At 40.2% G+C, this 142,861-nt stretch overlaps 3 protein-coding genes across 5 annotated transcripts; 1 reads left to right on the top strand and 2 right to left on the bottom strand.

Annotated features, from left to right (window-relative positions):
* Positions 1–22,387: 22,387 nt before the first annotated feature.
* GPR83 (G protein-coupled receptor 83) lies at positions 22,388–34,523 on the bottom strand. 2 transcript variants are annotated; one of them, XM_032852787.1, is made up of 4 exons: positions 34,096–34,518; positions 29,921–30,046; positions 27,378–27,511; positions 22,390–24,096 (listed from the first exon to the last, which is right to left on the bottom strand). In XM_032852787.1, the coding sequence occupies exons 1-4, from the start codon at positions 34,477–34,479 to the stop codon at positions 23,472–23,474; spliced, it is 1,269 nt and encodes a 422-aa protein (XP_032708678.1). In that variant the 5' UTR covers positions 34,480–34,518; the 3' UTR covers positions 22,390–23,471. The 2 variants fall into 2 exon arrangements, with proteins under 2 accessions (XP_032708680.1, XP_032708678.1); XM_032852789.1 differs by lacking the exon at positions 29,921–30,046 and having other exon boundaries at positions 22,388–24,096; positions 34,096–34,523.
* An 8,819-nt stretch (positions 34,524–43,342) lies between these two features.
* On the bottom strand, positions 43,343–122,698 carry MRE11 (MRE11 homolog, double strand break repair nuclease). 2 transcript variants are annotated; one of them, XM_032852781.1, is made up of 20 exons: positions 122,598–122,698; positions 121,726–121,857; positions 119,602–119,734; positions 114,505–114,665; positions 107,642–107,729; positions 106,169–106,310; positions 102,467–102,581; positions 98,031–98,216; positions 96,757–96,928; positions 95,678–95,758; positions 91,847–91,973; positions 88,921–89,021; positions 87,530–87,703; positions 80,884–80,943; positions 71,614–71,833; positions 70,354–70,434; positions 63,446–63,504; positions 59,602–59,669; positions 50,342–50,420; positions 43,343–46,510 (listed from the first exon to the last, which is right to left on the bottom strand). In XM_032852781.1, the coding sequence occupies exons 2-20, from the start codon at positions 121,743–121,745 to the stop codon at positions 46,454–46,456; spliced, it is 2,124 nt and encodes a 707-aa protein (XP_032708672.1). In that variant the 5' UTR covers positions 121,746–121,857; positions 122,598–122,698; the 3' UTR covers positions 43,343–46,453. The 2 variants fall into 2 exon arrangements, with proteins under 2 accessions (XP_032708672.1, XP_032708673.1); XM_032852782.1 differs by lacking the exons at positions 121,726–121,857; positions 122,598–122,698 and having other exon boundaries at positions 114,505–114,646; positions 119,602–119,712.
* A 117-nt stretch (positions 122,699–122,815) lies between these two features.
* On the top strand, positions 122,816–128,207 carry ANKRD49 (ankyrin repeat domain 49). The gene is made up of 3 exons (XM_032852783.1): positions 122,816–122,937; positions 125,735–126,089; positions 127,543–128,207. Exons 2-3 carry the CDS (start codon positions 125,832–125,834, stop codon positions 128,002–128,004), a joined length of 720 nt encoding a protein of 239 aa, XP_032708674.1. The 5' UTR covers positions 122,816–122,937; positions 125,735–125,831; the 3' UTR covers positions 128,005–128,207.
* Positions 128,208–142,861: the final 14,654 nt, after the last annotated feature.

Genomic DNA, 142,861 nt, shown 5'->3' with positions numbered 1-142,861 from the left:
AACCACAGCAGGAGACCAAAACCAAATGGGTATAAGTAATGTGCCTGATAAAAAATCTAAAGTAATGATCATAAAGATACTCACTGGACTTGAGAAAAGAGGAGAGGATATCAGTAAGACCCTTAACACAGAGATTAAAAAAAGAAGAAGAACCATTCACAGATCAAGAACACAATAAATGAAATTAAAAATACACTAGATGGAATAAATAGGCTAGATGAAGCAGAGGGACAGATTAATGACCCAGAAGGCAGAGTAATGGAAAGTAACCAAGCTGAGCAAAGGAGGGAGAAGAAAATTATGCAAACTGAGAATAGTCTTAGGGAACCCAGTGATTCTATCAAGCATAACACATTCATATTACAGGGGTCTCAGAAGAAGAAGAGAGAGAAGGGGGGGAGCAGAAAATTTACTTGAAGAAATAACAGCTGAGAACTTCCCTAATCTGGGGAAGGAAACAGATATCCAGATCCAGGGGGCACAGATATCCCCCCAAAAATTCAACACAAAGAGGTCCACACCAAAACACATAGTAATCAAAATGGCAAGAAGTAGTTATAAAGAAAAAAATGTAAAGGAATCAAGAGAAAAGATAGTTACATACAAGGGAATTCCATAAGGCTATCAGCAGATTTTTCAGCAGAAACTCTGTGGGCCTGAAGAGAGTGGCAGGATATATTTAAAGTGCTGAAAGGGAAAAATCTGCAGCCAAGAATACTCTATCCAGTAAGGCCATCATTCAGAATAGAAGGAGAGATAGAGTTTCTCAGACAAGGAAAAACTAAAGGAGTTCATGACCACTAAACCAATTCTACAAGAAATATTAAAGGGGACTTACGAATGGAAAGGAAAGACCATATAAGTGAGAGTATGAAAGGTTAAAAAAAAAAAACCCACAAAAGCAGTAAAAGTAAGTATTACTATAAAAATCAGCCAAGGGATTCATAAAATAAAAGGATGTAAAATATGACCCACATCCCTAAAATGTTGGGTGGGGGGAGTAAAGAATGGATTCATACTTAAGCGATCATGAACTTAATATAGAATGCTATATGCAGAAAATGTTATATACAAACTGAATGGTAAACACACATCAAAAACCAGTAACAGATATGCAAAGAATAAAGAGAAAGGGGTTTGAGCATATCACTAAAGAAAGCCAAAAAACCATGAAAGAGAAAAAAAGAAGAAAGGATCAGAGACAATCTATAGATACAACCACAAAACGAGTAACAAACTGACAATAAATACTTATCTATCAATAATTACTTGGGACATAAATGGAATTAACACTCCAATCAAAAGACATAGGGTGAAGAAGTGGATAAAAAAACAAGATCCATCTATATGCTGCCTACAAGAGACTCATTTTAGACCAAAAGACACCTGCAGATTGAAAGTGAGGGGATGGAGAAACATTTATCATACAAATGGATGTCAAAAGAAACCTGGAATAGCAATACTTGTATTGGACAAAATAGTCTTTAAAACAAAGACTATAACAAGAGACAAAGACTATATAATTATAAAGGGCACAACACAACAAGAGGATGCAACAATAATAAATATTCATGAACCCAATATGGGAGCACCCAAATACATAAAACAGTTCATAACAAACATAAAGGAACTAATTGATAAAAATACAATAATATTAGGGGCCTTTAACACCCCACTTCAATGGACAGATCATCCAAACAGAAAAGCAACAAGGAAACAGTGGCTTTGAATGACACACTGGACTAGAAGGATTTAATGAATATATTCAAGACATTCTATCCTAAAGCAGCAGAATATACATTGTATTCAAGTGCACATGGAACATTATCCAGAAGAGTTCACATATTAGGCCATAAAACAAGTCTTAACAAATTAAAAAGAGAAACAAAGTCATATCATGCATCTTTTCTGACCATGACACTATGAAAGTAGAAATCAACCACAAGAAAAAATCTGGAAAGAGAAAAATACTTAGAGGTTAAATAACATGCTGCTAAACAATGAATAGATCAACAAAAAATCAAAGAAGAAATGAAGAATTACATGAAAACAAATGAAAATGAAAACACAATGGTCCAAAATCTTTGGTATGCAGCAAAAATGGTTCTAAGAAGTTTGTAACAATACAGACCCACCTCAGGAAGCAAGAGAAAACTCAAAGGAACAACCTAAGCTTACACCAAAAGAAGCTAGAAAGAGAGGTAGAAATAAAAGCCAAACTCACAAATGGAAGGAAATAATAAAAATTAGAGCAGAAATAAATGATATGGGAACTAAAAACACACTAGAACAGATTAATGAAACCAGGAACTGGTTCTTTGAAAAGACCAACAAAACTGATAAACCTCTAGCAAGACTTATCCAAAAAATAAAAAATAGAGAAAGAACCCAAGTAAGCAAAATCACTAATGAAAGAGAAGAAATAACAACCAACACCACAAAAATACAAACTGTAACAAAATATTATGAAAACCTATATGTCAACAAATTGGATAAGTTAGAAGAAACATAAATTCCTAGAAACAAATGACATACCAAAACTAAAGTAGGAAGATATAAAAAATTTGAACAAACCAATTACCAGCAAATGAGATGAATCGGTAATCAAAAAACTCCCAACAAAGAAAAGTCCAGGACCAGATGGCTTCAGAGGCAAATTCTACCACACATTTAAAGAAGAGTTAATATCTCTTCTCAAACTTTTCCAAAACACACAAGAGGGAGGAAAATTTCCAAATTTATTCTATGAGGCTAGTATTGCCCTGATATCAAAACCGGATAAAGATACCACAAAAAAAGAAAACATCAATAAGAGAAAGGATAAAGACCATATAATCATTTCAATAGTTGCAAAAAAAAAGTACTTGAAAAAGTACAGCATCCATTCATGTTAAAACAAACAAACAAACAGAAAAAACCCTTCAACAAAGTAGATCTAAAGGGAACCTACTTCAACATTACAAAGGCCAAATCTGAAAAACCAATAGCTAATATCATACTCAATGGTGAAAAACTGAGAACTGTTCCCCTAAGGTCAGGAACAAGACAGGGATGTCCACTCTCACCACTTTTCTTCAACATAGTACTGGAAGTCCTAGCCACAGCAATCAGATAACACAAAGAAATAAAAGAAATTCAAATTGGTGAAGAAGTAAAACTCTTACTATTTGTAGAAAACATAATACTATATATAGAAAACCCTTAAGACTCCATCAAAAAACTACTAGAACTAATAAATAAGTTCAGCAAAGTTGCAGGATACAAAATCAATGTACAGAAATCTGTTGAATTCCTATACACTAATAATGAAGCAGCAGAAAGAGAAATTTAAAAACAACACCATTTACAATTGCACCAAAAATAATAACCTAGGAATAAACTTAACCAAAGAGGTGAAAGACCTTTATTCTAAAAACTATAAAACACCGATGAAAGAAATTCAAGATGATGCAAAGAAATGGAAAGACATTCCATGTTCATGGATTGGAAGAATAAATATTGTTAAAATGTCAATACCACCCAAAGCGATCTACAGATTTAATGCAATCTCTACCAAAATACCTAGAGCAATTTTTCACAGAACTAGAACAAAAAATTCCTAAATCTGTATGAAACCACAAAAGACCTCATATAGCCAAAGCTATCTTTGGGAAAAGGAGTTTTCTTTTATAAAGTAGAGTATACAAGGCTAGAAAGAACCCATGTTGTGAAATGGGATGAAAGGAGCCAGTACATGCATGATTATGTAGCAGTTCAGAGAATGTCTTTCCCAGAGGCCAGCCTCTTTTACAAAAGGACCATTAAGGAACAGCTATATGCTGGCTGAAGTTGAAGGTGGGCCAAAGTTCAGGGGCCTGAGAGAACCAAATATTTAGTCCCTATGTCCCCATTCTGTAGTCATCTTAAGGATCAACTGGGGAAGGATCCACTGGCAAGTCCCCTCACAACTATCCCGCTTACCTGGTTGTTGGCAGGATTCACTTTTTTGAGGCTCATTGGACTGAGGGCCTCAGCTTCTCACTGGCTGTTGGTTAGAGGCCCCTTTTGGTTCCTTGCTTTGCCCTTCGTTTCTCTCCATGGGTCTCCTTAGTCCACAACATACCAGTTTGTTTCATCAGAGCCAGGAAACCAAGAAAAGCCTGAGAACGAGAATGCAAGCAAGACAGAAGTCAGAGCCCTTTGCAACCTAATTTTAGAAGTGACATCCAATTGCTTCTGCCATGTTTTCTATTCATTGGAAGTGTCAACTTTAAATTGTCAGGAGGCAGAAGCATTTATTGAGGATCAAAGAATTGTAATTCAGGGTACACAGATTTGGGCAGCAACCCAAACAGAAGGGAAGGTATGTATAAGTTGTTTAAAAGGAATTTTGATTGGTGTTGGCAGCAGAAAATTAATCTTGGCTAAACATAATTGGTTGCTAAGGCTGTCGCTAAGCAAATGTCTGTTACTATAGCAAGTGGCAAGCCTTCTTGCTTCCAGAGTTCTTGAAGCATTTGCAGTTTGGCCCTGTTCAAAAGTTCATGTTTCCTCTGGTGAGGACCTGCATAAGGCCCACCTCTTTAATGGCCTCCCACCTCCATTTAAAAATCCCTTAACATAAATGACTCCATTTTATTTTACCTTTCTCAGAAGCAAAGTACCATGCCCAGCTCACACTCAAGGGTAGGGATGATAAAAGACAGTGGGGCTCACTGGGGGCCATCTTGGAAGCTATCATAAATCTCTGTCAAATAAAAATCAGATCCAGATGAGCAAGAGTCTCCATTAGGAAGGATTATTGCAAAGAGGGAAGAAAGATTATTGCAAAAAGGAGAACACTGACCGAAAAATCAGCATTTTGTTCCTATTGATCAGTGGGGACCAAAACAGTTCATCTAATCATTTGTGAGCCCAAGAATGGGAATTTGGATAATAAAGAGGGTACCCAGGAGCCTTATCCAACTCACATGGGAAGGGTGGTTCTTTGCAATATGTCATTTCCTGGAACACAAAGGGTGAGGAGATTTCTTAAACTTCCTTTTTTCCCTGCTCAGGTCAAACTCAGTATCAACATTTTCTTTCCCATCCCTCTTGCTCCCAGCATGGGGGTGCTTCCACAGGGGCTGGGCTCTGCACCCCAGGTCTTTGCTCAGTGGGTTGCCTCAGGCAGGATGGGGAGGAAGAAGGGCAAGAAGAGCAAAGATAAGAATAGAAAGCATTTCCTGAGCAGTTGCAGGTATCAGGAGAATCTTAAATGGTTTTCCCACATTATTTCATAAAGTTCCTCTTCAGCCACTTCCGGTTCTATCTCACTCCATCCTCCAGGCCCCACCCCTGACACACCCCACCTGCCAGTCATGAACTCAACTGTCCCTCACTACTCAGGATGCACCTGTCATTCATGCCCTTCTCTGCATTACTATTATTTATAAATAATTCCTAGACTGCAGGCTGAGTGACCCACTCATTTTTGCCAGTTCCTAGGCCTTCCATTTTTTTATCTGTAAAAACTGAGATTGGAGAAGTGAACACTGTGTTGGGCTTACAGAATCTTAGATTTTCTGATTTTCAGGTGACCACAAACTGCTGGAAAACCACCAAACAAAGTCTCAAATCCATCTCAGAGAAGGAAATGTTCTCAATAACGGTACTTATGAGGCCCTTCTCACTGTAACAGAACCCTCTACAGCATTCTGCCAAGGCCACCCCTCCTCTGATCCCACCACAAATAGAGCTCCCTCCCGCCCCACACCAAACCCTTCTGATGCTTGGCTGCCTGAGGAGTTTATTTCCTTTCCACGGTATTCGAGAACTCCTTGACATTCAAATAACTTCTTTGCTTCTCCAACCACTCCCAACTACCAGGCACCTACCATAATGTTTTAAATGAATTCAACCTATCTGACAAGAAAGCCATTTCCTATAAAGAAGGCCGGAAAACACTACAGATTAGAGGAAATGCAGACTGTATCAAAGGAAGGTAATAGCATAACAAGGCCAAGAGCTGACTGGCCTTCGGGGGGAGAATGACTACACAGTCCGCAAAAAGTGGAAAGTAAGCATATACTAGTCCCTTTCGTTTTTGAGAGTTTATGAATCTGCTGTGTTAGGAAACAGGCTTCTATAAAGATTAACCCTCAGATGCGGAGAAAGGGGAACCCTCCTACACTGTTGGTGGGAATGCAAGCTGGTGCAACCACTCTGGAAAACAGCATGGAGGTTCCTCAAAATGTTGAAAATAGAACTACCCTATGACTCAGCAATTGCACTGCTGGGTATTTACCCTAAAGATACAAACGTAGTGATCCAAAGGGGCACATGCACCCGAATGTTTATAGCAGCAATGTCTACAATAGCCAAACTATGGAAAGAACCTAGATGTCCATCAACAGACGAATGGATAAAGAAGATGTGGTATATATATACAATGGAATACTATGCAGCCATCAAAAGAAATGAAATCTTGCCATTTGCGACAACGTGGATGGAACTAGAGGGTATCATGCTTAGCGAAATAAGTCAAGTGGAGAAAGACAACTATCATATGATCTCCCTGATATGAGGGAGAGGAGATGCAACATGGGGGGTTAATGGGGTAGGAGAAGAGTAAATGAAACAAGTTGGGATTGGGAGGGAGACAAACCATAAGTGACTCTTAATCTCAACAAAACAAACTGAGGGTTGCTGGGGGGAGGGGGGTTGGGAGAGGGAGGGTGGGGTTATGGACATTGGGTAGGGTATGTGCTATGGTGAGTGCTGTGAAGTGTGTAAACCTGGAGATTCACAGACTTGTACCCCTGGGGGGAAAAATATATATATGTTTATAAAAAATAAAATTAAAAAAAAAAAGATTAACCCTCAGCTTCTACAACATCAGTGCAGGCAAACCTTGTTTCATTGTGCTTTGCAGAAAAATTGCCTTTTTTTCCAGATTGAAGGTGTGTGGTGACCCTGCGTCAAGCAAGTCTGTTGGGACCATTTTTTTCCAACAGCATTTTCCTCCTCTGTGTCTCTGTGTCACATTTCGGTGACTCTCATGAATATTCCAAACTTTTTCATTATTGCATTTGGTACGGTGATCTGATGAGTGATCTAATCTAGCATGAGGCTATCTAACAATTATCTGTGTGAATTACACAGTATTGTCATTATTTGGGGGGGCACCACAAACCTTGCCCACCGAAGACAGTGAATTTAATTGATAAATGTGTGTGTTTTGACTGCTCCCCTGACCAGTCGTTCCCCGCTTACACCGCATCTCTCTTCACTCTCCTATGACTTCTCTACTCCCTTAAACACAACAGTATTGATTTAGACCAGTTAATAACCCTACAGTGGTCTCTAACTGTCCGAGTGAAAAGAAGAGTCGATCGATACGGCAAATTTCACTGTTGTCTTACTTTAAGAAATTGCCTCAGCCACCCCAGCCTTCAGCAACCACCACCAGATCGTTCAGCAGCCATCGGCATCAAGGCAAGATTCTCTCCCAGCCAAAAGATTACAATTCACTGAAAGCTCAGATGATGGTTAGCATTTTACAGTAACAAAAGTATTTTTAAATGAAGGAATATACTTTTTTTTTAGACATAATGCTACTGCACACTAACTAAAGTATGGTGTCAACATAACGTTTCTGTGCACCAGGAAACCCAAAAAATGTATTCAACTGACCTTATTGTCATTTTCAATTTTATGTGGTGTTCTGGAACCAAACCTGCACGGTCTCCAAGGGATGCCTATACACAGTAACAAATGCATTATTGTCTCCATTGTGTGAGTGAGACTACCAAGTGCCGGAGCACACTCAAGGTTACAGAGCCTGTAAGTGGAAGAGTGCTTTACAGACCAGCCTGACTCCAAAAATCAGGCAATGAGCCCGTGCACCCCACCTACACCCCACCCACCCAGGGCTGTGTATTCCTGGGAGGCCTGAGGATATCTAACAATTAGCCATGTGACTTATACAGTCCTTTGCACGTTATCAACCTTCCATAAGTATTTAGAATTCTAGACCTATGGAAACCTATCAGTTGGAAATGGTTCCAAGTGCATTTAACAGAATGTCCAAGTGACAGGGGCTCAGTTAAACAGGGCCTTTTTTGGTCACATAACAATATTTTGCTCACCTAATGGTAGATGGCTGTCTTAGGTTCCGCAGTTTAGGACAGCATCTCTGGAACTCTCTTGAACTTTCAGAATGGGTGTTGGGTTAGCCGACAGGCAGTGCTGGACGTAGGTCTTCAGAAGGCATCTGGTCCCAGACCTTCATGTTACTAGTGAGGGACTGCAGCACACAGAGGCTAACTGACTTGCCCAAGAGCTCACAGCAAAGTGGCCAAGTTCAGGTTTAAACCCAGACTCCCTAAACCATGGCCTCTTCCACTTCTAAGAATCAGGAGGAGGCTCTTGAGACAGGGAGAGAAAGAGGTTTTTCCTTTCATGGGGGAGCAACTTTCTCAAAAAAGCGATGAGGGCTCTTCAGTGTGGTTTGAAGAGCCAAGGTCATGTTGCGGCAGGCGGTGTCCATCCATGCCCAAGGCAGCCTCACACCAGAATCTAAATCCCTTGATATCCCCAGTGTGTTCCAAGGAATGACCTTCAAACACATTCAGGGCACATGTCCCCTAAACAAATCAATCAGAAATCAAAACAAAAGCCTCAAGAGTGGGAACAAATAGGGATGCAGAACGGGAAGAATAAAGCCTCACAAGTCATTGTTCAGATTAAGTGAGTGAATAGAAAGTCCTGGCGGCACAGTATCCGCCAGAGTCATTTCGCCTTCCTTTCTGAGGGATGTAGGGAATCTTATAGATGATACCAAGAGTAGGGGCACCTGGGTGGCTCAGTGGGTTAAAACCTCTGCCTTTGGCTCAGGTCATGGTCCCAGGGTCCTGGGATCGAGACCTGCATCGGGCTCTCTGTTCGCCAGGGAGCCTGCTTCCCTTCCTCTCTCTCTCTGCCTGCCTCTCTGCCTACTTATGATCTCTTGTCTGTCAAATAAATAAATAAAATCATTAAAAAGAAAAAAAAAGATGATACCAAGAGTTGCCATTTATGGAACATTGATCGAACATTTATCGAATTTACAAAAGAATAAACACTTTACATGCTTTATTTCATCCTTACAACCCATCTTACATATAATGACCTCAAGGCTCAGAGAAGTTAATTGAGTTGCCCAAAAGCAGGGGTGAGATGGATTTAAACCCATTTGCCTAATTCTAGCAGAGCCTAGCATTAACCACTATATCCTCCTGTCCCTCCTGGCTTCAGAGTCACAGGACAAGACAAATCCCCAGCAGAGGACTCTTCACTGACCCCTACTTCCCAAACAAGCACCTCTGCAGAAAGAGAATTCTCAGCCTTGCTGAGAAAATGATCCCATGTCCTAAAGCCTGACATTCACTGCTCAGAGAACTCTCCTCTGTCAGAACCTAATGGCTTCTTGCTGTAATTTCAACTCATTGCTTCTTTAGTTTAGTTGGTAAGGCTTAGGATAAAATGAAATCGAAGTGTTATTTCTAAATACTTGTGTTTCCATCCTTTGTAAAAAAACAAAACAAACAAACAAAAAACAGCTCCATCTTTTTTTGGACTTCTTGGCAACAGTGATTTACTTCTTACTTTCATGATCATGCTCTAGCTAGTAAAAATAAAATGTTTTTTGCGGGGGCGAAGGCTGGTAGAAGATGGGGGTAGCAAAAATAAAAATTATTCATTGTCAAGGGAATGAAGCTCGAAAGTCATTTTTCTTTGAAGAGAATTTGGGGAAAAAAAAGAAAAGAAAAGAAAGGAAAAAAGATCTAGAATGCTGCCCAAGCTATTCTTTTCTTTTTCTTTGTACTTTTTTTTTTAATAAGTGCTATGCTTTTTTTTCTCACGCTGAGTTTTGAGGACAACCTCACATCCTACATACTCTCAGATTAGTCTATTTCTAACCTCATAGAGTGCCAATGACACATATTCACCAAACGACATATACTGAGCTTTCATTATCTTACTTTGAAATGAAGAGAAAAACAAACAGCTCAGGTGTCCCTCTCACAGGACAGCAGATTCTTCACATCTTCAAAGGAGTGTTCCCAAGACTTTGGCAAACTCCTAGGAATGACTTTTGTGAGAATCTTTAGACTAGCACCTAACTGCCTTTTAAATTAGTTCAATCAAGGGCACCTGGGTGGCTCAGTGGGTTAAGCCTCTGCCTTCGGCTCAGGTCATGGTCTCAGGGTCCTGGGATCAAGTCCCGCATTGGGCTCTCTGCTCAGTAGGGAGCCTGCTTCCTCCTCTCTCTCTCTCTGTCTGCCTCTCTGCCTATTTGTGATTTCTCTCTGTCAAATAAATAAAAATAAAAAATCTTTTTAAAATAAATAAATAAATAAATAAATAAGTTCAGTCAAAAGTCCCATGTCTCCTACAAACAACTATACAACCTAAGTTAAGGTTTTTTTCATTCAAGTTTTATTTTCCTCCTAATAAACAATAAGGGCTGACTGGACACTCACTGAAAATGCCATAGATTCCCCTTTACCTTTGCCCCCCTCCTCTTTTTTAGAGACAGAGAGTGCACAAGTGGGGAGGGGAGGAGTAGAGAGAGAAGGGAAAGAGAGATCCTTTTTTTTTTTTTTTTTTTTTACAGAGAGAGAGGTCACAAGTAGGCAGAGAGGCAGGCAGAGAGAGAGAGGGGAAGCAGACTCCCTGCTGAGCAGGGAGCCCCTGATGCGGGGCTTGATCCCAGGATCCTGAGATCATGACCTGAGCCAAAGGCAGAGGCTTAACCCACTGAGCCACCCAGGCACCCCGAAAGAGAAAATCCTAAACTGACCCCACACTCAGTGTGGAGGCCAGTGCATGGCTTAACCTCACAAACATGAGATCATGACCTGAGCTGAAATCAAGAGTCGGATGCCTAACCGACTGAGCCACCCAGGCATCCCCAATTTACCCTTTTTGGCTGGATAGGTCCTGTTCACATTAAAGACTTGAGTCCTTCCTAAGGCATCCCTCCTCTAAGTAGCCTAAACTTTCAAGCTCTTCTCTTGGAAGTAAGTGAAAGAAGCTAGTTTGGTCATTTTTCCAGGTAAGTAATCAAAATAAGTGGTATAAATGTTACAGAACAAGAAAGGGATGTTTAAGCAAATCATTCATAATAATACTTGTTATGGACTGAATTGTGTCCTCCCAAATTCATATGTTGAAGCCCTAATCCCCATTGTGACTAGAAGGAGATAACATCTTTGGGGCGGCAATTCAGCTTAAATGCGTCATTAGGGTGGGACCCCAATCCCATAGGACTGGTATGTTTATAAGAGGATGAGACACCAGAAAGCGTCCTCACTCTCTTCCCCTTACCCCCAGCTTGAGCATATGAAAGTCACAGTGGGAGGGAGGCTACCCGAAAGGCAGGAAGGGAGGCCTCTCTAGAATCTTGGTGGCACCTTGGCCCTGGACTTGCAGCCTCCAGAACTGTCAGAAAATAAACTTCTGCTGTTTAATGTACCCAGTCTGTGGTGTTTTATTATGGCATCCCCAGCAGACTCACAAAATGCCACTCAAGGGAATTAAAATGATTACTTAAGCAACATAAGGAGGAAACAGCGAGGGTCAGGGAAAGAGTCCAGGAGAAGTGAGGAAGTGCGGAATTGTAAGTGAGCTGATTACTTGTGTCTTATGACAGGAAATCAATAGATATTGGGGCAAATTGATAATAAAAAATGGGGACTTCTGAATACATTATTTAAAGTGACAGAGGTGAAACATTGAAGAATGCGTCCACTTCAGTTAATAGAAAATCTGCATATTGTGAATTGAAGAAATAGTTGGTTTTTTTCTCCCCATACCTCATACCAACCAGTGCAGGGGTAAGTAGCTGCTGGCATTAGCTAAGAAATACCCAGTAGGGGTGCCTGGGTGGCTCAATGGGTTAAAGTCTCTGCCTTCGGCTCAGGTCATGATCCCAGGGTCCTAGGATCAAGCCCTGCATTGGGCTCTCTGCTCAGCAGGAAGCCTGCTTCCCCTCTCTCTCTCTGCCTGCCTCTCTGCCTACTTGTGATGTCTCTCTGTCAAATAAATAAATAAAATCTTAAAAAAAAAAAAAAAGATATACCCAATGCCCAATGTCAGGGCCAGTATCACCACAATTCTCCTGGCCTTCTCTTCATGATCACAAGCTGGATGTTGCAGCTCCAGCCTTTAAGACCTCATTCCATACAGGATCAGGAAGTGAGGAAGAAGGGATAGCCAGCAGACTGGCTTATATTTTTGCCCAGAACTGTAACATGGTCACTGTTAGCTGAAAGAAAGAAGGGGCTTAGGAATGGGTCTTGCATTAACCTTACCTACCTATGTTACAGGAATGGTTAAAAGTCTTCTAAAGTGTGAGGCCATGGGCAGGTGGTCAGAGAGTTTTGTTTCTATTTTGATCTTTTTTATGTTGAAAAATTTGGGAAACTTTAAAATTTTGAAAGCTTTGAAGGATGAAAAGAAATCATGCCTCAGGTTTCTAAATTACTACATGTCATGGACACCTTGGGGGGTGATCGTTGAAGCCACAAATTTAAAACAGGGACTGCCAAGAATCTACTTGGTGTGATGCTTCCTGGGGTAGCCCAGGAAGTTTCCAAATTCATTTAGCACCTCTGAGAGTCTCATAGCTAGGTACTGAAGCCACCTTCCTTGAGCTATCTACTCCAGGCCTTCATCATGGCTACTAGATAATTTTTGGCAAGACCCACAATCACATAGAATAGTGGTCAAAGCATGACTAGTGGCAGTAGAAAGACTTGGGTCTGACACCCACTACACACTTTTTACCAGCTGTGAAATTGGACAAATCACTTCAGTCTCACTTTTCTGTTTCCTTGCTTATAAAAGAGAGATAGTAACACTTGCAGTGAGAATTCATCACTGGTTTGCTAGCACTTAGAATGCCTGAATCAAAAAATATTTGTTGAATACCTCCTGAACCTTTTCATTTACAATTTCCCTAAGAATTACCATAATGTCTGAAATGGGCACATCATATTCCGTTTATGGTGACTCTTGAGTAAGCTTTTAACTTTCAGTGGACTAAACTGCATATACTAAATTGCATCTCTTAGGTAGCTAATGCATAATAACTAGAAGCTGGATTTAAAACATACTTTAAGAAATTCTCATGCAAAGTGAATTATTGAACTCTTTGTTCAAAATGTGCACCTGGGTTGCTTGCTGTAGGATGCTCTCTGCCCACTACAAACACCTAGCAGTGTTGTTCAAAATGAAGAAATGGAAAAATCCAAATTCCATAAATGAGGACTAAACTGAAAGCTAAACTGGTGAGTAAGAGTTGGTATCAGAACTGCCAGTGAGAATATCAGGATTGACTACACATCTTAGATGCTGAGGTTATACTGGGGTCGGAGCTGGAATTTCCTGCCTGAAGCTGGAAGCCTGTGAGTGCTGTGCTCTCAGACTAAACAGTGGAAACAGAACTAGGATATGGAGTGACCAGGGGAAGTGATAAGGCAACTTCCCAGTCATTCTGGGCTAAGGGTGGAAAATAAAGTTACTCACAAGAAATTGGAAATCTAAGCCAGGTCTATGCTTGGATGTGGGGCCAAATTCACACCACACATGGCGTTTGGAAAGCCAAAGCTGAAAACAACCTTGCAAACCCATGCAGAGTGGTAATAACAGAAAATCTAAGTCAGATTAATCTTTTTGTGTTAACAGTTAAAAATCTGGAAAAATATTTCTAAAGCAATTGTACAAAGGCATCAGAGAGGGACAAAAAGCAAGTAGAAATGGGGAAGAGCCTACTCTTGAAATACAATGACAACTGGTGTGATTTGGGAGTCAGAGGCTTTTTGTCTGTAGAAATTCCTCAATAAGCATGAAGCTCAGGGTAGCAGAAAGCCAGAACCTTCCTCCTTGAGATAGCATAAGACAAAGTTCAGAACTTGCAGAATGACTGGAAGGTTATGGGTAGAAATTGAAGAGAAGAAGGAGCTACAGAAGGAGTAAAACATAAAACCTTAATGTAAACTGAGCCAAAATCCTTGGTAGATCACTAAACCATGCATGTGTTGGGGAAGGCCTGCAAAGCCCAGCTGATAAGCTGCAGGTGGACACTGAGAGGGTTGAGAAGAGATTTTTTCTGCAGGTCACCACAGGGGATATCAAGGCTACTGCCTGCTAGACCAAAATAAGAGAAACAAAACCCTTTGGGGAAACATAAAATCCAGACTCTGTTCAACACACCATAATAATCATCATCAATCAATGAAAATCATCATCAATCAATCAATCATCAATCAATCAATCAATCAAAAAAATCACTAAACATGCAAACAAACAGAAATATGGGACCCATTCTCTAAAGAAAAATTAGGCAATAGAAACCAATTCTGAGATGACCTAGAAGTTGCACTCAACAGACAAGAAACTTATTTAAAACAGCCACTGTTGGAACTACTCAAATATTTTACAGGAAAATACATTCATTATGAATGAACAGAGTGATAATCTCAGCAAAGAAATGAAAATTATAAAAATAATCGAATAGGGGAAGGATAGGACTTCTGTAATGGTGGCATAAAAAGTTTAGGCAATTGCTTTTGAAGATAAAAGTTATAAAATGGGACAAAATTATTTAAAATAATTTCTGTTCTGTGAAAGATAATGTCAAGAGAATGAGAAGACAAGCCACAGACTGGGAGAAAATATTTGAAAAAGACACATCTGGTTACAAAAAGACTCTGAAAATGTAATGCTAAGAAACAACCCAATGGAAAAATGGGACAAAGACCTCAACAGATACCTCCCCAAAGAAGATATACAGGTATACTGCATGGTTTAATGATCTACCAAGGATTTTGGCTCAGGTAGCAAATAAGCATATGAAAAGATGCTTCTCCACATTTGTCAACAGGGGAATACAAGTTCAAACAAAATGCGTTACTGCTACACACTTATTAGAAGAGCCGAATCTGGAACCAATTAAAATTTTAAAACTGAAAAATATAATATCTACAGTCCATGCCCATCACTATGATGGAAGAAAATCCAGTTAGTATACGAAGACGAGAAAATGATATGAGTCATATAAATAATGTCTTTATTTGTCAATGACATGATCATATACATAGACGATCCTAAAGAATCTATGAAAAAAGTCTACTAGAATGAATTACTGATTTAGTATGGCTGCAGGGTAAGAGTTCGATATAAAAAGAAACATTTTCTACATCTTGGATCAATAGATCAACAGATCAACAGACCTGGATCAACAGAAAGGAATGAGAATGAGAACTGCAGAATTCCAGAAGTGATGGTCTAACAAATGCCTTAGGACCCAGCAGAGGTAGGGACATTTAATAAAACATAAAATTAGGTGGGAAAAGCACTTCAGCAAAACTTTGTATAATAAGAGAAAGAAGAGGTTCCAGCTTCCCCCAGAAGGAAAATCAGGCCTCTTGCTGTAAAATTGCTTTGAGTGGATAAGGTCTAAAAATGTAAACAGCATTTCTGAGGCACAGAGCTAGGTAACCCTTCCTTTGAAGTGACTATGTCTGGGTTGACTACCTGTACTACCTGTACTCTTTCAACTCTTTCAACTCTTTCAACGGCTCTGCAGAGACTTCCCAAGGGCCCTGTCATGCCTTAAATTCCATGCCTGGAATGCTTTAAAATTTTGCACGTTCAATGACTTGCAACTAGCAATCTTTATGTGGCCAAGCTTCTGGCAGACACTGTCACAGAAGTGAGCTATGTGAAGATGACTTCAGTAGACTTGGGTAGACCAGTAAGCTGGGTGAATGTCAAAGGGTTCCTCTCAGGAACACTGAGCTTGAGGCATTTCATTGATTTGTGGCAGCTGTAGCAGAGATTCTACAACTCTGGGTGGTGAATTATGGTCAGTTGCATCAGTGGGTTTCTTCTAGCATTGTCCCATGGAGTAATTGAGCATGTCTCTTGGCTGCTGTGCTTCCACTTTTAAAACATCCCAACCAGGTTCCCTAGTGTTCCCGAAGATCTTATCTCTGTGATATGCTGTGAAAATTGCACTTAAGCTAGTGGGTTCTGTTTTCTCTACAAAGGACATTGATTAGTAAAGACTTTGCTCCAGAACTGGTGTCAGGCTATAGACTTTCAAAGAAATGGGGATCTGGAATAAGTTATCTTTTTTCATAGGGTTTGAAGGCAGTGGGGATTGGGTTAGCATTACAGGAGGAGGCACAGGTGTTCTATGGCCTGTTTTGGTTGAGCAGTCTCTTAAATGATCCACCAAGGTCACTAGGAATAAAATGCATATTGAAAGCAAATCTTCAGTGGCCACAGCATTTTTTCTAAGAGTTTTATGCTTTTTGCTCTTATATTTAGGTGTTTTATTCATTTTGCATTGATTTTTATATACAGTGTGAGGTAAGGGTCCAACTTCATTCTTTGCAAATGGATATCCAATTTACCTAACATCATTTATTAAAAAGACTTCTTTCCCCATTGGTCTCTGCGCCCTGGTTGAAAATCATCTGGCCATATACGGGAGGGTTTATTTCTAGGCTTTCTGTTCTATTCCATTGGTCTTTATGGTTGTCTTTTTGCCAGTATCACACTGTTTTGATCACCATAGGTTTATAATAAGTTTTGAAATCAGGAAATGTAAAACCTACAACTTTGTTCTTCTTTTTTTCAAGATTATTTTAGCTATTTGGGGTCTTAAGAATGGTTTTAACTAGTTTAATAAGGAATAATAATTTTATAATTTAATTATCTGCTAGGTTTCTATTGTTTCTGGGCTCAGTACTGGTCTATGCCATTATATATAAAATATAAAATATTATAAAATAAAATATATATAAAATAAAATAAAATATAAAATAAAATAAGTAATGTAAATAAAAAGAAATAGGAATAGTGCTGTGGATTTATTAGGTATGACCCATGCATTCACCCTTAAATATATCCCCTCAGAGAGCCCAGACCTTTCCAGGGCATAGAGATACACACTAGTGAGAGAAATGCAGACATATGGGAAAGTGTTTGAGTGGATCTTTTCCATGCATCAAAAATGAATGTGAGGATACTGTCTTTGAAATGGACTTCCTAATGTGAGTAAGGTTGATGGGCCTGGATTCTGAGGGGGGCAGAAGCCAAGTAGTAGTACTCACCTCTAATGGCACAGAGGGTAGGGTTACTATGGCAACCAGCAGAGTCAGCTCATTCATCAGTGAAGTGGCCCACAGGAACTTCACAGCGACTAAATTATCACAGGGACCTGGAATAAATAGAAGGCCACTCTACTAAGGTACTACTCGATTTGTAAAACAAAACAAAAAACAGCTGTAGGTCTGGCAAATGGAGACCTAACTTTAGCCACCACGTCTGAAATCCAGAGCCCCTCATTTAATTTCCATACCCAAGTTACTGTACAGATCATGGATCTCTTGAATAAAGAAAAGACTGTAACAATATCACTGTAAGTGCTATAGTTCTCTCAATCAGCTTCTCCAAAGGGGCTTATGGAATGACCAATTTGGGAATGACTGGACTGGCTTTTAGTTCACACCAATTCCTAGAGATGGAAAAAGCCACTGTGGCCCATAGGTGACAGTGAGGACTTTTAGAGGTCAAATGATAAAAGGAATTTTGACTTGTGTCCCACTCATCGGGGGTCCATGGGTCTATTCTGTGGCTAATTCCTGAGTTCCTAAATACAGAGTTGGAATACTTAGCAACCGACAGAATCTACACAGGAGCTCCATTACGGTGGTATTAATGGAAGCCCCTTGAAGCTCTTCCTCCCAGTGAAAATACAAGCCAAAAGCAACATCATCTCCCTGAAGGAGTCACTGAGGTAGGTGCCAATATTACATAATTCATAGGTGCAGAGGTAATGATTTTTATTCTAGCCATTCAACTCACCTGCTTAACCTCTTCCTAAAATAGATCATCAGATCACATACACTGGACTAGCAATCAGAAAAGCATTCAATTTCTCAGAAGAAGTGCTGGAAAGTAGATGCACGGTGCTTGTAGGAGGAATAATGGCCTCCCACGTCCTGATCCCCAGAACCTATGAACATGCTCAGGCAAAGGAGAATTAAGGTTGCAGATGGAATTATGGTTGCTAGTCACCGTTTTTAAAATAGGAAGATTATCCTGGATTATTCAGGTGGATACAATGTAATCACAAATGTTTACAAATTACATCCTTGTAATCACCTTTGAAAAGTGGAGGGGATTGGGGCTCCTGGGTCATTCAGTTGGTTGGGCAGCTGCCTTCTACTCAGGTCGTGATCCTGGAGTCCCGGGATTGAGTCCCACATCGGGGTCTCTGCTCGGCAGGGAGTCTGCTTCTCTCTCTGACCTCTCCCCTCTCAGGGTCTCTCTCTCTCCCTCATAAATAAATAAATAAAATCTTAAAAAAAAAAAAAAAGGAGGGGATGGGCAGAAGGACAGAGAAGGAAATGTGACTTCAGAAGTTCAGAGTGATGTCATGTTGCTGGCTTTTAACATGGACAAAGCAGTCCATGATCTAAAAAATGTGGGTGGTCTCTATAAGCTGGAAAAGACATGGAAATGGAGCCAACCCAGAGCCTACAGAAAGGAATGCAACCCTGAAGACACCTTAACTTTAGCCCCAGGAGAAATGTGTCAGATTCTGACCCATCTACAGAAGTGTAAGATAATAAATTTTTGTTGCTTAAGCCACTAAGACTGTGGTAATTTGTTAATGGCAGCAACAGAAAACTAATAGAAATGTCTTAAAATTCAGTTAGTTTATATGAACCTTTTCTTGAGCAACTGCTAGAGAATGTGGTCTTCCAAAATAAAGGAGTACATTTTTTTAAAAAGAGGAAGACAGGGACCTAGGAAACTCCAAGACCTAGCAACTGGGTAGAGGAGAAGGGGGATCCTGGGAAAGCAGGTGCTCTGCAAGCAGAAAACTCTGTTAGCCCAGGGAGAAGCAGCTGAAGGCTAGGAGCTGTGGGGGAGGAGCGATGGCAGACACTCCATGTATGTGGTCAGGTCACAAAGGGGTTTTTTTTTTTTTTTAAGATTTTATTTATTTATTTATTTGACAGAGAGAGATCACAAGTAGGCAGAGAGGCAGGCAGAGAGAGAGGAAGGGAAGCAGGCTCCCCGCTGAGCAGAGTGCCCGATGCGGGACTCGATCCCAGGACCCTGAGATCATGACCTGAGCCGAAGGCAGCGGCTTAACCCACTGAGCCACCCAGGCACCCCACAAAGGGGTTTTAACTCTTCTGAAAAATTGGGAAGGAATTAGTGATCATGACATAGAAAACTAAGCCAGAAACAAAGAGGGAGTTTTAACTCCAGAAGAGCAAGGTTGTTTGTAAAAAGGAAATATAATTGTCATACCCTATTTGTCTTGGAAGTGAACTCTATTTGCGTGTTTTAATAACACAGACATAGGAGTAACTTGATTAGAAGGATACAGGGAAGAAAAATAAAGGCTTGGACCTCTAGATCTCCATTTTTATTGGTTTACTGTTTGTTTATAGACTACAGAGGCACAGAATTGAATTAATCATAATCCTTGGTTTATGGCTCACTCTTAATGTTGCCCCAAAGAAAAGCTAGAACCTTGACAACTATTTATAACCCCATCACCCTACATGCGAACCCATATACCTTCTCCTCCATCTCAAGTAACCAATATCCTAAATGTTGTGTCCATGATTCCTTTGTTTTCCTCACATTTAATCTGGGCACTTTAAATTCATGACCACTCTGAGGATAAGGTTCCTCCTAGACTAGAAACAGGAGGATAGAAGGAGCTATTAACATCAACCACTTTGTAGCCATAAAGCAGCAAATAGTTTATTCTCAGCAAGAGAGATTACAAAGTCTCAGAAAGGAGAGTGAACTGCAGGGCTTTCTCACACTAAATACTATTAGAATATTATTTAAGTGCCATCTAGCATTGCACGTACCTTATTTGTTCCCTCTTTAGCTACTCCTTTAAATGAAAGAGAAAGGAAGGGGCGGTACACAGAGATGCCAAAGCAAGATGCTAATGGGCTGATCTCAGCACTGTGAGCATCTTCTACCACCTGCAGTCAACACTCCAAGACAGGCTTGCTTCCCCAGTTGATGTTTCCTCCCCATCTTCCAGATTTGCCCCTGACCCCAGACACTCTGGTGTTGCCTCCTATTATCCTAGAGCCTGTACCTTGGACAGCAGCACAGAGGGCCCTGGAGCATGCATGTCACACCAGTCTGGAGCAGTGAGGGTTGAGTTGAGCTCTGCTTGTGCCCTCTGAGGACCCCAAGGCCCAGGCTGCCTAAAAGACAACTGTTTGCCTTGGCAACCCACCATGGTCAGTTAAGCAGGGCACAAGCAATCTGGAAGTCACTTACGGTCTATTTGGAAGATGTTTCTAACCAGAATTGAGTTCTACTGTACTAGAGCAATGGACTCATTGGCCATGGAGCTGTGAGGGCTCTGGGGTCCATTTAGTCAAACATTTCCCGAGCAAGTAACTCAAGCACTTCCTTTTAGGATAGTTAACAGGTTTTACCCCAAAAGTGTCTCACAATTGAGGAAATTTGCAAAATGTTGAATTAAAAACAAATCAAGATTCTTTTTCTACCTGCCTTCTCAAAACCTAATTTCCAAGAAGGTAGCATTTCCCCAGTTTTGCTCCGTGGTCTATAGCTGAGCCTCAGTCTCAACCACAATGTAGAAATGATAACACCCAACCCAGAGGACTGCTGTGAGGGTGAATGAGATCATGAGCTGAGAAGCATTTAGCATGGTATCTTCATATTTGGTGTCAGCAAATCTTATTTCCCTTCTCCTTTTCCTATGCTTTTCATTTTTCTTTCAAGTATTCCTCTTGGCTCCATAAATTATCCCTATAAGCAACCTTCCATGAAATTATGTGACACTGATATCCTGGGCTCTGGGTGGCATCAGAATAACTACGTATACTACAAAGACCCCTACCCAGCTTACCTGGTAGGACAAGGGGACCCTAGGCCCAGTGGGGCAGAAATCCTGGTCAACACGGGAATGTGGCATTCATTGCACACTCTGAGTTGGAGAACCAATCCCAAGGCTTCAGTGGCAGCTCTACTTCTTCCTGAACCACCAAGGACTCATGGGTGGAGTCCTGGGTCCTCAGCACAGATTCATAATCACAAAAGAGGGGATGTGGCAGCCAGTTCAATGGAAGAAGCACTAGATTGAGATCAGAGGTTTCCAGCTGGCTACTGACCCTAGCCAACATATGTCTGTGCTTCCTCAGTTATAGCACGCAGGGGTGTAGGCAGATGGTCTTCATGCTCTCTTTGTGATCCAATGAACCTCCATTTAAAGGTTACCAACTGTGGTTTAATCAGAAGTCCAAGAAGCATAGTCCATGCATCCAAAATATATTTTATTGAGACTGGAGCACCTACAGTAATGTACACATTATGAAACATCGGACAGACTCAAGTTTAACAACTTTCACATTCACAAATACAAACTGCTTTTGGCTCTGAGGCACACAGAGAACAAGGGGAATGGGGAAGACAAGGTACTGTCTTGGAGGCCCAGACATACTGGGCCATGTGCAGGTCTTCCCCCACAGAGAAGGGCCTCCTCTGACTTGGCAGTGTTTCTAGATGCCCTCACAAGGAGGAAAAGTAAAGCTTTCCCCATGATTCCAGAGCAGGACAAACTATGTGTAATTCTGCTGCCTGTTTTCTTTCTGGTTCAAAGAATTTCCATGGCAGCATTAAGATGAAACCATAGGCTACTTCTTGACACCACAGAGACAGTAGGCACAGACCTGGAAGCCATTTGGCCTGAAAAATCCATCTTGGGAACCCTATGGGCTTAGAAGCCAATCTGTCCCATGAACGTCAAACATTTCAAACATTCTTATAAATAGAGAGAGGATAATGAACCCCCATGGTTAATTACAGGAAAGCAGATAATATGACCAAATGCAGTTTCAATGAACAGTCAAGAGATTGAAGTGAAACCTGGACAAAGTTCTTCTCCCCAAACCTCAGTTCTCCGCTCAGCTCCATATCCATGTTTGCTTTCAAGATCCATCTGGTGCTAGGAAGAAACCTAAAACCAGTGTAAGAGTGGCAATTGTTTAGGGTGGGTGAATTAAGTTCTATTCTGCCTGTGTCTCCTGGGTGACACAGTGAGTCACTCAGGACCAGACTGAAGGTGATAAAAACACTCAGTCTCTGGAATGAGATTTCTCTGGCATGTTGAGTCCTTAAGGACTATCACGATGTCACAGGTTTCTGAAGGTGACATGGGAGCCACCAGGGTGATGTTGACAAGTGAGTCGTTTTGGGGGAACTGGTGTGAAGAAGCCGTATTATTATTCAGACAACACAGAGAAGTGGCCTGTCTAGACAGCTTGGGAGGATTTGAGCAATTATTTCTGGCATATTGGAGAGGCTGCTCCATCATCTCCTGTAAATCAGGACGTTTTACCACTTCTTGTTCCATGTGAGTGCAGGAGGGAAGGAATTATGCCTCCTCGATGAGTTTTGTTTCCCAGCTCATCATGATGGCCACCATCTGAGAACTTCATCCAGACCTTTCCCACCACTGGCTACAAGAAGAAGGCAGTCTGTTGGCTCCATCACAGCCTTACTCTTGGGTTCCTCTCCCACCTCTTCCTCCAATTCTTCTGGTGGACACTATCCTTGGGAGAGAGGCTCGGAAGTTCTCTGTTATGCCCTGTTGCTTGCTTGTGTCTATGTGGAAAAGTGTAATTCAGGATGGAAGGGAGAGCGTGTGCACACACACATGCAAAGGGAAAAGTTGTAAATAAATCCATAGTATATTAATGAAATGCAGAAAGGGGTGACTTTTGTTTTCTTCTTTGTGCTTTTCTAAATTTTCCCAAGTTTTAATAATAATCCTTCTTTAAGATAACTCAGTAATTCCTCTTTAAGGGCCCTAATTGGTCCTTTCTAGTCATCTGTCCAGCCAGCCACTCTACTACTGAGATTCATCCTGGCCCAGGACTTCAGAAAGTGAGGCCCCAAAACCCTCCACATCAGCTGGGGCTCATTCACCTTTCAGTGGCCAATGAACGTTGTTCGAGTAGAGTTCTGTGCATCTGGGTCAGCCACGCCCCAAGTATGACTCAGGTGTCCTTTATGAACATTCGGCAGTAGGGAGGGTTGTTAGGCAGCCAACTGACTCAGCCCTCATGTGGGCTGAAGCTGTCCTGGGTTCTCTGGCTCAGGCAACCAAGGTGATATGCCTCGTAGCATTTCTTAGACAGGAATTCATAAACACATGTCTGATTTGTAGTTGCCTTTTAGTTTTCACGTCAAATGGGGTAGGAGTCTAGACAGCATTTCCTAGGAAATCCAGGGTCCCGTGGCTTCTGTAGGGCCTTGTTTCCAGCACTGTGAAGGTCATGTGTGAGGGGACAGGCATTTTTCCAGGCTCCGTCCTCAGGCCCTTTGCCAACCTCGGCTGGGAACAGAGCCCTCTCCCTGCCCCTTCCCGCCTCCCTCTAACTCACTGCCACAATGGGCTCCACAGCAGACAGGTCTGTCTTCCCAGACTGGAGTTGGGAGGAGGGCAAGAGGTTACTGGCCAGTGGAGCCCTCCGGCCATCGCTCTTCTCTGTCCAAGCCACCCTGAAAGAAGCAACTGGGGAGGGTGGCCTCTCCTCCTGGGCCTTGGGCAGCCTTTGGCACATGCTCAGTAATGCTTTCAGCTCGACCCTGAAGTTCTCATTGAGCCAGCAGTAGATGAAGGGATTATAGCAAGTGCTGCTCATGGCAAACCAGTGGAAGGCGAAGTAGAGGGCATTGTTGGTGTGGATGACCTTGCTGGACAGGAGGAGGACATAGCAGTTGAGGGGGAACCAGCAGAGAGCGAAGAGGACCACCACCAGCATCAGCATCTTGATGGTCGTCTTCTTCTTACGCCGAAGGGCCAGGTACTGCTCCGTGGTCACATCCCCAATGGTGTTGCACAACCACAGCTTCTTGGCCACTCGGGCGTAGGCCACGGAGATGATGAGGAGGGGGAGGATGTACAGCAGGATGAAGGTGGCCAAGTCCAGGTACTTCCAGAAGAGGTCAGCTGGCTCAGGGAAGTCTGGTAGGCACAGGGAGCGGACAATGTTCTCACTGGTGGCAGGGGGGACAGGGAGAGACAGAGACATAGAAACAGGGAGAGGCAGAGACGGAGAAAGGAAGAGGAGGCTGTGCCATTAGTGTGGAAAGGCTTCATCCCAAGAAGCACTGGCCTTCCTCCCCACTGGGCTCCCAGCTCATCCCTTACAGCGCTTTTGCTACAGCGAAATTATCTGGGACATTTCTGGCTCTCCCACTAGGCTGGGAGTTCTATAAGGATAAGGAGAACACCTGCTCTCTCTGTGCCTCTTAACCTTGTATTACTCTTGAATAGGCCTGTAACAGAGACCCAGTAAATATTTGTTCAATGAATGGATAAAACACTGGTGTTCCTCATCTTAGAACTAACTCACCCTGAGAGTACAACGTGCTCAGGAAATCCTGGAATTCCCCAGTTTATCACCTACTCCCATTCCAGAGGGAAATTAAGGAGGGGGGCAAAGAAATGATGGGTCTTAAGACTGTGAGTGGCAGAGCCCCAACTAACATACCTTCAGCCATTCATATAAGGAGTATCTCTTTTCTATGGAATGCACCCGGTCCTCTTTGAGGAACCCCCAGAACTTGGACTCCGCAGATTCTGACCTGCTGAATGAGGGGGCGCGAGGCACCCAGGCAGGGCCGGCAAGTACCTCCCTCCGCATCCGAACTCCCGCTTCGGGGAAGTGAAAACCGCGGGGCCGTTTTGACAGAAGGCGGATTTCAATACGCTCACATGTAGGAAGCCACGCCACGAGATCTGTTACTTACAAAGCCCAGAATGGAGGCACCGGGAGCTGGGGGAAGGGAAGTCCTCTGTCCGCGTCACCAGCAAGCACGCGATAGAAAGCAGGGGCGCAAGCACCTCCTGTGTGGAAGGTGGCTGGGGCGGGGCTCACTCGAAGTGGTCCCTTTAGAAGGTGACCCAGGAAAAATAAGGCAGGAACTTGTGGTGGGAATCCTAACCCCGTGTCCTAATCTAAATGTCCTGATTGTGGGTGTGAATGGAGTTGTCATACTGCAAAAGGTCTAAACTCAAAATGGCTGTTTTCTCCTCCCACCCTGTGGCTCATTGCTCTTGTCCTAGGTGCTGGTGGCCCTCATTACTGATAGAGAATTCTCTCTGCTTCTGTTAGCAGGGGGAAAAAAAACAAACAAAAAAACCCAGCTCCCTCTGTGTGAGGGCAGATGGGAGTCTGAGTGCTAGGGGATTTGGGTATGTGATTCATTTCAGTATCATAGAATTTGGGGAGGGAGCCTTTATAAATTACAGCTGACCCTTGAGCAACAGAGAGGTTAGGGGTACTGACCCCTGCACAGCTGAAAACCCATGGCTGAGTTTTGACTTCCCCCAAATTTAACTACCAATCACCTACTATTGACTGGAAGCCATACTGAAAACATAAACAATTGATTAACACATTATTTTGTGTATGTATTAAATACTGTATTCTTCCAATAAAGTAAGGAAAAGAAAATGTTATTAAAACAAGAAGGATTTTAACCAGCTGAGTGGCTCAGTGGGTTAAAGCGTTTGCCTTCAGCTCAGGTCATGATCCCAGGGTCCTGGGATCCAGTCCCGCATTGGACTCCCTGCTCAGTGGGGAGCCTGCTTCTCCCTCTGCCTCTGCCGCTCCCCCACTTGTGTTCTCTCTCTCTATGACAAATAAGTAAATAAAATATTTAGAATTAAAATATTTAAAATCAGGAGAAAGAAAAAAAAAAACACCTTTCTAGTGCTGGAATCTTATCAGTGGCAAAAATCCACATAGAAGTCGATCCACACCGTTCGAACAAGTGTTGCTCAAGTGTCCACTGTAGCTGTAACCAGCCTTCAGACTTAGTCTCTTGACCCTGCCTGTGTCACAGAAATGTATGTTTCTAAGTGCACACCTCAGGAGGAGTAGTGCGTGGCGCTTTTGGGACACACTAGCACTGCACCCCTAGATCCTCTCAGATCCCTTTTACAGGTCTGCAGTGCCAGGATGCTAGCCCCCAGACAACCCTGTGATCTTGTCGGTGCCTAGCCTCGGGCCACTGAAATCATTTCCTACAGATCCCCTAAGAGCCAGAAGGGGCTGGGAGTTTCCATTTTCCCCAGGGAAGCCTGGAATATGAAAGCCCAGCTCCCTTGCTTCAAGGCTGAACAAACTCTGTGTTATCTTTGCTCTAGAGATCCGGTGCAGCTGGCTGTAGCTACCCCCAACAACCTTCCACCCCCAAATTGCACCTTCCCTTGGTCTCCCTCCACTTGCTATCCTGCGTCCCCTTTCCCTCAGCCATGACCCCTGGGAGCACTTCCTTATAACTGATCTGTATCATCACAGTGTCTGTTTGTAAGGAACCTCATCGAAAACAACTATGAACTGATGAAAATCGCTTGAAGCTCATTCGTTCACTCACTCATTTATTCAGTAAGTACGTGATTACGTGCTGAGAGCCTGTTAGGTGGAGACAGTAAGTTAGGTGCTAGGGGACGCCAAGGTAGCAGAATCAGAAATGGTGCCAACTCTCCCCAACCTTACAATCTAGCTGGGGGCAGCACCTTCAGTGAACTAGTACCACACACAAGTGTTTACATTTTTAAAAAATGAAGTGCTTTGAAAGAAATTCTCATTCTGTGAGAGGATATGACTGACAAAAGAGCCTGAAAGGGAGGCGGAGCGAAGTGGAGCTTCCTGCCTCAGACACACGGACACAGGCGTGTTCTGTTTGCAAGTCAGGTGAGAGCATTTAAACATTTTAGGGGCGCCTGGGTGGCTCCGTCATTACGCATCTGCCTTCGGCTCAGGTCATGATCCCAAGGTCCTGGGGTCGAGCCCTGCGCTGGGTTCCCTGCTCAGGGGAAGCCTGCTTTTCTCTCTCCCACTCGCCCTAGCTTATGTTCCCGCTCATGCTGTGTCACTCTGCCAAATAAATAAATAAAATCTTAAAAAATAAATAAATAAACATCGCCAATTTCGAATTTTGCATCTTGGTGTGTGTGATTGTGTGGGTACGCGTTCCCAGTGAAAGAAGCTGTTCGCTACTGCCTTGACCTTGCAGACAAACTGGGTGGAGAACAAGGAGGGAGCCGAAGTGGTTGAGAGGAAGAGAGGAGAAAGAGAGGAAGGGATGCCACAGACAGTCGTCGTTATTGCCCCCCCCAACCCCCGCTCAGAAGCAAGAGGACGGGAGACAGACAGAGGGAACAGCTGGGTGCAGCAGGTACTGGGGTCAGGGCCGGAGTGGGGATGCTCAGATTTCCCTGTCAAGGTCCTCAGTGGCCACAGGCTGCTCCTTACTAGCCAACTCACCTGTACTTGAAGGTAAATAATTTCTGGCAGATGGCATGTGGGAGTGAAAAGAACGTTGCCATGGTCCAGATGACCGTGATGTAGATGACCCCTTTCGTGATGGAGATCCGGGGTTTCAACGGATGCATGATGACCTGGAAAACAAGCATTGCGTGTCGCCGGCCGAAGAAATGCATAAGCAGACAGAATCCTGATGACGCAGCTGCCGTGTCTCTCCAAGGCAGTCAGGTCCGATTTATAAAGGAGCACCCCTTCATTCAGGATGAAGCCCCTGGACCACGCCACCCCCATGGCCCCCCTCCAGCGGGTCGTCTGGACTCAGAGACTCCAAGCAGCTCAGAGCCGTCTTGCCATCATATGTGGCAGAAGGAGGGGGCGGGGCAGGGGTGGGGAAGGGGATCTGCTTGCATGACACCCACAAGGCCAGCAGAAGGACAAGCCATGGTCGGCCTCCACCTTGGGATCGTGCCCTGCCCCCTCCCCCAGGACCCTTTAGGTCATCGAGGGCTCTGACCTCATGGGAAGCTGCACGGACGTTTATCTGGGGATTCACAACACTGGTGATGAAATTATTTATTTATTGGGGCGCCTGGGTGGCTCAGTGGGTTAAAGCCTCTGCCTTCGGCTTGAGTCATGATCCCAGGGTCCTGGGATGGAGCCCCGCATCGGGCTCTCTGCTCAGTGGGGAACCTGCTTCCCCCTCTCTCTCTGCCTGCTTGTAATCTCTGTCAAATAAATAAATAAAATCTTTAAAAAAATGTATTTATTTAAATTACTGCATTTGTTGTTAAAGCTGCAGTGGGGTCCAGCTTTCCCACACCTATAGTAAAGCCTGGATTGCAGACTTTGGGCTGAAAAGCATCCTGGAATTGCCACAATGTGACAATCCATTCTCCTTAAACCTTTAGGTCAAGACTTGGGAATTTCATGGCATCCTCGTCTTCTAAGAGCAGGAGCATTCTCTTTCTTACAAAAGGCACCCTGAGACAGGTGAATCCAGGGTTAGGGGGAGAGGTCATATAGAGTGACACAGTGGACATTCTGGCTGTGTCTCCCCAAATTTTTCTCCAGTTTTTTTTCTAGGTTTTATGGGAGGAAGTCACAGGCTTTAGAAGTGGCTCTGCACAGCCCCCTTCTGGAGCTTGCCCTTCATGCTCCCTCCTTGTTCAGGTTGCTGAGAGAAGTGAGAAGCCTGGGTCAGAGGCCCTGGACATCACTTGAAGATTTCACTGGCTTTGGGACAAGTCCCCATTTTTGGGGTTTATAACACAGCATCGTGATCAATGTGGGCAAGACTTATCCCTGAGCTCCTCAGACCAACCCACCTTTGGCCCAAGGGTCACTCAGCCATGTTAAGATGGGGGTAAGCACAGGCCAGGTAAGGGCGACCCAGAATCCCTCTTGTTGAATTCAGGGAGAAGGTTAAGAAAGGCAAATATATTTGTATGCCAGAAAAATATTTGTATGCTAGCTTTTCAGACATTGCCCAAAGCGTCTGCAATAGAAACGCCAAAATGACGGACTTGCAGGGCTGAAGAAATCTGTTTGCCCGGCCCAGTTCCCTCCCAATGATGAATGTCTGCTAAACCATCCCTTTCTAGTGTCATCCGGCCCTTGTTTAAAAGTGGCCAGTGAAATGAAACTCATTACCTCCCCAGACAGCTCTGTTCTATGAAAAAATTCTTTCTCACACTGAGCTGTTATCTTTGAATTTGCGTCTTTGGAAGCCTCCTCTCCTTTGGTCTTTGTTTGCGTCTCTTGGAGCTACTCACAATAAATTCTACCCTCTCTGTCCGGTGGCCCTTATGGTATGGGCCTTGTAGGTGCCCCTCAGCTTTCTCAGAGCAGGATGGTCTAGTGATCAGAGCAGAGGCTTAAAGCCAGACAGACCTCAGTGCTAATCCTAGCTTCATCAGTCACCAGGCAGGTGATCTAGGGAAAGCTATGCACGCACTTTCCTTCGCTTCCATTCCTCGATTCCACACAGACCTAAGGACGCAACATGGACCAACTGAGTCAGTGTGTGGGAGGTCCTTGCCACAGAGGCGTCCTCCTCCAGGATAGGCATCCCCAGGCCCTCTTTGGTTTCCTTTGCTATCCACCACGTGCGTCTGATGGGGCAGGACAGCGAGCAGGGCCTTCCTGCCCTACCCTGAGGCCCGCTCCTGCCACCTGGATACTCGAGCTTCCTCCTCGATAACGGGGGCCAAGAAACAGCCATCTCCCTGGACTCTGCCCTGCAGTGATTTGCCAATCTCTTTTCACGTGTGATTTTCAGGTTGGCTTTTCTACACACAAGACAAGCTCATTAATTCCTGAGACACGACATGGACGCCTTTGCTGGAAAAACAAACTGGGAGTAATGATTTTCTCATAGCACTTAGCACACGCGTTTGAAAATGCCTAGCCTGGGCGCTCAAACTGATCAATGAGACAACTACGCATACTGAAACATGTGCTAGAACACTGTGTTGGACCCTGCAGTTCCCGGAGAGGCGAAGCCTGATGGGGACGGACAGGGGGTCAGGGGTAGGTGCCCTCACCTGGTGTCGGTCAACGGCGATGGCCGTCAATGTCAGTGCGGAGACATGCAGGGAGCAGTACTGGGCGAAGCGGCTGACGTGGCACATGCCTTTCCCGAACACCCAGGTGCTGTTCACAAAGCGGACCTGGAAACCAGCCCACAGAGGTCAGAGGCCTTGAGCCTGACACCCGGCCCCTGTGGCCTCTGAGGAGCATCCCTCAGGAGGTTTCTTCCACGCCACTCTCCTCAGCTGTGGGTCACATACGATTTCCTCCAGCAGGACTGATTTCCAATCATTCGATTCAGGGAAACCTGATCACATTGCTGGGGCCTCCCCCTGTTAGGTGCCGGGAGAGTGTGGGAATCCGTGGGCTTTGGACTTGGACTTGCCACCTCCATTGGCCTCTAGATGTGTGGCCTGGGCCGAGGGATACAATTTCTCTGAACCTCAGTTTCCTTATTTGTAAGGAAATCTCTACCTTGTAGGCTTATTGTAAGGATTAAGGTTTCAGAAGGTCTATAAAGGGTGGAACACCGTGTCTGGCAGATAAGTAGAAAGATATTATTAGAAAGAAATAGGAGCTATTTTTCTGGTAATAATAAAATCCATTCTTGGCCCTCGTGAGTTCAGACTTAATGGGGGACACACATAGGAAAAATCACAACAGAGCGTGGGGGCTGTGCTCTCTAATGTTGACTAAGCAAACCTGCAAGTCCATCTGGGAAGGGGACCGAGGGGCCTGGAGAGCGGCAGGCAGGCTGGGGAGAAGACAAGCTCCAGGCCAGCGTGGGGCCCTAGGAGCAGACCGAGGCCTCATCCCACGTCACCCACAGCTGCCTGCTCACTCCCTCAATGCTCCAGCCGCTCCTGACCGATGCCCGAGAAAGCTCAGGCACTGATTCTGAACAAGTCTGGGGAGAGGACCCAGTATCTCAGGATGCAGGAAGGGAAGTATTCAGTGCCAGAGAAGGCCCGGAGAGAGGGCCACAAGGCGGGGTGGGAGAGGGCTGAGGCTGATAGGAAACAAGATCGAGTAAATAACAGAGCAAGTCAGTTGGACAGGAAGAATACCATCCAGTGATTTACAACAGAGTATTTGCCTCTTACGACTGTCACCTGGGCAAAGCTCTTAGGCTCTATGAGCTTTACTGTCCTCGTCAGTAAAATGGGCTAAAGTTGTTGTGAAAATCGAACAAGAAAGAACATGTGGAGAATAGGTAGAGCAGTGCTTTGTACAGAGGAAGCACTTAACACAGTAACTACTCCCGTTACAACAGGAGATGAGCTCCCGTTACAACATGAGATGAGCTTTAAAGAGTAAGTAGTTTTGGGCGCCTGGGTGGCTCAGTCGGTTAAGCGTCTGCCTTTGGCTCAGGTCATGATCCCAGGGTCTGGGATTGAACCCCGCATCGGGGTTCCTGTTTGGTGGGAAGCCTGCTTCTCCCTCTCCCACTCCCCCTGCTTGTGTTCCCTCTCTTGCTGTGTCTCTCTCTGTCAAATAAATAAATAAGAAATCTTTAAAAAAAAAAAAAAGAAAAGAAAAGAAAAAAGGAATAAATAGTCTTTGTTCCTATAGTAGTAAGAACAAAGGCTTGGCCCTGAGTCAGAAATCCCAGGCCCTGTTTGAGGAATAAGCAGTGAGATGGTTTGGCGGGAGTGTGTGGAAGAGAGTTGCGAGGGACCACGAGTGTGGCCAGATCGTGACACTAGGACAGCAGACCGAAGATTTACTCTCTGTGGGGCTGGGAGCCAGCAGCCATAAGAGGCTTTTGAGCCGTCCGTGAACATTATGGGGCTAGACATTGTCAGTGATTCCTGCTTCTCACCTCCCACCTTCAAGACATTACAGAGCCAACCGGGGCTGCCTTGCACGACTTTCAGATCATCTCCTCTTTTCCAGTCCCAAGGCCGTGGTCCTCGTGGCGTGCCCCACCATTTCTCCCCCAGACCGTTTCCAGCCTCCTAAAGGCTTCCCCTATCCTCCGATCTTGGCCACTTGTGATTCAGGCTTCACGCTGCTGATGGTATTTTCCCAGCTAAAAATCCGATTATTGTCACCTTCCCGCTTGGCCTCATCCTGGCCTTCGGGACAGAGCCAGATGCCTCCGGAGCACCCAGGCCCCTTCACAAGCTCGTCCCAGCCTTCCTGGCCCACCTCCGCTTGTCTCCAGCTCTCCGCGCACCCCCCACAGCACTCTGCCCCACTGCCCCCCCCACCCCATCGAGAGCCACTCAACATCCCCTCAACACAAAATGAGCTTTGACACACTTTGCCTTTGGTCTCCCAGTCCCTGTCTGCGTGGAGCCTTCACCTCGACCTGGGAAACTCTGGCCCTTCCAGGCCGCTTTGAAATGTCACGTTCTTTGTACAGTCTCCTGTGACCCTCTCCTGGGACTCTGGCAGGACAGAATCAGTGATTCTCTCCTCCAGGCTCCACCACATTCTATGCATGCCTCTGCCACCGGAATTATAAGTAACTGTTTGCTTTTTCTCTCTCGATGACCACAGCTAAACTTCACGCTCACTGTCGTGTGTAAAGTGGACAGGAAAGGAGACCAGAGACGAAGAACGTTGTCACCAACTAGCTGGAAGACAGGATGCCTTACCTTAGAAGACCCTCCCCACAGCCCTTTCATACACTCTTGTGCTTCAAGGTAACAGGGGATACGGGATTGGGGGGCGGTGGTATTTGGAGCCCTTTTGTCCTTGGCTGGTGACAAGAGGATTCCGAGGAGCCAGGAATCAGATATAAGCTGGCCAGTGAGCAGGAAAAGTCCATGGTTTGGAGTAGCTTAACATAGTCCAAGAACACCCCCACCCCCTCACCTGCCACCCCGGGGTTCAGTGGCTTAGTGGACAGACCTCTGGACTTGAGTCAGAAAAGTAATTCTTATCATGCCTTTTGCCAATTACTAGCTAAGTGACCTTGTACAAGGGACTGAACCTCTATCTGTGCCTTAGTTTCCTCACCGGCAAAATGCAATTTTCTCATAAGTGAGGACAAAAGAGAGAATGTAGTATTAAAATGTGAGGTTTGGAAGGATGTTCACACAGGTGGGAGTTCACCCTCTTCCTTTGGCTTGTCTATTATTTCTGGTTGAGTATGAGTGTGAGAGACAGAGAGGGACGGAGAGAGACAGGGAGTCTGCTTTGGTCAAAATGCCAATAATAACAAGGTTATTCCATGAAGTGGTAAAAAAAAAAAAAACCCAAAAAAACAAAAACAAAAACGTGACTCACGCTGCAGAAACCTAAGGGGTAACTGTCATTAGACTGCTTGGTCCCAGCCCTCACAATCCCAAACCACCCAGGAGCACCACACTCCCAAGTCCCAAATCCCGGAGGGACGGGAAGGACAGGGCTCATGCCAGCAGCCAGTGCCTTGGTGTGGGGGTGGAGGGTGGGGAGGTGTTCATCTACCACCCACGTACAAGTACCCCCAGCCCAGCCCTGGGACCCAAGCCCACCTCCTTCTCATCTCTTTCCTAACACACTGCTGACACAGCCTCATTGTCAAACCACAAAAGAGAGACGCAATTTAAATAAGTGTTCTAGGAAAATGCACTTAAGTGTCCATTAACAATTAGCAATTGTTTGCTGTTGCAGCTGTAGCACAAAGCAGCACCCTACCGTGGCAGCGGGGCACTGCATGGGCTGGAACTTTGGGGATGGGGGGCACTTAGCCATCTCTGCCAATATTTCCAGGAGCTTCGATTTACCGCTTGATATCCAATAGGCCCGAAGACCAGTGCTATTAAACAGGAAGTGGTCATTCGCTCCGGGGTGACTGCAGACACTCCAGTCACTGATCCCAGTGCCCCCAGCTGCAGAAGTTCGGGCTCAAAAGGTGATGAGACAGACAGAAAAGAGAGCGAGAGGGAGGACAGAAAAACAAAACCACAGACAGGAAGAGCGGGAAAGGGAGGACAGAGACAGTCACCGGGAGGGAAAAAGATGAAGACACAAAGAGTCAGAGCAAAGGGACAAAAGTCTGCGAGACAGGGCAGAGTTCAGACTTCAGCGAGGAAGCCAGAAGGGAAGGAGCTGGAGAGGCGCAACCCGCGCCCCCACCCCCCATCCCCGCAACTCGGGCCAGACCCGGGGCAACCGGGGAGAGAACTGTAAGGACCGAGGAGAGAGGGGCGCTGGGCAAGCGGGACGGGCGGGGGCAAAGCGGGGGCCGGGGCCTCACCAAGGTGAAGGGCGTGTTGAGCAGCGTGATCATGATGTCGGCGACCGCCAGGTTGACGATGAAGAGGCTGGTGGCCGAGTGCATTCGCTGGTTCTTGAAGATGACATGACAGACCAGGACGTTACCGAAGAGCGAGAAGACGATGATGAAGGAGTAAGCCACGATGAGCAGGGCTTTCACCGTGGGGTTCTGGGACTCGGCCCCGTAGCGCCTCCGGCCCACAAAGTTCTGCCAGTCGGAGAAGGTGTAGTTGCTCCAGAAGAAGTGCGAGGCGTTGGGCACGGCCAGGGCCGCCTCCAGGCCCGGCTCGTCGGCCCGACCCTCGGGGCGCTCGGCGGCTCGCACCAGCGGGAGCAGGCAGAGCAGCACCCCGCGCGCGCCCATCCTGCGGGAGCCCCGGCACCCGAGCCCGCGCCGCGCCCACGTCCGCGGGGAGGGGAGGGCGCAGGCTGCGCTCGGGGGTGCTGGCCGCACTTCTCCCGCTCTGCGCAGCGCCGCGCCGCGGCTCCGGCTCCCGCCGCGGCTCCGGCTCCCGCCGCGGCTCCGGCTCCCGCCGCGGCTCCGGCTCCCGCCCCGGCTCCCGCTCGGGCTCCCGCTCCGGCGGTGACGCGCGCCCGCTCCGCCCGCCCGGCCTGCTGCCCCTTCGGAAATGCAGCTCCGCGGGGCTCGCAAGTCTCTCTCCCCGCGCGCGCTCGCCCGCTCGCTTTCTGGCGCGCCGCAGTCCGCCCGCTCCCACGCCGGGAGTACAACTCCGCCCGGCTTCCGGGGCTCTGTCCCTAAGTCACACTCGCCACACCATCCCGCCCCAGCCCGGTTACTGTCAAGGGAGAGGGCAGGGGGTGGCAGCCGCCCCCGTGGGGGTGCCTGGCCCTTGGGGCGCGCAGCTTGTCAAGCCTGGTGTGCGGGCTCCGGGCGGCCCCCTGTGCGGAGACGGGGATGCACAACGCCTGTGCCCTCGGAGCGTCAGCCCGGGCGCGGTTTCCACACTGCGCTGGATCCCTGGGTCCGGCTGTTTTTAAGGAACAAAGCGAGTAAGGCAATGGAGGGGAGGGCTTCTCCAAACCCCTTCACCACCAGACTTCAGATTTGCTGGAGGGCTTCCTAGGTTTTGTTTCCTGCAGGTCTTAAGACAATGGGGGTGAGGGGGGTAGGCTTTTCCAAGGAAACTCTTCAAAGCGGAACAATCTGCTGACTGGATCAAAGAATCAAAGGAGATAAGTAGCTGCGTGCCCCCTGTGGCCGGAGAAGGTTTTGAAGCTCGAGGAAGGGGTGTATTACCCATGTTTCTGTTCTCTGCCTACTCCACAGGAAATCCTGGTACCTTGCTCACCCGTTTTCATTCCCATTGAGTAGTCTCTCCCAGTCATGACAACCCGGCCACCCACCCACTGACCCCATCCCGGGGAGTCAGGATCAAATCACAGCTTTGTCACTTCCTAGCTATGAGATCCTGGGCAAGTTAAATTTAACTTTTCTGCCGTTGGTGAAAAGCTTTCTAGAGCGCCCGGGCGGCTCCGTTGATTAAGCGTCTGCCTTCAGCTCAGGTCATGATCCCAGAATCCTGGGATCCAGCCCAGCAATGGCTTCAGGCTCCCTGCTCAGCGGGGAGTCTGCTTCTCCCTCGGCCCCCTACCCCCAGCCCTGCTTGTGCTTGCTCTCTCTCCCTCACTCGCTCTCAAAAAATTAAATAAAATCTTTAAAAGAAAAAAAAAAAAGCTTTCCTTTTCCCACTTGTGGGGTTTTCAGAGACCCTTGAATGTCCCCACCACCCTGCCGTCTGGTGCTAAGTATGCAGTAATCTGTGGACTGGCATTTGTAACTGCGGGCCCCACACCCATTCAAATGGTAAAGGTCAGGTAGACTGTCTACGGCATTATCTCCCCCTGCTGGGACTCCACCAAAAGACTTAAGTCCAGTTTCCTTCTGAGAATTCCATTTGGCCCAGGGGAAAGCCTGCTCCTTTGTCCCACCTTCACCCTGAAGAATGGGCCCCGCCCACCAAAGTCCTCTATTTTTCAGGAGGTCAGGAGGAGAGGCCCCAGGCACCTCTCACTTTGGAACTTTTCCAGGGGAAGTTAGATGTCAGCTTCTGTACCTCTTCAAACTTCAGGGATACAGTTCAAGCTCTCCTACTAGGAAATGGTTTAAGCGTCATCACAATAAAATACTGGTGCACTTCCCCCGGGGGGGGCGGCGGGAGCCTGGGAAGTTTTCCTAGAAAGGTGGTACTTTGGTTCAGTCCTAAGGGACCAGGAAGAAACAGGTCACAGAGGAGACAGAGGGAAGGAGTATTCCATAAGGAAGGAACCATGGTACATGCAAAGACATAGAGGTGAGAATGCTCCTGGCACATTCAGCGGCTATAAGAGTGATATGAATGCATTCCCGAAGGCCCTTGGCATTCACCAAAGGGCGGTAAGTACAAAACTGACAAGATCAGGTCTGCATTTTAGAAAGAACCCTCTAGTGACTTCCTGGGAAATGGGCTGCAGCCGGAGGCAGGAGGTTTGGCGGCTGGTCAAGTGATCCAGGATCAGAGGTGGGACCTGAATCAAGGAGCTGGCATGGGGAAGAGCAAGGGTGACAGAGATGGGAAGGAGGACACGTGGCTGATTGCCTCGTTTTCAGTTTGAAGTCAAACACAAAAAAAACACAAAAAAGATCCTCCTCTGACCTCACTTACCTCTCTCCATTATTTTATCTGCAAATTCAAAGGGGTCCATTCTTGTTTCCAGTTTTTCCTTTACATTCACTCTTCAGGCAACTCCGTGTTGGGGAGAGTATGGTGAGCAAATGTCCTTCAATTCTGCTGATGGACCTGGTGGGTCCCAGAGGATTAGGTGGTCAGAATAGGGGATTATGTGACTGGTCCTAGGAGAAGGGACAGGATGCCAAGCAGATCAAGTAATAGGTATTTAGTTCTAGAAAAGAAACCAAGAGACTGCCTGTAAGCATGTAATTCAAGAGCCTGGGTAGACTTAATGGTCTACAAAGGTGACTTGGTACCATCTCAGGGAGGCAAGGCTGGAATGTGCTGGTAATTTAGAGAACAGAATCCTACTTAATCAAATTGTTGAGAAAGAATGAATGGGCAGACTAAGGTTAGTCAGCCTGGAGCACACAGAAAGGAATCAAAGGTAGGCAGTGTCCTTCCAAGCACTGTCCCCCATGTACCCTGCTTGATGCTCTGTGACAGTTGCACTCATCTGCTCCTAATTAATGCCTTCACTTTGATACATTTCTCCCCACATCCCCCTTGGTGATTTGAGGACATTTATGCCAGATGCCTGAAACCTCCCCTCCATCAGAAGACAAGATGACATATTTTAGCTCTTAGCTTTCCACAGAAGAAAATCCTGAGACAAAGATTCTAGAGGAAGGGTTTATTTGAGAAATGAAGGCAAATACCAGTAGGGGAATGGAAAAGCGAGACAAGGTTGGGAAGGGGCCAGTAGTCTATTGGCAGGCCAGCTACCACTGTGAGTGACTGGAGCCCCTTCCTTTTGGGAAAGCCATTGCAAAGCAGACACATCAGCTATCCAAATCAGTAGACAAGAGCTGGATATCTACCCACCCAACTCCTATCAATCACTGGTTGAAGGCTGCTCCCAAGGATGTGATAATTCTCTTGCACTTCCAGCTGTCAAGGAGACAAGTAAATATTGGTTCTGGTTGGAATTTGGACAGATGTGCTATTCCGTGAGCATTCGGCTCTCTGATCAGTCTCCCAAGATCCCAGCGCCCAACTCTCCTGGCCCGAATTTACTCTCAACTGTAGCAATAGCCCAGTGCTTGATGAAAGAAGAACATCCCCCACCCACCCCATGTCAAGGCTAAGTTTTTAAAAAGAAGTCCCTTCCTCAGAGACCTTAATGGTTCTGTAACATTATCATTTGCTATTATGAAGATGATTTGGGAAGACACAGAGCTGCTCTTACAGAATGAGACAGCTCCTTCCTTTGTGCATTCTGAATAAAACTGAGGACGCTGTGTAGAGTCAGGCTGTGCCAGATAGTAATTATATTTCTGTCTCTAATAATAGTCACACGTATTAAACATACCAAAGAGTAGAGAATTTAACTCTTTCAAATGGACTTGAAACAAGAAAAATAGTAAATCACCTCACCAGCATTCACAAGACCAAGAATTACAGAATGGTAATATCACACAGAGGCCTCAGAAAGAAGTGTTTGAGAGCCCCACTCCTCAACATTCCCAGCACTGCGAGTAGTTGCTCCTCTAACACCAGGGTTATTTCCTGAAAAGGTCCTACTTGAGTTAAAAACGCACCAACCCACAATTCTTCTCTCGTGCCAATCATTGGCAGAGGGGAAGAAAGAACAATTAGCATCATGTCAGGCACATGACTGTCACTCAAAGTTGATCTGTTTTAATGGCAAAGGTGGGATGGCATCATACCTTAGTTACAAAGTGAATCAGGTAGACCTGAAATAGAAAGTATGGCTTAAGATATTCCCAACGCAATAAAAACACCGAGTGTGGGCATGTTACCCCTGGAATCGGTTTCCAAGTATGCTGGAAATATTCCAGTACCCTGGAGCTGTAGACTAAAACGATATATTTAGGGGCACCCAGGCGGCTCCATGGGTTAAGCGTCTGCCTTCCACTCGGGTCATGATCCCAGGGTCCTGGGTTCCAGCCCTGCATCAGGATCCTTGCTCAACGGGGAGTCTGCTTCTTCTCCCTCCCCCTCTGCCTGCCGCTCCCCATGCTTGTGCTCTCTCTCTGACAAATAAAGTCTTCCAAAAAATGATATATTTAGGATAAATAAAAGAAGTACACCCAAATTCCAACGTATAGTTTGTGGCTCCGAATACTTCGGTAAGTTGTTTGAACTTACTCCACACTTTTACATAGGCAGTTTTATAAATGATGGAGCGGGTATTGGGCCAACTCATAGCAGCCCATTTAATCCCTACAGTAGACTACTGGTAGCCTTAGTGGTGCTACCACAGAATTCCTAGCTACTCTTGGCGATTCAGAGTGCCATCCTCCAGCATCTGGTCCTTTTGAACTAAATGTCCCCCAAGGTGATCTCAACCATTTCCATTGGTTGAACCATCATTCACAAGTGACTCCGAGATCTGTATCTCTACTTATCAATCCTCTTGAAAGCTCCCGGTTGTTATGACACATTTGGCTGTTGCCTGGACATTCCCACTTGGAACACCCCCCACACTTACAATTCAGCATCCTCCAAACTAAATTCATCGTATCCCCTCCTTCCCTTACTTTCTTACACTTGCTCCTTTTCTTGTTCACTTGTTCACCATGGTAAGAGTCTTGCAGTCGCCTCACAGCCCACCTCCACTTCATGATGCTATTGCATCCGAAGATGCTATTTCTGTCTCGAATCATCCTCCCTCTGATCCCAGGGCCAGAAAAACTCCTCCTCTTGGAAGACCTAGCCGATGTCTTCTCTCTCCTGTGAAGACTCACTGACCTCCTTGATTTCCACAACCCAAGAACAAGCTGTGTTGCCTTATCTATTCAGTCGAAAGTGCTCCTGTAAAATGAGATCCATTCTCAGATGTGCACTTCCCTTGTGGTGCTCTGTTTGTGACTTACCTGTCCACTCTTGCAGGCCAGGATGGTGTTATTCTGCACGTCATGTCTTAGAGCCTTGCACAGTGCCCAGACAGGAGAAATAGTAGTGTCTATTGTGGTAGACACTGGACTTGGAGTCAGATGACCTAGGAAGCAAGTCTTAAACTTTTCTTGGTACCCCTTTTGCTATCTAGTAGCATTCTGGGGCCATATCTAAGTTCTCATCACAGAAAATTATATAAATCTTCATCTTCTAAACTCAATGTAAAACCATCCTTCTGTGGAAATATCTCCTGATTTCATTGGTAGTTAATGACTTAAAATGAGGAATCTTCATTAGATCTCTGAGGGGGGTAAAGAGAAGATAGGATTCTTCTAACGGGTGGAGCCGTGGAGTTCATATTTCAAGGTTTTCTGTTATCCTACAGGTTGAGTCATATTTCCTAGCACAAGCTCTAATTCTATGCTCTTAATTGCTATTGAGCTATTTTTTCTACTTCTCTTTTATTTCTGTTGTGTGCTTTGTTTCAGTTGGATCCTTAGAGAGTGAAAGAAAATTAAGCATGGTATCTAAACCATTTGATTAATACTGCATCTTATAGAGCAAAGAAGGATGTTTCCTGGGTTTTTTTTTTTAATAATACCAAGTAGAAATTTTATTTCTAGATGGCATCACTGGATCTGCAACTCATTTTCAGAGGATGTAAGCAACAGCTGTTGTTGGTCTTACACTCCTGAAAGTGCTTTAATACTTTTTTTTTTTTTTATTGTCACTTGAGGTCATTAGTTTTGAGCACCAGAAAAAAGTTGTCTTTTCTTATATTAATTTTGTGCTCATTTCTATTTTACAAAGTTAGTACAACAGTAAAGACAAATTCTAGCAATTACTTGCAGGCAGTGGAATCAAGGAGGTCTGTGGTGTTTGAAGTATGATGATCATATTTCTCTGGGGAAGAGTTATATACAGTCAAGTAAACAAGTTGGATCTAAATGTAAAAGTCAGATCTCGGCCAACCAGAAATTAATGGCTTACCAGTAATAAAATCTAATTTAAATTGTGTGAGGAAGGTGACCGCACACATTGCTGGCAGAAATGCAAGATGGTACAACCTCTATGGTAGAGAATTTGGCCATGTTTAGTAGAACTACATATACACTTACTCCCAGTAACTCCAACATCTAGGAATTTACTCTTGAAGATGTATGTCTAAAAATGTCCAAACACTAACATGCAAGATGAGCATTACTGCATTATTCGTGTAATTGTAAATGTTGTAGCTACTTAAATAGCCAAATATGAGAGAATGATAGTGTAAACTATGGTATTTAAACTCAATGGAATACTATGTAGCTATGAAAAAGAGGATCTTTGTAAAATGACATGGAGTGATTTCCAGCACAGATTATTTGGGGGTTGGTGGGGGGGGGGGTAATGCGCGCGCGCGCACACACACACACACACACACACACTTTTTGTGTTAAGAAATAAGGGAAAATGAAAAAAATACACAAAACTGCTTTTTTAGGAAAAAGAAATGCAGAAAGGTTAAACAAGAATGGAATTGTTTACCTACAGTTGGTAGAACAGAAAGGAGTCAAAGGGATAAGGAAGGGAGAAAGATTTGAGTACACATTTTAAATGGTTAGACTTCTGGAAGCATGTACATGTTTTATATATTAAAAAAAATTAAATCCTGGACTAGAGGGAAAAACATGCTATATAAGGAAAATTATTGGGACTGACAACATTGAAATATGGACTATAAAGTATTAAAAAATAAGAATTTTAAAAATTAAATTGAATGAATTTTAAATTTTCTAAAAGTCTAACTGTACTGATGTCATATAAGACAATACCCTTATTCCTAGGGTATATAGAGTAAGTATTAGGGGTAAAGAAGCATTACTCCTTGAAACCTCTCAAGAGTGAAAAAAATTTTTATATGTGGGTGCATATTCACATGTGCGTATGAATGTGTATGTAATATACACATACATGATTTTTAAATGACAAAAACTTAAAAGTTAGTATATCTGAGTAGAAGATAAAAATAACTTCTCTATTATTCTAGCAAATCTTCCACAAAATTCAGTATTATTTCAAAATAAAAATTTAAAAAAAAAAATGATCTAGGGGTCCCTGGGTGGCTTAGGTAGTTGTGTCTGCCTTCAGCTCAGGTCATGATCTCAGGGTCCTGCTCAGCAGGGAGTCTGCTTCTCCCTCTCCCTCTGCTTCTCCTCCACCCTGCTTGTGCTCTAATACAAAAAAATGTTTTAAAAAATTAAAAAACAAAATGAAACATGGTCTAGCTTTAAACCACTACTAAAAACCTCTGTATTGAGATTGGGGTGATAAACCCCAGGGGCTTCTGTCTACGATGGATGGATAGATGAATTGACTGAGTTCAGTATTTACAGAAAAACATTTTAATAATGTAAAATGGATACCTTCATTTAGTGCATCCTATTTACATTCTGTCAAAGGACCAACAGAAATGCAGTTGTGCCTCCCACCCTATTAAGCAACAGCTTTTTGCCTTTGGCAACTTGCTCCAAGTCCAGATACACCATGTAATCTATTTGAATGCACTAACAGGTAGACTGGAGTTAAATCTGTAGCTTGCAGCTGAGCACATACTGATTTTTAAATACAATAAACATGGAACCTCTGAAACCAAACAGGAGATGTAAGCAAGGGTACTTACTGCGGTAGTGCTGGTAGCTCCACGTCCATCACTGGACGCAGAGGGGCACGAAGCAGCAGAACGTGGCCTAGCTCAACCAGCCTGACACTCGCTGCGCCGGTTTCTTAAATTAATCCACTGTCATGTGCCATCACTAGCGAAGAGCCCTTTGAAAATCACTTTACCGCTTTTGATGGCAAGGCACGCAGATGAAACATTCCTGCATCTGACTCAAAGGGAGTGGTAACCTTTCAATGATGAACTGAAAAGCAGTAGTTATCCCTCAGAACAGACAATGGTGGCTTGACCAAGAGAGGTGATAAAGCGGCTGTGGAAACATCAGGATGTCAAGTACCAAGCTGAAAATACACCTTGAGGTAGGGACTCAAAATGTGACTACGTAACTGGGGGTTCTAATTCAATTTTGGTCAGTAATCATGCTAAAGTAATCAGAGAAATGTGTACCCAATTGTTGGGAGTTAAGTCTGGAGAGGATTACAGGGAAATATACATATTTTTAATATATGCTCTGTTTGAATTTTAAAGAATAAATATCCACTGCCTTTATAATTTAAAAACAGCTAAAACCAGCTCTAGTGAATAGTCACAGTCAAGATACACAAATGTGCCGGCAATAGCAAGCTATGTTAACTGGCTTTACAGAGCTCAAACTAACATTCTAGTGTCTTCAGACCTAGCTAATAAACAATGAGTTAAAAAAAGTATTAAAAGGGATAAGCAAATAACAAAATGCAGACATTTTTCATTCAAGAATATGGAAGCTTGGGGCACCTGGGTGGCTCAGTGGGTTAAGCCGCTGCCTTCGGCTCAGGTCATGATCTCAGGGTCCTGGGATCGAGCCCCGCATCGGGCTCTCTGCTCAGCAGGGAGCCGGCTTCCTCCTCTCTCTCGGACTGCCTCTCTGCCTACTTGTGATCTCTGCGTGTCAAATAAATTAAAAAAAAAAAAAAAAAAAAAGAATATGGAAGCTCTTTGGACTTAAAACACAAACCTTTATTTTACAAAACTTTTACAATAATTTTAATGGAAATAAGCCTTAAAAAAGCTACAGAACACCATGAATTAAATGCATGATAGATTTAAAAAGTCAGATTACATTAGGGGAAAATTATTTTTAAATATAGTACATTTCAAAAGACAAATTTTACAATGGGAGACTTTTTATTTTTTCTAATAAAGGGTTTTTCTCTTTGTTTATTAAAACATAAAACAGTTTCTTCTTGAACCGGTATTTGTAAAATTTATCGAACTGGCAACTTCCTCAGTCACAGGCAGAGCCAGGTGAAATATGTAAAGCAATTTACATCTAAGATTAGAAGGCTAATTTGGTATTACTGCATAGGCTTATTATTGCATAGGTTCCAAATTTACCGCAAAACTATACTTCTTTCAGATTTGCTGTTGCATCATCCTATCTGCCATCCAACGGCGGAAGCACCACCTTGTGGCAAAAAGAAGAGCTTCTCAATGACAGAAGTCAGGACTGGTTAGCCTGAGGAGACGGCAGAACACTCAGTGGGCTTCCGGGGCACAAGTGATGGTCTATTTCTTGACCGGCATAGAAATGTCATGAGTGCTCATTTTATAATTCCTTATTAAGCCACATAACTTTTCCGTTTTTGTTCTCTGTAATTTTAAAAGCTTACAGGGAAGAAATGGTTTCTATGTACCCGAATTAAGTCCTATGCCTACATGCTTGAACTTTCTAAGCACCAGTCATACTTCCTAGAATTTCCTAGAACTACAGCGCATTCTTAACTTTGTAAACGCGCTGCTCTGTTTTTACAATAGGAACAAAACACCAGAAAGAGGTCTATTCTTTGGTAAATGATGGAAGATCTTTCCCTCAGAACGTTTTCAGCACTGCTCTCTCGGCCTCCAGAAAGCAACTGCAGGTTGTCACCATTTGGAATCACCTCTACACACCTGTACTAACATCTCTGAAAACCAAAAGACCCTAGATTTTATGGCCTTGATAGAGAATAGCAAGGCTACATGGCATATTTAACTATGTTAACAATATTCAATCAGAAAGGATTTTCTTTCACGTTTTACCATACTGAAGCGATACAAGCTGTTAACAAAGTGACTTGGATTCGCTGAGATTTTCACTTCTCTAACTGCCCCGGAATCACCTTTCCTGGGAGCTATCGGCATGACATTTAATACCTTTGTCATACCATGGAGCAATTTTTGGAGAAAAAGTCTTCTTTTTTCATAAGAAGCTGTCAGCATGCTTTTTTGACTGTGTCCTTCGTGATGACCCCCACATGGGCCCATCTCGGTGGCAGGAGAGAAGAGTCATCAGCTGACCCTGCCCCACGTGGGGCCTACATTGCCTGGACGCCACCATCCAAACCAGCTTCCATTCTACACAGGAAGCAACTCTCATTCCCAGCTTCGCTGATGCTGGGAATAGTCAAGATGTCGTGACATGGTCCTGACAATATTTCACAGGCTAATGCCTTTAGCTGGGTTAATGCTATCGGCTCACCTAATCTTTATGCTCAAGTTGATACAGAATATCTTTTAAAAAAATATTTAAAACAGATTTTTTATCCCAGTTCATCCCACAGAATGTTATATCCCAGTTCTGACCGAAGCCATGTCAAAGGGCTACAATATGGAGAAAGCCACTATGCAAATGTTCTTTTATAATTTGATATAGTTCAGGTGTGACCACGACAGTAATCATGAATATTGCTCAGTCAAGTGTTTAATTCTATATATAAGTGAAGAAATGTCAGGCTGTTGTACCACCAAGATCTGTGACTTCCCTAGCAAGTCTTTAAATACAGCCACCTCAGAGAGGAAAACAAGACATACTTCAGGGGGTGTTTTAACAGTCTTAAGATGGAGATGGAATTATTGAGCTTAAATCTGAAAAGGTCAAATCGTTATTGCCTCCCCCACCCCCTGCAACACAAGTAAAGAAATACAAGCTTGCCCACGGTCATACCCCTGAATGTGCCTGATCATGGAAGCTAAGCAGAGTCGGACCTGAACAGTACTTGGATGGGAGAAAATATGGCCTTAACAAGGCTGCTTCACTAAGATGTCTGGAACTGGCCATGTCCTATGCTAAGATAAAATATGATTAATATAAAATTTTGGCATTGATAGTCCACAGAAGTTATAGTTCAGTACGTTCATCTAATATAATGCTCAACTGATCACTCTATCTAAAAAAGTTCTTCAATATTTTTGAAAAAATACAGTTAGAATAAGTTTTTTTTTTTTTTTTAACACTTTTCCTTGTAGAAATAGATGAGAGAGCTCCAGAATAAGGGAAGAGAGAACCATGAAGAATGAAGAAAATGACTAATGGGAACCCAATGGGAACCCAATCTTTTAAAAATCTTTGCTACAACTAAAATCAAAAACTTAATTCTGAGATTTTTCTATTTTTTAAATACAAATCTATCTAATTATTCAAAGCATAAGGTACCTCTAACATTCGAAGTCTCAGTGTCTGACACTATCACAAGCTTTAGAAAAAGAACAATATATAGTAATGAACAGTGAGCTTGGGCACAGTTTCGCAAAGACTGTTTGACCTTGAGGAAATCCCGAATCTCTAGAATTTATTAAAATTATAAAGGGGTCAAATTTTATAAGCTCTTTTCCTCAACTTTGGCTAAACGTAACTACATTAAAATACTAATAGTATTTGATCATGAAGCAGAAACATACAGTGATAGATTTCTTTTAATCCTTACTCTCAAGAATGGTATTTAAGCAAAACTCTCATTCGGTAAGACGTACACTAACACATGTGAAGAAAATAACATTCTGATTTTACAGAGCAGCCCCAGGTAATGTTAACAACTAGATTAAAAAAATAAGGAGAACCAATCTTATTCTGTACGTTCTTGAGCTGGGAAGCATCTCAATTAAAGGAGTCATGTTCAGGGAATGACACCCCACAACATAAATTCTTATACATGAAATTTCCCTGTTAAGTACATCTTTTTCAAATTCTTTAGTTAACAGCAGTACTTTAAAAATCTTCAACTGTAAACTCTCAGCTTGCAACATTTTGATTTTTCCTGAACCTTGAAAACTTTAAAGTTATATTAAATACATTATCTTCTGTTTCTTCTTAAAGAACTCATGTTCATAAAAGGATCATCATCGTCATCCTGAAATGACATACAAATGTTACAGGAGTGACTGTTGCACGCTTCACTCAGACAAGACAGACATGCTCACAGGTAAACAATACCAATAAAAGCCATTTCTTCCTTTCACATGAGGTGTCTTTCATTGTTCTCTTTGCTTTATGGATATGAACCGTCTGTTCATTTATCTTTTCCTCCCTTCCCTGGTAGCTCTTTCACCGTGGAAGTAAGTCAGTCAGTTAAATTCTTAGCAAGCTCTGAAAATAACTGATCCTGATATATGTGTAGGTGTGTGTGGATCCCTACAATATATACCATATACATTTCTCTCAATTATTAACCTTAAAAAAGGCAAATAAAGTATGGGTAAGCCAGGAAAATGAATACTCTTCAAGTCATTTCTGTTTGCTTTTCGGGAGTTTTTTTCCTAATTACATTTTATTACTGATGTTACCTAATATTCTGGAAACTCACCCCACCCCGGCCAAATATGAAGGCACAGGACCTAACTCAGAAATAGCTATAATTCTTATTTCCTGTTACCCATTTCATGCCAGCAGTAGACAGCTACTCTTAGACTGCTGCAAAAAGACACCTAGTAAATCAATCTTTGAAGTATCTTTCTGGAAAAAGCAGCAGTATGGAAGAGTTCTCATGCTGGAATGAGACCGAAGATTATATGCACAGTAAGAGCATATAATCTTAGCAGGAAAACTAACAAACCTCAGATGAGCCCAAATTATAAAATTTGATGAGGATAACTTAAAATTGATTCTGATGTATTCTCTAGCTAAATATCCAGGAGAAAGCAAATTTGCCTGTAAATTTTCTTTCTTTCTTTTATAATTAATTAGAGAGGGAGAGAGAGCAAGAAAGCATGAGCAGGTGGAAGTGGCAGAGAGAGAGGGAGAAGCAGACTCCTGGCTGAGCAGGGAGCCCAGCGCGGAACCCGATTTAGAACCCTGGGATCGCCAAAGGCTGATGTTTAACTGACTGAGCAACTCAGGTGCCCCTGATTTGTTTCTTTTAAGACATTAATAAAAAGGGATAATTATTTGGTGTTAGATTAAGTTAGCTATCCTTTGTTACCTACGTTACCTATCTCTAGTGAGAAATGAATGCCTAGAAAAATACAAATTGATTCACATTACTGATTCATTTTCTGCTATTAACAAAGGCAGAACTTATTAAAAACCAGAGGTAAATCCAACTTGAGGCATAATAACCTGCTAATTGCTTTTCTTTGCAGTTAACATGAACTATATCCAAATCTCTAACTTTAACATTTAACATGTCCATCTACATGACTGGAATGAATAAATGACCACAACTGCCTGTTTCCCTCCTGGAGGCAACATGGTACTATTTCACAGGGAGCTTGAGCTCATGCTGCCATTGTTCTCTGTAGCCTGAACTGCTGGTGAGTCCTCTCCTCAAGCTGGTTCAAAACCACAGCTGGGATACAGGACATGACAGCAACAGCGGAAGCTCAAAACGAAAGGTGTGAGTCAAGGGCTACAGCGGGGATGAACCTGCAGGGCATGCCAAGTGACATAAGTCAGTCACAAAAAGATAAACACTGTGACTCCACTTATAGCACGTATCTAAAGCAGTCCAGTTCATAGAAACAAAAAGTAGAATGGTGATTACTGAGGCTGGGAGGAAAGGGAAATGAGGAGTTGCTCAGTGGGTGGAGATTTTTAAATCCAGATGAAAAAATTCTGGAGATCTACTGCACTACAAAATGAATATACTTCACACTAGTGCACTGCACGCTGAAAAATGTTTAAGATGGTAAGTTGTTTTTTTTTTTTTTTTTTTTTTTAAGATTTTATTTTGGGGCGCCTGGGTGACTCTGGGTTAATAAGCCTCTGCCTTCAGCTCAGGTCATTGTCTCAGGGTCCTGGGTTTGAGCAGCGCCTCAGGCTCGCTGCTCAGCCGGGAGCCTGCTACCCCTCCTCCTTCACCACCCCCTCCCCACCTGCCTCTCTGCCTACTTGTGATCTCTGTCAAATAAATAAATAAATAAATAAATAAATAAATCTTTTTAAAAAAAGATTTTATTTTATTTATTCGAGAGACAGTGTGAGAGTGTGAGAGAGAAAGAACACGCAGGAGCAGGAGCAGAGGGAGAGGAAGAAGGGAGAAGCAGCCTCCCCGTGGAGCAGAGAGTCCAATATGGGGCTCGATCCCAAGACCCTGGGATCATGACCTGAACCAAAGGCAGATGCTTAACTGACTGAGCAACCCAGGCACCCCAAGACGCCAAGTTTTACCCTGTATGTTTGTACCACAATTAAGAAACTTTTTAAATAAAAATAAAGGGGGTGCCTGGGTGGCTCAGTGGGTTAATCCTCTGCCTTCGGCTCAGGTCATGGTCTCAGGGTCCTGGGATCGAGCCCCACATCGGGCTCTCTGCTCAGCAGGGAGCCTGCTTCCCCTTCTCTCTCTGTCTGCCTCTCTGCCTACTTGTGATCTCTCTCTCTCTGTCAAATAAATAAAATAAAATCTTTAAAAAAAAAGAAAGAAAAAAAGAAATGGGGTGTCTTGGTGGCTCAAGTCAGTTAGGTGTCTGGCTTCTGCTCGGGTCATGATCTCAGGGTCCTGCGTGCGGCTCCCTGCTCAGCCAGGAGTCTGCTTCTCCCTCTTCCCGTGCCCCTCCCCCCTGCCTGCACACTCTCTCTCAAATAAATAAAATCTTTCAAAAATTAAAAAAAATGAAAGAAATGAAAAGGGTTACAGAGCTAAGAAAAATACATTAAAGCAATTCAACAAAAACTAGCAAAGGCCCATCAACTGGCTGCCATGGAGGAATGGGAAAGGCCAGGCTTTAACACAGCTGAATGAACGGATGAGTGAAGCCAAGAGGCTAGTCTTGAGTCTGCCTCTCTATTCCTTCTCCCCCAGCTTAGAAGAGACTTGGTAGTTTTATGGCCCGGACATAAATTGGAGTTTCTTTCACACGTCCTGCCATGTGGCACTTTAGTCAATATCTGAACCCCTCCGTAAATGAAAATCACCACCATGTACCCTTTTATATATGAAATGTGTAAAGCATGTAGCAAGTACTTAATAAATATTTTATTAAAGTAACATTAAAAACTTCTAGAATATCATCATCACTTCTCCAAATATAAATGACAGAAATGGAAGAAAAACTATTCTGATCCACGATTAACAGGGCAAATTAATTAAGAATTCAGGATATCATATTTTAAAAATTGGCAGGTCGGGGCGCCTGGGTGGCTCAGTGGGCTAAGCCTCTGCCTTCAGCTCCGGTCATGATCTCAGGGTCCTGGGATCGAGCTCCGCATCGGGCTCTCTGCTTAGTGCAGAGCCTGTTTCCTCCTCTCTCTCTCTCTGCCTACTTGTGATCTCTGTCAAATAAATAAATAAAATCTTTAAAAAATAAAAAATACATAAAAAATAAAAATTGGCAGGTCTTTTATAGCTGAGTATTTAGATTTATAGGTACCCAACAAACATTACTTGTTGATTCTTTTTTTTTTTTTTAAAGATTTTATTTATTTATTTGACAGACAGAGATCACAAGTAGGCAGAGAGGCAGGCAGAGACAGAGAAAGGGGGAAGCAGGCTCCCCACTGAGCAGAGAGCCCGATGCGGGGCTCGATCCCAGGACCCCAGGATCATGACCTGAGCCGAAGGCAGAGGCAACCCACTGAGCCACCCAGGCGCCCCTACTTGTTGATTCTTAACATTAAGTACAGTTCAAAGGAAGGTTATCAATGCACGTATTTTAAAAAATCATTTCCAGCAACTAGCTTAGCAGTCCTTACTTAAATTTTATAGATAGCTGAAAATTGATGAAGATTTAACAATATTACTTATTACCTCATCTGATTCAAAATCAACTCCTTTAGCTATTTGGCTCTGGGACATGCACTTGCTTGATGATGATGCGCTCGACCACCTGAGGCAGAAACATGGGAAAAACAAAGAAAATGAATGAGAGAATTCATGAGCCCTTTTAAGTGCGATTTTTCATTCTAGTAGCAGCCATGAGTAAAGATAGCTAATCCCTTCCCTCAATCTACATTAGAGACAGTAAAAATGTAACGGTGAGGAAAAGGACTCCGGAGCTAGGGTCTGAATTCCAATTTTGTCATTTACTAGCTATGTGGCTTCAGGCAAGTTACTTAGCCTCTCTGCCTCAATTTTCTCATCCATAAAATGAGGATAGTAATAAGTTTTTAGAGAATTACTATGTTAATATGCTAAAAGACTTAGATCAGTTGCCTGACATCTATTAAACACTACACCGATCCTTGCTTATTATAGTGCTTAGCATGTATTAACATGCATCTACTATCATCCCCCACTCCTGAAAATTGAATATGGAAATATTTGTATTCAAATACCAGCTCTGTTTCTGTCACAAGAAAAAGGGATTTCAGGGGAGGCTCACAATTTTCTAGGGCTCACTGCTCACTGCTCATCTTACTCATGTTCGATCCAAATCAAATAGCAAATATACACTGAGAGCTTGCTCTTTTCCAGGTACTCTGATAGGCCCTGGGAAATATCAGCAAACAAGATCATGATTCCCCACCTCATGAAGCTTAACTTGTGGTAAAGGAACTCATATTTGTATGTCTTTTTATCAGTAGGAATTCTAAATCCTCTTAGATCAGGTCACTGCAGTCTATCCAGCCTGTTTTTTTACTGCCTATGAACTAAGAATGGTTTTCCCGTTTTGAAATGGGGTACATTTAAATGGTTTTACAAATATCTACATAATCGCCTCAGCTTTGCCTCTTGGTCTGCAAAGCCTAAAATATTTGCTATCTGGCCCTTTAAGAAAGTTTGCCAACTCCAGTCTTAAATGAAAGCAGCATTTGTAAACTTTTAGCTACTAATTTATTACCATGCATTGGGATGTTACAGCAAAAGTACGTCTGAAGTGTATCTGAAGATCTTGTCTGGACAAGTGGGTTGAGAATCAAGAGGGCATGTGTCAGAAGGAAAGAAAAAACCCACAGGTTCTTCTACATAAAAGTAAAGGACAGGAGGATCTATGAAGCAAACTTGAAGCACAACACGGCTTTAGAAGTAGAGATCAAGGAAATTTATCAAGCGATCCATCTGGGACATACCCATCTCGCTATACTTGGCCTAAGTGGGAACTGGTCAGTTGCTGACTTGTTTCCATCTGTGACAGGAAGCAGGTCATCAAGAGCATACAGCCACAGTGCCAAGGAGGTGGAAGTCAGGTGAACCCATTCTCCTTGGGGGCTGGGGAAAGGGGGCTGGTTTACGGGAAAAAAAAAAAAAAAAACCCACTGAGACCTGACTTGGCTTCTGATGTCTCCCCAAATAACCAATGGACCCAGAAACGAGCCAGTCATCTATGATGGACAGTGGCTCATCTGATCACAGCAAGAGTCCTAAGTTCTGCATCAGGGGGCTCCACAGACTTACAGATCTCATTTGTGAAGGACCCCTAACCCTAGAAATCAACAGTAGGGAGGGAAAAAAATGGTTATACTCTTTTGATTGCTGGGTCGAATAAATGGGCCTTATCCTGGATATGAGAAAAGGTTTAATTTGATTTGCTTCATGTGGATGGCTAAAATAAAAAGAGAGGGTGTATCAAATTGAGCGCCAGGAGCTGTAAGCTTGTTTCCCCTTTTTGTTCAGATACTATTTGGGGCCATAAATCAGAGCGTTCAGCCTAGAGATGTTCAGCCAAGAAGTCAGCTGTAGCAGTGTTTTAAGCACAAGGTGACATGTTAAAACTGGCCTAATACTGTGGCTGGCACATCACAGGTGCCACAAAAATGCAAGCTTCCCACCACTCAATGTCTGTCCCTCCCCCACACCCCTCTTATTGATGTTTTGAGGGAGGGTCCTCGGTTTATCTGGTACTGCTACCAAACCTGAACGGCCCTCTTATTGCCAGCACAAGGACAAAGTTTGGAACAACCTTCCCAAGGAAAGTAGGCTCTCTGTTACCCATCTGGCAGGAGGCAGTTTTACAGCCCTTAAGTTATTTCCTTTTCCAAGTTAACTGCTGGGCATTATGGAGCTTTTATTGCTTACCTTTCCTCCTGTTCCTCTTGTTCTATTTTCCCTAGCCTGTTATTTAATTTATTTAATGAACACTTATAGAGCTGTTACTGTGTTACTATGTGTCAGGCATTGTACTTAGCACTTAAGTATTAACCCACTTAAATCTCATAACCATATGGGGTAAATACTATTATATTCATTTTATAAATGAGGATACTGAGGCACAGAGAAGTAAAACAACTTGTACCTTGTACGTTTTAGAGCTTAAATACTGTAAATAATCAAAATAACCATACAAACCTTGCCATTAGTAAGTAAGTCTTCAAAACCCACCAAAATTGTGTCAGTCGTTGCTTCATCAGAAACACAAATTTGCCATGGCTGATTTCTGATCTGCTGCCAAAAACATTAATTTCTAAGTTGCCTCTCATCATTTAAATGGTTCCTACTGCCTGCACAGTGGTTTGAGAGGTGAATGTGTTGTGCTATGAAGTGAAGCAGCAGCAGAAACAGGTCTGCAGCAGAACCCCTGGCTGTGTGACTGGCTGGGCCACGGTAAATAAGTAAGCCACTTAACCTACTGTGCCTCACTTTCTTCCAAGGGACAATGGGATAGTTACAGCTTCACCTGCCTCCTGGGGTGCGTGTGAGCACCACACAAGATAATTCACATGTAAAGGCTCAGAAGAATAAACAATTCAGTTATTATTACTGCAGGAGTAAATAAGAAAGCGACAGACATTTATTCTACTGAAAAGTAGACAACACAAAATGGTAACAAAAATCAAGATATTTTTCTTTAATACCTTTAAAATATATGTCAAACATACTAAAATAGTATTTCCATTGGTTCTAATAATGAAAAATAAGGACCTCATGCAACCTAAACTTCTTATTTCCTCTCGACTACTGATGCACTACTGGGGGAAAAAAAACCTCAGAAAGCTACACTTGTTTTTGTTTGTGTGTATTTTAATTCACAAAGACAAGAATGATCAAGCAAGTACTGAAAGGGACTCTCTTCCTTTGAAGGACTGACATATTCAGATATTCTTTCAATAAACCTCCTTTTCCCTAAGCAAATTTGAGTTAGGTTTTCATTGGACCAAAGAACCTAAGGTGTCCTGACTAATATAGGACTTAGTTTAAGTCCTTAAACTTATAGTTTAAGACAGTAACTCAAGACTGAGAAATGCTACCCCAATTATCCTCAACTATAGACCACAAATACACAACCTGACTTGTACCTCAGCCTGTCTTGGTATTTTGCACTCGTTCTACCAAGGCCGGCACTGGCTTTGGCAACGCCATACTCTTCTGGGTCTTTCTCATTGCTCCTATTTTTCCTAAATTCTAAAGGTTAAAACCCAGGTACTAGAACACAAAGCCCTCTCCTCTCTACCTTCTCTTGTAAGGTGATCAATCCATTCTAACAGCTTCAAGTTCAGTATCTGTGTATCTGTTATATGCTGTTGAGAAGGATATTTAGGTATCATTCAAACCTCGCTTCTGAGCTACGGACTCATATATCCAATTGCCTACCACCACCCCCTTCATATAAATTTCACAGGCATCTCAAACTTTCCACATCTGAAGCAGAATTATTTGATTTTCTGCCCATCATCCCTTACCAAAATCTATTTCTCTTCTTTGATGACTTTCTTAGTGTATGGCACTAAGAGTTCAAGTAGAAAACCTGGAAACCAACCATGAGACCTCATTCTCCCTCACTCCAGATAGTCAATACATCCCCAACTTCTGTCACGTCTACCTCCTAATATACCCTGAAACCGTCTATTCCTTCCCTTTCCCTTGCTACCACTCTGGTACAAGCCTCTGTCATCTCTCTTCTGGGGACTACACACACTCCTTTCAGGTCAGCCTGCTTGTACCTTGCTTCCTGTACCACAGGGATCCTTAATAAATGTAAAACAGATGGTGCCACTACTCTCTCAAAATCCTTCCATGGATTTCCCTGCATTTATAATAAAGTCAAAATACCTTACCCTGCTCAACTGTTACTGCTTCATGATGTAGTCCTGCTTTTCTTATTCTTATCTCAAACCCCTTCTTTTCCATGGATTGGTCACTGGCTCCTAACCTACAGTTAAGCTTCTTTCTTTTTCAAGAGGCTAAGGATCTGTGCTCAGAAAAACTACAGGACACTCATGAGGGGCACCTGGGTGGCTAAGTGGATTAAAGCCTCTGCCTTCGGCTCAGGTCATGATCTCAGGGTCCTAGGATCGAGCCCCACGTCGGGCTCTGTGCTCAGCAGGGAGTCTGCTTCCCCCTCTGTCTCTAACTGCCTCTCTGCCTACTTGTGATCTCTCTCTGTCAAATAAATAAATAAAATCTTGGGCCGGGGGGGAAGAACACTCTTGAGAAAAACTGAGGAAGACACAAAGAAATGGAAAAATGTTCCATGTTCATAGATTGGAAGAACAAATATTGTTAAAATATCAATGCTACCCAGAGCAATCTATACATTTAATGCAATCCCTATCAAATACCATCAATTTTTTTCACAGAGTTGGAACAAATAATCCTAAAATTTGTATGGAAACCAAAAGGACCCGAATCTCCAAAGGAATGTTGAAAAAGAAAACCCGGGGCACCTGGGTGGCTCAGTGGGTTAAAGCCTCTGCCTTCGGCTCAGGTCATGATCCCGGGGTCCTGGGATCGAGCCCCACATCGGGCTCCTTGCTCAGTGGGGAGCCTGCTTCTCTCTTTGCTTCGGCCTGCTGCTCTGCCTGCTTGTGTTCTCCCTCTCTCTCTCTGACCAATAAATAAATAAATTAATTAATTAATTAATTTTAAAAAAAAAAGAAAGAAAAGTAAAACCCAAACTGGTGGCATCACAATTCCAGACTTCAAGCTCTATTACAAACCTGTAATCATCAAGAGAATATGGTACTGGCACAAAAACAGACACATTAGATAAATGGAACAGAGTAGAGACCCCAGAAATGAACCCTCAATGTTATGGTCAACGAATCTTCAACAAAGCAGGAAAGAATATCCAATGGAAAAAAGACTGTCTCTTCAACAAATGGTGTTGGGAAAATGGGACAGCCACAGGCAAAAGAATGGAATTGGACCACTTCCTTACACCACACACAAAAATTGACTCGAAATGAATGAAAGACCTCAATGTGAGACAGGAATCCATCAAAATCCTAGAGAAGAACGCAGGCAGCAACCTCTGTGACGTCATCTGTAGCCAATTCTTGCTAGACACGTCTCCAGAGGCAAAGGAAACAAAGGCAAAAATGAACTATTGGGACTTCCATCAGGATAAAAAGCTTTTGCACAGCAAAGGAAACAGTCAACAAAAACTAAAAGGTAACCTACAGAATGGGAGAAGATATTTGTAAATGACCTATCAGATAAAGGGCTAGTATCCAAAATCTATAAAGAACTTATCACTCATCACCAAAAAAACAAAAAATCTAGTCAAGAAATGGGCAGAAGATATGAACAGACATTTCTCCAAAGAAGCCATACAAATGGCCAACAGACCAATGAAAAAATGCTCAACATCACTCAGCATCAGGAAAATACAAAACCACAAGGAGATACCACCTCACACCAATCAGAATGGCTAAAATTCTAAAATTAACAGATGAGGAAATGACAGATGTTGACTCTCTTATACTGTTGATGGGAAAGCAAGCTGGTGCAGACACTCTGAAAAACAGTATGGAGGTTCCTCAAGAAGTTAAAAAAAGAACTACAGGGGCGCCTAGGTGGCTCAGTTGTTTAAAGCCTCTGCTTTCAGCTCAGGTCATGATCTCAGGATCCTGGGATTGAGCCCCGCATTGGGCTCTCTGCTCACCAGGGAGCCTGCCTCCCCCTCTCTCTGCCTGCCTCTCTGCCTACTTGTGATCTCTGTCTGTCAAATAAATAAATAAATAAATCTTAAAAAAAATAAAATAAAATAAAAAAAGAACTACACTATGACCCAGCAGTTGCACTACTAGGTATTTACATATACACGCATAAACACACACACGGTTTGTCTGTGGGAAAGAAATATATTTGTATACATGCATATACTGTATACACATAGTGATCTGAAGGGGCACCTGCACCCCAATGTTTACAGCAGCAATGTCTACAATAGCCAAATTATGGAAACAGCCGAGGTAGCCATCAAGAGATGAATGGAAAGATGTGGTGTATATAAACAATGGACTACTACTCAACCATCAGGAAAAAAAAAAAAAAAAAAAAGAAATCCTGCCATTTGCAATGACATGGATAGAGCTAGAGGGTATTATGCTAAGTGAAGTAAGTCAATCAGAGAAAGACAATTATCATATGATCTCACTCATATGTGGAATTTAAGAAATAAAACAGAGGATCATAGGGGAAGAGAGGAAAAAATAAAACATGAAACCAGAGAGGGAGACAAACCATAAGAGCCTTTCAATCATAGGAAACAAACAGAGGGTTGCTGAGGTGGGGGATGGGGTAACCGGGGGATGGACATTAAGGAGGGCACAGGATGTAATAAGCACTGGGTGTTATATTAGACTGATCAATCACAGACCTGTACCTCTGAAACCAGTAATACATTATATGTTAATTAATGAATTTAAATTAAAAAGAAAAACAAACAAACAAAAGAGAGGCACTCTATGTGCTCTTCCTTCTGCTTTTTGCAAGGTCAAGTCTCTCAGCAAGGTTTCAGTTAATTTTTTTAAAAAAATATTTTATTTATTTATTTGACAGAGGAAGAGGGAGAAAAACCAGAAGGAACAGCAGGAGAGGGAGAAGCAGGCTCCCTGCCATGCAGGGAGACCAATGAGCAGCTCAATCCCAGAACCCTGGGATCATGACGCGAGCCAAAGACAGACACTTAACTGACTGAGCCACCCACGCACCTGAAGAGTTTACCTTAAAGGTGATCTCCTCAGAGGCTTTCCCTGATCTCTCTTTCAAACAGATGTCTGTGGCCTGTGACATTACTCTTTACTGATGCACCCTGATAATTTTGTAGGAGCCAACAGTAGACCATCCCAACATCAGTTACTTTGACATGAGGATTATTTTGAGTTAAAAAGCAATCAAAACTCAGCAGATTCAGGAAAGCTCTTTACCTTCCCCCAAACACCTAAAAAGGACTTAGATATTGGACCTACTCCAGGAAGAGAGCTATCACCATAGGTAGGTAACCATATTACTGTATGGACTAGGTATGGTAGACAGGAAGGAACCCAGCAAAGATTTTGTTTGATCAAAATCCTCTCTGTCCTACTGATTCTGAGTGGCCCGGCAAACATTCATTTACCAAGCACTTACTGTCTTTTATCTTCCTGTGAATTGCTTTCTTTCCCACTGATGTCCAAGATCCCTACTCCCTTATTTCAGAATGACATATATACCTCATTTTGTCTGTCTTTGGAATTTCCACGTTTGTGTGGATTCCCCCTATGTATGAAATTAAACTTGATTTCCTCCTATTAATCTGTCTCATGTCAATTTGGTTCTCAGCTCAGCCAGAAAGACCTTGAAGGGGAGAAGAAATTCTTCCTCTCTGACAATTTCTTTTAAACATTCTTAAACACCTATTGATCATCAACCCAAACATTACCTACTTTCTTTGTAAAGCCTTCGATGACCTATTCTAGAAGACAGTGTCACTTCCCTCAGATTTCATTACACTTGAATAAAACATTTACCTTGTTGGATTATTAGTGCCTCGTAATTAGCATACTGCTTAAGTGGAAATTCCTTGAAGGAAGGAGACGTTTCTTCCATATTTTTACCCCCAGCTCCTAGCATAACATGTAACTGAATAAATATATGGATGCGGAACTACATATACCAATTTTCCCAACACAAATCCTTAATTCACATAAAGCATATATTCTCTGTAGGGTCAACATCACGCCCAAGGAACGAAAATTGGTTCTAAAAGATGGGGTAGGTGAAAAATCTGAGATACTACAATGGTTTTGGCCTTTCCCAAGCTCAATCCTACCCAGCAAAATTTCATTCTTTAGTATTTAATTTCTCTTATTCTTTTAATTTAAATCAAATTTAATTTTTATCCTTAGGAAATGAAGACAAGGTTGAGATCATGAAACCAGTGTGAAACACTGAGGCAGGGTTTTTTTCCTCATTCTCTTCCTTCTTGCTAACAACTCCTGCTCAGGCCATTACTCTCAGCTGCCCTTCTCCACCCCTCTCAAAACTCAGATTCCTATCTCAAAACCTCAGCTAAATGTTACTCCCTTAGAAAACTCTTCCTTCTTTCATAGCCCATAATTCTTGCTCCGTTTTCTAAGAGCCTGTGAGCACTCACACCTATTCTGTATCATAAAATTTCACACATAATTATGTACTGACTCATCATCCTTTAATGGACTGAAATGTGTTCATTTCTCTTTTCCACTATAACTTGCATTGCCTAAAGGCAGTAACCATGTGAAAACATTTATTCTGTCCCCCATCAGACCTCATATAATGCTCACACAGAAAATCAGAGTTTAAAAAAGCTCTTGATTATTTTCTTAAGTAGAAATTTTCATTAACTGAGCTTCAGTTAAGCAGTGTCCACCTAAAACCCTAACAGAGAAATGCTAACAGTGCATCAAGCCAAGTAATAGCAAAAATGGCAAAAACCAAAAGGGACAGGTAGAAGCAAACGAGCGCTCCAAAGGCAGGAAAAGCCCACGTAATCCTCTTTTTAGTGTTTGGCACAGCACCCTGTGAAACGCAGTATGTAAAAATGCGATATGAAAGAGAAGCTGAAATAAAATATTTAGAAAAATACAATAAAAAAAATATAATACTCTGTTCATTAGAGAGAACACAGAAAACTCCATCAGGAAAATCCCTGAGTAATAAAGGCAAAAGGAAACAAATTAGAGGTTAAGTTTCACTGAAAAATACCTGCAGTAATGCTGCGTCATCTCTATGAACTCGGCTTTGCTCTATTTTTCACTTCTCTATTTATTTGGCCAGTTGAGAACAAATCTGTTAAACTTCTATGGCACAGAAAAATGTATAGGTAGAATTTTGGATGATTTAAAGTTTTTCGGGTGTTTCTTCTTGCAGGAAATCAGTGCACCTACCTTTGCTCTGTTTTGGAAGTCGTAGGAAAAACGTCTTCTTCCACATCTGACTCATCCACCTCAATCACCTAAAGGAAAAAACAAAACAGTGAATAGATTTTATGGGAATTTATCTGAATAAAAATAAATAGTTGTATCTCAAAAAAAATTTTTTTAATAGATTAGAAAAAAAAGTCAGAAAAAAGGGGGCAGAAACCAATTGTTCAAACTTAAGTTTGGGGCACCTGGGTGGCTCAGTTGGTTGAGCGACTGGACTGCTTTCAGCTCAGGTCATCATCCTGGGGTCCTGGGACGGAGCCCCACAGCAGGCTCCTTGCTCAGTGAGGAGTCTGCTTCTCCTTCTCCCTCTGCTCCTTCCTCCTCCTCCTCCCAGTATCCCCATGCGTGCTCTCTGTCTCAAAAACATAAAATCTTTTTTTTTTTTTTAAGATTTTATTTATTTATTTGTCAGAGAGAGAGGGAGAGCGAGCAAGCATAGGCAGACAGAAGGGCAGGCAGAGGCAGAGGTAGAAGCAGGCTCCCTGACGAGCAAGGAGCCCAATGTGGGACTCGATCCCAGGACGATGGGATCACGACCCGAGCCGAAGGCAGCTGCTTAACCAACTGAGCCACCCAGGCATCCCTCAAATACATAAAATCTTAAAACAAAACAAAACAAAACCAAACCACAATAACCAAAACCTGAAGCTTAACCTGACTTCCCTCTAATGTCACTCTTCAATCACAAACGGTATCTATACATGTCTGAGGTAACTCCTCTCCTAAACACCATGGCAGCTGAGGTACCTAGAGGAACATTTATTTATTTGAAAGAGTGAGCAAGAGAGCACAAGAAGGGAGAGCAGCAGAGGGAGACGGAGAGGGAGAAGCAGGCTCTCTGGTGAGCAGGGAGCCCCAATGCAGGGCTCGATTCCAAGACCCGGGGATCATGACCTCAGCCGAAGGCAGGTACTTAACTGACTGAGCCACCCAGGCACCCCAAGATATTTGTTATTCTTGATTCTATCATCTAAAATACTATGTAAGGACCTATTTTATATTTCTATTTTAGCCAGAGGCTTCCATTGAAGTTAAACAATAACTTTGTTATTTAACCCTTAAACTGTCCCTGCTCCCCTTCCCCCAGGGGACTTAAAAACAAGTCCCGGAGACCAGCTCCAGGTGTGGAGGTCAAGAAAAACAAGGCTGTACCCACCTCGAGTCTAGCCCTGATATAAGTACAGCCATCTTGGCAAAGCAAAAGCCGGCACCTTGCACTGTAAGAGTGGGTTAGCATAAAAATGGCCATCCTGAAGGCCGGGAAGCCATTTTACTGAGCGCCCCTAACCAGCCCACAGGCGCAAGTAACTTGAGACAAGAGAAAATAGCTAAAACCTGAAAAAACAACTTAATCATATACCACCACGGTGGTTAGGTGGTGGCGCCACAGGGACCAAATGTTAAAGAAAAACAAATAGTTAACTTGCAGAGATCACAATCCGGCAAGACAGGAGTCTCCCTCGGTTAATGTCCTGGTGATTTACAACAAAAAGGGCTATCTCTTCAATGGCCAGAGACAAATGGCTCAGTTCCTCAAGGTCTAAGGTCACACCATAAAACTGAGGGAGGCTGAGGCAGAAGGAAATGTAAATAAAGTTAAATTTCTTCTAAACCTAAATCTCACTTAACCGCCAGGATGGCACCAGGGTGATGCCGGGGTGGCAAAGGTTAAACAAAGTTAGACAGTCAAAGTGGGGCGTAAGATATGTATGTAGCTATGAAGAAGTGCCTTGAAAATGCTATATAAACCCTTGGCTTTGAGTGCTCCGGGTCCTTGTTGAAACCCGCTGCACCGGGCGGATACTTGGACCCCAGAGAGCTGGAAATAAACCACGCTGTGTGACGTGCATTATCGAGAGTGTTCTCTGTCTAATTGAGGGGTGGGTGACTCCGTACCCTAACAACTACTTGCTGGGGCGCCTGGGTGGCTCAGTGGGTTAAAGCCTCTGCCTTAGGCTCAGGTCATGATCCCAGGGTCCAGAAATGGAGCCAGCATCAAGCCCACATCCGCCTCTCTGCTCAGCAGGGAGCCTGCTTCCCCTTCCTCTCTACCTGTCTCTCTGCCTACTTATTGTGATCTCTGTCAAATAAATAAATAAATAAATAATCTTTAAAAAAAAAAAAAAAGAAAAAAATACTACTTACTTATCTCTCTACATTTTGTATTATCTTGACACTTAATACACACAGTTGCTACATCTGCAGCTAAGGAACAAAGCAGTGAAACAGTGAAAACAGTATCTGAGAGATCCCCCTCCAGGCTGACCTAAAACTATTAATAAAAAATTGTTAAATGTAGTTGTCCAAGAAACTATGAATCCGGCCAATGTTTCTGCATTTTGTCATAAAACCACCAGAATATTGTCTTATGTGCCTTGAAGGAATCAAAGGTATTCAACGCTCCCCCAATCTACCACTGTGTAACCACAATGAATGAATTAAAAAAAGCTATTTTAGCACAACTTATTCCTTTTGAACTCATGTTCCTGTCTTGCAAGAGAAAAAATCCAGAAAAGAAGCTACTTTGTGGGTGTGCTATTTTGCTCTTAGATGATCTGCAATTGACAACAGGCAATAGTTGAAAGCAAATAATAAAATGGAGCTCAGGATAATAATTATTAGCACTGGCACCCACACATCAGCAACAATAGGAAGAAGGCAGGAAAAAGATGAGGTTAAGGGATATAAAAGGACAAAATGAAATCAGAGCAGAGAAGTTTCCTGGAACAGAAGGGTGGGTAACTTTTGTCACATATTCAAGAGTTGAAGAACGAAATTTGAGAGAATGCTGCTGGGGCCGGTATGACACAGAACACAAATTCTCAACTGCAGGTGATAATGGCTATTATTCTGGAAACTTTGGGACATGTCTGAGACATTTTTGATTGTCATAATTAGGGGGGGGTTGCTACTGGCATCTAGAGCATAGAGGGTAAGATGTTGCTAAAATCCCCACAATGCAGAGGATAGTCCCTCCCAGTAAGACTTACCTGGTTCAAGACTTATCTGGTCAACAGTGCTGCTATGGAGAAACCCTGACACAGAAGCAAAAGCACCGCCTTAGGCGTAAAGACATGTGGGTCTTGAAAGTAAGGTAATAGGCGCTTCAAACACATATAAAATCTTGTAATCCAAAGGAAGTGCAGAGGGCCTATGTTATTGAATCTAGAGCTTAAGACAGAGGTCCTTACATTCTGACTACTTAATCTGTCTTGAGTCTAGCTCCCAGCCATCAACAAACCAACCGTGGTATCATGAGAGGATAAGTAACAAAAGGAAGCCAGATTTAAATAAGACTTCTATATGCACTGAACTCCAATCTTCAATATTAATATTCTATGCATGGACCTTTTTGGCTCAACAATGTTATCCTTGAAAATATTACTGTAAACACACATTTATGGGTTCTTAATCATGAGATACAGTATTTTTTAAAAAATATTTTTATTTATTTGACAGAGAGAGACACAGCAAGAGAGGGAACACAAACAGGGAGAGTGGGAGAGGGAGAAGGAGGCTTCCCGCTGAGCAGGGAGCCCGATGCCGGGCTTGATTCCAGGACCCTGGGATCATGACCTGAGCCGAAGGCAGAGGCCTAATGACTGAGCCACCCAGATGCCCGAGATCCAGTATTTAAAGAAAAAAAAAAATCCTAGAAGCCCTTGGTCTGGATAACCCATAATATTCTGTCCAGCTTTAATGTTTCCCACTTTTTCTTCATTTACTTTGTAGATCAAAGAATTGACAATTCAAAACGCAGGCAGCATAAATTATTAACACACAACTATAAAACTTTTCATCTTACCTCTGAATAATTCTTAGTAGCAACATTTCGGGATGGCTGCTGTCTTGCAGATTTAAAGGCTATAATGTGAAAGAATAAACATCCACTATGTTATTCTTAAAATAACTGAGAAAAAATTGTACCTATCTTTATCTTCAGACTTTGTAGGCTCAATCTACAAAAATCCATGATAGCCAATTATAAAACATTTATATTTTTTAAAATCTAAAGGGAGGTGGAATTATATGTTCAAATAAATCAATGCCTAACTGCCAGTCTCCTGATTTCATGGCTTATTCAAATAAAATAATAGGTGATGTTCATAAATACACCTACACTAAAAATATTTTATAGGAACTATATGAAGGATAAAATCTGATCATCAAATGGATTAAACTCCAAATATATCAAAGGTAACCCTCCTCATGTCTTCTTTCCCTTACAGTTGGCAGTATCTTTCCCTGTGGCTAGATCAGGAACTATGTGGTTCCAGTAAGAGCTTTCTTATTCTCCTCTACTTTGTTAGCCATATTCACTATCTAAGAAAGTCCAGGGGAAATCCTAGAAAACAGCGTTATCTTTTACACTATGATAAAACTTCCCTTTAAATCCTCACATTTTAGCTTTAAAAACTTAGAAACATGAAGTTTAGCTAACCCTTTATATTTCCCAAGATCAAAATCATGATACTACGATTTTATAATAAGAAATACGGGTTTAGTCTCAGTCCCCATTTCTGGCAGAGCTCCTAGTACCCGGAAATTCCTAAGTACTAAGAGCCGGAGAAGTGTCTTTTGTCATGTTAATGAAGTGACTTTCAAACCAAACCTAAATCTGGGGGCTGGTTGCCAGGGAACCAACATGGAAATCAGGAAATGAAGGCTGGAACTCAGTCCCACCCCAAGATTTCCAAGGAGACAGGGGGACCGGAGGTTGAATCAATCACCAATAGCCAATGATTTAATCAATTAATGGTAATGAAGCTGCCACAGAAACCCAAAGGAGGGGTTCAGCAAGCTTAGAGGTGGTAAACTAGAATGCTCCCACTTGCCAGGCTGCTGGCCCCCAAACTCTGAGGATACAAATCCTTTGTTTGCAACCTTACCTTTTGTATTTCTTAATCTGGCTGCTGATTTATATCCTTTGTAATAAACCAGTAAGTTAGTGAATTAACTAGTTCCCTGAGTTCTGTGAGCCGCCCCAGGAAATTAATTAAACCCGAAGAGGAAATTAGGGGAAAAAGACGGATAAAAAGCACAGCTAGATTTCTGATTAGCCTCTGAAGTGGAGGGAGGCAGTCTTGTGGAATTCAGCCCTTACCCTAAGGAATCTGATGCTACATCTGGGTAGACAATGTCAGAATTGAGTCAATTTGTAGGAAACCCAGCTGATAGCTAAGAATTGCTTAGTGGTGTGAGCCCCCGCATCCCCTCCCTTGCCCCACTCCCACTACAATGAATTGGGTACAGAATATTTAAAACCTAGAATAAATTTCAAACTGCCAATTAGAGTTTTATTTCCTCCTAAGCCTTACCAATTTCTTAATATAAAACAATGTTTTCCCCAAGACAACCCCCAAATTAAACAGGGTAAGAGGAGAAAAAAAGAAAGAGGCCCCGAAAAAGTCAAAAGCTCAGAGAAACCCACAAAGTCCAAAATTCTTGTAGTCTGAAAACTCAGAAATTGTTCTATCTAGCCTAAATTTATGATTTGTTCATTTTTCCTATTCCAGGTTCTATCCCCAGTCTTGTGATGTCTATCTGAGAGGAGAAATTAAGGGCAAAAGCAAAGTTCTTATCCGCTCTACTCAATTACTAGGGCCTTACATCCTAACTACTTGAAAGGCTAAAGAGGGCAACTGAATGAAAAAAGTCAGCCATCATGACTCTTAAAGAATATTTCTACTCAGTAATTATTGACTAATTGAATCCTCAGACTCTCAGATCCTGAAGAGCCCGCCTTAAAAATAAATAAATAAATGGCCCTCCTTTCTTTATATCCCCAACAAATGTCAGTGAGATAAATTAACCTTATCAGAAAAATAAGCACCGAGTTAAGTTAGGAAGGCAATACAGTATGGTGGTTGTAGAGTTAAACTCATTTTGACTGACTAGCTGGGTGACCAGAGCTAAGCTCCTTGGCCTCCTTAAGTCTCAATTTCCCCGCCTATAAAGTGATGTGGGAAATAAAGGCAGAAGAAAAATTACTGAATTTCCATACTACCTACAGCCCACTGGCAAGTCCTTGAAACAGAAGAGTGACATTCCTTTAGGGACTCAACTACCTTGAAGTTGATACTTTGCTCAGGGCAAAGGGTAATCTTAGCCCAACTCCAGGACCCCCTAAGTCTACTTTAACACATAAAAATTCCTTTGGAAACTTGCTTTATCTCTATCCCCAAAATACATGTTGACAATCATCCCTTAAGTACAGGACCCACCCATATATATTTGAAGGGTCTCATGACAGAGTTTTTACTAAACAATAATAAAATTACCTTTCCTAACAACAGTTAACCCCCTCAGGATCCTGGAAACCTTGTTTCCAAAATACCTGGGAGGCTTACACTATCCCCAACCCCCTCCCAACCTGAAAGTATAAAATGGGCCACTCCTCATAAACTCAGCACAGCTCTTTCTGCCCAAGTCCTGTCCCTGTGCTTTAAAAAAAAAAACAACCATCCTTTTGCACCAAAGATGTCTCAAGAATTTCTTCTTGGCCATCAGCTTTGAACCCTAATGTCTTTCTTACATCATAAAATAGTGTTAATCAAAATTCATGCAGAAAATCGTTGCAAAGATAAGAAGAGGTGATTAATGGAAATAGTTCTGCCAAGAGACTAGGAGGAGCAGGTACTCTGATAACGTAGCTAGCGGCCGCCATGACGGTAAACTACATGGAATCACAGAGCCTTCAGAGCCACCACTCACTCGGTCACCACCCTCTGCAGACAAACTTCAAGGGAAAAACTGGGGCTGTCAACTCTTTATTTACAACTGCTGCTGGCTGAAGTGTAATATCTACCGTTTCCAATAAAATTCCAGTACAATAATAAATCTCTACACTCCACAGGGCTTGTTAATAATAGAATCGTACTGTTACAGCTCTCTTCATGCCTCCATTTACAACAGGGATTTGGAAGTTTCTGCTTTTAAAGATTTTTATTTATTTATTTATTTGACAGAGAGAGAGAGAAAGAGAGAGAGAATCACAAGTAGGCAGAGAAGCAGGCCTGGGGAAGCAGACTCCATGATGAGCAGAGACCCCTATGCGGGACTCGATCCCAGGACCCTGAGCCACCCAGGCACCACTGCCACTAATGCTAATAGCAATCATTTTTTGGATTCTTACTAAATCCTGTGCTAAGTAATGTATACCCATGAGTTCAACTGATACTTGCTATGACTCTGTAGAGTCAGTACTATGCTGCCAATTTTACAGCTAAGGATTTGAAGCTTATAGAATAGAAAGAAGCAGTTTACGCCTCCTGGGGCTTAACATGTATATATACTATGCCAAATAGTCCACATGTATTTTCTCATTAATCCTCAAAAAAACCCCAATGGGATAAATGCAATCATCAGCCTACTTACAGACGAGGACACTGAAGATAAAAAGCCTAAAAGGACACATAGCTAGTAAATCAAGGAGTCAAGTCAAACCAATGGCTGACTTTAGAACCATGTTTTTAACCTTTATGCTATCCAATCTCTAAGTAACTTTTATTCAGTCATTCTCAAGCATTAATGAGCATCTATGCCAGCCAGGCACTACGGACACCATGATGATGAAGAAGAATGACTCTGACCTCATTCTGCTGATGCTCCCCTGGTTTATGGGCATGGATCCAGCTGGTGAATTGCTGGCCCACTCACACCAGGTCTGACTCCAAAGCTCAGGTTCTTAACCATACCATCTGCTGCAAAAGGCATAACAAATAGATTTTTTTCCTCAACATAATTCAGGAAATTTAAGTTTCATATTAATTTGGCTTACCTTTTACAAATGAGTATTATTACTTTAAAAACAAGGGTTATTTGTGGGGGCGCCTGGGTGGCTCAATTGGTTGAGCGACTGCCTTTGGCTCAGGTCATGATCCTGGAGTTCCGGGATCAAGTCCCACACTGCGCTCCCTGCTTAGCAGGGAGTCTGCTTCTCCCTCTGACATATCTCCTCTCATTCTCTCTCCCTCTCTCAAATAAATAAATAAAATCTTAAAAAAAAAAAAAAGGATTATTTGTGAACATTTTAAAGCACTGTAACTGGTCTTCTGTCTTCTCTATACAAACAGAAGCTTTCTTCCACATTATCAATGGGTAACAGAGCAGAGCTCATGAGAGAGTATCTGTTACAAGTCTCACAGGCATAGTAGTTCTGAAAAGATCCAAGGGTAGAAACTGAAAAAAAAAAAAAAATGTTCACAAAAACCCTATGAGATATAAAGTTCTAGATGCACAGGAGGCAGCCACCTATGAGTTTTGAAGAAAGAAAATAAAGATAAAAACCTCTGTATTTGTTTATGTGGGCTAGATTTTCAGACAAACACTGATGCTCAAAGCAACACAAATTGCTTCATCAAACACATAAAAACTTTCTAATGGCACTGAGTTCCTGGTCACATAAAGAATTAACGGGTCAAAACAGAAGAAAAGCTCCAACTCAGGCAAGCAGAATCCTTTTCTCTGGGGACCTGCTGATCTGGACAAATGTTCACACTGGTTTTGACAGTTCTGTAGAGAGAACTGTCAAGGCCTGATCAAGACTGGTGGTGGGAGGGGACCTGATGCATGTCCTCCCTACCTTAAGCTGGGACCACAATGGTTAAGGAGAGAAGCATATGTAAAAACAGGATTTTGCAAGTACATTATTAGCTGGTTGAACCTCAATTCACAACTTTAAATGTAGTTTAATGTGGCCTAAGACTTGTGGTGCCTCTAGAAGCCTGGAGAAACAAGTATGAATCAACTCTGGGGGAACTTAACTTCATCTCTGATCTCAAATTACTCCTGCTGATCATTTCTTAGGGACAACAGATAACAAAACATACAAGGAAACAAGTCATCGTAAATGAGAACAAGCAGAAACAGAAATCAGAAATGGACAATAAAAAGAAGCCAAAGGCATTCAGACACTGGGTTATTAGACACAGAATACAGAACAAATATCTTTACTATGTGCACAAAAAAATTACAGACAGGCTTAAAAACATCTGCAGGGAATTTTTAAAATCACACAGTGTATTTCAAAAGAACTAAGTAGAATTTCTACCCACATCAAAAACAACAAAATAAAAACTTCAAAGGACAGTTTGAAGAATAGATGGGCATGGGGGTTGCTCGGCTCAGTCTACAGAACAAGCAACTTCTTATCTTCAGGTCAGGGGTTTGAACCCCATGTTGAGGTCAGAGTTTACTTAAGAAAACAAAAACAAAAACAACAGATGGGTGAATTGGAAGATCAATATAGCGCAGGAAGATAAAGCAAGGGAAAATACAAGAGATTAATAGTCATGGGAGGACAGAGTGATTCTTAGATTTATTTAACTTCTGAAGACTCTGAAGGAAGGAGAAAAAGAGCACAGAGGTATTATCTAAAGGGAAAGGATTTTCTAGGAGCCATGAAAGACACCAATTCACAATTTCATGAAGCCCTATAAAAAAGAATCTCCTATCTAGATTCATCAGTGAAACTTCAGAATACCAAAGACAGCCAGCTGGAAGAAAAAAAAGACTACCCCCAAGGGAAAAAAAAGGCAAGCTTAACTAATAGCTCATTTCTCAACAACAAAACTGAAGTCCAAAGATTCACTCTCAGTGATTAATTCTGCCCACTGGTGCCAAGGAAAGCTTCACATAAAACAGTTAAGCCAGGACAAAAAAAGGCAGTTTGGGTTAAGGTCAAGGTGAGTATGCCTTAGTGTCACATGCTAACCAACTTCTGGTGACTTAACTTGGAAGTGTACGCATTATTTTCACTTTGTATTTCTATCTCCCTGTTTCTTTTTTTTTTTTTTTAATGAACATTTTATACAGATCTACTGTGTACCAGACTCTACCTTTCACCTTCAGAATAACCTATTATGTAGAGTCTATAAGGAAAATAAACTTTGGAGTCTGAGTGACGTAGTCAAAGTCAAGGCTTTTCCATGTTGAACTCTGCCAAGATCATTTCTATGCTGCCTATTTTCCCCCTTCTCTGCTTTTACCTTACTCCTACCAAGAACGGAAGAGTACCTCTTCAGATGCCTTTCCCTAAAAGACAACATGCTTTTGAAATCAAAATAAGAATCTCAGGGGCACCTGGGTGGCTCAGTGGGTTAAAGCCTCTGCCTTCCACTCAGGTCAAGCCCCGCATTGGGCTCTCTGCTCAGTAGGGAGCCTGCCTCCCCTCTCTCTCTGCCTGCCTCTCTGCCTACTTGTGATCTCTGTCTGTCAAATAAATAAAATCTAAAAACAAAACAAAACAAAACAAACAAACAAACAAAAAAACTCAGCTGGCTCTCCTCAAGTACTAAATAATCAGAGTAAAAACTATTATTATTTTTTTTCAAGTAGGCTTCATGCCCAGTGTGGAGCCCAGCATGGGGCTTGAGTGTAAGAAAGTAAACACTTTCTCTCTTGATCATTGGTGACATACTGACCAACTGACTCACTTTTCTATCTTCATGATCCCTCTATAAGAAAGGAAATAAACAAATTTGTCTAAAGTAAGGGACTACAGAAAATAATTTTTAAGGCTCACCCTCTTCAATAGCTCTGATGAATGGCAAAGACCTTTTAAGGAATGATTTATCTCGTAATCCTAATAACACTTTGACTCTACAACAACGGCAACAGAAATCAATGAAGTTTCCCAATGAGGATTTCCTAGGTCTTCCTATTTGGAATTTATAAATAACTACTAGATAATCATTTGCAATCCATACTCACCATCTACAATAGACATATTTCTAGATGTTGACATAGTTGTCTTTGAACTTCTGCTTCGAGTAGAAGTCTCTAGACCAGTGCCTAGTGTTAGAATAATGAGCAGTCACTATACAATTCTATCAGGAATCAAGGTTTAAGACAGTGCCAAGTGAAATGTACATAAAGTTACGTCAAAACATAGCTTATATAAAAAGTCAAAGACATATAACAAAAAACACATAGTCTACTCAATTTTCAAAAACTATACTTACACCAATTTGGTTCATAATCTTCCAATCAAAATATAAGGAAACATTTTATAAACTTAAGAATAATGAAAATGAACTATCACTAGAGGATGAGGATCTCTTTCTCTGGAAATTTTTAACTTTTAAGTACTATTTGACCAGCTTAAAATTCCTATGGATAAATATTTAATAAAAACAACTGAAAATATTCCTAGAAACAAATTTATACAATATACCAGGAAGTCACTGGATGACCAATTTTCTATTATTTGGATTATCCAAGGAAAACAGTCCCACGTTAAATACAATGATGGCAATTAATGTTAATGACTGCTTGAAGATATCATATTGTTTTAGGGTAGTTTTCTTTTTGAACATATTTTATGAAGACACTTTATAAAAATGTGGACATTTGTATCTCATGATAGTAACAAAAATAATAATGTTTATGACCTGGAGTTTCTTCCTGCTGCCAATGGTCATTAAGCAGCCATTTTCCTTAGCAGCTCATATTTGCCTATTACTTTATACCTGTGAGAGTACCCAAAAAGTACTGTGTGAGGAGTGAAGTTCTTAAAAAAAGCGTTAAGAGACATTAAAACATTATGTGCACGTGACCATTAAAATTTATTTAAGTAAACATATATGTCAGAACTATATTAAAGACTGACTTTATGCATTATAAAAACAAACTTTTAGGGGCGCCTGGATGGCTCAGTGGGTTAAAGCCTCTGCCTTCGGCTCAGGTCATGATCTCAGGGTCCTGGGATCGAGCCCCGCATCAGGCTCTCTGCTCAGTGGGGAGCCTGCTTCTCCCTCTCTTTCTCTGTGCGCCTGCCTCTCTGCCTACTTGTGATTTCTGTCTATCAAATAAATAAATAAAATCTTTAAAAACAAAAACAAAACAAAACAAAACAAAAACCAAACTTTTAGAAGATTGCATAACTTAATTCTGACAACAAGAATACAATCACGTGCGTCACATTCAATTGCCAAGTGTGAATGCGTGGGCAAGCCAGTACTCAGTGCTGACCTCTTCCTCTCTGAGAACCTCCTCTCAAGACTGAATTCTGCCCTCTTCCTCCTCGTCGGCCTCTTCCTCGGCCTCTTCCTCTATTGGCTGCTGCTGCGATGTCCTCATCAGAGTCATCAGCCATCTGTTCTGCCAAATCTATACTCATAAGGTCCTCAGCACTAAAGGCGGAAGCAGCATCCTCAGACTGAGATCTGAGTGCTCTGGCCCTTGTCATAGCCTGAGAGGGAAAGAGGAGAAAATACACATTAGTAGAAAATGCAGCATCCTAAGTCATTAATCTGGTTACTCAGATAACATTTAATATTGTCAAACTATCTGCACTATTATTTCTCACTAATCATGCTATAAAAATACCAAGCAGGAGAAACTCTCCTTCCCCATCTATCAAATTCAATTCCTACAATTTGTCAGATCAATGTGCCATACTTATTTGTAAAATGAGACCTTTTGAAAAGGTGTACTGAGAATGATAAAATTTCACAGAATCAAAACTTTTAGAACTGGTTAGAATATTGGCAAATGCCCCTAATTCAACATCACCATTTGTAAGAGACTGTCATTACCTGAGCTACTCTGTACAATGGGCTCTTAATAAATAACAAGAAAAATTCTTACAAAAAATGGTTGTTATCTCTGGGTGATGAAATTTTACAGTGCTCTTGTTTTCTTCTTAATTCACAAATCATAAATTCTCTACAATATAGATTTTCAAAATATTACTTTGGAATCAGAAAATTATGAGCAATAATCTCTCACAAAAATTAAGTAGAATTAAGAATAAAAATGTAAAAAAAGAGGGGATCCTGGATGGCTCAGTTGGTTAAACGTCCGACTCTCGATTTCAGCTCAGGTCGTGATCTCAGGGTAGTGAGATCAAGCCCCGCACCAGGCTCTGCACTCAGTTTGGAGTTTGCTTGTCCCTTTCTTTCTGCTCCTTCCCGCAACCTCACACTCTCAGATAAGTAACTATATAAAATCTTAAAAAAAAAAAAAAAAAAAGCAAGATAAAAAGAATTAAGTAGAATATAACAACTGAAGGCCTGGAAAAGAATAAAAGCTTAAGACCAAGAATATGCCACAAATTTTAATTTGATAAGAAACTGCCCAGAAAAGACAAGTTTGAGATTTAATGAAATATTTTAACTCTGAAATGAGTACAGATTTTCTGATTAAAAGTTAAATAAAAGTAATATTTCCCTGAGGTTCTCCCTTAAACCAATCAAAATGTTGTGAGAAGAATAGAAATGAGACATAATACATTCTCAATAAAATCAGAAAATAGCTCCAACTTCAAAATACAAAATCTCTGAAGAGTTAACAAATATAATGAAGATCTGACCTAAGGAACAAGGTAGAGAAGAGTCTTAGGCAGTATAAAGGTCTCTAAAATTGATCTATATATTCTAAGGGACCATAACTATAGTCTCTCTTGCTTGAATAAAAAATTCTGGGTCTAAGAACAGGTGGGGAGAGCATTTCTGAGCTCTCTGTGGTACCATGAAGTGAAGAGAGGCAGGGCTAAATCAGGAGATGAGAACAAAACACGTAGGGTAGAAGTAGGAGGGAAGCGGGAGGTGGGAGATAATCCAGCTGCATGATGATGATCTCAGCTTAAAGGAAATAACAGCTAAATCACGGCAGAAAGGGCTGGATGGCATTACTGTGTAAAAAGAAAAAAACTTCAGGGAACATAACAAAAAATACAAAGAAAAAAATGGCAGAAAAAGATTTCAACTCATTTTTCTTGTCCCAGATGAAGGATGGTCAATCCTCATTATTCCCAGATTCTATAATTGTAAATCACCTACTTGCCAAAACTTATTTGTAACCCCCAGAACAATATTCCTGATACTTTTACAGTCATCTGTGGACCTGTGCAGAGTGGGGAAAATTCTGAGTCTCCTGACACACATGTTCCCAGATGAAGAACACTGGACACTCAGCCTTGTTGTTTCAGCTGACACTTTAAACAAGGATTCTGTGGCATATTTAGTGTCAAGGTTTTCACATTTCTGGGCTTTTGGTTGGTGATTCAGTGTTGCTGAAGTGCTGTCCAGTACGCTCAGGTGCAAGAAGGCTGTGATGAGCCTTACAGATGAAATACATGTGTGAGATAAGCTTCATTCAGGTATGATTACAGGGTTGCTCGCTCTAAGTTCAATGTTAATGACTCAACAATATACATTAAAACAGAAAGAAACAAGAAAAAGGTTATGTACTGATCAGCGGATAAAAACGCTGTAACCAGTAGTTGGCAGGAACCCACTCCTCTATTTCCCCTAGGAGCAATATGGGTTAGTGTTCACGAGGTTAGTGTTTGCAGTAACACAGAACATAAAAAAAAAAGAACCAGCTGTACTTTTTTAAAACTACATTTAAAGAGAAAAAGGAGACCTAAATTATATGATTAATAAGACAGATCTAACTGACGTATGTTTAACTCTCTATTCTGAAAATATAGACTTATTTCCAAGACCTCATGAAACGTTTCATGTATCATGGGGTACTAACAAAAATATCAACTAAGTTCTAAATAGTAAGGGTATTATATAGTCTAATTGCCATGAATCAAATAAGAAATTAATGATAATAAAACAAAAACACCTGCCTCCAAATCACAAAAATAAAATTGAGAAATCTAGAAAACAATAAAAATACTGTAGACTGGAATATATGAAATAAAGCAGTGTTTATAAAGAAAGCCTACAGCCTATTAAAAAAGAATGAGTGAAGGGACGCCTGGGTGGCTCAGTTGGTTAAGCGGCTGCCTTCGGCTCAGGTCATGATCCCAGCGTCCTGGGATCGAGTCCCACATCGGGCTCCTTGCTCAGCGGGGAGCCTGCTTCTCCCTCTGCCTCTGCCTACCACTCTGTCTGCCTGTGCTCATGCTCTCTCTCTCTCTCTCTAACTAATAAATAAATAAAATCTTAAAAAAAAAAAAAAAGAATGAGTGAAAATAAGTAGATTTGATATTCAAAAGTTAGGACAAATAAAGCCCATCCAAAGGAAATCATGAGAAATTAATAAAGATACAATCATAAATAAACAAATCTTAACTAAAAATCCATTCAAATTAATAACTTTAAGAACTGATCTTCTGGTACAAAGCCGTATTGATAAAAATCACTAACTTAATAAAAAGGGAAAGAAAGACAAATATACACCATTAAAAATCAGAATCGAGGGGAAAAAAGATTGAGGGAAAATTAAAAGAATCTTGACAAAATACTCTTCAATCTAAGTAATTTGGATAATAAATGACCTAAACATATCCAACAACAGACACACAGTCTCAACAGACTAATAATAATATCAAAGAATATGTAAGAAAATTGTTAAAGGAGCACCACCCCCAGAAAAGGAACCACAACCAGCAAGTTTCACAGGTATTCTATCAAATCTTCAAAGAACAGATAATGCCACTGCTATTTCCATAGTACCAGAGCATAAAGAAAGCAAGCTCCCAATTTCTTTGTACAAAGCCAACATAACACGGTACTGAAAAACTGACAAAAGGCTGCAGGCCCAAAAAGATGATTACAGGATCTTACTTATGAATATTAAAGCAAAGGGAATACAGGAACATATGGAAAAACCAGGATACCTGTTACCAGAAGGTTCACAAAGCCGTAACAAGAATGGGGCACTAATAGAGTATGTTTTAATGTAACTCACCAAACTAATAGAAAGGAGGAGGAAAAAATCCCACACACTTATCTCCACAGATGTCAAAAAGGCCCTTACTTCACCACCCATTCTGGATGTGAACAAACCCCAAAATCCTTCTTTTACACAACAAATAACCTAAAATATGCTACCCCTCCCCCCCACAGAGTCCATGCACTTTCCTGTGAGTGTTCTTACAGAGACCACTGTCCTCGGCACAAAACCCAAACCCAACAAAAATTTCTGGGCAAAGAACATGACCAGGTGTTTCATGTAAATATAAATGGTTTAGAAACATAAAAATCGCTGAGTCACTAGTAACAAAAGTAGCAGGGGTTAAAACAATAGTAAGAAACAATTTCCTCACCCTCTTGATTTTTTTTTTTAATTTATTCATTTTACAGGAGAGATCACAAGTAGGCAGAGAGAGAGAGAGAGAGAGAGAGGGGAAAGAAGGCTTCCCGCTGAGCAGAGAGCCCGATGTAGGGCTCGATCACAGCACCCTGGGATCATGATCCGAGCGGAAGGCCGAGGCTTTAACCCACTGAGCCACCCAGGTGCCCCCACCCTCTGGATTTATAAAGATCAAAAGATGTCATGATACATCACGATGACAAGGATGTGGGGAAACAAGCACTCCCAAATACTGGGTAGAATGCAAACTGGGTGTCACATCTCCGGAGGGATATGGCAGTATCTAACAAAACTGTAAGATGCCTGTGTCCTTCTGTGATTATTTTTTGGAATAGATTACCCACCCTCATTTCCAAATTTTATTAAAAATTTCCAAATTTTTACCTTTCCTCTGTCTGAATACCATACCTTCATTTTATCATCTAACATTACATTCAAATATTTTAACTCCACTTTTCTGTGCAACAGATTGTGGAGTTTACGGATAAATATTAAGTATGTTACCTCCAAGAATTAGCAGTGGAATTCTAATTGACCTCAGGAGTGTAGGTTCAGAGCCATTGTAAGTGCAGATCTAGAGCCACTGGTAGGACAATGATTCCATATGCCTTTTTGTGAGATTCGAAAACTCCTATCCTGGTAGTACACCTCTGTTTTGTTTTGTTTTAATTGTGACAAAATATACATATCATAAAATTGAGCACCTTAAACATTCTGAAGTGTACAGTTCAGCGGCATTAAGCACATTCACCCTGTCGTGCAACGTCACCATCATCCCCCTCACGACTTTTCTCGTCATTTCAAACTGAAATGGACACTCCATACCTGTTAAAAAGTAACTTCCTGTTCCGTAACCCCTCCCTTCCCCTCATTACCACTATTCTATATTTTGTTCATACGACTGACTACTCTAGGGATCTCATTTAAGTGGAATCTCATTTAAGTGGAATCCATGCACCTGTCTTACTTCGTTTAGCATGTTTCCAAGGTCTGTCCATATTGTAGTGTTATCGGAACTTCATTCCTCTTAAGGCTAAGCACAAGTCCACCATCGCACATATACACCACCTTCTGTATATCTGCACACCTTTTGATGGCCATTTTAATTGCTATCGCCTTTTGGCTATTGTGAATGCTATGCGCATGGGTGTACAAACATCTGGTCCTTGTTTTCAATTCCTTCAGGTAAATACCTACAAGTGTAACTGCTAGGTCACATAATTCTCTTTTTAATTTATGGAGGAATCCTACTATTTTCCACAGATTCTTTTATTATTCCCACCAGCAATGCACGAGGCTTGCAATTTCTCCATATTCTTGGCAACACTCTTTTCTTTTTTGTAATAGTCATCTTAATAAACGTGAAGCGGCTCTGGTTTAGATTTCCATTTCACTAGTGACGCTGAGCATCCTCTCATGTGCATATTGGTCACCTGTTTATCGTCTTTGCAGAAATGTCTGTTCAAGTCCGTCATCCACTTTTTGCTGTGACTGAGTTTTAGGAATTTTTTAAATGTTCTAAATATTAATCATTTACCAAATACATGATTTGCAAGTATTTTCTCCCATTCCTGGGTGTGCCTTTTCGCTTCGTTGACAGTGCTTGGTATTACAGTTTGAAAGAGGATATCAACCCTGCCTCAAATTCAGGTAGAACACAGGAAACCAGAGGGTGGGTAAACTATGGACTATGGGTCAGACCAAGAACAGATTTCACATTTTTAAAGGACTGTTTAAAAACAAAAACAAAAAAATAACAAAGAAAAAATAACCAACCATATACACAGACAAGAATACGTGACAAAGACCACATATGGCCTGCAAAGCCCCAAAGATTTACTGCTTGGCATTTTATTTAAACGTGACCTTACAGTTAAAGAAACTACTTAGAGCTTTTCAGTGTGAACAAGAGGCTTTAAAGCCTCTTGGAAGGACTAATGCTTTTGTCTGTCTGTTTAAATAATTTAAACCCAGTACTAGGATTCATGTTCTGAGCTAAATGATTCTACATGGCTTGGAGTTATAGATTGGGAAAGTCTCAAATTCCATTACAAGTCCTAAATAGTATGCTAAGAACAAAGACCATTTATAACATCCTATGGCAAGCTGACAAATTACCTAGGAAACCCCGATTACCTGCTAACGTCTTAAAATGTAGCTGAAAAATCTAAACCTAAAAGTGCTTTTTTCTGAAAAACTCCCAAATGCAGTTTGTCATGTCCTCTACTACCTTCCTTTTATAAAATATTCACCAAATTCTTTAAAAGACTAATGAAAAACAGCTTAGGGACTCCAAACACAAAGGCCATGCAAAGAAATATTTCTGTAATTTATTAAATTGAAATGGTGAGTTAAGTTTAAATGATCCAAGGACCTGGAGTCATTTCTTTCTTCTAGTATTCATTCTTGCTATTTGGCAAACTCTTTTCTACTTGAAGGATGCTTGGTAAGACGAATACAAACATAAATGTGGTAAGGGATCCCTAATCTCTAGCTTCCTCCTCTTAGCTCCCCCAAACCATCTTGTAAATGGTACAGCAGTTGCATCTACACTTCTGAGGGACAGTAATTTTTGATGTTCTGCATATCAAAAACTGTCAGAAATTTCACATTTTTAGCCACTCATTGGCTATGCATTGTATGAATGTTGTTATAATATAAAGTTCTGATAGGAGGACATGGTATGGTAGAAAAGCCTAGACTTGAAGGTAGAAATAGGTTCCAACTCCACCCCAACGCGTAACCTTTATTGTGCTCTCAGTGTCATTCGTAAGATGGAAACTGAAATTGTGCACATGACATATCTAGAAAAAATTCAATAAATGAAAATTTAATGAATACCATTTGCCCTTTCCCCTTTAAAACAGTAATGAGTAAAACCAAGTAGGTAATGTGTTCTGCTTTTCCCATGACATCGATGTAGGGCAATGAGTCTGACATCGGGAATGCGAAGTGTGAAATTCTGTGGATGGTGAGAGCTCTTAGTTCTATAATCAAGTACTGAAGGCTATTAATGAAAGGGAGGAAGGAGCTAGGAAGAAAACTGTAGTCAATACTGGCACTACTGTTAGTAATGTTAGTTAATGTTGCAAAATTCCCCATATTACATGATGAAGACAGTGTAAATTGTACAAAGGGAAGAAACCTGGCACAAAACTAGACACTAAGATGATCCTCCCATATCCTCTCTAAAGAAGGTTATTAACTGAGTTAATTTCTAAGTATTCTAACGAACTGGGACATAATTATTTGGGGGGGGGGTGACTTCCCCACAGTAAGTACACGTCACCAAACTTTTGTAATAAGACAGAGAAAAGAAAAAAAATAATACCCAAAATGCCATTCCTAATCCTTAACATTCCAGATTAGGTGCATTATTGGATCAGGCTAAAATCCTAAATAGTCTGTATGGTATCATAGACGATGAAGTAAATCACATATAGATTTGGAAATTTTACTTAAAAAAGAAAGAAAAAAAGTCTGTCTCATGGCCTTTAGAGATGGTACTGAAGAATTATTTGGTACGTGATTTTTTCCTCTGTCAGGATCTAAGACTGCCTCACATTAAAGGCTGTGGTACTACCTGGTGGTCATTAGTAGATAAACCACTGAACAGATTCCTTTGGAAGAGAGTTCAGAGGAAAAAGGAGTAAACTGAGAGTCCCATTCTCCGTAGGCAGGGTTCTTTTCTGTTTTAGTGTCCCAGGTACTGACTTTTACCTAAAAAGTATGTTTAAAATAAAGTAAAAAATATTTAAAGGGTGGTGATCCACGGGGAGGGAGGAGAAGGGTGTCTTACTCTTTTTTGCTTGCAGCAGAGAAAAGAGTGGAGGTTATAAAAGTTAATTTGAGGGATGTGTCAAGTGCTTCGGCTCTTTGTAATTCACCACCTGTCAGGGGCAGTTATGAAATACTTAGGAAAATGACAATGGGCTAGCAGGACTGCTGTATTAACTCAGCAATGGTGACTCTTTAGGTTATGCTAGGGTTTAGCATTTTCTTTCTATATATGTCTGCCTCACCTACTAAACCAAGAGTCTCTAGTGGACACGAACCACACGTTTTCCATAACTGTATTGCTAATGCCAAGTAGAACTGCTAGGCTATAACAGATACAAATGAAAGCAGTGAAGACAAAAACCCCAACAGTAAATTAGTTATGAGATAACCTTTAAATAGTAGATAGCAATCATAAAATACTAAGGATAATCAGAAAATTTCAACCATGAATTCACCAAGCACCAGACAGAGGCCTGAAGGTTCAGCAAAAATGGTGGCTAGCCAGAAGTTCCTAAACTGGGCTCAGGTCATGATCCTGGAGTCCCGGGATCGAGTCTTGCATTGGGCTCCCTGCTCAACAAACAGTCTGCTTCTCCCTCTGACCCTTCCTTTTCTTTTTCTTTTTTTTTTTTTAAGATTTTATTTATTTATTTGACAGACAGAGATCACAAGCAGGCAGAGAGGCAGGCAGAGAGAGAGGAGAAGCAGGCTCCCTGCTAAGCAGAGAGCTCAATGTGGGGCTTGTTCCCAGGACCTTGAGATCATGACCTGAGCCAAAGGCAGAGGCTTTAACCCACTGAGCCACCCAGGCACCTCTGACCCTTCCTTTTCTCATGCTCTCTCTCTCTCATTCTCTCTCACTCTCAAATAAATAAAAAAAAAAATCTTAAAAAAAAAAAAAAAAAAAAAAAAGTTCCCAAACTGCAGAGAAGTCGAGAAAGACCAGCATTGATGGTGATCAAGCCCACTACAACAATTTTGAAAGCCGAGTGGATACTGTATATCTATGGTAATATTGCTAGCAAAACACATGTTTCATCCTTTTTGCCCAAAATAATATCAGCTTAGTAGGGCAAGATTTCCTCTTATGCTAGTAAGATGCTCTGAAAGCAATTATGTATTATTTTGATTACTAAGGACTCTTGTCATTTGTGCTCATCCTCCCTGGCCCCCCAAAACACATAATTAAGTACATTTTAGACAAGAGCAAAAGGATAGAATGGGAATATTGGGAAGCTGAATACTGGTAGGCTACACTGGTATAAATCACAGGCGGCTATCCTCAGCCAATCCCTGCTCAGGCCTAACTACCAAAGCAAGGTCCCATGGACTATTCTACATAAATCTACTAGTCACTCTAGCTTAACAAACCAACACAGAAAGACAGTAATTTATATAAGAAATTACCTCTCGAACTTCATCTTCTTCATTAGTGTCTTTTTGTCTGCTTTCTCTGAAACGGCGTACCTGTGTTAAAACAGTAAATCAAAAATGTTGTTTAGTCCTATCATGGAAATATAAAACAACGGGCTACGACTGATTAAGAAATGCTTTCCATCAGACCTAAAAACGGGAATTTTTTGTTTCAAATTTTCATTTAAATTCTACCTAGTTAACATACAGTGTAATCTTGGTCTCAGTAAAATTTAGTGATTCATCACTTACATATAATACCGAGAGTTCTCATCAGAGCAAGCGTCCTCCTTAATTCCCATCAACATCTAGCCCAATCCCCAACCACCTCCCCATCATGCTTCAGTTTGTTCTCTATAGTTCAGAGACTCTTATGGCTTGCTTCCCTCTTTTTTTTTTTTCTTCCCATATGCTCATCTGTTTTTGTTTAATTCCATGCATGAAATCAACCGTATTTGTCTTTCTCTAACTTGTTTCGCTTAGTATAATATACTCTAGCTCCAACCATGTTGTTGTGAATGGTAAGATTTCATTCTCAGGGTCATGAGATAGAGCCCACATAGGGCTCTGCACTCAGTGGGGAATCTGCTGGAGATTCTCTTTCTCCCATTCTCTGCATCTCCCCGACTCCTATGTGCATGAAAATAAATCTTTTAAAAAATAGTATCTGAAGTAGGCAGGCCTCTGAAAATCATTTTATCAAGTCAACTTGTTTACTGTTTGCTGATAATGGTCCTGGAGCCGAAAGGGAAACTAGAAAGATTCTTTTTTTAAAAATTCCTGCCCTACAGGCTCTTATAGTAATGTAATTAGGGAAAAGTTCTATTTGTTTAATAATATACATAGCACCTCTTTACTGAGCAAACACTACTGTACAAACACTTTACTGCCAAACACTACTGTAGGAACTGAGAATCCAACAATGAACAAAATAGTTAACAAATTCTGCCCCCATGGAGTTTAGGATTGTGTGTCTGTCTGCCTATGCAGCCAATAAACAAAAATCAAAATAAGAAGTTATATTGTGTTTTAGATGGCGGGTCAGACTGAGTTAATTTACAGCTAGACTAAGAAAGCGCTGTCATCTCTGGGGAACTCTTTATTTACTGATGTTTATTTCTGATGGTTTTCAACCTGTATAACCAGTTAGAAGCATGGCTTGATTATGAGACCAGAAGGGCATAAAAGATCCCCTGGGAATTTCTGCACAAATCTTGGTGTGTTCAATCCAGGGACCCCTGTGTGCAAATGAGGACATGAGAGCTTATGCCTGGCTTCTCACAGGTCTCTAATGCCTGCCCATACTTTTTTTCTTGATGCATCATATCTTTTGCCTTTAAATGAGAATCTCAGCGAGTATGCTCAGTAGAGTCTTGAGTCCTTCAAATATTCGAACTTGTGAACACTTTGCAAAAGACAGTAAGTATGCAGGGTGCTGGGTGGCTCAGTTGGTTAAGTGTCTGCCTTCAGCTCAGGTCATGATCTCATGGTGTTGGGATCAAGCCCCATGTGGGGATCCCTGCTCAGTGGGCAGCCTGCTTCTCCCTCTCCTCCCCGTTCCTGCTCTCTCTCTATCTCTGTCAAATAAATAAAACCTTAAAAAAAAAAAGGTACAATTAAAAAAAAGACAATAAATACGCAGGGAGAAATAAGCCAGGAAGAGGGTGAGGAATACCAACGAGAAGTCACATCTGAATAGAATGATCATGCAAGGTCTCACTGAGAAGGCAATTTATGAGCAAAGGGAATCAATCTTGCGTAACTAGGAAAGAATATTCTAATCAAAGGAAAAATTATGCATAAGGGCACTAAGGGAGGGGTGCCTGTGTGGCTCAGCCAATTAAGTTTCCGACTCTTAATTTCGGCTCAGGTCATGATCTCAGGGTGGTGAGATCGAGCCCCACATTGGGCTCTGTGTTCAGCTTGGAGCCTGCTTGAGATTCTTTCCTTCTCCTTCTGCCTCTCACGCTGCCCTAAATAAATAAACAAAATCTTTTTTAAAAAAGGCACTGTGGCAGAATGTATAGTATGTTTAAGAAATAGCAAGGAGGTTGCTGTGGCTATGAAGGTTAAGAAAGTAACAGAAAGCCAGACTGAATAGGGTCTTGTAAAAAAAACCTGTAAGGACTTTTTTTTAAAGGCAGAAGTTGATCTGAAATATGTTAGTATCACTGACAGCTGAATTGAGAACAGAATGGGAGGTGGAAGAGGGGAACAGTTAGAAGAAGGGAGAGGAGTTCGGAAGCTATCAGAATAATCTAAATGACGGGCGCCTGGGTGGCTGAGTGGGTTAGAGCCTCTGACTTCGGCTCAGGTCATGATCCCAGGGTCCTTGGATCGAGCCCCACGTTGGGCTCTCTGCTCGGCAGGGAGCCTGCTTCTCCCCCCTCTCTCTCTGCCTGCCTCTCTGCCTACTTATGATCTCTTTCTCTGTCAAATAAATTTAAAAAAAAAAGAATCTTAGGAATAATCTAAGTGAGAAATGGCAACGTGATGGACCACTGGTAGTGATGAAGACGTGAGTAGTCTGATTCTGTATGTATTCTGAGTAATGCCAAAAGGACTTCTAGTCAGGATACAGGTGGCATAAAGAGTATCTACACAGAGAGCAAGGCTGAAAGTCAGCAATTCAGACTGGGAATATTACTGGTTTGAGGCGTCTATTAAACATCCAAGTAGAAACGTCTAGCAGGCCACTGACTGTGGAAATCCTGAGCTGAGAAGGCATCTGGGCTAGGACTTTTGAAAATCACCACCAAACAGACAGAATTTAAGTCCAGGCAGCTGGATGAGATTACAAAAGGAATATGGAGCTAAAGAAGGGCTCCAAGGACTGAAGTCTGGGGACTCCCAATTTCAGAGGCAGGAGAGATGTGAGAAAACAAGGAGAGAAACTGAGAATATGCACCGTAAAGAGAAAGAAAAGCAGAAGAGCATGCGGTTCTAAAGCCAAAGAAAAAAACATTTCAAGAAGAGTTCAAGGGAGATTTAAGATGAACTGACAGTGGATTTAGCAATGGAGGTCACTGGTGACTTCCATGTGAGCAGCTTCACTGGAATGATGGGTCAAAACCCCGGATGATGGGTGTTAAGGGAAAAGGGAGAGAGAAAGATCAGGACAGCAAATACACAGAACTCTGAAGCAATTCTGCTGTAAAAGACAAAGAAAATGAATAGTAGCTAAAGGGAAATGGGAGTAAAGAGGGCTTTTTTTGTTGTCTAAGGAGAAATGACAGTATGTTTGTTATGATTTGGTAGAGGGGATAAAATTATTTTTAAAAGTGGCATAGTATGTTAATTGTGCTCTAGGCCCTAAATATCATACCAAAAGTGCTAAGTCACTCGTAGAAAGGAGTCAGAGTGAAAACACCAAGTAGATACCATGTGCTGGTAGTGTCCTGGGACTTTACATGCGTTCTTTGGATCCTCACAACAATCTTGAAGGAGTTTTTTATTATTATCCCCATTTTATAGATGAGGAACAGAGATAGAGAGGCTAAAACTCTCACTGATAATTACATGGGTAGTAAGAGTTTTGATTTTGGACACAGGAAATTTGGTCCAGAGTCCACGCTCTTAGCTACATCCCCCCATCCCTCACGGACCCTCTCAGGAGTCGTGATAGGTCTCCAGGTAGGCACGCTCAAGTTACTTGCTTTTGTGTTTGTCTGTGGTTTTTTTTGTTTGGTTTTGTTTTTTAAGAATTTTAGGTTCACAAAAAAATTGAGGAGGTACTGAGATTTCCCATACAGCTCCCCAGTGCCACACATACATAGATTCCCCTATTATCAACCTCCCTCCACCAGAATTGGCACATTTGTTATAACTGATGAACCTACACTGCCACATCATAACCATCCAAAGTCCAACGTTTGTTGTTGTTGCTTTAAGATTTTATTTTTAAGTAATCTCTACACCCAGCATGGGGTTCAAACTTACAACCCCGAGATCAAGAGTTGCATGTTCCACCGATGGGGCCAGCCAAGCTCCCCCAAAATCTAGTTTATATTCTGGTTCACTCTTGGTGTGCTATGAGTCTGGAAAAAGAATGACCTGTATCCACCTAAATCAGAGTATCATACAGAGCAGTTTCACTCCCCTGAAACTCCTCTGCACACCTACTCATCCCTTCCCTTGCTCCTCACTCAACCCTGCGACCTCTGATCTTCTTCTTGTCTCTACAAGTTTGGCTTGTTTTTTCAGAACATCATATAGTTGAAATCCTACAGTTTGTATGACTGTATACTTGGTGATGTTGTATGGTTGAAATCATACAACCCTCTGCAGACTGGCTTTTTCCACTTAGTAAAATGCATTTAAGCTTCCTCCGTGACTCCACGGATTGACAGTTCCTTTTTTCTTGGCCTAAATAATGTTCCCCTGTCTGGGTGTTTCACAATTTACTTACCCAATCACCTACTGAAGGACATCTTGGTTGCTTTCAAGTTTTAGCAATCATGAATAAAGCTGCTATATACACCTGTGTGCAGGTTTTTATGTGAACATAAGCTTTCAACATCTTTGGGGAGATACCAAGGAGCACGACTGCTGGATCATATGCTAAGAGTATATTAAATTGTTTAGGAAGCTGCCAAACTGTCTTCTGAAGTGACTGTACCATTCTGCATTTCCACCAGCAATGTGTGTGTTCCTGCTGTCCACATCCTCACCAGCATTTGGTGTTATCGGTGTTCCAGATTTTGGCCATTCTAATAGGTTCATAGTGGTATATTCCATTGTTAATCTGCTGATGAGATATGTTATAGAGCATGTTTTCATATGCTTACTTGCCATTTGTACATCTTTGGTGAGATGTCTGTTGAGGTGTTTAGAATGTTTTTACATCAGGTTGCCTGTTTTCTTATTGCTGAATTTTGTTTTGTTTTGTTTTAAAAGATTTTTTTTAATTTGAGAGAGATAGAGGAAGGAGGAGGAGAAGGACAAGCCGACTGTGCACTGAGCGTGGAGCCTGACACAAGGTTTAACTGGAAACCAAGCATTGGACACAAACCAACTGAGCCACCCAAATGCCTCTTATTGCTGAGTTTTAAGAGTTCTTTGTATTTTTTGGATAACAGTCCTTTTCCAGATGTGTCTTTTACAAATATTTTCCTTCAAGTCTGTTGCTTGTCTTCTCATTCTTTTGACATTGTCTTTCACTGAGTAGTTTCTCATTTTGATAAATTCCAGCTTATCAATTCCTTCTTTGACAGACCATACCTTTGGTGTCGCATCTAAAAAGTCACTGCCATAGATTTTCTCCTATGTTATCCCCTAGGAGTTCTGTAGTTTTATATTTACATTTGAGTGGGATGTCATATTTTATATCTGTATTTAGTGGAGAAATGCATCCCTGCTAAAAATTTATGAACCCCATATACCCAGCATACTTGGCATGGAATATTATTAGTTGCACAACAACATCTTGAGGCTTTAAGAGAACCACATTGACTAATTAAAAGCACTAAAATCAAAGTCAAAGGGAATAAGTTTTAAAAATAATGTTTCGTTCTGCTTAGAGGGAATCCAGAGGATATAGAAAATGATCCCCTATAATCTCATTATATATAACCAATGATATATATATATAACCAATGATAATGTTTGGAATATTTTCTTTCATTCTTCACACATACACACACACTTGCATATAAAATAAAAATCACTGGAATCACAGTGTATATAGTTTTAAATCTACGTTCTTCAAAAGTGTAATTTTTAATGGCTGCACAGCATCTAGTATGTATGTATCCCCATTTACTTCAACAAAAGTTTTCAAATTTTCCCACCGCAGACCACACTTAGATAAATTACTGCATACACAAATTTCTACCTCACTGTTGTCTTGGGAAAGGGCTGAGTTAAACAACAAATCTTAAGCCTTTTGATATGCCCTGACAAACTGCCTTTCAATGCAGCAGCTCAAGTTTGATACTCCCACCAGCAGCATACTAAATACTTCTTCTCAAACTGCTGTCACTCTGACAAATAAAAAATACATCTCAGTTCCTCTGAATATCATTTTCACATGCTTATTACCACTTTCATTTCTTTTGTGAACCACTTATTCATGTCTTTGTACATTGTTTCTACTGAAATGTTTACTACTTTACTTAACATTTACTAAGGTACTTTAATATTGTGACTATCAACCTTTCTTCTGCCCACATACAAGTATTTTTCCCATGATAATACATTTTGTTTTTTGGTAATCTGACATGCAAGCATTTACAATTTCTGTGCAGTCAAACCTAAAGAGCTTCTCCTCTGATCTTTCCACTGCTTTTATGCTCAGAGGTCAATCTGAATTTCTAGATGAAATACCAAATCTCAAACAAAACTTACTAAAAAATTGAAAAGAACAGAAGTTTTCAACCTGAACCTGTAAAGTTTATTTTAAAGCATTTTCATGATCTTCAGAAGATACTATCTATGGAGAACAAAGCTAACATTTAATGGATTTCAACCATGATTCTGTTCTAGACCTTTTCCACTTTAATCCTCATTTCACAAGCTCAATTTTATAGACGAGGAAACGAAACAAATCAAAGAGGCTACATGGTGGTTTAATAGAAAGAAAAGTCAGGGCTACTCTTAAGGAGAGAGTGTCTAATTAGATTTCTCCACCCCAAATTGTTACCTCTTCATCGATTTTATCTTCTAGAGCATCAATATGACGCTCTTTAAGAAATCGCTGTGTTTTTTCCAACTGGTATTTCACTAATTCCTCTATGGCATCTTTTTCTTCCTTGTCCACAAATTCTTGTACTGCTTCACCCATTCCCCTCTCTGTTAGAAGTGAGAGCTGCACATTCTGTAAAAGAGGTACAAATCAATGGATGCAGAAAATCAGTATCTATTCCTTACCAAATAATTCTATACAAGCTAGGAAAATTAGAGTATAATGTTACCAGGGGAAAAAGATGAAAAAGTTATCTAGCTGCTGAAGGGAAAACAAATCAAAAAACAAAACAATGGACAATAAGTAAGCCTACTAATAAATTTTATGGGCCAGAAAAAGCCAAGTACAAATAAGAAACGAGAGTAGTGGTTAAGACAGGTGGGAAAGCAGAGGCCTGAGTGGTTGGGATGTAGAGTCCTGAAACGGTAGCTGATGATTAAGAGATTAGCTTAATCAGTGTAGTGGGCAGAGTAATGGCCCCTTAAAGACATCCACATCCTAATGTCTGGGCTGTGAATATGTCACACAGCAAAGGAAAACTATGGTTGGTTACAGATGGAATTAAGGTTGCTAATCAGCTGGCTGTACAATCAGCAGATTACCAGGCACTAGGCAGGTGGACCCAGCATAATCACAAGCATCCTTAAAAGTGGAAGAGGGAGGCTGAAGGAGGAAGTTAGAGGGAGATCTGACTGGGGGAAAATGGCCAGAGAAATGTAACATTGCTCGCTTTGGAGGTGGAAGGAGGAGACTGCCGGCCAAGAAACATGGACACCTCTAGAAACTAGAAAAGACAGGCAGTGGATTTGCCCCTCGAGTCTCCAGAAAGGAACACAACCCTGCTGAAACCTGGATTTTAAGCCAGTGAGATTGGTGTCAGATTTCCGACCTACAGAACTGTAAGATAACAAATGTGTTTTATTTTCAATAATTATGTTTGTGGAAATTTGTTTCAGCAGCAACAGGCAATTAATAGAACCAGATCTTAAAGGTGCATAAACTCATGACAATGAAAGTAGCTTCACCATCCTGTGCTGTCTTTAATTCTGAAATTACATCTAGACGCAAGAGAAATAAATCCTGGATTCAGAAACATGTAGCAGAGATAAAAAGGAAGAGCAAAACCAACAATAACAAAAATAATAGCCAAAATAATACCATAATTAAGCACTGATTCTTCTTGATGAAGAGTAACCAGAAGCGAATGTAATTCATTGTTTTCCCACTTAGTTCATGGACACATCGTGAAGATCCCTTTTGTTGCAAGTATCATTATACATATCCCGAAATAAAGTCGGTTATCCTCAGAGAGCCATTCTTCAACATGTAGGCTGTAATAAAGAAATTACCTTCTCTGCAGTCTGAAAATACTGTCTGACAAGGTCTTCTACTCTTAGGGTTGTTCCTTCTGAAGGTTTTGTATTGAGATTGCCAAAGTTGATCTCTTCTCCTAGAAAAAAAAAGCCCATGGAGAAACAGTAGCTTCTGGGACAGCGTGAAAGTGCCCAAATTCATGGCAAGTTTGGCTCAGTACAGGAGTTAAGGCCAGACTTGGTTAAGGATCAGCTTGCTCAACATGGTAAATCTTGAGGCAAAAACATGGCATTACTGCCAGCAGCTGCAGTCTTCCTCAAAATTATTTCTCTAGGTATTTCTCTACCTATCTGCAAGTCTTATGTCTCCTATAGCTATTCTCAAAGGGTGATCTTTAGACTTGATATCCAAGACCATTTCAGGGAATGTCCAGGGACAAAACTCCTTTTGTAACGACACCAAGATGCTGTTTACCCGTTCCGCTATGTTGCCATTTGCCCTGATGATTAAAAAAAGCAATTGTGGGTTCCTTATTCCAAGTCAAGGCAGTGGCTTGGAATCGTACAACACTGACCACCACAACCACACGGCTCCAAGCAAAACAAAGAAAGCCAGTTTCACTTAAGAATGTCCTTAATGAAACTGCAGAAATTATTCATTTAATTAAATCTCAGCCCTTAAATATGTTCCTCTGTGAGACAAATGGGATGTCTGCTTACAGCACTTTTGCTGCATTCCTAAGCAAGGAGAGCTGCCTTAAAAATAGCAGGTAAAGAATCCAAAGAGTACTGGTAGGAAGCCAAGAAGCAGAGGGTCCAGGACTTACTCTGCTGATAGCCTTTGTCAGGAAAACAAGTATTAACTGTCTAGCGGATGTTGGTCATGAAAACACAAATAGTGAAAAAAGACAGGATCCCTGCCAGTAAGGGCACGTTATGAAAATAAAGGTGGCAAATACTCCGAGAGGTAAAAACGGTATGACACACGAAGAAGAAATACCCTGGTTCTTCTCAGAGAAGACTGAAAATAATGTGCATGTATCAGATGCAGCTATCATTTGAATTAAAACTGCAGAATAAATAAGATTCACTAAGTAACACAGGGAAAAGAAAAAAGTACTTGAGTCAGAAGGAAAAATATGTGGCCTTGAGGGTAAAGAGGCACGACGTTCAGTGTGCTTCTTGCAAAGTGCCTGAAGGCTAGTGAGCAGAAATCTTTTTCAAATCTCAAGATGGTTTAAAAAACAAAACAAAAAAAACAAAACAAAACAAAAACAAAAACAAAAAACCTCCAAGACAGTAGAATTAACACAGCTTCCTAAGTATGATCACTACATTTTACGATGCTGGACACTATGTTTAGACTATTTACACATATCGTATCATCTAATCCTCACCATGACTCTATGAGGCAGGCTCAGTCATTATCCTGATTTCACAGGCAAGATCAAACATCAGAGAGCTTATGTGATTTGTACAGTATCACACAGGTATTTGAGAAGTAGAGCCGGCCGAAGTAACAAAAAATGCTTTCAATGAAACATGTGAAAGGGTTGTTGTTTCTGTTCAGCAATTTATGTTTAAACCAAAAAGGAACAATTAGAATAAAACTATGTATGACATTCAATTAACAATGTACTAGTTCTATAATCTGTATTATGATGAACGCTACACCCATAAAATCTCAAGGTATTGATAAGGATGGACAATTAAAGTAAACCACTATGAACAAATAACTAGATGAAACTCACAGCATAAGAAAATAATTATCTGATAAGGATTTTTTCCTAAAACAGTATTTATGAGTTCCATTTAAATATCTGAATGAATGTTTCAGGTTGTTTAACATGCAAAGAATCTGGTCACAACTTGACACTGAAAATTGAAGCTTATTAATAAAAAAACCTAAAGGGGCGCCTGGGTGGCTCAGTGGGTTAAAGCCTCTGCCTTCGGCTCAGGTCATGATCCCAGAGTCCTGGGATCGAGCCCTGCATCGGGCTCTCTGCTCAGCGGGGAGCCTGCTTCCCTTCCTCTCTCTCTGCCTTACCTCTCTGCCTACTTATGATCTCTGTCTGTCAAATAAATAAATAAAATCTTTAAAAAAATAAATAAAAATTAAAAAAAAATTAAAAAACCTAAATAGCTTTACCTATAAAACAAGGGCCATATTTTTCTATAAAAATTCTCTGACTCGACAGCTTTAAGAAGATTATATTTCTTACAAAAAAAGCACTATTTCAGCTGGACAGCCTATTTCTATAAATGCATTTAAAATAAAGGCAATTCATTTTTATGAAATTTAATTAGAAATTAAATTAATTATCTGATCATGAGAAACACTAAACTATAAGATACTTCTTATTCCAAAAGACTGGAGTCTTCCTAAATCTTGTATACTCAAAAGCTGAAATACTTGAGGCAAAATTTGAGTATATTCTCTGAACACTAATAATGTACTGTCAATAATATATATTTTGAGCAATAAATCTTTAAAGATTTTTATTTATTTAACAGAGAGATCACAAGTAGGAAGAGAGGCAGGCAGTGAGAGAGGGGGAAGCAGGCTCCCCACTGAGCAGAGAGCCTGATGTGGGGCTTGATTCCAAGACCCTGAGATCATGACCTGAGCTGAAGGCAGAGGCTTTAACCCACTGAGCCACCAAGGCACCCCGAGCAATAAATTTTTAAAGTCTGTATGCACTGTTACTCAGCAGGCAGAACTGTTTCTAAAAACTTTATCTGCAGACAAAGTCTTCCCTTTCTTTACCGTTATCTTCAGGTTTGAAACAATCACTATCCAATTTTTAGAAGACAAAAGATTTAATTATTCCAACTGCCAGTTTAAGATATTAGAAATAATCATATAAAAATATTTTCATTATTTTCTACTTCTTTTACTAAAGACTGAATTTTATAAATCCTGCAAAAAGCGTTTTTTAATTTGTGAAAGTAACTAGCTTACCTGTGTTTTCCTTTTGCTCTCTACGCCTAAAAAAATGGATAACATCTTTTGGATTAGCTACCCGATCCACAAATTTCTGGCTAAAGCGAAGAACACTGAAAGGCTCAAAACCTCCACTATAGTCCACCTGGAAATATAAAACAAGCTATGAAGGCCAGATACAACAGTTTACCAATTTCATTATTTACATTATGCTCAATACTTTAAAGTTAATAGATGTTCCATAATTCATGTTAAAGATCATGATGGTGTTAATACATTTTATTCTACTGAGAAAACAAAGCTTCGAAGGTTTGTGAGTTTACACAAGACATTTTGCTTGACAGACCTGAAGTACAGCAAGTATTCCCACAAGGTATGAATGGTAACATTTCCCTATGATAACACTAAGAGCCTAGGCACCGGGAGTAGCACCTAGAAAGGAGGTGAAATTTCTAAACATAAATGTTTAAACTTTCAAAACCGAGAAAATTCTCCACTTAAGTAAAATGCCAGCCCTACATGCATTAATTAATTGGTCTATCATCTTAGGGGTATACTTTCACTAACTTAGGGGTAAGAAAGAAATGCTGGGAAAATCCACGCAGGAAAAAAATCCAACCTGTTAGCTTTAAGAAATGATTACCTTCAAAGCATGGTATCTATTTAAAAGTCACAGTCAGGCAGGCTCTTTCTAAGTTAAGAAGTTTACAGCCACAGAGAGACCTTTCCAAAGAGAAATACATACTACATTTTTTTCCCCAAGAGATATAATCATTTCCCCAAACTAGCTGTTCTAAAAACAGGCTCTGGGAACAGGCATCGTACCACATCACTAGCCTATCGAAACCTCCCTACCTTCCGCCCAGTTTACACCGTTCATCACACTTAGCACTGGCTGGCATTTTGTTCATTTATTTGCTATTTATTTTTTATATCTCTCCTCGTACCTCCACCTCCCGTAAGACAGATATATTCAAAACCCCCTCTGTTTTGTTGTCACTGTGTCCCCCAGCATGCAGAACAAAATGTACTCAGAAAGTATTTGTTTACTGAATCATAAAATTAATGAGGGTCCCTTAGTTGATACAATGTACTCTTGGACTATACTAATGAAAATATCTGTCCTTTCATTTCACGAACGATTTAATAATTCACTATGTTTAGGAAAAGGAATGCCAATTCTCTATTTAACTGTGCTGGCTTCTAATGGTATAAGGCGGACATAGATGGGAAACATGGCATCTTCTGCCTCGATAAAGAGAACTATGTGGTTCTCTCTGAGCAACTACGCATTACATCTCTACAGCAACCATGATATAAAAAAGAAAATGCTAAATGCTCAGGCTACTGGGTCTCCCCAAAACTCTTCATACATTTTATCAGTGGTACTCCAGCTTAGGTTGATTTGTAATCTTCTGGTCCTAAGAGTCCAAAAACTCATTCACTAAGCAAACTTTACTGAGGAGTCCACAATGTGCTGGGCACTCCGCTAAGGCCCAGGGATATAGCTATAAAGAAGTTTAATCTTGTTTGTCAAGAAATTTACAGGAGACTGAGAGGACAAACATGTAAATAACTAAGTACAAGCAGAATGGGGTTGGTGCTTAACAAGTACATACAAAGCAGACCGAAGGCACAAAGGTAGAAGCGCTGATCCTGAAGGGAGGTCCAGACAGGCTCTTGGAAAAGGGGAAAGCTTTAAATGGATGCTGAAGGAAGTGCTATGGAAGGAGAGAAGCACATTGCACACAGCAGGATCAACATGAGTGAGGGTATGGAAGAGTAGAATAAACTCCACTGGAGCCAGGGAGCAGTAACTTTTAGCCTAATATAACTGGAACTTAGAAGGCTCTGGCAGAAAAAGTACGTCAGTTTTGACCAGGTCATGAAACCCTTGAATGCCATGCAAGACTTGTTCCTATTAGCACGAGGGGATCATTAAGTAATTTTTAGCAGGAGACATGTAAGATTATGTTTTACCAAGATGACTCTGGCATTAGTGTGAATAGTCTGGGTGGGGGGAGGGAGAAACTGAAGGCAGAGTCAGGAAAGAAGCTGCATTTATAGGCCAGATAAGAGAAGTCAAGGCTCAACTTCAGCAATGACAATGGGTACAGAAAGGACCAGATTACTTACTGTACAACAGGTGATATTTAATTCACTTTGGTCCTATAACTGTATGAGGTACAAACCAAGGGACAAAAGATCCAACTGCTCGAGGTCATATAGAAACCCAGGCATTCTGGCTCTAGACTGTACTCTTTATCTTCACACTATATATCCCAGAGTATCTCAAATTTTAACATGCATACAAATCTCTTAGGGATCTTATTAAAACGCAGTTCAGGGGGTGTGATGTAGTGTCCGAGATTCTGAATTTTAAAAAATTTCCCATGGGAGGGGCACCTGGGTGGCTCAGTTAGTTGGGCTTCTGACTTATGATTTTGGCTCAGGTCATGATCTCAGGGTTCTGAGATCAAACCCCACCTCTGGCTGCCTGTAGACATGGAGTCTGCCTGGGATTCTCCCTTGCCCCCTGCCCTCTGCTTCATTCTCTCCCTCCCCTCTATATAAGTTAAGTAAATAAATACATAAATAAAGCAGTAATTGTTGGAAGGAAGGAAGGAAGGAAGGAAGGAAGGAAGGAAAGAAAGAAAGAAAGAAAGAAAGAAAGAAAGAAAGAAAGAAAGAAAAAAGAGTTTCTCAGGTGATGTCAGTGTTGCTGTTTTGATTACCTCTTAAGTATCGGGCTTGGTGGTGGTGGGGCGGGGGGAGGGGGCTCTTAGACCTCAACAAGGAGGTCTAAGCTGGAGGTAAAGATGTGGGCATCATCACGCTATAGGTGGTCCTTAAAGCCATATGCCTAGGCTGAAAAGAAGGCTAAGAGAGAGGTTCAGTCAAATGTAACTCGAAGAAAAGAAAAGAATGCCAAAGACTGATTCAGCCAGATGAAAACAAGCTACTGCCTTTGACAACTGAACGCCATCTTTTCCACCTAAGATGACGGTGTCAGAGCCTTGGTTATAGTGGATTGAGGAACAGAATGTTAAATGAGCAATTAAGGACTATGTATTTTGAGTTTGGAAGAAAATAAAAACAAGGGCAAAACTAGTTGAAGGGAAAGGCACAGGGACAAAAAAAAAAAAGAGGTCTGTTACTTTTTTTATATGATGACGGAAACGAGTAAGTAGGTTTACAGACAAAGGAAGTGCTTCAATTTCTTTAAATTTTTTAATATTCTCAAATACTTAATTCTTTCAACATATTTCTCAAGCACTTGCTATTTGCCAGAACTGTTCTGAGATCTCTGGGTACATTAGTCAACAACATTCACAAAATGAACTGTTTTGAGGTCGAGGACACACAATAACCAAAATAAATACATTGTGTATAGTAGGTTATGAGGATGTATTGTGGAGAACAAAGAAAGGGAGGGTAAGTGAAATCAGGAGTGCCGGTGAGAAGATGTGGGGGTGCCATCTCATTGCGGGGGCCTGACCAGACAGACATGAAGGAAGGGAGTGTATGAGAGGACAAATGCAGGACGCCATAGGGAGTGAAGGGAGAGAGGTAGTAAAAGAGGGGAGTCAGATCCTGCCAACTTATTAAGCAGAACAACGGACTATTCAGAAAATGAAAAAAATAAGAAAAAAAATTAAACTTATCAGAATCAAACTATGATTAACTCAAATCCTGACAGCTTTATTATTTCTGGTGCCAGATGGTGATTGTTATCTTATTATTGTATTACTTTCCTCACTAACTTATAAAACAAAAAAATTTATGGAAACCATGTAAGTACCGTCCTCTGAAAATCAATAAAGTTTAATTTCTCTACACAGAACTTACTCGCAGTCGGATAATAGGCTTCTCTGGCTGTCCAGAATTTCCCAGACGTTCTCGCTCAGCGTTTTCAAGCATTTCCTTAATCTCAAAATAAAAATATTGTCATGACTTGGGGGAAGGATACTGTTGGCATCTAGCGAGTTAGAGGTCAGAGAGGTCACTGTAGGATTGAACTCGTACAATGCAACCTCCCACAACAAGGGATTACCTGGGCTAAAAGGTCAGTTGTGTCAAGGCTAAGAGACCTGACGTAGGCCTGACCAACCAAGCCATTTTCCACCTCCCAAGGACACATACAGGACCTCAGTCCAACAAAACTCCTAGGAGTTGATTTGCAACAACTCAGAAAACAGGCTCTCTCAGCTCTAAGGACATTGTGAGTCTGGGTGCAACCCTGTGGACATATCCTCCTCAGGGTGAAGCTTCAGACACAATCGATGAATATCAGTGATAATTGCAAGAATTACAGTGACTGTCAGCAATTAATGGTATTAAGCTGTCCATTTACATACTATTAAGTTCATTCGCACAACCTCTGCAGCAGCTCTAGAATTTCTCGGAGATTGGGGAGGGGGAACCTGCATGGAAGGTGAGGTATGGTACCTATGCCAAAGCTACAAGGCACATAACAGGCACATTTGAGATCTCATTGGAGACAGCTTTCAGGGTGAAAGGGATGCTTAACAGAGATTATTAGAAATGCTAAGGCTTTCCTCATCCTCCACTGTATCTTCCCATTCACCAACAAAAGCCACTGCTTGCTTTCAGAAATAAAATGAACAAATTACCAAATCAGAATAAAAACAAAGAAAAGATTATGTGTAGATTTTTGAGGAAGAGGACTGGAACTGGGAGGGGGCTTAATTAAAGTTTCTTCTATGTTTAACGTTCTTCCATCTCCCAAGACTAGAAAAAAGGTCTTTGATACAACTGAACTCATTTATGGAACAACAGTGCTTCCTTGTGGGCTTCATGAGACTGGAACAAGGACAAAGACTTCTCCTACTCTACGAAGTATTTAATTCAATGTAAATCACCTCTCAGCTAAAGCAGATCTCATCGACCTTTATCTAGAGGATTACCTTCTCCAAGCAGAAGCTCTGTATGGCCTGAGTTACTTTAGGATTATCTGGGTTAAAAATGTCTGGATGATCAGCCAGAACAATATCCTCCATGAAAAATGGCCGCACTGTGTGAAGAGGAATTTTCTGCATATTCATCTTTCTTCCTTTCACTCGCAGCAAACCGACATGTCTGAAATGAGGGAAATGAAAGTAGTCAGACTGTAAATTTTCTCAGGAAAATGTACACACCAAAACTACTGTATCTCTAAGTTCCTACAGAATATTTCTCCATAAAAGCATAGTCTTAAAAAAATCTTTTAACAACCTAACACTGTATCATCAGAAAAAAAATGTTAACATTAATCCACAGAATAAAATCCACTCATACCTCCCTGCCTGAACAAATATACACTCTAGTGAGGGAAGATGACAGTAGGTAGGACACGACATTACCAGACCATGACAACAGACAGATTATTCCACATATATGGATTGTGTGAGTATATATGTACACACACACATAAAATGAATTAGCAGAACTCTGAAGGAAAAAAGCCAAATTTACATCCTACTACCATATTCTTTTTTTTTTTTAACTATTTTTTTTAAAGATTTTATTCATTTATTTGACAGAGAGAGATCACAAGTAGGCGGGGGGGGGGCGCGGGAAGGCAGGGTCCCTGCCGAGTGGAAAGCCCAATGTGGGGCTCGATCTCAGGACCTTGAGATCATGACCTGAGCCGAAGGCAGAGACTTAACCCACTGAGCCACCCAGGTGCCCCCTACTACCATATTCTTTAAACCTGTTATTATCATCATAACAATCAAAATCTGAGTGGATTCAAAAGGTAAAATCCCTTATAAAAATTGGGCTTATTCGCTGTTAACTACTTTATCATATAATTCCCCTAAAGAATTAAAATAAACGAGATATACTATAATGTTGCATTTATAACCAGAAAAATCTCAATTAAATGGCATACAGTGAAATTTGTTTATAAATGGACTTTGAGAAATTGTAATCATCATCCACAGCATTCTAACTTGAAATTTAATTAGTAAAAGTGTTAGCCCTGAATATGCCTAATAAGCAGCAAAATAATTAACACTATTGGGACACTCTCCTTTGAAATGGCTTAAGATCTGGGAAACTAGTAAGACTACATCAAATAATCAATCTTCCTAAAGAAATCTATCATATAAAAAAACCATCAGTACTTTGAACCTGTAGGATGATTATAGCAAGAGATTTGTTTATTCTAATTGATTTGCAAAATATAATAATTACTTACTTCTTTACAGTTTCTCCTGGGGAAAGAGAAGTAACCACTGAACTTCCAGGTTGTGATACGTAAAAGAGTTGCTGTTCATTTTTGGTTGGAGCTATTTTACACTCATGTTCATGGCCCCAGATAACAAGATCAATGAAGTCATCCAAAAATTGCTCTGGAATGAAGTTAGTACTTCCGTGTTTACTCCTATACAAAGATTTTAAAAAATAAATATAAACATCCAGAGCTATAGGAACACTTCGTATTAAGAAAGGATATACAGATCTTTCTTTCTCCATCCGTTAAAGCCTTATTACAACTCTTATTTGTGCCAGAAACTATTCAAGGGATTAGGGGTGCAAAGATAATACCTAATTCCTGCCCTCAACAGGTTTACAGATTTGCAGGACACAGACAGGTAGGAGCCAGAAAAGAGAAACTCGTCAGTTGCACACTGAGAGGCAAATTGCAAAAGGCTTTACAGAAGGCAAGGCAGGAAAGCATGAGCTTCATCTCGTGTGGCTGAGCAGAACAAATGCAGGGGAGAGCTGGAAGTGAAATTAGAAAAGCAACAGCATGAACTCTGTCAACAGTGGAAACATATAAATGGATCTGATTATTCATAGAGGCAGAAAATGAAAGTGAGTGAAGTCTAAACTTTGTAGAATAAAAACATATCTCTAAACATGCCCAGCCATTTTTTAACATGATTACTGAAGAGAATGGGAGTAAGAATTTCAGTCTTACCTGAGAGAAGAGTTTTCAATATTAAATAAAATATTATGTGAGGATTTGCAAACTCTGGTTTTATACCTAGATTAGCTGTTATTCTGAAAAGATACGTGAAAACCCAAAGTGAGGAAAGGCAAGAAGTTTTCCCCAACACTGACTTTATCACTGGGAATTTAGTAAGTGTCCGAAAGACTTCAACCTCGCATTCACTTAAGGCAAATCAACATTCATTCATTCGACAAGTATTTCCTGTGGGTCCACTCTATGCCAGGTGTCCTAGGCCTCTTCTAGATACCAAAGACATAGCACGGAACAAAGTGCTTGCTAGTGTGGGAACGAGCAATAATACAGTATGTACATGTGTGTGCATTAACCTGTCAGGCGGTGGTGGGTGCTGTAAAGAGAGATAGAGGGAGAAGTGACACAGAATGGGAATGCTATTAAGCCACTATGGTAGTTAGGATAGGCCGCTCTGTCAGGTGACACATGAGCAGAGAACCGCAATGAGGGATCGAGCATGCAAGCGAAGAAAGTTCTAGAAAGAGGGCTAAGTCCTGGGCAGAGTCCTAGAGCAGATGGGTGGCAGAGGTGGTGAAGCGGGAACGTATTCAGCGAGTTCAAGGGCCGCAAGGAGAGAAGCAGGGCAGAGCAGAAGGAATTCAAGGAAGAGCTGACAGTGATCAGACAAGCTGCAGGCTCCTGTAGCTAAGGATGATTTTATGTAAACAAAACACTTATCTAGGGTATGACATAATCACAGTTACTGAAGAAACAGGTAACTCGAATACTATACGATGTAACTGTGCTTTCACAGAACACTACTGACTCCTTCACAGAAGACGGAACATTATACTGGTGGACTGACTCTGATTTGTGACCTAACAGTTGACGAAAACAAAACAAAACAAAACAAACAAAAAGTTGACCAAAACAGTCTGATGGAAGTATTTTGTATGACAAGGTCCTCTTCTGCTTTGGAGTCTACTTTCTTTTTCAGCCACAGAAAGAAACAGGCCCATGTATAGACACAAATGGGAAATAAAGCAAAATGTAAATGGCTCATGAGAAGCCACTCACTAGGACAAACCCTGTTTTTTATAAGTCCATTGAAGCAATAAAAAAGTACATGAGAATGCAGAGGGTGACAAATGAGTCCAACAGTATTACAGAAGAACTGCATAATCACGTTGAAGGGGCTGGGGGAAAAGGAGCTGGCCTTTCATGGCCTTTTGTGGCCAAAACACAAGTGGTGTTTTGACTACATACAGTAAGGCTAAAGGCTAAAATAACTTACATAAACACTATACACTCATTGACAAATTTGTTTTTCATGGGTAGAGGTCAGCAATTTTGAAATTACCTTATATGTCAACCAAGACTGAAAAAATTAAATAAATATATTACAGATATTATGATCCAAGTTTCTAACTGTTAGAGAAAGAACTCCCAAATAAGAAAAGGGAGAAGACAAAATGAACCCTATAGGGCTGGATTAGAGTAAGTACAAACTCTTTTTGTTTTTTTTTTTTTAATTTATTTGACAGACAGAAATCACAAGTAGGCAGAGAAGCAGGCAGAGAGAGAGGGGGAAGGCAGGCTCCCTGCTGAGCAGAGAGCCCGATGCGGGGCTCGATCCCAGGACCCCGAGATCACAACCTGAGCTGAAGGCAGAGGCTTTAACCCACTGAGCCACCCAGGCGCCCCAGAGTAAGTACAAACTCTTGCTTGCGTGTGTGTTTTTAACAGCTACAGATGTATATACATGGGTTAGGATATATACACATATTCCCTTCACTCTGATCACTGAGGGCTAAGAGAGTCCCAGCAGCAACAAGCACACCTGGCGGACGTATTTGGGTCTCTAAATACTGTTTTCCAATAAAGGCAATCAGGGATCCTTGGCAAAGTGGTTGATTCCAGGACTACGGCCAAAAATACAACATGAGCCTGGCGCACCTTGTGGTACCAGAAAGGGAAGGACATGATCAAAAATAAATAAAACGGAAGAGGGCATGCTGAGAGGACAAAGAAGCTAAAATAAAAGAACTCTCAGTGGTCAAAACTGGAACAATTTGAGCAACAACAACCAAAAAAAAACCCTGATAGTTTTGGATTATAACTCAAAGGATAAAATAAATATCCTTAAGTCCATACAAACATAAATAAATGAATAAATGAGAGAGAAGGGACAAATCTTCCTTATAGAAGAATTTCAATTAATAAATGCAGAAAGAATGAGGGGAAATAAAAAAATAACAACTGCAACACCATAGTGTTCATTGCTGGAAATGAGATCCCCCACCAAACACACAAAATTAGCGGGCAAAATTTTAAGGCCAAACAGTATTTTTCCCAAAATATTAATTACAAAATGGGAAAATGGGACCTTGACCCTTGTGCAACTTAGCATACACCACCTTCATCAAATTATGAGTGTTACCATCACCAGCAACTAGCCATTATCAACATCATCCCACCCGTTCCCATTCCTGATGCTGCCATTCCACCTCTCAGTCTGATTGAAGTTCCTGGAATCACTTAGGATTTTTCCTTCTGACTTTTCCCTACTTTGGGAAAGTAGAAAGGGTAGCAGAATTGGGAAGCCCGAAGCAAGAGAAAGAACAAACTCCCAGTGCTGCAAAGTTACAGGAAGACTGCACTTATTAAAACTCTGGCCTGCTCCTCCTTTGAAACTCACTGTTTGAGACCATATATAAATCAGAAGGCTGCCTTGTCAGGCCTTCCTTTCACTGAGTGCTTAGTGGGTTTAAGTACCAGTATTTTGCATTCAGTAAGAGTCTGTTCAGTAAGTAATAAATTATATAATGAGGCCCAAAGCCCTTTGGATTCTTCCTTGTAACTTCTCAGGTCTGTCCTTTCCACATCACTTTCACTGCCATCATTTCACACTTTAACTACAGTTATCACGGTAAATCTTGCATCAAGTCTTCCTTTCAGTCGATCCTGAACCCTAACAACAGGTCAAACTTCTTCAAAATACTAACAAAAGACAACCGCTCTAGCTATATCTAATGTATTCTAGAAAAATACCTGCCTATATATACCAGGAGATGCATGTAAGAGTATTCATAACAAAAAGGCTGAAAAAAGCAAGACTCTGGAAATAATATAAAACATTTACCAACACAAGAAAAACTATAACTGTACAGATCAGTGGAAATTAATTATGCTTTTAAGCATCAAAATGTATGAATCTTAGTAATGTAATGTGGAACATAATAAGCCAGTTATATAAAATACACAGAAGGGTTCCAGTTGTTCCAGTTGTACCAAAACTAAATAAAATACTCATGACAGATAATTATGTGATTAAACAATAAAGAAAAGCAACAGACTGATTAAATAGAAATTAAAAACAGTGCTTCCCTCTGGGGTAAGCGGAAAGAAGGGGTTAGGGAAGCTCATGGGATAACACATTGTGAATGTTCTACTTCTCTGCTGAATTTAAAAGTATCCAATTTTATAGTTATTCCTGCACCTTATTCATATGTCATAAACATTCTTTATAGAGAAAAATGTATTGGAAACAATTTCAAAATGCAGTCACACAAAGCACATGGAAGTTTTGCGTGATCCTGCACTGACAACTTTCAAAGAATAAGAAACATTTTACAGAAACACGAAAGCCTAGAAATAGAGATTTAAGGAATCTCAATACTGGACTCAAAAATTAAAAAAAAAAAACAAAAAACGAATACTTTCACCTGTTCTGATGAATCACAAATAAGTTAAACCAAGAGTTTTCATCTTCTTTTGGTCTCAACATTGTTACTTTTTTATTGATGAACATTCGATAGAGTCTCTCATCTGGAATGGACCCTGAAACAGACATTATTTTAAAACCGGTTTTTTACTTGGTTGAAAAATGAATGTTTTGCTTCTAACTTATGTGCTTCTCTAAGTATTTCATTTTTCTTATCAGAGATATATTTGAAATCTGGGATCATTTACAAACAAGTAGGTTCTGGGTTCTTGCATGACAAAAGTTGAGAAGATACTTGCATTTTAAAAATGTTTTCCAAGTCAGGCATACATACCTTCAAAATCTGGAAAACATGGAATGAAAATTAGAAGTTTTCTATGAAAACTATTTCTATTTGAAGTTTTCTTAAATTCTTATTAAAATTTCCAATAACGTTGTTTTTTACTACCCCTTTATTATACATACTTTCCATCTAGTATACACATTGTAATAGATATATTAAAAAGGATGAGGTAAAAAAATAAATGTACTTAAAAATAATATTCTTTTTTTTAAAGATTTTATTTATTTATTTGACCGATATCACAAGAGGGCAGAGAGGCAGGCAGAGAGAGAGAGAAAGAGGAAGCAGGCTCCCTGCTGAGCAGAGAGCCTGATGTGGGGCTCGATCCCAGGACCTTGAGATCATGACCTGAGCCCAAGGCAAAGGCTTTAAGCCACTGAGCCACCCAGGTGCCCCCAAAATAATATTCTTATATACTGTTTTTAAATAAAGATATTCTGCTTTTTAATAACATAATGACTTTTAAATAATTCTTCCTAAACCGAAAAGGATCACCTTAGACTAGTGGAGAAAAGCCAACAAAAACAACTAAACAAACAAATTACACTTTTAAATATTATAAAAGGGAAAAAGGATACTAAGAGGGCAAATATCAGTGAGGGGACAGTTGCTACTTTGTGCAGTCATTAGGGAAGGCCTTGGGGGGAAAAAGCCAATAACGCAGAAGCTAAGAACCTGAAAAAGTCTAACTTCTTTAAAAGAAATTTCTAGAGTGTGACCAATGGAATGGATATTGGAATACAGAACATATAAACTGGAAACAAAAATGTCAAGGCATACAAAGTCCAGGGCATTAGGTTATCTACTTTGGCGTTGTAGTCCTGAGAATGCTGACAAAACTTGAAGATAGGTAGGTAAAAAATTTGAGGGGGAAGGGCAGGGCAGTTTAGCCAATTAGCCTTTCGGGGGCAGGATGTTTGCAGACAGGAAAGGACGTGGCAAGCAGGGAGAAGGGGGATTCCCATCCCACCCATCCCCACTGCTCCTGCCCTAAAGTCTGTAAGAAACCTGAGAGAGGCAGAGAAGCATGTGGGACACAGAACCTTAGGGACCAGTTTCCCTGCAGGTTGGGAAGTAGAGATACCATGCAGAGAAGAAACATGATATGAGGGACTTTATTAACTGTAGAGAGAAGGGCTAGGGTGAGAATGTGGGGTGGGGGACAGAGTCCAGTTAAGGAGAACAGAAGAGGATGAAATGAGAGTTTGGGAAAAAATGGATGACTTGAGCAATGCAACAGGTGGTCCTGAGGCATAATGGGATCCGTCTTAGTCTGAATGTGGGAGTATCACCCATTTTCTACAGATACCATCCCTAGCACTGCAGTGATTAAAATACCTGTTAGCATCTTTTTTTTTAAATGTTTTTATAAACATATAATGTATTATTAGCCCCAGGGGTACAGGTCTATGAATCGTCAGGTTTACACACTTCACAGCACTCACCATAGCACATACCCTCCCCAATGTTCATAACCCCACCACCCTCTCTTAGCATCTTTTTAAAAAGTGTATTTCACTCCTTGCTCTACCACTTAGGAAAGCAGACTTTGATCTCATTTTCCTTATCTCAAATATAGATAACCATGGTATTTTTCTACTTTTTAGAAATTATGAAAACTGGAGAAAGAGTGTAGACTCCCTAGGGTAAGTATTTAAATAAACCCCCGGGGCGCCTGGGTGGCCCAGTGGGTTAGGCTGCTGCCTTCGGCTCGGGTAATGATCTCAGGGTCCTGGGATTGAGTCCCGCGTCGGGCTCTCTGCTCAGTGGGGAGCCTGCTTCCCTCTCTCTCTCTGCCTGCCTTTCTGTCTACTTATAATCTCTCTCTGTCAAATAAATAAATAAAATCTTTAAAAATAAATAAATAAATAAATAAATAAACCCCCGTTGTAATTATTCTTTTAAAAACATACAAAGAGGGACACCTGGGTGGCTCAGTCGTTAAGCGTCTGCCTTCACCTCAGGTCACGATCCCAGGGTCCTGGGATGGAGCCCTGTGTTGGGCTCCCTGCTCAGTGGGGAGCCTGCTTCTTCCTCTCCTGCTCCCCCTGCTCGTGTTCTCTCTCTGTCAAATAAAATCTTAAAAGATATACATCTATATCTATTGATATAGATATATATACACACAAAGAGACTTGAATGAAGTAAACAAGGTCTTCTAAGGCTATTATACTAAAATCACTCAAAGATATAAAAAATGTTAAGGGGGCACCTGGGTGGCTTAGTTGGATAAGCTTTTGCTTTCGGCTCGGGTTGTGATCCCAGGCTGCTGGGATTGAGCCCCATATGGGCTCCCTGGTTTTTGGAGAGCCTATTTCTCCCTTTCCCTCTACTGCTCCCCTGCTTGTGTGTTCTCTGTCAAAAATATAAATAAAATCTCTTTAGGGAAAAAAAAAAAAAGACTATGTTAGGGCTACAGTGTGAAATTTTTTCCTAATTTCTCTCAGGGTACTTTACAGTTGATTTAACATGGAATATAATTTTTAAAATTATATACAATAAAAACAGTAAAGCTATTGCATTATAAAGTATCAAGCTGAACTTAGTCCAAGGAGGACTCAACAAACAGACTTGGAATGCACTCTAAAAATATTCTTTGATTTCTTTGTTCATATGGAATCAAGCCTAGCAAATAGATTTTTACCTACTGGACACTAAATAAATTGAAGATAGCCAAGCTGATAAAGTACATATTCAGCATTACAGATGATAGCTCTGGACTAGCAATGTTGTAACAAAAATATAACACGAGCCACTAACACAGGCCAATTATGTAATTTTAAATTTTCTACTAACTACATGAAAACAAAAAGAAACAGGTGAAATTAATTTTCATTTATTTTACTTAATCCAAGAGATTAATAAGGCATTTTACATTTTTTTCTACGTCTTTGAAATCAGCTGTGATTTTATATTTACAGCATTAACTCTATTCAGACCAGCTGCATTTCAAGTGCTCAATATCTACATGAGGCTGGTAGTTACTATACTAGACAGTGAAGCTTTAGACATTTCAAAGACGTCCAAGATACCAAAATGCAGTGTTTCTAATTACTATGTAAGTCTAACATTCAGGATTCTATATCTGAGTCTAAAAGAAAGAAAATCAACAGAAATTAAAGGAATTTTTTTTTTCTTTGCCAAAACGTCTATTAAAAGTAGTATCAAGGGCCAATGGTCCTTATTAAATACTAAAAAATTTCAACCAAAACCTTCTACCATTTTTTATAGTCACTCATCAGGAATAGATCTGCCTCACTTTTTTCCCAAACAGTAACAAAGTTAATTCCAGAATTTGATTGCAGATGCTGTTTAAGTAACTATTTATTGACATAAATGATAAAAATAAAACCATCTTACCTAAGCCATATAGAGCAATTTTTGTGCTTCCTTTTTGGAGCAAAACTGGACTAATGTCAATCTTCTCCACAGACACTGAACGTCCAAAGTGATTTACAAATCCAGCACAACTTAAAATATCCAGGGCACAGAGTGCATCTGCCTATGCAAAATATTTTCAAAAGAATATGAATGTGTATCCAAAAATAAATAATCTACAAATCATATTATTATCTATTAAAGTATAATCCATATACTAACTAAAACATAGATTAGGATAGTGCCAAAACAAAATTACAACAACAGAAGTATTTGTTACCTTTCTTCATTTACAAATGACCTACTGTGACTGGAACCACATGCTAAATACAAAGTTAGCATTTCATCAAAACTTATGATGTGGGGGGAAAAAAAACCAACTTATGATGTGGCGCACCTGTGTGGCTCAGTCAGTTAAGTATCTGCCTTTAGCTCAGGTCATGATCCCAGTGTCCTAGGATGGAGCCCCACATCAGGCTGCCTGCCCAGAGGGCAGTCTGCTTCTCCCTCTGCCCCTCCTCCTGCTCATGCTCACTTGCTCTCTCTCAAATAAATAAATAACGTCTTAAGGAAAAAAAAAACCTTATATGTCTTGGCCACCAAAAATAAAAACCAGGGGCACTGGGGTAGCTCAGCTGGTTAAACGTCCCACTCTTGATCTCAGCTCAGGTCTCAATCTCAGAGGCTGAGTTCAAGTCCCTCATTAAAAAATAAATCAATTGGGGTGCCTGGGTGGCTCAGTGGGTTAAAGCCTCTGCCTTCGGCTCAGGTCATGATCCCAGGGTGCTGGGATCAAGCCCGGCATTGGGCTCTGCTCAGTGGGGAGCCTGCTTCCTCCTCTCTCTCTGCCTGCCTCTCTGCCTACTTGTGATCTCTATCAAATAAATAAATAAAATCTTTTAAAAAAGTAAATCAATCAATCAATCAATCAATTAGTTAAAAGCCAGCCCTGAAATAAGCGTTTGTAATAAAAGGAGACCTCTTAAACCATGGAGGAAAAAACTGGATTAACTAATAATCTATGATATTAATGATCAGATGAAACAAAAATATTTTTAGTGCAGGACCTCTATTACTGCTTCCCTATCAAACAAGCAAGAAGATGAACTAATTTAGATTTAAAACTGTTGATGAGAAATCATTTCCTACAGGTAAGATTTTGAGATAAGGGACATAAAAACACCAGGTAAACTATGAAGCTTTATACAATTGTTAGGTATTCATTCCTGCTCCTGGTTACTTATTGTCAACCACAGCACTAATGAAATAAAAGCATACTGCACACACCAATTATTGCTCCAGATTTTAAAAAATTATCTAAATAGCAGTATAAAAGCTTATATGAATGATACAAAGTCAATTTGACTGACTCAATTTGACTAAAAATTTCTGGGAAGGACAAGAATGCTTTCCACAAACTAAAGTGATAACAAACTATAAGAAACCAATAATTACCCCTGTGGGATCATCATGATTGCCATGAATACTAAACACTGGAATCGAAATGTTGAGATTGTCATCTTGGTAGTTCACCCATGGAAACCTTTAAAAAAAAGAAAAGTTAATGTTTCTATGAACACAAAAGCTATTTTCCCCAATATCCTCTAAAAAATTAATGCAATTATGGGCAAATTGGATGATAGAAGTTGGTCATATAAGTGCCACTAGTTTGGAGCTTTAAAGAAATAAAATGACAGGCAAGAATTCATGTCAATTCAAGTTTGAAGCATCTCAAAGTACTACACTTTTTTTTTTAAGATTTTATTTATTTATTTGACAGATCACAAGTAGGCAGAGAGAGAGGGAGGAAGCAGGCTCCCCGCTGAGCAGAGAGCCCGACGTGGGGCTGGATCCTCAAAGTACTACACTGTAATGAAAACACTGCAATATATGGTATTTGTGAGTTATATCAAAGATAGGTAGGTATACCTGACTAATGGAAAGTAAAGAGACCTGAAGAATTTTGAAAGTCTTTGTAGGTTATTTGTGGAAGGGGGAGGGAAGGAAACACATCCACTTCAGAAACCAAGATTCAAAACTCCAGGTCTATCACTTATTATGTGTAATTTACAAGCCTCCCACCACTTCTGCCCAGTCATCCAGCTCCTCTTCTCAGAGGAGGAGCAATTAACAACTTCTAGTGTATCTATGCTATAGTATCTTACACCTTCTTCCTTCTTACACAAATGGTAGCACAATATAGGTTTCTGTACCCTGCTTTTTCATTTAATGTTTTAGAAACCATTCTCTATCAGTACATAAAGAGCTTCCTTGTGCTTTCTTTGGTGGGACAGTACTTCAACTGAATGGGCTATCATAATGTGTTTAAGTAGTTACTTAACCAATGGACATTTAGAATATTTCCATTTCTTTTACTTTACAAATAATGCTATACTGGGTAATCTTGTACAAAGTTGCCCTTGTGCAAGTGTCAAGAAAACATCTAGAAGGGAATTAGGTCAAAGGATGAGCAAGCATTCGTACATTTGGAAATTCTGCCAATTTCCCTCCATAGAAGTTGGGACAAATTTACACATAATATAACAGCAATGCATGAGAAACAACTTTTTCCCTTTATTCTATCAACATAAGTTACCAAGCTTTTAAATGGACGCCCATGATTCTAAACCCTAGAGGCATGTTAGAATCACCTAGGAATCTTTTAAGATCTAACAATGCTGATGACACATTCAGACAGTAATTGACCTGGAGACTGTCATCAGTATCTTTTTTAATATTTCTATGCAACTACAATGTGCACCCAGAATTGAAAAATCACTCATCTATGACATACTGACAGGAGAAAAACATCTCAGTAGAGCTTAATTTTATATCTTTATTATGAATGAATTCCATTTTGTATTTTTCATATTCTTATGTTTAAATGCCACTTCTTTTGGGAACTCAATCTGTATTCTTTACCTATGTTTTTATCAACTCTTGAATTTTTTAAATTGATTTGAAATAGCTATTTACCTACTGGGGAAATGAGACCTTAATTTGCAATGAGCTGCAAATATTCTTCCTAGTTGAACTCTTGACTTTTCATTTTGTCTCAGGAAGTTTCTGCCCTGCACAAATTTACTTTTACAAAGACAAACATCAATTTCACTTTTATGGTTTCTCAGTTTGTATCGTACACAGAAAACCCTTTTCTGCATCTAAATTTTAAAACGTCTCATAGTTTCTTCTAATACTTTTGTTGAAAAATCCGTATTTTTCCTGCAGATACAAGATACCACCTTCTCCAAATACAAAATTCCTACATGTATTGAGGCTACTTATGGAAGCTCTACACTCTTTCACTTATCTGCCTATCAAGTCATGAGGCATATCACATTTTTAATTACTGAAGCATTGTACTTTTTCCAATTTTATCATGAAATAATTGACATACAACAATGTATAACTTTAAGGAGTACAACGTATCGTTTAAAACACATATACTCCAAAATCACCACTACAGCTAACACTTGCATCATCTCACATTTTTTTGTGACAAGAACATCTGAAATCTACTCTTAGCAACTTTCAAGTATAAAATATTACCAGCTACCATCACTGTGTTGTACATTAGAGTCTCAGAACTTACTCACTTTGTAACTTGAAGTTTATACTCTTTGACCAACATCTTCCCTTTTCCCTCAAGTCCTGGCCCTGGTTAAGCACCATTCTAGTCCGTTTGAGTTCACCTTTGTCAGATTCCATATGCTAAGGGAATCGACACAGTATTTTGCTTTGTCTGACTTATTTCACAGTGTAATGCCCTCAAGGTCCATCCATGTTACAAATGGCAAGATGTCCTTCTTTCTCATAGCTGAATTAAGATTTCATGTTCACATATACATGGCACATCATCTTAATCCATCTTTATCCATTCATCCAACTGACAGACCCTTATGTTCTTTCCATATCTGGCTACAATGGATAATGCTACAATGAACACAGAAATGCAGATGATCTCTTCAAGACCCTGTTGGCATTTTCTTTTGGATACATACCCAGAAGAGGATTGCTTCATCATATGGTAGTTCTATTTTTATTTTTGAAGGATCCACTATACTGCTTTCCATTGTGGCTTAGTCAATTTACATTCCCACCAACAGTGCTTAAGAGTTCCCTTTTCTCCACATCCTTTTGTACATCTGTTCTCTCATCTTTTTGATGATACCCATTCTAACAGGTGTGAGGTGATATCTCATTGTGGTTTTGATTTGCATTTCCCTGATAACTAGTGATTTTGAGTACCTTTTCATATACCTGTTGGTCATTTGTAGATCTTCTTTAAAAAAAAGTCTACGTAGTTCCTTTGCTCATTTTTAATTAGACTGGATTTTGCTCTTTTTGGGGGGAGGGGGTTATTGAGTTATATAAGTTCTTTACATATTTTGGGTATTAACCCCTTATCAGATAGATGACTGTATTTTCTTCCACTCCATAGGTTGCTTTTTTATTCTGTTGATGGTTTCCTTTACTGCGCAGCAGCTTTTAAATCCGAGGTAGTCCCACTTGTTTATTTTTGCTGTTGGTGTCAAATCCAAAAAAATCACTGCCAAGAATGATGTCAAGAAGCTTACTTCCCATGCTTTCTCCTCGGAGTTTTATGGTTTCAGGTCTCACATTCAAGTCTCTAATCCATTTTGAGTTGATTTTCATATATGGTCTAAGAGAGGGGGCAGCCTCACTCTTCTGTATGTGGCTGTCCAATGCTCCCAGTACCATTTATTGAAGAGACTGTTCTATCCTCATTGTAGTCTTGGCTCCTTTGTTATCAATTAATTGACCAAATAAGCATGGGTTTATTTCTGTGCTCTAATCTGTTGTCATGACCTATATGTCTGTTTTTATGCCAATACCACACTGTTTTGATTACTATAGCTTTGTAATACAGCTTGAAATTAGCAAGGCTAATGTCTCCACATTTATCTTTCTTAAGACTGCTTTGGCTATTTGGGGCCTTTTGTGGTTCCACACAAATTTTAGGATTGCTTGCTCTATTTCTATGAAAAATACCACTACAATTTTGATAGAGATTGCACTGAATCTATAGATCACTTTGGGTAAGAACGATAGGTTAACAATATTAATTCTTCCAATCTGTAAGCACAGAACATCTTTCCACTTTTTGTCTTCACTTTATTTCACCAATGTCATAGCTTTCAGTATACAGATCTTTCACATTAAGTGTATTCCTAAGTATTTTATTCTTTTTTTATTCTATTTTTTCCTTAATTTCTCTTTCTGCTCATTCACTGTTAGTATATAAAAATGCAGTTGGTTTTTGTGTACTGATCTTGTATCCTGTAGCTTTACTGAATTCATTTATTAGTTCTAACAGTTTTTTGATGAATTCTTCAAGGTTTTCTAAATATAATATTGTCATCCACAAATAGAGACAATTTTACTTCTTATTCTCCGATCTGGATGCCTTTTATTTCTTTTTGTTGCCTCAGGCTAAGACTTCTAATATGATGTTGAATAGGAGGGGTGAGAGTGGGAACCTTGTGTTGTTCCCAATCTTAGAAGAAAATTCACCACTGGGTATGATGTTAGCTGTGGGCTTGTCATGCATGGCTTTTATTATGTTGAGGTATGTTCCCTCTATGCCCAATTTGTTGGGGGAGTTTTTATTATAAAAGGATGTTGAATTTTGTCAAATGCTTTTTCTACATCTAGAGATGATGGTATAATTTTTATCCTTTGTTTTGTTAATGTGGTATAATATACTTTCACATCTAATGGGGCTAATCTTTATTCAGCAGTCTTTTCTTTCAGTTTCTCTATTTTTTGTGTTCTCTACTTTTCCTACATGAACTAGTAAACAAGAAAGGAAAATTATTCAGAATACAGCACAAAGAGATAAAGTAAGTAATAACAATATAACAAAAAGATTAAGCGACGTAAATAATATTCAAAAAGAAAAAGAATAGGAAACATTTGGAAATGTAATGGATAAGTTGCTGAGAAAAAAAATCGTCAGACTGAAATGCATGATACGCAAGCAGAACAATTAGAACTAAATCCACAGCTAAGTATGTCATAGTAAGACTGCGAAATGCTAATAACAATGAGAAAAGCTTAATAGTTACCTGAGTGTTTTCTCTCTGCCAGTTACTATTCTAAGCAATTTTCTAATTAATTCAACTACTTCTCACAACAACTCTGTAAGATCACCACTATTGTTTTTTCATTTTGTAATTATAAAAGTAAGGTAGAGCAAAGCCAGGACAAGAAATCAGATGGTCTTGTGCCAGAATCCACGCTTTTAATCACAAAGTTATACTGCTCTTCCAGCAGCTAACATGATAGCAGACTTCTCAGCAACAAAAACTGAGAGTAAAACTCTCAGTTTTACCACTCAACTGACACTCAATGAAAAAACTACTGAAAACTGTACTTTAGAAAGAAAACAGAATCCAGAGAAAAAAATGAAATACAAAAAGCAACAACAGTGAGCAAAGAAATATGTGAGCAGTTTAAAAATAAGATGAAAGAAAGAAGAAAACACTAAAGTTCTGGAGCTGAATAGAATACAGGTAAAGATACTGATCAGAATTCCTGAAAACAAGGCTATATGTTAAAAATTATAGGAATCATTTAAAATCCAATTCTATACTTAGCCAAATTATCAATCCAGAGTAAAATTAAATACAACCATTTTCTTACATACAAAAATCTAAAAATTTACCTCCCAACATGAACTTATTTTTAAAAATATAGATAAATAAATAAATAAGAAATAAAGACAAATAGGTCTGTTTTCATGGGTAGTACATATACATGTATTTTGTAGCTGTGAGCACAGACAGCCTACAAGCCAGGAAAAGATAATAGCAATGTGTAAGTCCAGCATCTAGATTTGGGCTTTCAAATACCATCCTTCAAAGTAACCAGGGTTCCTTGAAGAAATGGATGAGTCTAAAGCTAAGGAAGGGAAAATAAAAAATCAGATTGGAGAATCTTCTAGCACCAAAAAGTAAGGGGGTAGGGGGAGGATAAGGGTATGTCAAAAGCAGATAGGAACCAATCTGAAAAATCACCCAATGACTAACCCTAGAACAAATTATTTGAGCCACAAAGTAGATTATAATAGTATTAAATTATAATCCAAAGAAAAAAAATGGGTTCATACTGATATAAACAAGCAAATAAGTTCCCACTGATAGACAGCTGAGTAAATAAGTTAACAAATGCGGGACAACGGACAAATCTTCCTTACAGAAGAATTTTATTAATAAATATAGAAAAATATGGAAATAGAAAATCACCATTAAAACACCACAGTTATAACTGCTACAGGCAAGAACCACTGATGAATGCTAAAATTAGTGGACAAACTTAAAGGAAATACAGAATAGGTACAGAGACTCAAAATAACTCCCTCAAAATTTTTATTGACTATGATAGCTTCAATATGCCCATATCCTGTGACACTCTAGGAGGTGGAACTTAAATCCCTCTCTGAGTGTGGGCTGGACTTAGCAACTCACTTCTAATGAACGGCAAATGAAATGGGAAAAATCCTAACTTGACGGCAGAGAACCCTGGCAGACACCACCTTAACCAAGAGATCAAGGTTATCCTCACCACTAATAAGCCATGTTGACAGTTTGCACTCTGGATATGCTATGAGAAGGGCACTTCACCTTTGGAATATTCTTTCCTGAAAACCCACAATCCTGGTGTAATCATGAGAAAAACCCAAACTGAGGGACAGTTTATGAAATAGCGGACTAGATGAAAGGTAAGAAAAGACAGAGAAACTAGCATAGTCTGAGGAGTCTGAGAGAACATTTCAACTACGTGCAATGTGGTATCCTGTACAAACACATGAGACTATCTTTACAACATGGCATTCTAGGAGGATATCATCAGTTAGTCCCAAGTACAAATCATAAGGAGGGAAAAATGATATACCTCACTAAATAAGAATTTGTCAACAAAAGTCTCCATAAAAAAGTCAAAAGATAATCCACTAACTGGAAAAAAAATACATGCCTAACAAATATTTAGTTTCTAGAATATATAAACAACCTCTACAAATTCAACAGGAAAAGACAAAAATCCCAATTTTTAAGATGGGCAAACGAGATGAATAGAAGATACCAAGATGTACAATAAAAATTTGAGAAGATACGCAGAGATATAAATAACTAGGGAAATACAAATTAACATAATATACAAAAAATTCAAAGAATTACACTTACTATGAAAACAGCTTTTAGTGAAAGTGAAATCGCTAATTGTTAAGGTGTTTGTCTTTTACAAAAAATACTATACACAAGGAAACATTCACTTAAGCATTTAAATATACTTACTTACTAAAACCAAAGTTGACTGACTGATCGCTGAGAATTTCAAATGATACAGGACGGTCACCCATGCAATATTTTCTCAGTAACTCGAAACAGGTATGTAATGTTTTCCTTGAGGGCTTATTTTCATGAAAAAGATCACCACCTAATAAAATAAAATCCACCTAATCAACAGAAAATAGTGTGAAAATTAGTATGTTTTGTGGGTAAGAATGTTAAAACTATAAAGAGGTAGAAAAAATCTCGTAAGATACTACTGTGTATGGAGATTTAAAGATTTATATTTTATTTTTATTCAGGGGGCCTCCCAGTCTGTTGGATTAATTTGACTCCCTCTCCGGTTCCTAGGCTACCTTTCAAAAAAGCCACCTTCAAATTATTATACCAAACCCCTAACTCATGCTACCCAAAGTGATCATTATTTTTGTTGTTGTTATTCAAATCAAACATAAACTTAGCACTTTAACGCACCTCTGGACAAGACAGCCAGTTCAATTCAGGTCATGATTTCAATTTATTCAATCATTATTTAGGGCTCCAAAAGGCACTGGAACCTAAGGAAATAGCTATCTACAAAACAGATGATGTCAATGCACTCATTAAACACTGACAACGTGCAATTCCCTGTACCAGGCACTCCAGATACAAGTGATGGATAAAATACAATCTCTTCCCTAAATGGTTCAGAGTCTAATGGAAAAGAAAAAGTGTTACACATCTGAACAGAACTCAAACTCAGACATGCACTAGAATGGATATGTAAATAAACCAGGAGCAGCAATGACATCACAATCAATTCTTTTTTTTTTTTTTTAAGATTATTTATTTATTTATTTGACAGACAGAGATCACAAGTAGGCAGAGAGGCAGGCAGAGAGAGAGAGAGGAGGAAGCAGGCTCTCTGCTGAGCAGAGAGCCCAATGTGGGGCTCGATCCCAGGTCCCTGGGATCATGACCTGAGCAGAAGGCAGAGGCTTTAAACCACTGAGCCACTCAGGCGCCCCATCACAATCAATTCTAACAGAAGGGAAGAAACTCATCTGAGGACAAGGAGCCCAGAAGACTATGTAAACACGATGGCATCTGAGTTGCACTACAAAGAACAAATGAGACTTTAAGGAGAGCATTCTAGAAACAAGAGAGAAGCAAGAAATTATACAGAAAAAAAGAGTCCAACACGTTTTCAAGAAGTGTATAATCTACTTAAAGAAACTAGATTAAATTCTTTTTTTTTTTTAAAGATTTTATTTATTTGACAGAGAGAGATCACAGGTAGGCAGAGAGGCAGAGAGACAGGGAGAGAAAGAGGGGAAGCAGGCTCCCTGCCGAGCAGAGAGCCCGATGCGGGGCTCGATCCTAGGACCCTGGGATCATGACCTGAGCTGAAGGCAGAGGCTTTAACCCACTGAGCCACCCAGGCGCCCCTAGATTAAATTCTTAATTACAAAAGAGAACCCAGCAGTACAGATGACTTGAGCTACAGAAGTGAGGGGGAGCAGAACACAGCACTCCCAAAAGTGTCACTTTGGCATGTGGATTGTTTTGAGCTAAAGGCAGTTAAGACTTGGCAGACTCAGGAAAAGCTTTTTTTTTTATCCCCCCTTAACTGCCTGAAAGAATTTAGACAGGGGATCTATACCAGGAAGAGCTATTATCAGAGATAACTTTTATGACAGAAAGACGTCTCTACATGGCATGGCAAACATTTGCTCTTCCCATCTTCCTATAAATTATCTTCCTTCCCTTTGAAGCCCTAGACCTCTACCCCCTTTCTCCTTAGCTCAGGATGACAATATAAGCCTCAATTACCTGTCAGGGAGTCTAATATTTTTATGAGGCTCCTGTACATACAAAATTTGTTTTGCTCCTGTTCATGTGTCTTATGTCGATTTAATTATTAGATCAGCCCAATAACCTAAAAGAAGGGAAAAGTTTTCCATCCCACAGTAGTCAGAGAAGCTTTAATAAAAGTGAGGGACTTAAGCTAGGTCTTCAAAAATGAACAAGATTTAAGGAAGAAAATGATCACAAAAGCACAGAAAAAAAAAAATCAAAGAAAATAAAACATTTCAAGGGGAAGGGGGAGTAGCAATCTAAATGATATAGTTTCACTTCTGCAAGATGAGGAGTTCTGGAGGCTGGTTACGCAGCAGTGTGAATGTGCTTACTGCTGATGAAGTGTACACTTAAAAATGTTAAGATGGTAAATTTTATTATTGTATTTTACCAAAAATTAATTTTTTTTTAATTTTTAGAAGCTAATTTGTGACTCCAGGGAACACTGAAAAGGACATAACTTGCTTCCGTGGTATACATGCAAAAATTCATCTAATCATGAGGAAATACCAGATAAATCCAACTGAAGAATATTCTACAAAATGATGAACCTGAACTCTTCAAAAGTGCCAGGGTCATAAAAAGACAAAGGCAGCCCGAAGGAAAGCAGATTACAAGAAACTAAGGGGGCATGACAATTTCACGCAAAATGTAATCCTACTTTAGGACCTGGACTCTTACCAACCTGCCCCCAAATTGCAGTGACAGACATTACTGAGACAATTAGCAGCATCTTTAAATTATGTAACAGTACTGAATCAACATTAGTTTCCTGGTTTTGATAATTGCACAGTGCTATACAGGTAATTTACTCTCAAATGGTTCAGAAAATTTCCCCCAGCTCACACACTCTCGCTCACAAATAAATAAAATCTTAAAAAAAAAAAAGGTTCAGAAAAAAAATGTACATGTGCATATGTAATGAGAGAGAATAAAACAAATATGGTGAGTGGTAAAATGTAGGAAAATCTGGGTGAAGGGTAAAGAAAGGGAATTCTTTGTACTATTCCTGCAACATTTCTATGAGATTGATATTGCTTCAAAATTAAAAGTTAAAAAAACAAAAGACTCCAAGAAATCAAGGCGTAAAAATAAGGCTAGTTAGTGGCACAGACACACAAAATAGGGGACTTAAAGTCAAGAGAAATTTAGATTTTAGTAATAAGAAATACTAAATAAAAATTAAGGGTAAACAGTAAATATGCACCTGGAAGGACCAGCATGGGGCTGTGGGGGAGGGGAGTATTAAAATTAAGGAACACAGGAAGGGAAACAAGGAAACAGAAGGGAAGCAAAGGACAGAGTAGAAGAAAGAAGCTTATGCTCAGGAAAAGTAGTATTTTAGTACCAAAGAGGAAAGAGAACACAAGTTTCTCTAGTAGGAAACACACCTCCTTCAGCTCCAAGTTCTCTGTCCTCAGGGAAAGAGGAAACCCTCTAAAAATGAAAAAGTACTAGATAGTCCCATATTCATTAACAAATTTTTAAGAGTTCCCTACTGCTTGCTAGAGCCTTCCTAAATTTTAAGATACAGTGTAAACAAGCAGAAAAGATTTTTCACTCTCCTGTTGACCTTCTAGTGGAGAAGATCAATAGTAAACAAGTAGGCAACTCAATATATTATTTCAGATGGTGTTATGAAAAAAAATAAACAGAGTAACTGAAGTGTTTGGAGATATCCAGGAAGACCTCTCGAAAACGGTAAATACAATGTGCTCTAATGTGAACCAGACGTGCAAAGGTCCCAGAATAAAACATGTCAAGGTAGATGGAGCACAATGAACAATGCAGAGAGTTGCAGAAGTCTCTTGGCAGGGGCTAGATCGAGTTGAGCTTTGTAGTTTGAATTTTACTTTAGCATCAATGAAAGAGGCTTCTTGAAGATTTCAAGCAGCAGAGAGATATGATCTGATTTATGATTTTAGAAGTTCACTTTGACGCTATACTGAATAGATGTAGGGGGAAAGAATGCAAATAGAAAGACCAATGGGGAGCTACTGTAGTCCAGCAAAATAGGATAAAAGTTTTGGGCTAAACATATAGGCACAAAAACAGTTTCCATATATGTTTACGAGGAAGAACCAAAGGACTTGCAGAAAAACGGAACAAAACTCTGAGGTAAAGTCAAGGTTGAAGACACTGATTTGTAAGTCACAAGCGTTTCTGTTCACTCCCCAGCTCTCTCCTGAAATGTCCAACAGGACATTCCTTTGGCTTGCTAGAATGTTGACTGAATGTCATATTGGAATCTCCACCTCAAATGGTCTAAATCAGAATTCATCACCTTCCCACATAAAGCACCTCTTCCTTATTTAGAAGCTATTTCTATTATTGGTATCACCATTTGCCCAAACTTAAACATACACCAGGACTTTGTCCTCTCTCCTTCCCTCAACTCTACCCCTGACGTATGCAAATCCATATACTTCTTGCATCCACTTCCCCTTTTCCAACCCATGCCACTACTTGAAAATAGTAGTCTGGTCACCAATTCGTGCAGTATCCTGTCACCAGGAGATTTTCCACTGAATGGGTACAAACTCCTCAATCTGGCATTTGAAGCCCTCCTTAATACAGCTCAAACAGTGTTTTTATTCTTTTAAGCACGTTTTCTAACATATGGCCTACTAATAAGCCAAACTGACCTGTTGCACCCCTAACATACCTCATACTGTCTCACCTCTGTGCCCTTCTTCCTGATTCCTGTGAAATGTACATTTTCTATCCCTTTACCCATCAAAAGCCTACTCGTCCTTCAAAGCTTAAGTTAAATGCCACCCCGTTCTTTTAAACTGATGTTGCTATGCTCTATAAAGAAGAGAACTTTATATGGGATCTCTTCTACCTCTAAACTACTGGAAAGGCTGTTTATAATCTTCTTCTGGTTCTTAACACATATGACTTGCATCTGAGCATTCTGGACATCTGTCTTATCTCACATACTGATATCCTGTATATTCTTGGAAAACAGAAACTATGAGTCATCTTTCCGTTTCAAACAGAAACTGCAACAGGATCCTGCACTCAGTAAACACCCCATAAATATGTGTAAACTTTCACAAACTTCTAACCAAAACCAACTCCTACTGAATTGAGGTCACAAAGCACTTAAAATCTGCTTTGGGTTTATAGTGTATTGATATTTAAGCAGGCAATGTGAGCATATGAACCTGTAAAACAAACCTCCAACTTTAAGAAAGGAAAAGAGTCTACTACAGACTAAGGGAGCATAGCAGAAACTGAAAAAATGTAAACCAAACTCACTTCATTTTCCTGGGCAAGTCTTAAAATCTCATCCAGTGTTACAAATGTATCATTTCCTCTGACTGCATCTTTCTCCATAAATCCCAGATGAATATCTGTTGCAACTAAGATTTTAAATGTATTTTCATCATCACTATATATAAAAAAAAAGAAACGTTTCAAGATAATTCATTAAAAGATGCTCAAGCAGATTAAAACCTAAATTTAGAAGATAAATAGTAGTTATACAGTAAAATCACTTTTCTAGCTTTAAAATAGTCTGAAATTTTGAAGCAATTGACAGATCTTCAGTTTGTCTCCCTACACCTAATTCAAAACAAAACAAACACACATAAACTTTAAAAGGTTCTGTGACTCCTTTCAAAAAACTGTAACTTTTTTTTTAAAGATTTTATTTATTTGAGAGACAGAGATCACAAGTAGGCAGAGAGGCAGGTGGTAGTGGGGGTGGAGGGGAGCAGGCTCCCCTCTGAGCAGAGAGCCCCATGTGGGGCTGGATTCCAGGACCTGAAATCATGACCTAAGCCAATGGCAGAGGCTTAACTCACTGAGCCACCCAGGTGCCCCAAAAGTATAACCTTATTACAACTTCAGTTTTATACATTCCTTTGGACCCTGGACCTAAAAGCTTCATTGTTTTCCAATTCTGTTCCATCCCAAAATCCCAAGAGGATTTGACCCCCATATCTAAACTTGCTTTTTATCTATTTTGCACTCTTTCAGAAAAATCAGAGTTGACTGTTAATTTAAAAAGCCCTCCCTCTTACTTTATAAGTAGATTTTATCCGAATAAACTAGTAACTTATATTCAAGCCCCTGAAGACACTTGCATGATTCTATTCCCTACACAAAGTTAGTGTTTCATTAACAAATATGGCCAAGTAACAAAACAGATTTACAATTCCATTTGAATTTGGTAGTATTCAAAGGTACTCTCATGTAAAGCAGCAATGTAGTAGTTGTTAATAGCTTCTTTAATGTAACTTCTAACTTCTTTAAAATACTCAAGGAGCCTGGGTGGCTCAATTGGTTAAGGATACACTTAAGAATTGAGCCCCTGGGATCCCTGGTTAGTAGGGAGCCGGCTTCTCCCTCTTCCCCTGTCCCTCCCCCAGATTCAAGCTCTCTTTCTCAAATAAGTAATAAAATCTTAAAAAAAAAAACAAAAAAACAACTTTCTTTAAAATACTTAAGTATCTATGATCTCACCTCAACTTCCACATGTAAAGAAGTAGGTATTACTATCTCTAAAAAATGAAAAAACTGTTTACAGAGAAATTAAATGAGTTATCGCACAACTTATGTAGAAGAAACTAGATTTAACCACTCAGTCTATTTTCACTAAACCATAATGAAATTAAAAAAACTTTCACATATATCTCCAAATTAAAATCTTTATATATGAGATTTTTCTAGAAGAGATTTCTCTTCAAAAACTTCAAAGATGAGATATGCACATACTTCCAATTTCTACATACACACCGGTTGATCAGAATACTTTCAAGATCACATTATCCTAAGCTTCCATATCAACTTACAAAATATCTTCAAACGAATTTTCTCACTGAAACATCTAAATTAATCTGAGAAAGGCAATTCTGTTCCAATTATATATATAAAATAAAGAACTGGAGGCAAGGTTCAGAGAATTGCTAACTTCCCCATGGTCACACAGTAATAATCAAGGAACCGAAATCAGGGTCTTCTGATTCTTTCACTGATTTTCATTTCACCCAAATTTATTCCCAATCTATTCAATGCTAGAACAATTTACTACTCTAAAACTCTGCTTAAATAGGCTTGCATTGACCAATAAGACTTCCTCACAAAAGTTCAAGAATATTGATAGCTTCCATATTTTAAGAGAAAACCTAAGAATATAAACGTATATACTACAGTAATATATCAAATTATTGCAAGGCCTCAATCTATAGCTGTATGTTATCTTTTATAATTATAAAAAATTATACTAATTTTTTAACAATGTATTCTTTTTGATGACATTTCTGTTTATAGGCAAGTTATTCACTGCTAATTTTTTAAATAAGTTTTTGTTCATGGTGATTATAGTTGATGGGCTTCAAGAAATTCAAAGCAAAAAGATTCCAGAAGACAAGTTCTTACAGGGCATCTGCAGGACTCATTTCTATGTATGGTCAGTCCAGCTCCTCTCCAACTAGTTTACTCTCCGAGTACTCCTGGGTCCTGTGATCAAATACGTCAGGAAACTCACTCGATTCCAAATTCTAGCAAATTCTAAAAACAAAATTACATTATTGTCAAATACATTATTTTAAAAACTACCCATTTCAGGAATCTCATTTTCATCTAAGCACCGACTATATTTTTATTTTTTAAGAGCTAACAACAGAAAATAGCACATCTCCAGTTTAGTTTTACCATTTTAGTTTCACCACTATGATTAAACTACTGGAAACTAGTGTTTATTAGATAAATGGACAGAGAGGGTCACAGACAGTAATTCTGGTTTAGCACACAAAACAACTCTGGATGTGCACAGGCTACCCTGGGGCATGGAGAAAATCGCGTATTTCATGTTCAACCACAGGACTGTTTAAGGAATGGTCCAGTTTAGGAAAAGAGAAGGCCCCACCTTTAAAACTAGTGTAAATAAACAGAAACACGTGCTCCAAGGAGAAACGCCCGAGGGGCAACTGGAAATGGCAACATATTCGGGGAAGAGCCGCCGCCACAGCGAAACCACCCCTCCTACATCGGGACTCCTGGTTCCTTCCAGATTCTGAGCCTCCACACACCGTCCCCTCCCCCACCCCGCCCCGCACCGCGCCGCCACTGGACCCTTTGAAGCCAAAACCAGAACCTCCAGGCCTTAACCGACTCGTCCCACTCTTTCCAGAAAGTCAATCCACTCAGGACGTCCGCCCGGGATCCCACAAAATAGGAGACGGTAATTCCTTAAATTACCCCACACCTACACTCTCCAAAGCCCCCGCACCGGACCCCTAGGCTTTTACCCGGGAAGAAGGAGCGGAATTCGTGGGAAGGAGCAGGATTCGTGAGAAGTAAAGCAACAGCACTTCCTGAGCCTGCACGCCAGGAGCTGCCGGGCCATAAACCTGAATTAGGCGGGAGAGGGGAAAAAAAATAAAAATAAAAAAGGCGACTCTTTCTCTCGCGATACCTCATTGATGCCGTGGAGTTCAGGTCTTCTTCGGTTCTCATTGGCTGCCGAAAACAGTCAGGGAGCCGGGAAAGCGGCGGCGACGCCCCGCCCTTAAGCAAGAGCCAATCCTGAGAAGCCGAGGGACGACCCCGGAAGCGAGGTCCGCGACAGCGATGTTTCCTTTCTTTAAGGTGGGTAGCTCTTGCATGTCCCGGACCGCGCTCCTTGGTCCCCTCGCGCCACCTAAAAACTCCTGGGCCCTTGGGAGCGGGTCACCTGCCGAGCCCGGCTGAGCCCTGCAGTTCTAGCTGCGTCGCGGGTCCGGGGTGGGGCTGGAGCGGCTTCTCCACGCTTGGCTGTTTGGAAGGCCGCAGGCGCGACTCCGGGCCTGGGAAATGACCAATCGGTGCCAGAGGGCCGGGACTAGGGGCTTTCTCCCTCACTCCCACTCCCCAGAGTTCGAGCGTTCGGACCCTTTTACTCCCAGCTTCCCCTTATTTTCACCCCTGGATCCCGGGTTCAGCACGTCTGTATTGCTTTGTGCTGATAGCAGTAAAATACAGTACAGTTAAAAAATAATGTGAAACTTTTGAATGAAAAAAATCTGACCTTTTAGTTCCATTGAAGCGTCCCTATCTAGGGCAGGTTGTTTTAATCTGTACGAAGTTCGGCGCCTTCACCTGTAAAAGGGGGTTTATGCCCGCATCTGTCACTGAGTTATTTCCGAGGCGTTGACAGTTTAGAGCTCTGTCGAAATGTGTTCTTTTAAGAAACATACCCTATTTCTTCCTGGTGGAGTATCATCAAGTAAGAATCTTAATCGATTTTTTTAAAAATCCGGAGTCAGGGAGATACACCTAGTTTTGACTCTTTTAATTAAATCTACCTAAATTAAAAAAGAAATTTTATATATGAGTTACTGTATCTGGAGCAGTAAATTAAGAATTTAGAAACTGGGGAGGGGGGTACAGAAAGGAAAGGGGAGGATAAATGTGCCTTATTACTTCTATTTTTGATTTAGTTAAATGAACTTTATCAGTATCTGTTCAGAGTGTTTAATGAACTGATATAGGATCAATTTTGTTTTGCAAAGTTCAGGGAATAGTTTGATAGTGAAGTAAAAAATGAGAGTCCCAGTGGGAATTCCTACCTACAGGAAATCATAAAGATCATGGTTACCAGAGGGAAGAGGGGTGGGAAGATAGACAAAATGAGTGAAAGGTTTGAGGAGGTACAAACTTCCAACTATAAAATAAATAAGTCACAGAGATGAAAAGTACAGCATAGAGAATATAGCCAACAATACAGTAAGTGTAGTCAGTAATATAGTGTACTGTGGTGAGGGTCGAGTAATGTACAGAATTGTGGAATCACTGTGTTCGTACACATGAAACTAATATAACATTATATCAACAATACTTCAATAATAAAAAGTGAAAATTCCCAGAGAACTAATAAAACGTAAAGTAATTCTGATGGGGTATCAATAGACTCTGAAAAACCAGGCAGGACTTGGAAATCACTTCGTATAGTCATTACATTTTACAGCGAAGTAACAGGCCCAGAGACATTATTAGTCACAAGTGATAAATTTAAACATAAGGTTAGTACTTTTGGCACTAATGATAAAATCTAATGCTACATTAGGATTGAATACTGTTAAGCTTGTGAAATTAGAAAGAAATTAGTATCTTAAGGGAAGACTAATTCTGGAACTTCTCAGAATCCATTCCAGACAAAATCAAGTGATAGGACTTTAATTAAATTTCATTCTACAAATATTGATTAGGACATAAATATAAGTTAAATACAGACTCTATCCTTAAGCTTATAATCCTCTAAGGAAATAATTAGTGCTGAAATAAGACAATAGGCAGAACCAAAAAAACAACTAGAGAGAAATCTAATTTGGAAGTTCAAGAAAGACTAATGAAAGAGATGACATCTGAGAAGAGCCTTGAAAGACTGATAAGATTTCAACAAATACAATTGGGAGCCTGAGAAATGGTATTTTTAAAAGATACTTACTAGTTATTTGCATTTTTAAAAATTGGTTAAGATTTAATAAGCTGTGCAACTCTTAAAACTGATAACTGGTTTATAAATTAATGTGGCAGCTTCACTAAATAAATGTCCCTTCCTTCAAGAAGCCTTCTCTAATCCTTTAGGATTGGATTAATTATAACCCTCTTGTATATCATTGTATCTAGACGGAGTCCTGTCATAGCACACATCATGCTGTTGTCTCTAGTCACCTCCAATGGACAATAACCTTTCTGAGGTTAAGACATGAATCTCGTTCATTATTGAATCCCAATACCCTAAGACTGGCACAGACCAGGCATTCTATTCATATTTGTTAAATGGAGTGAATGACAGCCGAAATTTAGTTCCAGACAAGAAGCCAACTAAAAACTATAGTTGTCTTTCAAGGAATGGGACTCCTTTTTAAAGCAGTGAATTTTCCCAAGCCTGAAATTATTAGAGTAGAAATAGGATAATTATTATAGATGTGTTAATAAAGATATCTGCACTGATGAGAGATTTATACAGATATCCTTGGGGCTATTCCATCCCTAAGAATGTCTAATTCTTTGAAGTAATTTATTAGAAACTAAAAGTTTTTATTTCTGCTTTCCATCATCTATGTGTCTAGTTTATAAAAATCATGAATGTGCTGGTCTTTTTAATTATGATTTAAAAGCCTTAAGCATTTATCACTCTTCATATAATACAATAGTATTGAAACCAATAGATTCAGAATAATATAACCATTGGCTTACTAGAAGAAAACAACAACAACAAAAATAAAGTTTTAACCATTAAAAGTATAGATAACAAATTTCAGCGCTGATATTTAGAGAATGTAAAGACTACCAGTAAAACCAAAAAGTCTAGATGGGTTTATTGTGTATGATTGCAAGACTTATCTATGCTGTTGACAAACAATTACTGTTTTGCTAATAATTTTTGTGTTTGTGTTTCCAGATCTTGATGGATAAAATAAAGCAGACATAATTCATCTCTAGAAAGATTATTTATACCCTGGCATTTGAAATGTTTTATATTTAGTGTCATAGGAAAAATGGAAAAAGGGAAAGTAAATAGTGATGGAAAACCAGACCCAGAAAATTCCCTGGACTTTTCTGAACACTTTAACCAGCTTGAATTGTTGGAAACACATGGGCACCTTATTCCCACTGGTACCCAAAGTCTCTGGGTAGGGAATTCTGATGAAGACGAGGAACAAGATGAAAAAACTGAAGAGTGGTATCAATTGCAAGAAAAAAAGATGGAAAAAGATCCAAGCAAATTGCTTCTTTGGGCCGCAGAAAAAAATCGGGTAAAAAAAACAAACAACAATTAAAGAGGAAACCATAATATAATAAGAGAAGTATTGGATTCAGAGCCAGAAGACCTGTCCCTGAACCTCTATTTGGTTTGTGACTTTGGGCAAATCCTACCATTCCTGAACCTCTATTTTCTTACCTATAAAAATGGCCATGATAATACCTTTATCTTTTATACAGGATTTGAGGATCAAATGAGGCAATGTCCATGAAAGGACATAGTAAGTCACAAAGCGTCCTATTGGGTATTATTTGGGAGTTTAAGGAATAATTATACAGTTAGCAAGAAATCACCTATATTTTTTTTTTTGAAGATTTTATTTATTTATTTGACAGAGGGAGATCACAAGTAGACAGAGAGGCAGGCAGAGAGAGAGATAGAGGGAAGCAGGCTCCCTGCTGAGCAGAGAGCCCGATGCAGGACTCGATCCCAGGACCCTGAGATCATGACCTGAGCCCAAGGCAGTGGCTTAACCCACTAAGCCACCCAGGCACCCCGAAATCACCTATATTTTTAAAACATTTATATTAAGTCATTAAGATCTTCCTAGAGACAACTATCATTCAGAAGAGGGAGGATGGGAATTAACATGTTTTGAATACCAACTATACCATGTGCTTTATTATATTATTTGACTTAATCCTCATCTATCCCCACAAGATAAGTAATATTCTTCCCTTTTACAGTTTAAGAAAATGGGATTCAGGAATATTAATTTGCCCTGTATTATGTAAGTAGTGTCATCAAATGGATTCTTCCTGCTCAGCCACTTCTTCGTTTTACTAAGTTCTTCCATGTTGGTGGTAGCAAATTAATAACTAAAAAGTATTGCATTTTTGGATAACTTTTTCATCCAGGAGCACACTGTATCCCACCAGAGATCCAAAGACCAAACTGAAAATCACTTCCTGAAAACATGTTTCCAAGGTTGTTTTAGTAGGAAGGAATTGAGCTCCTTAATCTCTAGATTTCCTTGTTACCATTGTATTCTTCTGATAAGTTTATTTTTCAAAGCTTTATGCACTATGCATATTGGTACCATAATCCTACTGTAGAAAAATCAGTTATTAATGTTTTCACTAATGAAGTGTAAAATATCAAATACAATTATGGTCTGTGTTATTTCTCTAGGACGAAAGCTTAGATGCAGTGGGCCTTAACTGGACCAGGAGTAAATGTGTGATTGTCATACATCCGATACTGATACTTGGTTTTCAGAGAGAGTCACATTCTTAGAAGCAAGAGTGTGGTTAACACTAATGTGTTCATTCTTAAATCTGTAGCCCTCTGTCCCCAAAATAAATCTTAAATCATTTTTATCTTAAAAGTCCTCTGCTAACAAGTTTTTGTGGAGCTCAAATAAATTTAACACCACGGGCAGTTTAGTTTGCTTCGTGTACTGTTTTGGTCACGCTGGGTTTTGAAAAGATCCTTTTCCTTCTCAGCTGACTACAGTGCGGAGACTACTCTCTGAAAAGGCCACCCATGTGAATACTAGAGACGAAGACGAATACACCCCTCTCCATCGAGCAGCCTACAGTGGACACTTAGATGTGGTACGCGAGCTGATTGCACAAGGGGCAGATGTCCACGCGGTGACTGTGGATGGCTGGACGCCGCTGCACAGTGCCTGTAAGTGGAATAACACCAGAGTCGCTTCTTTCTTACTCCAGCATGATGCAGATATCAACGCCCAAACAAAAGGCCTCCTGACCCCATTACACCTCGCCGCCGGGAACAGGGACAGCAAAGATACCCTTGAGCTCCTCCTCATGAACCGCTACATCAAACCGGGTCTGAAGAACAACTTGGAAGAAACGGCCTTTGATATTGCCAGGCGGACAAGTGTCTATCACTACCTCTTTGAAATTGTGGAAGGCTGCACAAATTCTTCACCTCAGCCATAACGGTTCTAATAATCCTCTGAAGTTTCCAAGTACCAGTGCCTCCTTTGTGTGAGATAGGACATATGCCCATGATACAAAGTTGACATCAAAAGTTTTGCGACAGAAATTCAGTGGTACACATTCGAATGCCCTTCCCAGTGAAATGCCTAACCTTGATGTCAAAATGTATTTGAACGTTGTTTGGATATACCTTTACTGATCTATGTGGACTTTGTAATTTTTATCAGAAATAATTTTAACACGCTTCTACTTAACAACTTGTAACAGGTTGTACAGAAAAACTGATATTTTTGGTGCTGATCCAAGAGAAGTGTATTTTTAAATACCACCCCGCCCCCAGTCCTGGGTCTTCGTGCAGTATTTAGTATATTGACTGTATTTTTATAAGGTGAGGTAACTCAGAATTTAATTGAAAAATCTCAAGTATATTGGTGCGGTTCAGCCATCTTCTCCACATCACAATAGCCATTTGCTTTCATTTTAAATGGTGAGAACTCACTTAGTGACTTGAATGGTCACAAGTTTAAAAAAACATTAAAGAAGCTTAGATCTTTATCTTTTAGAGTGTAGACCATTTTCAGCAAAGGTTAACTAAAGTGTTTAGCCCGTGAATTTTACATAACTGCCTCCGCGACCACAGTTCACACTATCCTGTGGACGGCCCTACCTCACCCTGGTCAACCCACACGATCCTTCTTCCATTGGTTGAGTCGGCGTGACTTTTTAGACATGCGCACAACTCTGCCTTGGTCCAAGAGATCGTACTATATGTGCTCGCCAACCGGTTTTACCTGCCTAATCCTGTTGTTTGGGGCACTGCTCAGATGGTCTCTCTAGTTCACAGGACGAGGGAAAAGGAATTGGGAGAGTGAAGGGATGATGATTATATTGGGGCTAGATGATAAGTGGCTCAGGTTTTTAAAAAGCCACAGTGTGGATAGTGACACAAGCATAAATAGAAATATTCAGAAAAAAATAAAAGTTTTGAACAAAAAAATGATACCAATTCTCTCTCTCTCTCTTTTTTTTTTTTGATCAGCACAGATCTTCCTTGGATCCATAACCTATGTATTCATCGAACATATATTGATTAACTACTGTCTCAGTCTCTCTAGCAGGAGTTTCCCACTGACCGCCTACCCTTTCTGTGACTATTCCTGAAGTGTTGTCTCTTAACTTCTTAACACCAGAACTGACATGCTATGGGAAGGCAACTAAACCAATGGGCCTTTCTTCAGTTGTTTATTCACCAAAGTTTGTCCCTTTGAGCCAATCCATGTGAGCCAATCACTATGGACTAATAATGTTACTTAATCAAATATGTTTGGTGGTTTTGGGGTTAAAAAAAATTGAATCATCTCAGAAAAGTTAATTAGGAACTGAATCATCATGATGAACAGGATTCAAGAATTAGGATAGCTTTAATTATTCTGTGGTCTCTGGCTAGGAAATGCCTCAATTTCAGAGTACCAATGTCTATGAAATGTACTGGGCCCAGGGCGCCTGGGTGGCTCAGTCATTGAAGCGTCTGACTCTTGGATTTTGGCTCAGGTCATGATCTCAGAGAGGTGAGATTGAGCCCTGTGTTGGGCTCTGTGCTGGGCATGGGGCCTGCTTAAGATTCTCTCCCTCTCCCTCTGCCTTTCCCTGTCCCTGTATAGGCACACACACTCTCAAAAAAAAGTGGCCCAGTCTGAGGATACCAAATGACAGGTAGAGCTGGCAGGCAGTGACAATAGAATAGGACTCCATCTATCCTAGCAGACTGCTAAACAAGCTACCTGCTTACCTGAAAGTTAGAGTCTGTGACTCCTTTCTTACTTTGGAAATAAGTTGCGTCCATGATTTTACATAAGCTCTCCACCTAAGTCTGGGGCCAAAGAGGCCTCCTTACTTACAATAAGGAGCTGAGATGTGACTCACTACTAAAGCTACAACCAGTGCTGAGGAGCAAACTCCACATAAAAGAGAAATCCTTTCCATCTCTGAGCACAGAATTTGTGTTGTTTGCTTCCTTCGTACTTTTCCTTAGGAAAGTGTTTCCTATCCACAGAAGGCATTCACTAACCATGCTTTTGACTCTTTTACTTTCCTGTATCTTCCACTTTGCTTTAAGGAGCCAAAAAAAAAAAAAAAAAAACAAAAACAAAAAACCCAAAAGAACAAAACAAAACTCGGTTTGCAAAGAAAATTTTCTCTAATCTGGGAGAGTTTATTCGAAGACTGTTTTTCATAACTGGCTTAATTTTGATTAGCTTATATGCTTAAGGAAAGGTGACTGTCATTGTTCAAGGAGTACATCATAATTCACAGGCTCACAAATGAAATGAGTTGGCTTTGCTCTTCTAAATCTTAAATATGCTCCTGCAGGGAGCTCTCTGACCCACTACCTACCTTGGTGATGGGACGTAGACTTTATTCTACGGATGCATTCATTTATTTCTCTTCATTGGCATCTATTATGACAAAAATCCAAACGCCTCCATTCCTGGAAACACTATATCCCATTTTCAAAGGTCCCTTTCAGGCATCAGAGGTCTCCAACCAATGGGAAAAACCGAAGTTGGGGGAGGGGGGAAGCAAAAGGATGTTAGCAAATAATTAAAAGGACTGAGAGGAAATGAGTTTCTGAGAGAAAATGGGTTTCCTGTACCCAGGGCTGAGAAGCAGAGAGTGGCTTATTTTTTGTTCTCTATATAGCTCCTCAATGCCTATTACCGGAGTTCCTCTTTAAATTCATACCTAATTTTACCCCTTTCAGGATGAGTATTAATGTTGACCAAGTGGAATAAAAACACAAAAACTCTCATATTTGGTTCATCACTGATTACCCAGTCAATGCTCAGGTACATCTAGTAGCCATCATTATTAATTTAATGAAGGTCACATTTGCCAGTGGATCTCAGAGGAGCAGGCTTTATAGGCTAGAAAATCTGCTTAATGAAATAAAAATAAATTCTAAAAGCAAACTGCTACCCAATTTGTTGTTTTTTTTTTCTTCATCTCATATTGTAAGGACTTATTTAGCAAGAGGCTTTCATTAAAGTTAAACTGTCCCTGCTCCCCTTCCCCCAGGGGATTTCCTTAAAGAAAAACAAGTCCGGGAAACCAGCTTCAGGTAACAAAGCCCAGATACAAGGGTGGGTCAGGCCAGGTGGAGACATCCGATCAGTAGGGGCTTGCATACTGTCTCCCTAGCTACCAAGGAGCAGGGACCCCCACCCTTGGGGAACCCTTTTGGCGCCAATCCTAATCAAGGTGTAATAGGCTGGTTCAAATGTCTACTAGGGTAAATTGTAACTCAATTGGTCACCTAGCATCACTGTGGAGTTTCCTGTGTGTGTTACAATTTCATTGGCCACCCGTGCGTGGCCAGGCCCGACCGCATGGCCTTTGCCCTTAAAAGCTAGTCTGTGAAACAGAAGGGTCGCCCTCTCGTAAGAGGTGCATCCCCGAACGTTCGGTTAGATTCTTTTTTTTTTTTTTTAAGATTTTATTTATTTGTCAGAGAGAGAGGGAGAGAAAGCGAGCACAGGCAGACAGAATGGCAGGCAGAGGCAGAGGGAGAAGCAGGCTCCCCGCCGAGCAAGGAGCCCGATGTGGGACTCCATCCCAGGACGCTGGGATCACGACCTGAGCCGAAGGCAGCCGCTTAACCAACTGAGCCACCCAGGCATCCCTAGGTTCTTGATGCTTGGCGTGAAATAAAGCTTTGCTTGACCTTCGCTTTATATCAGTCTCGCTCCTTTAATCACGGACCCGTTATTGAGGCATAACAATATGTTCAGCTTTTCATCTCTACTAGATGTACAGTCTTTAAAAATTAGGCAAACTTCATTGGAGAGTTAGTTTGAGTTGATAAGTAGCACTGTCTCCTAAGCAGTCACTGGAGTTCTGTTTTCAGACACAGATGACTTAAACAGGTAATTTTTAGGAATCAAAAAACAAAACAAGGGGCACCTGGGTGTCTCAGTTAAATGTCTGCCTTTAGCTCAGTTCATGAAGTCCTGGGATCGAGCTCCACACCAGTATACATTCAAAAATTAGATCATCATTGATTCTATTTTGAATTTTTAGTATATTAATGAGATTCTTTGAACACATTAAAAAATTAAGATAAAACATACAATAAGAAAAAGAAAACTCCTCAATACCGAGTATCATTCTTAAGAACAGCCTACTTCCTTCTCCCAGCTTTGGCTTCTAGAAAACTTACCCCTTAGTCCGGATGAAGTTGTTTTTAGGGAAATTCTAACTTCTGGGTATTAATGGGTATAATAATCAAATCCTGAGTTTTTAATAGGTTGCACCATTGCAACTGTAAATTTTATATTGCATTGCTGGATAAAATGCTCTTAGGTTGATACACAGGCTTTTCACTTCTAGAAGGGATAAGAAAAGCCAATACCTTCTGACACCAGACCACTATGATAATATTAATAACTAAGAACTGAGGGATTTCTGTGGGCGCTCACTAACATTTTCTCATGTGAGCCCCACAAAAACCTTTGAGATGTCATCATACAAGTCTCTGTTAGGGCTTACAGAGGTTAAGAAGATGACCCATTGTCACCCCACCCACTGAACTACGTTTCCAGAAAGCTCACATTCAAATACAGCTCTTCATCTGTGGTGTCCCTGAATCTTAATATCCATGTACCACCAATTAGTCTATCAAATAAAACAAAAATTCCATTTTCTTTCAAATTATTTATTTACAGTAGTGTTTGGAGACATGAAAATTACCCTTATAAGGAGCAGATTGCATTTTATGGCATAAAATATTCAGTAATTCCTACGTCATAAGAGCCAAAGCAAATTTTAAAAAGAACAACAAAGCTGGGGGATTTATACAACCTGATTTCAAAACTAACTATGAAATGGCAGTGTAATGACAGTGTGGTATTGGATAGACATGTAGATCAATAGGAAAAAAGAGATTCTAGGAACTGATCCAGAAAGAAATGGTCAATTAATTTTTGACAAAGGTGCCAAGGATTGGAGTAGGAATTCTCTTAAAGACATAGTACTGTGTTCCAACTGAATATCCATTTAGGGGGAAAATTAACTCATTTATAGACAGCAGGGCAGTGGTTGCCTGGCAACAGGGACAGAAGTTGGATTGCAAAAGGGCAGGAAGAATCTTTTGGAAGAGATGGAAATGTTCTATATCATGTTTGTAGTGGTAGTTTTGTAGCTGTATACCACTGCCTGAGTCATTGAGTTGTATTCTTTAAATGGGTTGCAGGTTTTTGTACAGAAGTTATACTTCAATAATTTTTTAATGATTTTTTCAATGATTTTTACAAATAGGGTATCCAGGGATGACTAGTTTCATCATTGTGTTATTTTCCATAGCAAGCAGGGGCATATAAGACTCTCTTCGTGGAATTCTAAGGGTATAACTTTCTGGGCACTGTAGAGTCCTGTGAGTTATTAACACCACCACCACCAACAAAGACAACAAAAGAAGTAGAAGAAGAAGATTTCACCAATTCACTGGAATTTTACAATCCCAAGCAAAAAGCCCTTTATAACAGGAAGGAATGTTTTCTCCATTAAATGAGAGTAGGAAAAAAATAATTTCTCTAAAATAATTAGTCCATTTGAAAGCACTCAACAAATTTGAAAAGATGGCTTTGTTGTTAAAAGAAGGACTCTACTGGGTTTTTAAATAATTTAGATGAGGACTGTTAGAATCTAGAATAGGAAACCAAAATGGTTATAGCATCCACTTCTCTGAAGAAAAAAACAATGGCATGAAACATCCATTGTTCCGTTCATTATTTTAAAAGATCTTATTTATCTGTCAGAGAGAGAGAGCAAGAGAGCACACAAGCAGGGGGAGTGGCAGGCAGAGGGAGAAGCAGGCTCCCCAGACAGCAAGGAGCCCAATGCAGGACTCACTCCAAGGACCCTGGGATCATGACCTGAGGCAAAGGCATATGAGGAAACCACTGAGTTACCCAGGCACCCCCCCATTGCTTTATTCAATTGCCCTGTTCCAAGCAGAGGACAGACTGAGGTGACTTCTGGAGATATATTTAAAATCTGTGTAATTAAACACAGAATGTGAAACTTAATCCATCTAGTTTTTACTAATATACCATTAAGTAATACAAAGCAATATATTAACTCTGGTAATATATTAAGTTTTTGTTTCTTTACTATAGACTGTATGTTTTTACGTTAAATATATTTAACTTTTTACAAGAAAAATTTAGCCTTGGGGTTTGCCTCCATCTAGTGGACATCTTGGTCTTTTACATTTAATTGAGAAAAGTGTAAGCATCCTGATTTGGTTGTTCATTTTTAGCTTTTTGGTGTTAAAAAAAAGTAAAGCAAAATGGTAACCACAATTCCTAGGTAAAATGGTATGTATCATACATTTTCATCAGAGATTGATTCCTGAGAAGATTTGAGGTGGCACATAATTGAAAACACACATATAATAAGAAGAAATAGAAAATTAAAAGCCGTTTAGGAGGAAGACAGAAATAAACCAGCTAAATTAATATGGTCCCTACAACTGACAGTTATCCCCAAGGTTTTTGATATTTGGAAACAAAAAAGAAAAGAAACCAATAATTGCATACTTCGTTATTATGTGATCAAAGTGCACCACATTGTCCTTTAAGAATAAAAATATTTCCAGACTAATTTTTTCCTAAAATATGCTTCCTTTTTGTATAGCTCTGTAGCAGGATAGAAAACAGAGGAAAGTTCAGAAATCTTGGTGAATGCTACAAAGTGAACAAACCCACGTCACCAACACCCCCAAAGTCCACTTTGTGCTCCCTTTCAGAGCTCCTCCAAAGGTAACCACTACCCTAACTTCCATCACCATCATTTCATTTTGCCTATGGAAACAGAATTATTTATTGTATATATTTTTGTGTTTGCTTCATGCACTCAACCTTACATCTGTGAGATTCATTCACATTTTTGCATGTAGCAAGGGTTTGTCCCTTTTCACTGCTGTGGAGTATTTATATGAACACACAATATTATATTTATTGTTGTCTTTTGAAGCGTCTTTGAACTGTTTCCGGTTTGGAGCTTTTATGAATGGGGCTGGCATAAACATTCTTGGATATGGTTTGGGTGTACACAGTATACACTTTTGTATAGTTGTATCCCAGAATTAGGACTGCCAGGCAATGGGGTATACTTATCTTCAGCTTTAATAAAAAGTGCCAAAGCTCTTTTCCATAGAGTTCAATTTTCCAAACTCTCTTCCAAAGAGTTCCAATTTACACTCTGAGCAGCAAGGAATTCAAGCTCCCCTTGCTCCGGATCCTCCCAATCTTTATTACTGTCACCTTGTTTGTTGTTGCTGCTGTTGTTTAAATAGCTGTATGTATTTTGTCATATATCTGGGGACCATATATGATTGGAGCTGTTTCTAGACTCTATTTTGTTCGTTTGATCTATCTGTCCTTCAGGACCACGGTTTTAATGCTGTAGCTTGAAAGTAAGCCTTGCTCCCTGTTAGTATAAATGTTCCAACTTTGTTTTTCTTTTTCAAGGTTGTTTTTGTCCCTCTAGGCCTTTTGCACCTACACTTCAATGTGAGGATGTCTTTGTAAGTTTCTATTTTAAAACAATTGAGATTTAGATTGGAGTTATATTATAGATCAGTTTGAGGAGAATTAACATGATCATAATATTGTATTATAAGTCTTTTTATTTTTATCAAGTCTTTAAAAAATTTTGATTCCAGTATAGTTAACACACACTATTATGTTAGTTTCAGGTGTAACAATATAGTGATTCAAGAACTCTACATATTACTCATGCTCTTCATGATAAGTGTACTCTTTAATCCCCACCATGTATTTCAGCCAATTCTTGAATATAACTTATTTATTTACTTATTTTTAAATTCAAGTTGGTTAATACATAGTGTAGTATTGGTTTCAGGAGTAGAATTTAGGGGATGCTCATTTACACATAACACCCAATGCTCATCTAACCAGTGCTCTCCTTAATGCCCATCTCCCATTTAGCCCATCCCCCCACCCACCTCCCCTCCAGCAAGTTTCAGTTTGTTCTGTATATTTAAGAGTCTCTTATGGCTTGCTTCCTTCTCTGTTTTTGTTATTTATTTATTTATTTATTTATCCTTCCCTTCCCCTACATTCATCTGTTTTGTTTCTTAAATTCCACATATGAGTGAAACCATATTTGTTTTTTTCTCTGACTGACTTATTTTGCTTAACATAATATTTATTTGTTGCTGTATATAAATTTATTTTTTTAATTTACTTCTCTTTATTGACTGTGTGTCCAATTACCTTAACAGAATTATTAATTCTAACGGTGTATCTATACATTCATTTGAATTTTCTATATGTGACTCGTGTTGACAGAAAATAACAGTGTAATTTCTTCTTTTTTCTTTCTTTTATTTTCTTAATGCAGTAAATTATGTTGCTTGATTTTCAAATGTTAAACCAGCCTTGCATTCCTAGTACAATCGCTTTATTATTATGTGCTGACCTTTTTTTGCTAACATGTTGGTGGCTTTGCTAATATCTAATTTAGTATTTGAATCAATCTCCATGAGGTAGATTGACCGATATTTTTGCTTTTTTGGATAATGTTCTTTCAGATTTTGGTATTTTTTTTCTAACTCCTGGAAGAGTTGGATAAGATTGATATTAAAGCTTTCTTAAAAATTTGGAAGAATTCCATAGGGAGACTTTATGTTTTTTTTGTAGGACGGGTTTCAATTTGAGCTCAAGATCTTTAATAGTTCTGTTTCTATAATTACTTCTACATAAAGTTTATATTTCTTCTTGGGCATGTTTTGGCAAGTTGTGTTTTGGAAATAATTTGTCTCCATCTAAGTTGTCAAATTTGCTAGCATCAAATTATTCATAATATCTTCTATTTTTTTAATGTCTATAAGATGTTAAGGAATCATTCAGTACACACGTATGAAGCGAAAGAACAATGCAGAAAGAAGTGGAGCTGCCTGAGATAAGGGAGCACCTGCTCTGTTTGCAGGAAATCCCTTGGGTCCTGTGGAATAGCGTAAGACTATTTAACTAGATGATCTCTAGGCTTCTTGCTGCTCCAAAGTTTTATGATTGTGATGTTCAACCAGCAGTTAGAAATGCAGAATTCGGGGCACCTGGATGGTTCAGTGGGTTAAGCCTCTGCCTTTGGCCCAGGTCATGATCCCAGGGTCCTGGAATGGAACCCCACATGGAGCTCTCTTCTCAGCAGGGAGCCTGCTTCCCACTCCCTCTCTGCCTGCCTCTCTGCCTACTTGTGATCTATCTCTTTCTCTCTGTCTGTCAAATAAATAATAAATAAAATCTTTTTTTAAAAAAGGAAATGCAGGATTAGAGTCAGGATAAAGATTGAATCTGGAGATATTTAAAAGGCCCTGCATTTTAAGGCGATAATTAAAGTGCTGGAATTGAACAAAATAGTAAAAAGAGAGAAAAGAGCAAAGAGAGAACTTGAAGGAATGTGTGCATTGATGAAGTTGGAATTCTGAAAAGAATGGTGAACAGCAATGGGGACATGACGCCGAGAGAGAAGTAGCCAGAAAACCAGGAAAATGGACAGTTTGGGAAACCAAGAGGAGACTTTCAATAAAAATGGGGCATAAAACATTGTCAAATGCTATTAGAGAGGTCAAGAGACATGAGAAAGCATGGCTTGATTTGGAGAGGTACTTGGTGACCTTTAAGAGACTAAATTCAATGGTGGTGAGAGTGGGAACAGAATATAGGAGATAAAAAAAAGTGAACTGGGTAAGCAATTGAAGACCAGATATGAATTATCTTGTCAAGAAAATAGGCCACAAAGGAAAAGAAGTAGAAAAAATAGAAGCTTGGGACACTTAGTATGGTCAAGGTAAGAATTTTATGTGTTTTTGAGCAGAAATGGAACAATTGGTAGAGGGATAAGGAAAGAAAAATCAGCAGATGGAAGATAGATAATAGAAATCTGAAGGAGTTTCAAGTAGAAGGAAAACCTATAGAATGGGACAAAATATTTGCAAATCATGTATCTGATAAGGAATTAATATCCAGAATATACAGAGATATTTGCTCATCCACATTCATCACATCAATAATCACAATAGCAAAGAGGTCTAAGCAACCCAAATGTCCACCAACAGATGAATATAGTATATACATGAAAAAGTAAAATGTAGCATATACATGAAATAGAATATTATTAAGCCTGGGGCACCTGGGTAGCTCAGGAGGGTAAATGTCCAACTTTTGATTTCCGCTCAGGTCGTGATTGCAGGTTCATGTCCTCAGGGTCCTGGGATGGACTCCGTGTCGGACTCTGCACTCAGCAGGGAGTCTACTTCAAGACTTCTGTCCCTCCCTCGGCACCTCCCCTCCTCAAATTAATAAATAAATCTTTAAAAAAAAGAATATTACAAAGTCTTTATAAAGAAGGTAATCCTTCACATGCTACAATAGAGATGAACCTTGAGGACATTATGCTAAATGAAATGAGCCAGTCACAAAAAGACCAATACTATATGACTCCATTCATACGAGATATCTAAAGTATTCAAACTCACAGAAACAGAAAGTAGAATAGTCCTTGCCAGGGGATGGGGGAAAAGAGAAATAGGAAGTTGGTATTCAATGGGTGTAGAGCTTCTGTTTTGTGTAATGAAGAAGTTCTAGAGATCTGTTATACAGCAATGTAAAGATAATGAAAAATGGTTAAGGTGGTAAATTACAAATGTTTGTGATTGTCCAAATGCCCTAAATGGTCTCATAGATTGGTTTTACAAGGAAACGTTACAATACAAATTTATAAAATAAACATTTAAAAAAGATACTTGACTATTGGGTTAAGTTTCTGACTCTTGATTTGCTCAGGTCAAGATCTCAGGCTTTGCAATTGAGCCCTGCTACGGGCTGTGCACTCAGTGGGGAGTCTGTTTGTGACTCTCTCTCTTCCTCTCCCTCTGCTCCTCTCCCCACTCACAGTCTCTCTCCAATTATTAAATAAATAAAATCTTTTAAAATAAAGATAATTGACTATTTAAATAACAATGTTAACAACTTTTACAGAATTTATGACATCTAAAAGTAAAATATATGTCGACAATTATATAATGGCTGAGAGGGGAGAAATGGAAGTTTCTCAAACTATATGTATTTTAAGCTATATCTCTTGAAGGTAGTGCATGAAAAGTTGAAGACACATACTGTAAACACTAAAGCAACAACTAAAATAATTTAAAAAAAAAGAATTATTGCTAACCTTCATGATAAAAACACTCAACAGATTAGGAATAGAAGAGAACTTTTTCAACCTGATAAATGACATCTATAAAACCCCAAAACTAACATCATACATAGTGGTGGAAGACTGAATGGTTTCCATCTAAGATCAAGTTAAGACAAGTCTGTTCTCACTGCTTCTATTAAACATTGTACTGGAGGTTCTAGCCAGGGAAAATAGGCAAGAAAATAAAACAAAAGGCATCCAGATTGGAAAAGAAGTAAAAGTATCACTATATGCAGACAATATGCTCTTATATATAGAAAATCACAAGGAATTCACTGAAAAAACTATTAAGACTTATGAGTTCAGCAACACTCCAGGATATAAAATCAATATACAAGAAATCAATTATATTTCTTTTTTTAAAAAAGATTGATTTGACAGAGAGAGAGACAGCGAGAGAGGGAACACAAGCAGGGGAAGTGGGAGATGGAGAAGCATGCTTCTCGCTGAACAGGGGTGTCAACCCAATTCAATGGAGGAAAATATAGTCTTTTCAACAAATGGTGCTGGGAAAACTGAATATCCACATGCAAAAGAATAAAGTTGGACTCATACATCACACTGTAATGTTAATACAAAATGAACTCAAAATAGTCAAAGACTTAAATATAAGAGTAAAACTATAAAACTCTTAGAAGAAGAAGAAAGTATATGGGGGGGATCTTCATAATATTGGATTTGTCAATGGCTTCTTGGATGTGATACCAAAGGCAAATGCATTAAATGAAAAAACAGATAAATGGGACTATGTCAAAATTAAACCTTTTTAAAATCAAAGGACATTATCAATAAAATGAAAAGGCAGCCCATGGAATAGGAGAAAATATTTACAAGTCATACAACTGATAAGATATTAATATTCAAAATATATAAAGAACTCCTCCAACTCAACAACAACAAAGAACCCAACAAGCATTCTTGAATAGATATCTTGAATAGATATCTCTTCAAAGAAGATATACAGATGTCTTATAAACATATGAAAAGATGATCAACATCACTGGTCATTGGAGAAATGCAAGTCAAAACCACAAAGAGATACCACTTCACACTAACTAGGATAGCTGGCAATTATTATTAAATTTTTTTAAAAAAAGGAAAGTAACCAGAGTTGGTAGGAATGTAGAGAAACTGGAACCCTTGTACACTGCTGTTGGGAATATAAAATGGTGTAACCACTTGAAAAAGTTTGATGGTTCCTTAAAAAGTTAAACATAGAATTGGCATATGATTCAGCAATTCCATTTTTAAATATGAACTCAAAAGAATTGAAAGCAGAAACACAAATAGATAACTTGTCTGTCAGTGCTCATTGTGGCATTATTGGAACCTGGCAAAGGTGGAAACAACCCAAACATCCATCAATAGATGAATAAGAAAATTTGGTATATCCAAACAATGGAATACTATTCAACCTTAAAAAAGAATGCAGTTCTTATATGCTATAACATAGCTGAACTTTAAAAACATTATGCTAAGTGGAGTGCCTGGGTGGCTCCGTCTGTTAGGCATCAGCTCTTGGTTTTGGCTCAGATCATGATCTCATGGGTTGTCGGATCGAGCTCCGTGTTCAGCTTTGTGCTCAGGGGGTAGTCTGCTTGAAAGATTCTCTCCCTCTGCCCTTTCCCCACTCTCTCTCTCTCTCTCTTTCTCAAATAAATAAATAAGTCTTAAAAAATTATGCCAAGTGAAATAAGCCAGACACAAAACGTAAAATACTATATGATTCCACTTATATAGGGAACTTAAAGCAGTCAAATTCATAGAGACAGGAACTAGAATAGAGGTTATTATCAGAGATTAGGAGAGGTGGAAATTGGGAATTATTGTTTAATGGGTACAGATTTTCTATTTGGGATAATGAAAAGGTTCTAGAAATGGAGAGTGGTAATGGCCGTATAGCACTGTGAGTATACTTAATGCCATTGAATTGTATGCTTACAAATGGTTAAATTTTATGTGTATTTTACCACAAATTTAAAAAAGCAGTTAGACCAATTTCCCTATTCTGAGCAGCTAGATTATGGAATCCCACCCCAGTGGAAGATTGGGATTAATTCTCTAGGAGGAAGCCAAAGAGAGGTCCTCTAGACCGGAAGGTACAAAGCACAGCTGAGGGTAGGACCACCATACCGAACAGGGGGATTTCATGAATATTTACATCCTGATTTCATGAATATCAACATCCCATGTTGAACCCTGAGTTGACCTCTCCCACTCACTTCCCAGGGCACTGACACCAGACTGACACTCTCCAGCAGGGAGACTAGAAGATTCACTCCATGGAGAATCAGAGCAGTTGAAGAGATAAGAACTTATAATACTGACATCAGGGATTCCATAACTGAATATATATCAGATCACCCATCAGCAAAACCCCAGTTAATAACCCCCACCATATACACAGATTCATATTTTCCATGCTACATAAGGCAAGACTGTCAAGGAGCCCCTGAAGATTGAAGAAAGCTACTGAGACCAAAACAAACAGGAATAGGTAATTTGGCAGAAGCAACAGTTGTACAAGGAGAAAAGAACATTGGAAATGAAATAGATCATTAATATCTTCAGGGACATATGATATTGTACCCATGATATAAGGCCAACATGTTTTATAGAAAGGAATATTCAGAGAGCTTTGAGAAATTAAAAATGTGATAGAAGTGAAAAATAGAATTTAGAAAATAATACTGAGGAATTCTCCTAGAAAGTAGTGTCAAGATAGACATAAGATAGGAAAAATAGGTCAGAATATTATAAGACAAATCAAAACTCTAACATACAAATAACAGGAGTTCCAGAAAGAACAGAGGAAACAAAGAAATTACAATAAAATAATTCAAGGCAAGTTCTCTAAACCAAAGGACATGAATTTCTAGATTGAAATGATCTATTGAGTGTTCAGCAAAATGGATGAAAAACTTATGCATATTGAGATGTATCCTCGGGAAATTTGAGAACAATGGGGACAAAGAGATGATCCTCCACCTTTCTAGAAAGAAAAAAAGAAGAAGAGGCCTGAACCAGGGGCAAGGACTAGAATGGCAGCAGAATTCTCTAGGGCAACACGGGATGCCCAAAGACAGTGGTACAATGATCTAAAAATTCCGAGGAAAAATCATTTCCAATCTAAAGTTGTTTACCCAGCCCAACTTCCACATTAGTAGAGAGTAAAATAAAGACACTTTTATATACCATTTGTCAATGGGGCTAGACTTTACCAAAAATCTAAGTATACCAAGAAAGAGAAAAAAATGGATACACAAATCTAGGGATCCCATGCATGAGAGAGCCATGGTTGCAGAGGGAAATAATCCCTAGACAACAGCTGTGCAATCACAGGTCTAGAGATCAACCAGCCCAGAAAGTTGTTTGTTTGTTTTGTTCTGTTTTTTTTTTTTTTAATTTATTTAAGAGACGGCACGTGCGAGAGAATGCACAAGCTGGAGGGACAGAGGGAGAGAGAATCTGAAGCAGACTCCGCCATGAGTAGAGAGCCCCTTGGGGGGCTCAATCTCACCACCCTGAGATCATGACATGAGCTGAAACCAGGAGTCCCACGCTTAACCAACGG

Source organism: Lontra canadensis, unplaced genomic scaffold (genome assembly GCF_010015895.1).
Source record: "Lontra canadensis isolate GAN:19392208 unplaced genomic scaffold, GSC_riverotter_1.0 scaffold7, whole genome shotgun sequence".
NCBI lineage: Eukaryota > Metazoa > Chordata > Mammalia > Carnivora > Mustelidae > Lontra > Lontra canadensis.
The sequence above is the reverse complement of the archived record's forward strand: the minus strand, read 5'-3'. Positions and strand labels throughout refer to the sequence as shown.

Excerpts from the sequence above, each read along its gene's own strand:
- GPR83 (XM_032852787.1), bottom strand. The coding sequence starts at position 34,479 with ATGGGCGCGCGCGGGGTGCTGCTCTGCCTGCTCCCGCTGGTGCGAGCC. Across the intron at positions 30,047-34,095 it reads TCAACACGCCCTTCACCTTG|GTCCGCTTTGTGAACAGCAC; the intron begins GTGAGGCCCCGG and ends GCTGGTTTCCAG. Across the intron at positions 27,512-29,920 it reads TCGCCGTTGACCGACACCAG|GTCATCATGCATCCGTTGAA; the intron begins GTGAGGGCACCT and ends CTTGTTTTCCAG.
- MRE11 (XM_032852781.1), bottom strand. The coding sequence starts at position 121,745 with ATGAGTCCTGCAGATGCCCT. Across the intron at positions 98,217-102,466 it reads TTTGTGATTCATCAGAACAG|GAGTAAACACGGAAGTACTA; the intron begins GTGAAAGTATTC and ends ATCTTTGTATAG. Across the intron at positions 71,834-80,883 it reads AAGAAGATGAAGTTCGAGAG|GCTATGACAAGGGCCAGAGC; the intron begins GTAATTTCTTAT and ends TTTCCCTCTCAG.
- ANKRD49 (XM_032852783.1), top strand. The coding sequence starts at position 125,832 with ATGGAAAAAGGGAAAGTAAATAGTGATGGAAAACCAGACCCAGAAAAT. Across the intron at positions 126,090-127,542 it reads GGGCCGCAGAAAAAAATCGG|CTGACTACAGTGCGGAGACT; the intron begins GTAAAAAAAACA and ends TTTCCTTCTCAG.